Genomic DNA, 121,896 nt, shown 5'->3' on the forward strand with positions numbered 1-121,896 from the left:
GCTGAGGCTTACGCGATTTGCCACCGCTTCGCTGATGTTGAAGAGGACACTCTGGACGTCATAGTGAGCGAAGCACTTCTGGAAGTTGAGCGGCCGGCGGTCGTCCTGCTCGGTGGAGAGCCGCAGACCGTCGTTCTCGCACTTTATAGTCCTCAACTTCCTGAAAAGCGATGTCTCGGATGATTCAGACTTAAGGCGATGCATAAAGGACTTCTCTCTTTCCCGGCTGTAGAGGAGGGAGCTGTCCACGTAGTCGTAGCCGGAGATGCGGACGATCTCGCCGCGAGCTATTTGTGCAGCGGTCTGCAAGCTTGGGGAGAGGGTTGTGTCATAGTGAAGGAGCTCTGGGAAGCCGGCAGGTGGGGCGCTGCGATGATCCAAGTTGTCAATACGATATCCTCGCAACATAGTAAAGAACCCATCATTCCCAAGACCCTGACGGTCAATCGAGGATGTGCTGCCGTACTCCCGATGCAACGAGGCCCCGGTGTTGGGGTTGACAGCGTTCTGGTCCAATATGTCCTCCGCATCGATGTCGCTGATGGTCACGTCACTGTTACTCCGTTGGCGAATGGGATGCAGTCCCTTCAAAGGAGATAGACTCAAAAGGTCACTCAGGGAATATTTTGTATCCGAATAATCAGGCTCCAATGATGCTTCACCCAAATCCGTGATCTCCACACTCTGGTCTGGCTGTCCGTTCTGAAAGGCCGTAATGACAGTCTCATAGTTGGGTCCGCCTCGGCTTTCCCAACCCTCCTTTTTCGGGGGCCAATCTGTCGCCCTAGCCCGCACCCCCATTTTAGGCATAGCAGGTGTCCCATTCGTTTTGCCACCCCCTTCCAGCTTGCCCTGCGTGTTGCCTGCCGGATGTCCCATACTCCCATTTAATGCTTTCAGCTTCCTGCTAAACAATTCCTCAGATGACTGCATGACGTCAGAGGAGGCCTTAAGCGATGGAAGATTTGTTTTATCACCGATACCCACAACTCAAGCTCATATCCTACTTGCAGCTGCTTGGGAAAGCGAGAAATCAAGTCCCCTTATTGCTTACATTGTCATGGGTCACCCATTTGAGTCCCAGGCCAGCAATCTCAACGAGTTTCAGAGTCGTCCTAGAGGGAGTAAGCCCACATAAAGGGCCACCCTTCACTACAAGTCCATTTTTCTCCAGAAGTGACCAGTTTGATGAAAGACAGGCAGCATTTGGGGGTCACGGATGGCTGGAGCATCAAGGAGCAGAAGGGGTCAGTTGAAACAGCTCTCCTTTCACAGAGCTCAGCTAATTTAGGGCAACAGCTGGAGGAGAGTGATCTGTTGGGAGCAAGGAGAAAAACAAAAGCAATGGAAACTGTTAGACAAGTGGCAGGGTGTGTAAGGTGTAACAGGCACGATCACAAAGAGATCTTTCAGAAATATGATTGCCAATTTCTTTTGCTTACTTTTATTGGCCAAATAGGGGTTAAAATCAGTCTTGTTAGCCATACAGAAGGATAAACCTAAGGGAATGTTCAATGGTTTTAAAAATGGATTATGTATTAGGCAAGGAGAACATGCTACTTTCATGTCACAATTATTCACACCGGAGTACTGGGGTCATAAATTGCAATGCATATATTACATGTACAACTATAAATGCATATAGCACATACACACACACATATATAGACAAGGCTTAAAGGTTCCCAGTGGGGACTCCAGCATTTGAACTTCACTTCTGCTCGGCTGTGCGGCTCACCATTTGTGGGTTGGGAAGGTGCCACTGATGACCTAAATGGGTTTTTCGTGTTCATGAATATCGGCTGCATGCCACATTCATGCATCCATATATACATGTGCTATAAAGAATCATGCACATGACCTGACATTGCTATGAGTCCACAAAAAACCTGGTAAATCCATTATACAGCTTGACCTGCAATGTAAACGCTATGATCCTTTTTGTGAACTGAATCTAAAACACTGAATATAAAGGCCAATACTGAATACTGTTAATGATAATGATAATATTAACAATATTACAAAGGTTTGGTTAAAGCCTTTTTGATTAGTAACAAGCACATTTTGAGATGACTTGCAAATACAGGTTTTGGCCAAATTCACAGCTGGTGTACAAAGACAATCTTTATGTTTTTACATTTTAAATGTGTTTTATTTAATAAATAATAAAAAATGACCAAATTATTTGCAATCTAATATCAATATCTAATGCAATCAATAAGTCACAACATATTTTGCCCTGCTGTATAAAACAAAATGCTGAATACAGCCTAAGATCGATGACTGATTTTGGCCGGTCTTCCAAGACTGTAGGCTAGTTTTAGATGGATTTGACCACTTCTTTAATTGCTCAGGCTGGTCAGGCAGGGAGACCACCTGACCAACCAGCTAAAACCAGCTTTGCCAGACTGGGAGGCCAGCGAAAACAAGCTATGTCCAGCTTAAACCAGCTAAGACCAGTCAATCAGCTTAGGCTAGCTGTAGCTGTTTGTTTGTTCGTTTGTTTTTTTCAGCAGAAAAGAACACAAATTAATAAAATGGCATTATTGTGGCAGAATTGACAAAAAATGTCTTTACAAATCAAATTTTTTTATTTTTCCATATCATTTAACAAAAGCCTAGCATAACTAGAGAAAACTAGGGATGCACCGAAATTAAATTTCTTGGCCGAAGCCAAACAAAATGAAACTGAACAGAAGGCTGAAGACCGAACAAGGTTTTTCACATTTTTCCCCCATGTAGGCCTACTCTGCCATTTTTTTCACTTCAAAACATGCTTTTTACGATTTTGTCCTGCTTTTCAAAAAAAATTACAAAAATGTAAAAATATTTGCTTAACACTGAACTTTTTTATATATATTCTATCAGACATTATACCAACAAAGCACAATTTAACTTAAAATTAAAAAGTTAGTAAAAATATATTTTTTGGCAATTTTCTAGACATTGAGGCATTTTTTACTGTACAAATAAAGGCAGCTTTGCTGAGCAGAAGATACTTCTTTTAAAAAATTAGAATATATTACAGATTCCAATTTAAACACTATGTTTAAAGGTTATAATAAATGTATTAATAAAGCTGTTGTAGATAATTATTTTTATAATTATTATTGTACTTTTTTATTTTATTTTACAGAACAACAGTAAAATTACAATACTATCATTTATGAATGTAGATGGTGTTGTTGGTTTCTGTCTGCTTTTATTTTGGCAGAAACCCGCTGGAAGATCTCAAGGCTTCTTTTTGTTGACAACAGCATGCAGATTTGTCACATGCCTTTCAAAATTTTTACAAAAATGTTACTTGAGCAACAGTACAATTCAGCACAGATTTTCCTCATGCTTCGGACTGTGAACACTGGCTCCGCGAGCTCGTGCAGTGAGTCAGAATACATGCAATTTGTGCGTGCATTAGAAAATATAACAATCTGACATTTATTTACTAATCTTTTGAGATCATTTTCGTGATTTCAATCATCATAGAGTAGCCCTAACCACCAGCATCAGACACGATGCAGCAGTAAAAAGTCTCTCGCTGTCTGTGCCTCATGCTTATAATGATGGTATAACATGTTAATTTGAAGAACGACCATGGTGCATGTCCAAAAACAGGCTAAAAGTGACATTGTTGTAAGTAAACTTTTCAATATTACATTGTGCAATTTCTATGTGAATCTTAGAACAGCTGAAATGAGAAAACGAGAACAGCTAACATCATTTTCTGATTGCATTGGTTTTTAATTGCATTGACTTTTCCTAGACAGCTTCCCCTTGGACCGTCCTTCACAACGATAGAAAAAAAAAGCAGGATCTTGGATCCCAGTGCTGTAACCTAACTAACTGTTTTCACATTGAAATGCAGCAGCAGCAAAAGTGCTTCCTGAAATAACAGGCTTTTCTAAAAGGATGAGCAAGGACAAAACAGAGGAGCTCCGATTACGTAATCCCTTTTCACATTGGGACACAATCATTAAGACACACACACACACACACAGCAGGGTCACTGAGAAAAACCATGTCCTCAAAACATTCAAAGACTATTGAACTGTGACTAAAAGTGTTTCCTTCAATATAACGAGACTCTAAATAAGCTGCTGAATTCCAATAGAAAGATTTTTCCACAAAAGCTCTTCACAAATCTAAACGCCTGAATCCAAATGATGTCTAAACAGAGCCGTTCATCTAAGAAAACCACATGCTAGAAACCCCGCCAATGATTTCCTAAGGCTTTTTGTGAAGGCCGTGATGTTAGAACACTTTCTCCTGGCGATGTTAGTCACTTAGCAGATGCTTACGTCCAAATAAATCTAAAAATGATAAACACCACCAGCAATTCATCACACAGGGGCTAATAATACACTATTATAATGGCAAGGTTCAAGATTAAGCTACAGTAAAATTCTGTCTAATAATATGCGGTTTATTATGTCAGTGGTTGACAAAAATATTATTAGATTTTAATATTGTACTAAAATGAATAAATCAATGTTAATAATTACTAAGCTGTTAATTATTTTAATAGACAACACACACTTTTTTTATTTAAATATAAATAATATAAAAAATAATAAATTACTTAATGTTAATTATGAACAAACTGACAATTATTTTAAGATTAAAAATATATATTTTAATATTGTAAAAAAAAATATATATAATGAATGAATGAATGAATTAGGGAAGCTGTGATTATCTCAAATAAAAATAAGTTGTTAATTTAATGTTTGACAAAGGTTATAATATTTTAATATTGTACAAAAATAAATGCATGTATGAATGAATGAACAAATAAATAAATGAAATGTTAATTATTAACAAAAGCTGTTAATTATTTGAATGGCCAACACACAAACATTTTATATTGTACAAAAATGAATTAATTAATTAATGATTTATTTTTAACTATAAGCTGTTATTTTAATTACTGACATGAAATGTTTAATAATTTATTACTTAATATAAAAAATGACATGCATAAGTATTCATTATTACCAATAAGCTGTTAATTATTTTAATAAAAAATTATATTTTATTACTGTACATAAAAAATTACATGCATAAATATTGGTTATTACCAATAAGATTAATTATTTAATTTTTCAACCTAAAAATTTATTATAATTTAACTGTAAAATTTATAGTCATTTTGAGATTTGATAAATATTATGTTTAACTATTATTAAATTATTAATGTTTTTTTAACAATTAAATATTTAATACTAGCTAATAAACATAAATCATTATTGACCAATATTTAGATATTTATTTTAAAAAATAATAATAAAATTAATTAATTAATTATAAAAATAAATACAAAAATAAATATATTGTGCATTGCTAGTAAAATGTAAAATAGAAGAAGATCAGATCAGATGGAGGTTGGAGGCTTGTTTCCCCACAGAGAAACAGAGAGGAACGATTGTGGATAGTGTAAACATCTGCCACACACATATACACTAGACATCATGGTGGTCTCCATCCAGAACACAGACAGTGATAAATGTTCTCCATCGTGTCTTTCTCTACAGCAGCACAACTTCATGATCAGCAGAAAAAACATCATCCCTGCCACGACCTCTGACCTGTGCAGGGTTTGTTTACTGACTGGGCCCTCTGTGTGTGTGTGTGAAGGAAGCTAATGACGAGAGGTCTAACACACACACACACACACACACACACACACACACACACACAGAGGTCTTTAACGAGAAAAGCTCAGCAGTCCTTATCTTTGGTCAACCTCCAAGGCCAAAGAAATGAAATCGGGGAGGTGGAGGGGGAGGCTTCTGCGAAACTAATTATGGCAGTGAACTCATTTTCTGTCGCTGGATGGGCCGTTTCGTGTCTTTGGTGCCGTTTTGCCAGGTCTTAAAATAATCTTTTGCCATGGTGGCCTGATTAGAGGCTGTGGGAGTATTGAGGAGAACCTGCTGCTGTCAGCCAGCTTTAAAACCATACGCCGCTGTCATCTGCTTCAGACGAGATCGCTGGACCCAGAGGTAAATATTAGCATGCTGTTTGATACAAATGTCTAACCTTATTTTATTGTTGCCATCATATAATGCACAATTAAAGCAGAAGTAGGGGTGTGCATGCGATTTTCGTGCACATCTCATCAGTAAAGACGCTCCTGTAATTAGAAGTATTATCTCCAGCACGTGTTCAGATCAGGGTTGCCAGGTTTTTACAACAAATCCTGCCCAGTTGCTTCTCAAAAGTCCAAAACTAATCGCGATTCCAGGAGGTTCCCAGATTAAAAATTGCTTCCCAGGGTTAAAATATACTTTTTTTTTTTTGGTATGGCTGTCTTGGTAAAATTCACATTTTAGGGGCTAAATATCACGTTATTGGTATTGGGATTGCTTCGAACCGCGGACATGAAAAACAACTGCAGACTTGGCAACACTGGTTCAGGTGGAGCGGCAGTAACTGCACAGAGCCGTAGTCTACCGACAACTAACACAAAATCGCTTTCAAAATCGACAAAGAATCGCCACCGATTTTAAAATTACGGCTCTGTGTAGTAAATGCCAACCAATGTTGCCAAGTCTGTGGTTGTTTTTCATGTCCGCGGGTCGAAGCGAAAATACCAATAACGTGATATTTAGACCCTAAAATGCAAATTTTACCAAGGGAACCATGCCATAAAACTTATATTTTAACCCCGGAAACCATTTTTTTTTTCGGGGAACCTCCTGGATACGCGATTGGGCAAGTTTTGGACTAGTTTTGAGAAGCAACAGGGCAGGATTTTTTATGAAAACCTGGCAACCATGATCTGAACACACGTGCTGGAGATAATACTTCTAATTACAGGAGCGTCTTTACTGATGAGATGTGCATGAAAAAAAAATTGCATTTGATTTTTTGCACACCCCTTAGCTGAAGTTATTTTTAGTTTTATATATAATATTTATTTCTGTTTACTTAACCTATTTGCATAAAACTGTTAAAATAAATCACACTGTAGTTATTGTGACATACTGACATTTTAATAGAAAGTTGTGGATGGGCATAACTATTATTCTTTTTATGTTTTGTTTTTTGTTTTTTTAATTATAATTTTGTAATAAACCACAGTGTAGCTATTGTGGCAAAATAGCAGTGAGGTGTGAATGGGCACAACTTTTATTTTTAATAAATTTATTTATTGTTTGATTATTAATTAAAATGTTAAATTTATCCACTTGAATGCAATTATTTATAATAAACCATATCATAGACATTGTGCTATCGTACTTGTAGCAGAGTTGTGAATGGGCAAAAAAAAAAAAATATATATATATATATATATAAAATAAAAAAGGTAATTTTTTTAAAAACATTTTTTATTTTACACATCTTATTTCCACGCAATTATTTATAATAAATCACAACATAGGCATCATAGCAGCAAGTTGTAGTTGTGCATGGACCATTATTTTTCTTTCTTTATTTTTACTATTAATCTTTTACTTAACCTTTTTTCCACACAATTATTTTTAAATCACACTGCAGACACTGTGTCACCGCAGAGACAAGTTTTGCATTAATAATAATAATAATCTAGTTAGATTATTACAGTTGATGTTTTTGTTTTTAAAGAGTTGCAAGTTTAAGGTTTACGGTTTGTGTTTTATTAGAAAGGTTTGAGCTCATAATTTATATCTCATATTTAATTTGATTATTTCAAAAATGCCTTAAATCATATCATAGTATTGTTTTTAATGCACTATATTAAAGATGTGGGATATGCAGGGCAGAAAGCGCTGAATGCTGTGATTCCCATGAGCGCAGGGGTCACTGCAAACCTCCTCATCATCCAAACCGGCTCTGACAGAAGAGCTGTGCTTCAGCAGAGAGGTTACTGAGAGCATGACCCACACAACACTAGATCTCCAATATACTGAGAAGACAAATATTAATACTCTAAATCAATTTCTGAATTCACACACCAACAATCTCTCTAATAGTACAGAAGAATAAGCAAAAAGTACAAAAAAATCGAACATTATTCGATTTTTTAATTATTAGTATTATTAGTATATTTAGTATATTAGAACATTATTAGTATTTAAAAATAATTTGAATGATCTTTATATATATATATATATATTTTTTTTTTAGTTTAAGTTTTAGTCATTCTCTTATGTTCTTTTGACATTTTAATTCAGGATACAATGAAATTTTTCTAACGTTTCAGCCCAGAATTTTCATTTTGATGCATCCATTTTAATAGTTTTATATAAGATGTATTTTTAATAGATTTAAAAAGGTGCTGCCTTAGAAAATCAGTCCTTGGTTGTGTTAATGCATTTCAGCCTTCATCAGGACTAAAAAAGCTTTTTTTTATACTCCATCAGATGAAAAATAAAATGTAAGCAACAGCAAGATATCTTCAACAATCATTCATGCGAATAGCACGAACAGTTCAAGTTATGTGGGAAAGTTTAATACTTGGCTTTTGAACAATAATAGCCACTAATAGCAATGACTGCAATAACAAGTGGCTGGCAAGAAGCAGTCAGTTCAGTTAAAATAACATTGACTATAACCAGACAACTAACAGCATGAAAAGGCACTAAAGTGCTTTCATAAATAATGAATGGCCCAATGCCAAAATGAGGTAATGAACCTATTCAGGGAGACCTTCCTTTTCAAACTCGGCTAGCATGTACATCCTTTAACCAACAATGTTTATTTGTGTCTTCATTCAGGTTAAATAAAGAGCTCACAGTCTATTATCTGAGAACACAAAACAACAAGAACAAGCAATTTACACCTCGCTCAAGTTCACCTCTTCAGACTACTGCTCTGCTTTCAATCACACTTCAGGGCCGCTGTTTTAACCTTGAGGTGATTCGGGGGGCCGATTATTAAATTCCTCACTAAATTGTCAGAATGGGAGACGGTAACCAGACACTGACATCTCCAGATCCACAAACACTCTGAACATTTCTGCTTCACTGGAATTTTTGTTTTTCTAAATCACCATTTAAATGCACAATTTGCCAAATTTTGTGATTACATCAAAATTTGGCTATGGAATAATAATAATAATAATAATGATAATAATAATGATAACTATTATTAACTAATAATAAAAAAATATTTTTTATATTTATTTATTACTACTATTATTATTATTATTATTATTATTGATAACAATACTAACTGATATTATAATTTTATTATAACTACTACTAAATCTAAATATTAAAGAAATTTAAGAAACAAATTAAGACATTGAATATTTAATATATAAATATTAAATATTATAAATTATATTTAGCTGTAAAACAATTCTGAAAATAATATAATTTTATTTAATATTGCAACTGTGAAATTACTAAAAATGTACAAACTAATATATGAATTTATTATATTTATTAATTTCTCAAATTTCCAAACATTAAACCATGTAATTTTTTTATTGTTGTTGTTTTATATTTTTTAAGTAACATTATTAGTAGTAATACCAACATTATTATTATTATAAAATGTTTATATTTAAAATTATTGTTATTTTAATATATATATTACTACTACCACATACAAATATTAAAGTGATTAATAAACAAATTGATAAATATTTAACATAAATATTTAATATTACAACTTATATTTTTCTATAAAATAAAAACTTGAGTATTTCAGAAAACATAATAATTTTATTTTAAACTGCAACTGTAAAAATTCAACAAGTAAATTACGAAATAATATTTATATTTAATATATTTACATTAATTACTTAACTTCTACACATTAAACTAAAACTTAATTTAAAAGATCAAGGCGAAATGAAAACGGACCAAGTCTTGTTAACAAAACTCCAGCAATTAAACCATTAGGCCAGTTAAGTTCATTATTAGGAACAGATTCTCGCCCCGCTGATGGGCTATTATTAACGGTGCGTGTTTGTTTGGGAAGAAGGCCAAGTCAGCTCATACAACCCTCCCGAACACAGATCCAAACGGCCCCCGAAACACACCCTTCCTTTTATCCGCGGCTCATAACTCCGGCCTCTCGACGGGGAGGCGTCCACCTCAAGCTGATGCTCAAATTAGCACCAGCGTGTTACTCTGGATGTTATGAGTCTATAAGCTCCTCTGTAATAAGACGGGCCGGGCTCTTTGAAGCCTGTGTCGAGCGCCGCTGGGAATTTAATAGCCAGTTTTTGTAGGGAATCACACCCTTCGCTCATCAACAGTTGGTAGCTGAAAAAGTTACAGAGAGAAATTTCATTTTGAGCGACGAGGGAGAGCGACCACGGATCAGACGATCAAAGAGACGCTAAAAAACGGGTCCGAGACAGAAAAAAGAAACTGAGCAGGAGATAAAAGACTAGAGAGCAGAGGTGCACCACATTCAGTCACTGCAAAGAGAGAAAAGGAAACTGTGAATAGAATCTGAGCTGCACCATTTGGAGAGGAAATCTAATTGTTACTTTTCAGATAAAAATTACAATAGCTATTTATAATTTGATTTTAAAAACAGGTTTGCTGTTCCTGTTTGAACGGCTGCACAGTTAGGCCAAAATGTTATGGTTACATATCATTATGGCAAAAAAATTATAATAATAACAATAATAATAATAATTAAGGATGCACGGATATGAAAATGTTGGCCGATACCGATAACCGATAATTCTTTAAATATGAAAGCCGATAACCGATATGTTGGCCGATAAATCTAATTCCAACACTAAATTAAACACTTCAACATAAATCAAACATAAAGCCTTACAAAATAAATAAAATTATGCTTTAATAATGGAAACAAGTTACTGGAAAACATTAAAAATTAAGGCGATAAAACAGTTGAGTGCGTTGAAAGAGGACAGTCATGATGCATATGTTGCAGTTCACTGTATTTTCCTTTTCAAAGTGTTTCCAATTATATTTCAAGCAATAAAAAAACCATCATGGTGAACAGTATGCATCTGAAGTGTCTCTGCAGGAAATAATGCATTGTTTATTGTCTCTAAGATATCGAACAAATTCTCTTATCGGTTCGATAACGATACCAGAAAAATTAACATTTATCGGCCGATACCAATGTGGTGTCGTTATATCGTGCATCCCTAATAATAAAAATACTTATTATTATTAAAATAAAAAAATTTAAGTAAAATAATTAAAATGTATAATTATAAGTAATAAAAATAATAATAATAATTAAAGGTGCACCGATATGAAAATTATGGCCGATACGATAACCGATAATTCTTTAAATATGAAACCTGATAACCGATATGTTGGCCGATAAATCTAAATCCACATTTATAAGTAATAACAATAATAATAACAAAAATATTTATTTTTATATTATTAAATAAAAATAAAAACTTAAACTACTGCAATATTTTGCTGTAAAATTACAAAATTTTATATTTCACAGCATGATAAATAATAATAATCATAATAATCATAATAATAATTATTATTATTGGTATTGATACATTAATAATGCTTTTAAGAATTAAGATAATAACTTTTTATATTTTTATTAAGTGATAAAAATAAATATTTTATTATTGCTATTATTAAATAAAAACAAAATAACTAGAAACTAGTGTAATATTCCCTTCAGATCAATGGCATTAGGTCAGATGTTTTATTATTCAGGTGATCAGCTATGAACATGTCACCTGCCAAGATCGACTTTAAACTGTTGCTCTGCGAAGACAGTAATTGATCTGAAAAAAAAGCGATGCTAATTCCCACTAACGGCAGTGATGAGATTGACTTCTGACACGTTTCCAAACACATTGACAGCTTTTGCAAGCAGTAGAATGTTAAAGAAGACTTGTGCTAAGGACAAAGAGAACTTCTGAAGTTTTAGAGCCAAAGCAGTGTCAACGGTTTGCCCCGGAGCAGCTGGAATGCTCCCCTCTCAAATCCCCAGATCCTTCCTTCCACAGAAAATAGAAGTGTGCTGTTAGCAGAGCCATCTATCCTCGGTCCAAATGAAATTGCTGGCCAGTAGCCCATATTAAACACCCATCCCTGAAGACACGGCCCTTTTTCGAGCTGTATGTGACGCTCCTTCCAGGACACTTGTTGCTGGTGGAACCACATTTTCACAGCATGGAGCATCTACAAGAGCAGCAGTCTGCCATATGATCAGAGAACTATTATTATTATTATTATTATTCAAAATAATAGTTTATTAATCAACACTTTGATGCCAAAAATTATTATTATAAAAAATATATAAAAAATAATTGCAATACTATTGCATTATAAATTAAAAGTGAGTATTTTTATAATAATCATAATTGTAATAATCACTAGTATTATTACTCAAAATAATATTTACAGAATTTAACTTAAAATTAAATGTAATTTATTATATAATTAAATTACTAAATGTATTATTGAATTATAAATAATAAAGATTTGAATTAAAAAAATATCAAAAAAGTATCAAACAATAAATATACTAATTCCAATAATAAAAACATTAAAGAAAATCATATTTTATATATATATATATATATATATATATATATATATATATATATATATATATATATATATATATATTAAATTGCTAAATTTTTATTAAATTGCTAAATTTTTATTTTATTAACATTTATATTATTAAAATTTATTCAAGGGTATTTTAAAAGAATAACTTATTATTATTATTATTAATTTGTTATTCTTTTTAAATGATACAAATCTAATAATTTTTTACTTTTGCAATAAAACTGTTGTACTGTAAAATAAAATTAGATAAGTTAATTACATAATAGATAAGTTTACATTATGATAATATAATAATAATTACTACTACTGCTATTATTTTACCTAACAGTTAAAATAGCAACACTATATATTTATGGCTGTCTTGATTTCTTTACTTTCAAAAATTAAATTATAAAGCTTGGTGGAAAATTATTGCAAGATGTTTATTTTGTTTAAACCAGATTTATACACGATACTCATGACAAATTTGGGAAGTGAATTAGTGCATGTGGTGTAAGGGACTCAAACTCACAGAGCCTGCAGAGATCGTGTTTGTGTGGAGCAGCATGTGGGGAATTATTCAGGCTGGAAAATACAGAAATCTGCATAAATTGTAGAGTTGAGTTGAGTTGTTTGTTGTGGGGACGGGGTTTACTGCAAATAAAACACACGGCACATCTGTGAAAAAACACAGGATCTGGAGAAACTGAAGAGGCTAGAGTTCATTCACTTTGCATACTCCAACAGAGTAAACTGCACATCTACTGTGCCGAGCCTTGAAACAGGAAGAGATCAAGACAAAGTGCATGAACCGGTTTTCGACCCCCATGATGCATTAGCACATCTAAGGCTCCTGTACTCAATGTAATGGTGAGCAAAGCAAGATATAGAGAGAGAAAAATGTTTGAACTAAATAAATAAAATAAAGTGTTTTTCAAGCCTCACTTCTGCATACTAGGTTTAAGTGCGTACTCGAGGTTGCATGCTTCTGTAGTAACTCAATGCACATCCTGAAATGAAGAATAAGCACTGAATTTCTGCAAACATGAATCTTTGAGATAATATCAGCTATAAATAACATATCCAGCTGCTCAGATGAATGGTTTATGCACTGCTGACAATAAAAAAACAACAACAACAAAAAAAAAATACCAATACAAAATACCTCTACAGGTTAGGACACTGAAAAAAATAAATAATAATAATAATAATAATAAATAAATAAAAAAAAATAAAATAAAAGATAGATAAACCTCTATACCTGCATGTGGTAAATTGTGGAACTTTAATACAAATAAAATAATAAAATTAAAATCTTTGACATAATATGAGCCATAAGTAAGTATTATTCAAAAACAGCTGCTCTGGTTTAAAACTAAAACTAAAATATACAATACACTTACAAAAGTACGGTAATACTCATCTGAGATGCACAAGACAGAGTCTGAATGACGTCTCTGTGGCTCTGAGATTTGATCTGCATCCCATTTTGGTTGCGATCTGAAAATGTTTCCAAGAACACACAAATGAAATGGATAATTTCCGAGCAGTTCACGTCTCACAGCCTTGACTTTGATCTTGTACAGCTGGTGGATCGGAGCGTTTCGACTGAAGGGGCTCGTGTTTGTTCTTGGCCTCTCTAAAGGAGACATCTGATGGCTCCAGCTCCTCGGTGGGCCTCTTTCAAATCAACCATCTGTTGTGGCAGCGCTGGAAAAGCTCTCATAACAGTGCGGCTAGCAAAGACAATGTGCCTCAGCAGGCCACAACAATATACCAGCAACACAGACTGCACGCCAGCCATTACTGGACCACGATCCCACCGGCCAGCGAACGAGCGCGAGAAAACACTTTACACAAAATGAGGTTTAAAGAGGTTCTGGAGTCCATCTTTACAAACAGTCAATGAAACGAGGCGCTGCACATCCATCAGAGCCTGAAATAAATATTACATGAGCTAGGTTCTTTTACTTTTGTTTAGTTTAGCAAATTTATATATATATATATGCACTTTGTCACATCACAGTGAAATAATGTTTGCTGAGCAAAAACACTTTGAGACAGCTTCACAAAACCCCTGAAGTCAAGCATCATCAGATGAATAAAGATATCGACCTACAACATTGGTGCTTGCTTGTGCATCACATTTTCTGTGTAAAATGTACATTAATAATTTAATATTTCCCTAATAACTTCACAATGCAATTGGGATCATGTTATTTAGTCAGCTACATGAGGAAAGACACTACAGGTGTACAGGGTAAAAACTGTGACTAATAGAAATTACCATACTTCGCCAGCTGATTAATCACAGTACATTAAGACAGCTATATTATAAGTTTATAGCCAAATATGCAAATTAGGCATTATCTAATTCAACATGCACTAACTTGCACACATTTCCAAAAATCAGCACATTAGATAAAGCCATTTTGCATGTTTTCTTTCCTCTAGTCTGACAGAAGACTTTACAGAAGCCAAATAGCCCAAAATCGAGCAATGCATGTAAAACAATTGTTTTGCCCTAACTAGTCTGTGCCTTTGACCGACTATACACATGAATCCTTGTCTTAAAACTAATTCACTTACAAGTTTTTGTGTAATGAACCATTTGGAAATGACAGCAATTTTCAAACAATGAAGCAACCAGACATTTTCATTGAGCTCAACTTATGCAAATTAGAAATGATGAAATACAGATGCCACGAGTCGAGATACACCCTCTAGCACTTAATCTATTAAATCGCTGTCAGTGAACATCATTTAAACTTTATGCACATCATTTAATTACTCCAAACACAGTCTGTTTTTGCAAAATAAGGGCTTCGGCATTGCTGTTGGCTCCCGTTCAACAGCGACAAAAAAGTTCATTTGATTTGAGAAGCATTTAACATACCTAAAATACTCTCCCAACAGCTCCTGGATGTACAATCCACACTTGTTCCTACATCCACTGCTCGAGTGCAGGCCTTTAGTTGCTTCATTATGGAAAGCAAAGTCTTCAAATGATCCGAAACAACTGGCTGGAACCCATAGGAAGACAACGGGAAAGAGGCAAAGAGGAGGTGAAAGTTGAGGAGAAAGGGTTGCATGCACTTGGGGGCTGAGTTAGCGAATATGCTCACAGCTGCCGCGCTAATTTACGCCCCCCCCCACACAACCACCACCCTCATTATCATATGTAAAGGGCCAGCGCTAGACTGTGACATTTAACCTTACTGGGATGAACGACGAGAAGAACGACACAAAGACTAAAATACCCCCATTGTTCCTCTACGCGGTTTAATACATGCCGAGAGAAGAGTGCTGGAGGAATCCATGTACACGTTGAGCTCTGCAAACGATTTAACCTCGCCGACAAATATTCTGCATGGCAACTTTACATATGTTCCAGCATCTGTGCATTTCAACATCAATTCTGTAGGCGGCAACAGCAAACATCTGGAACCATCAGCGAGTGCAGCAGCGCTCTAGGCATCAGTCGTACAGAGAGAAATGTGACTGCAGAATATTAGGTTCTTCTGGCAGATTCTTTCAACTTTGGGGACACTGCATTTCTGGCAGTTATTAACGGTTCAGCGGAGATGAAGTTAAGTGTCAGAGAAAATTACAGATAGATATAACACTGTAACTATAGATAGTATAGATAGAATAACAGAATGATAGACAAAATGACGGAAAGACATACGGATGGATGGATGGACGGAACGGTAGAACAATGGATGGACAGACAGGCGGACGGAACAATAGAACTATAGATGGATGGATGGATGGATGAATGGAAGGATGGATGAATGATAGAACGTTGGATGGATGGAATGGTAGAATGATAGATAGATGGATGGATGGATGAATGGTAGAATGATAGAACGATAGATAGATGAATGGAATAGTAGAATGATAGATAGATGGATGATGGATGAATGATGGAACAATGGATAGATGTATGGATGGATGGAATGGTAGAATGAAAGATGGATGGATGAATGGTAGAATGAAAGAACGATAGATGAATGGAATGGTAGAATGATAGATAGATGGATAGATAGATGGATGGATGGAATCATAGAACGATAGATAGATAGATGGATGGATGGAATCATAGAACGATAGATGGATGGATGGATGGATGGAATCATAGAACGATAGAAGGATGGATGGATGGATGGAGGCCTGTGGTCCCCGTGCTCTTCTGTCTCTGGCAGCTCTCAGTGATCCTGCAGCAGTCTGCTGTGCTGCTCTCCAGTGTTTGCTGATGGTTGGCTGGTTACGCTCTGTGTTCAGCAGTGCAGTGAGCTCACAGCTGGTTTTACTTCCACTGCTCACAATGACGCGCAGTGTGTGTGTGTGTGTGTGTGGAATAATCCGCTCACTTTTCTACATCAGGACACTCATGTTCGGCTACAGTCCCTCCCCCATTCCTCCTCAGCATCAATGCAACTTGGAAAGAATCTAATAAAGGGTCGTCAGAGTGGAAGTAATTGGCGAAGCTTAATTGCGCTGGATTCGTGTGGTGTGGCCTTCCCTTGAGAAGGTTTCACTTTGATCCGCTGTGCAGGGTGAAGGGGTTGAGGACAAAACAATGCTTCAGATTCAGATTTGGGAGAAAGACGGACTCCAGAAAGCCAGAGTTGATCGGCACTACACACTCACACACACACACACACACACACACACACCATCCGGCATCTCATGCACACTTGAACAGGATGACCTGGAGGAGCACAGCATACTTCACATGACAGTGAGGCTTTTGATATGTGATGGACACTTCAGATACCCCGCACGCACACACACACACACACACAAACACACACACAAACACACACACAAACACACACACACACACACACACACACACACTGAGAGCTGAGCGAGTTGAAGCAGGGAGTAATTAGCAGTGTTCTCTGATCACCAAACACATGCCAAAATAAAAGGTGAGAGAGGGAGAGAGAATAAAAGACAGATACAATAATAAATAATCAAATAAAACATGAAAATAATGTGGTTCTGCTTATTGGTTAATTGTCACTAAAACATAAAAATAAACATAAACCTGAATGTTTCTGGGTATCGGCCATAAAAAGGCAATATACGTTGATTTCTACAGAATTGCACACACAGAAAATGTGCTAACAGTATAGTGCACTAGTGTTTAACGACTTATCATTGCATACTCTTTGCCATTCCTTTTCTAAAACAGAGAAGGCAGTTCTCAGTATATAGTGAGCAGTATGCAGTTAAAAAGTGTGATTGCATTCCTTTCTTAACATAGTACGACTCTCCAAAGCAAAAAGGAGGACGGCCTATACTCATTTAATTCAATAATTTAGTCTAAATACATAAACACTTCAGAGTACAAACAGACTGGACTGAACATAGCCATGTACAGAACAAGGCCAGTTTAACTAGAAACACGGTAATAATTTTTCGGGCAACTTGTCCACAGCTGACCACACTTGTTTGGCAGAGAGATGCAAAAAATGAGTCAGTGAATTAAGCTCTGAACCACAGGAATTAATCCAAAAATATGGGAAAATGTCAAAAAATGATATGCATGAAATTTTCACTAAGGTAAATATTGTGGTCATCAATCAGTTTAACAAAAAAATTTAATAAAACAGACTAAATTATGCAATATAAGAAACAAAATAACTTAACAACAGCTAAACAAACAACTACAAAAATAAACTAAAATAACTAACTTAAAATAACAAAAATAAATGACTAAAAATACTCAAATAAATTCAAGACTACAATGACTAAGCTAAACTAAAACAGCTAAGTAAATATTTAAAAAATAAAAAAATAAATAAAAAAACGAAATAGCTAACTACTTACTAAATTACTAAAATATTTAAACAGCTAAAAATAAAACCAGTGACTTAAATAAATAAATAAACTGCCTTAACGAACTAAACAACTAAACTTAGGTGACTTAAATAACAAAATAAATTACTAAAATAACTAACTAAAAACAAAACATATAAACAATTGAATATTTTTTTTTTAAACTAACCAAAGTAACTAACTAAAATAAACAATGAAACTAATTGGCCAAAAAAAGACTCTAACTAACGATTAAAATTACTAACAAAATCATTATTTAATATATAAGGACCATAATTCACATCTGAAGTCAAATTGTTGTTTAGATAAGCAGTGCTCTGTCTTTAAACAGCTCATTTATTCACACATAATATTATAAATGCACAAACCTGATGTGCCTTTAGAATAGAAAGCAATTAATTTCTCATATTCTTCAAGAATCCGTTGAGACCGATTCTTCAGATAGATTTGCTTACAGTGACCCAAGGGGACGTCCCACAGCAGCTGCTGAGTGTTTCGTGCTTCCATTCGTTCACGGTTTCACTCTCAATCATCCCGTCTCTCCATCTGATGTCAGCTGTCAACTGGAAACACTCAGTCGCTCCCATCAACCCTCATTAGTGCTTCAGAAAGAGGGAACCAACAACACACGACTGACTCGATTGCTAGGCAACCCTAGCTTGATCCAGCCGTCCCCAATGACAGAATGCATCTAATTTGCTTCCAAAAAAAATTAAATGCATCATGTATGAGATACGATTGCACTGGGATATGTCGTTTGCCACGCATTTTACACTGGTATTGTGACTTCTTGTGAAACGGGATATTCTTTGCAAAGAGCAGAAGCTGGCAAGCGTTTATTTCTATCATGACGCTCCAGCTCTGGCAGGCTTTGTTTAGTCACAGCAGACCGTGAGCAGGCTTCTGGCAACACAGGACTAAACCGAGCCACTCAACCAAAACTCATACACTAACGGACAACAGGAGACCGAGCGTGAAGGTTTAACTGCTGCCTGATGGGATAAATCTCTCACATTTGATTCATATATGTGGCATGCAATAATCCTAAACGGGTGTTTATGTGAAAAACCGAGCTCGTACAACCCCATCCTAGTTAGTCTTAAAGGAATCGTTCACCCAAAAATGAAAATTTGCTGAAAATGTGCTCACCCTCAAGCAATTGCGTATGTAGATGAGCATGTTTCTTCATCAGATTTGGAGAAATGTAGCATTACATCACTTGCTCACCAGTGGATCACATCTGCAGGGAATCCAAACAGCTGATAAAAACGTCACAAGTAATCCACACCACTCAAGTCCATTAGTTAATGTCTTTTAAAGTGAAAAGCTGCATGTTTGAAAGAAACATCCATCAGGGCATTTTAACTTCAAGCTACTGAGTCCATAATCCATGATAACGCTTCCTCCAGTGAAAAAGTCCATCTCCTGTTGTCTCTTACATACAATTTCACCCAACACATATTTTTAGAGCTGTTTTGGCTTGTAAACGGTTCTTGATCTGTGCAGATTTCTCTCCTGATTCAGAAAACTTTTTATTTTTAAATGAACTTTCATGAAGTTTCTTTCTAATTTAACATGCAATTTTAAAATGCAAGACAAGTGACTATTGTGTTGCATTTTAAAACCAAATGACAGATGCTCAAACAAATATTAGCATGCATGAACTGATTAAATGCACTTATGAATAAAAGCATCTGCCAAATACATGAATGTAAATATCTGCAATCTTTTCAATCCTAACAAATTAATTAATGTGTCCTAAGGCGATGCAAGATCAGTCAGCAACTGTCTTGAAATATACATTTAATGGTGATGAATCTAATATATAATGTTGCATTAAAGCTGCTTCAGAAAGAAAAACTTCTCCGTGTTTTCTCAGGTTTGGCATTAACAGTAGCATCTGCACCAATGTCGGCACGCTAAAACCCTCTGAAATGTTGCATCACTGAGCTCATCCACATTAAAGCAGTGCCACTAAAAATACTGCAGCTAAAAAAAAATCTAGATAAACCCTTCTAGATAAGATACGAAGGGCAAAATGAGGACTGTGATTTCTCCATCTCACTCTGAGCTCCACAGCGGAGCTGGAGCTCCACACTCCTGGGTCTAAAATTAGCCCATGAAAAATAAATGAACGGCTCTGGAGGCGATTTATAAAGATTTTGTGTTCTGAGAGCAGCGCTGGCAGCTGACAGGCACCGTTACAGGGTGTGGGCACGGGTACAAGAGGAAGAAAAACACTCGCCATCAGCTCCATTACCTGTCTACAGCAAAAGCCAACAAACTGAGAGATGAGGAAAGAGCTAAAAGCACAGAGGGAGGTTTTGTTGCTTTTGCCCATTAGCAGGAAAAGCTATGAAAGAGACTGTGACGTCGTCTTTAGAGACACAAGTGCATGACTCTAACACACTGAACACAGCTTAAAATCCAATAAACATGACAAAAAATGCTTACATTTATATATATTTAATTTAATTTAATTCATGCATTTAGCAGATGCTTTTATCCAAAGCGACTTACAGTGCATTCAGGCTATCAATTTTTACCTATCATGTGTTCCCGGGAAATCAAATCCCCAATTAAATAGAATTGAGATTCATTTAAAAGAACTGTTTTTTTAGAGGATTTATTGGTCTCACTGTATGTTTGTTGGTGCAAACAGAACAATGCAAAGAAATTGTCTATTTACTGTCTATATATTATTTTGTGGTGTAAACACAAGTTTAAGATTCATTTAAAAGAATTGGTTCATAAGAGTCATTTGTTTGTGAATCAGTTCACACTGGTCAGGCTGTATGTTTCTTGTTGTATACAGAACAACTCTAGAAAAATGTCTATTTACTGTTTTTATTTTTATTTCATGGTGTAATTAATGTCTATTTAAATTTATTCTTAGTACTAGGGATGCACGATATTGGATTTTGGCCGATATTCGATATGCCGATATTTTCAAAATAATTTTGGCCGATACCAATATATACATACAATTTTTTCGCCTGATATATTTAAACTTTAATTTTACTGAAGAGAAATATTTACTGATTCTACCATAAATGTATTATTTTACAAATGTAGACAGACATTCACACCTAAAAAACAGGTCAATTATTTCACGATGGCTCATCGGCAGAAATATTCATATCGGCCGATACCGATGATGGTCATTTTAAGCTTTTATCGGCCGATACCGATGTTGTGCCGATATTATATTTTGGCATTAAATCAAAAAAGAGGCAGACTAAGCACAACTGAATGAAGCAGGACGGGATGTTTTGAACTTGATCTGTTTTCAACAATGGCAACACATTTACATAACCCAAAAATTTAACAAACAACTGTACATTTTCAATTCACTCCATCTCAAGTACTCAGTTGATTAATCTGTTGAGTACTCACTATCAAACAATCAAAATGCACATTTCAAGTCTTAATGGTGGTTAAATTGGTGCGATGCAGTGAAGAGTTTATGCATTCGCATCTGGAGGTGAGGGTTCATAGCAGGCTGTTGAACAGCTGGGTACCAAACACAACCGACGGAGTGAACAAACAATGACAAAGAGGAAGTGGTGGCAGCTTTGAACATCTGTCACATCCCAGCAGGAACTTCCACTAATTAAAAGAGAAACTCCAACAACAGAAATTTGATTAACCAAAAACGGCTAACTTATTCTCCAAAGCCCTGACGGACCCCGTGGGGAGATGGTTTCGATAAAACTCAGAGAAGCTGACTGTTCGCCTCAGCTGCCGTCTTTCTTTTTTATAAGATCCACTTCGAAACTCTTCTGAAAGTGCCAGTGAAAACAGCTGTTCTGTGGGCATCAGCCGCGAGACGCGGGCCGGTTCTGACAAGACGAGTAGCAGATGAATCCAAATCACGTGGAAATGACCAGACAAAGCCAACACAGCCACACGGACCAGTTCTCAAACCAGTGCCAAGAAGTATCCCTGAGGACGTATGAACAAAATGAAAAGAAGGGAGATGATGACGAGGAAAAGAAAATGAGAGAAAAAAAAAAAAAGAATTTATTAGTAGTTTTTTTTTTTTTTGCATTCTACGTTTTGCAAAACTACTACTGCTACTACTACTACTACTAATATAATTATATAAGAACAAAATTACAATAATGAATAAAATTTTATATAATGAGAATTATATTTAAATTTTTTTAAATGTAAAAAGGAAACAAAATAAATAATAATTATTATAATAATAGTATTTTTTCAAAATGTAAAATTAAAAAAAAATAATAATAATTAATATTATTAATACTCAAATTATAATCATTATTAATACGGATTTAGATAAATTATATATTTAGAAAATTATATATTTTTTGTAAAGCAAAAAAAAATTTATGATGAAGATGATTATTTTTATTAAATATAATAAAATATTATAAATATAAAATTGTATCTACTCTGTTTGGTTCAGGCAGTATGAGGTTTAGAGGTAGAAAATTTGTGTCTTGGAAATGTTTCTCAATTTTACGGAGACATATCAGAAACTTTTAGTTTGTACTGAGAGTCCAATAATATGACGAAAACCCATCAAACATCAGCTAGGATTCATATATTCTCCTACAGTGAATAAAACCCTTATTAAAATGAATGGAGAGGAACTCACTGATATGCACCATTAAAAGAAACGCAACAAAACATGGTCTAAGTAATTTCCATTCTCTCATCCTGCTCTCGTACGGGACGGGGTGCAAAAATTCAAAGAAATTGGAGAGTGAAAGAGGGATCTAGAGAGACTGATACTTTTTAAAAGTTCCCTATTTTCTTCTGAAAAGAATCTGGCTGTGTGTGTACTTCATTGTGCGAGTCTTCCCTCAGGCTCGGTGCACTATAAAAATCCATTTATCCTTCCTGAGAGTTTGTAGCTGCAAAGAAAAGAGCTAAAGAATCGGGCAGGAGTCACGTGCCGGGGTGACATGGCTTTTCCCTTGTAAAGACTATGGGACCGTCTCACCGCCGTGGGTCCTTCAGAATGGGATCGTTCCTAATGACAGCTGAAGAGAGAAGCCCAGTACATCTGTTCCCAATATTTGCATTTCTTTGGTGAATTTTCACAATGCACCACTTGACTCGATGGATAGAGGACATTCTCATTCAGGCGTGAGAAACAAGCCCTGTGAATGAGTTTCTCTTACACACTGTGAATCGACAGATCAAGTCACATGCATTCCCCATTTTAAAAAACGAGTATGCCTGGTATTAGTGGTACTGTGTTCTCCTCTTCAACCGTGGCTTGAACCCGAGATGTGTGCACACAGACATGCAAAATAAATGAGAGAAGTGGTACAAACGGAGGATTCAATAGTTACGTGAGCCAAATGCAGTGTGCCATTTTAGATAATTTAATTAATAGTGCATCGAAGTATCTAACATCAGTGGCACTAAGCGGAATTGCAACCATAATGGCTCTTTTCAAACAGGTTTGGCGCTTGGTCTTACCAACAGAAAGTCCCAGACAGTGTGTGCAATTCAACAATAAAAATACTCCCTCTCTGGATCTAATTATTCGGCTTCTCTGCTGATCACATGAGCTGGTGTCTTTCCTCCGCTCCTCCTGTGAAACGGTCTAATGAAAGAAAGTGTTCAAGGGAGGTCAACTGAATCAACACCAGTTTTCCACTGACTGCTGATATGACCTGACATCAGAGCCCTGGTGGTGAAGTCACCTCTGACCTTACGAATCCATCCTAGCTAATAATACAACGAGACACAGCGCTGAACCTCAAATACAAAAAAAAAAAAGCAGAATGGGAGTCTAAAGACTTGGATAAGAGAACTGCCTGCATGATTTGCATTAATGATAGATAGCCAGACAGATAGAAACAATAGAGCAACAGAATGATAGAGTGACAGTTAGAATAACAGATAGAATGCTACACTAATAGCAAGTTTGTTTACAGCACCCAGAGTGGAGCTTACAAGGCCCCCCCCATCCTGGCACCTCAGACCACATCACTGTCATGCTAATGCCTGCATACAAACCGCTTGTTGAAGTTACCAAACCAGTACACAAACAGATACATGTGTAGCCGGAAGGGTCGTCAGAGGCTCTTCAAGACCGTTTTGACACCACTGACTGGAATATGTTTAAGCAGGCTGCCACATACAATAACACCACAGACCTCCAGGAGTACTCAGAGACTGTCACTGCCTGCATCACCAAGTGCATTGATGATGTAACGGTAACAAAAACCATCACTGTCCGGGCCAATCAGAAGGATCAATGCATGCAAAGCTCGAAGACGAAGGAGACTGTTGTTGACTTCAGGGGAGTGCACATTCAACATGTTCCTCTGACCATCAACGGGGCAACTGTGGAGAGGGTGAGCAGAACCAAGTCCCTGGGTGTGCACATCACAGATGACCTCTCCTGTACCGACAACACCGCAGGACTGGACAAGAAAGCACAGCAGCATCTCTACTACCTTCCAAATTCTGAGAAGAGCCAGAGCCCCATCCCCATCACCTGCACCTTCTATAGAGGCACCATCGATAAAAGTAGAGTTAAAGATAGAAAATGTAATGGATAGAATGTCAGAACAACAGTCAGAGCAAACAGAGCAAAAGAATGATAGAGTGACAGATAAAATGACAGAGTGACATAAGCTCCTTTCACACTGCCATTCCGGCAAATACACGGGTACAGTGTTCCGGCAATTGTTCCCGGGTCGCTAGATTTTGCACTTTCACACTGTGTGCGTGCTTTCACACATAACCCGTAAAGATCCCGTAATGACACGTGACATCAGGGCGTGATATGTAATGTATGATTCGAAAACATTAGGCACGTTATACTTTCACTGAAGCAAGCAAACGATCTCGGCGTCAGCGCGGAAGGTGAGGAACTAACTGATCTCTGCTTCATTACAGTGTGCACATATTTTTTTGTGGTGAACGTTGATCTTCCTTCAAAACAGCCGGTAAAAGAGTCACAGAATTAGATCTGACTTTTGTTCACACAGCGCTCGTCCCGTGTTTGCTTTCACACAGAAGGCGACCCGGCAATGTTCCGGCAATATGCCGGGTCCGACGTGCAGTGTGAAAGGGGCTATAGATAGAGCATCAAAGCAACAGATAGAAAAGACGGATAGAAAAATACGGAGATAGAATGAAAGAACAAAAAACAATAGAGCAACAGATAGACAGAATGATAGTGTGACGGATAGAGTGATGATAGAATGATAGAGCAACAAAAAGCTAAATAGAGTGACAGAGCGATAAAACGATAGAGTGACAGATAGAAGGACAGAACATCAGAGCAATAGATAGAACAATACTGAGATAAAATGATTTATAATGATGATGTTTATAAGAGATTTATTAGAAGAGACTCAAACTTGTAGCGATTTCAGATGGAGCAGCATTTCCTCCTGAACAAAGAGCCGTGCTTCATGGACTAGACGGGTTGATTTATGCAATATTTAGTGTTAATCGAGATTTATCGTGCAGCCCTACTACAAATATCTTGTTGAAGGGGTGGAGAAATATGCAAATATGGGAGTTCAACTATGGAGAAATAGGATTGAGACTGGACTCAAGCTATGTTCAAACCTACACGAGAACCATGAAAGTGTAGCACACATGCTCACAGCTGAGCCACGGATTAATGACAGCATCTTCTGAAGCAGCATGCAACTCTGCAGAGCTTGTTTTTGTTCATAAAAGAGATTCTGTGTTCAAAGCTCAGACAAATCTCACGGCATAAATGTTTATATAATTCAGAGTGACAAAGAGGGAGCTTCCACCGAGGGAATGTTTCTTCCAAGCCCTCGAGACGAGATCAGTCACCAGATGAAAAATGAACAGAGAACGGTGCTTGTCCTTAATCGCAGCACCGCTGGAGCCCAACCACACACTATTCCCCTCTCCCTTATCACCTCACAGCAGGCTTCTGATTGAAGTCTGGAGATGTTTTCAATGCTTTGGATGCCTGCACGTTACCGCAGAAGATCTTCTCCTTCACAACTTCATTTAACAGCCAGAGAAAAAAGTTCCCCTGCAGATATAATAAAAGCCCCTGCAGATTAATATGACATTTACAGTGAAGAAAGCTGGAGACTTGAGATTTGCTGAGCCCAAAGGGGACTCATTTAAGATTTAAGATTTTTCTTTAATTATTTTACTGAAGATGTTTTTTGCATAAAAACCGTTAACTGCTTGGGAAAGGACTCTCCCTGAACTCTCACATGGGTTTTCTTTAGCTGATCCTTACAGGCCTCAAATCACATGCTACCCTGAACCGGTTGAGCTGTTGGGTCCAAGATGGGAACTCGTCCTACTGCTCGATACCAGAAACAAGTCCTACTGCTTCGTGAACTTCTAAACTGATGGAACTACAACATTACATTCACAAACGGATGAGCCAAAGCCACAAGACTGCAAACTCTTATCAAGCTCACTATTTGGGACACAACCAGAGTGGGATGAAAATCAAAAGAACAGCAGTGGTTTCTGGAAAACCAAGTGGCAGCGTTGTTTTGGAACATTAGATTAGATTAGATTCGACTTTATTGCATTGCACATGTGGGTACAAGACATCAAAATACAGTAAACATTAGGAACTTGAAACAGTAGGAACATGAGTTTCTACCTGGCCATTAGTAGGGATGCACAAAACTATCGGTTTTAAAAAAAAGTAATGCATTACAATATCACTCACTAAAAAGTAATTACTTATGTTAGATGAAAGTAATGCGTTATGTTACTTTTGTGTTACTTTTGCATTACTTTTTAAATCTGGGCAGGGCTTCCTTGTTTGTTTTTAATACAAAAAAAAACAAAAATTATATTTTTGGCAAATGTAAAAGCCCATTCGCACCAAAAGTGAAATGAATAAGCCTCCGGCTGAAGCAAATGCAAATTCACATCCGAAGAGAAGAGGGCACAATCTGAATTCCATGAAAAAATAGGATGCAGGAGTAGAAAGTTCTCTCTCTTCAACAATAAAAACACAAATGTTATGTTTATCCAATTTGGCGTTTTATCTAAAGTGACCCACATTTCATTCAAGGTACACATTTAATCAGTTCTTCCTTTTATTGGTATTGAACCCATGACCTTGAATTCGTTTTTCCAAATATCGGGTCAACCAGCTCAACCAGATCCCTTGGCCAGTAGATAAACTGTATTGTTAAACCAGAAAGTGTATTTTACAGTGTGGTTAACCACAATGCAATGACAATCAAAGCGATAAATGTATTTAATTTATTTGTTTCATTCCCACCCGTGCAGACATGTCAAAAGACCACCATCTGCCTGTTAGGACTTAAATCTCACAAAGGATTAAACAATCTCACAATAAAGCAATATTTTATTGAAGGAAACTATGTTTGTGTCATGTGGCATTTGCTACAATTACTGCACTGAAAATATGGCAACATCCCAGTGTCTGGTGCTTCAGAGATGTGGGTGTTTATGACCCCATTTCAGAGAAACCACCTCTTAAAAACATTTACTACCCATCTGAAACCCACTGTGCAGGAATAATCTCAGTCCAGATTATTATCTACAGATTTACTCATTTCTAAATTGGATAACAAGAAGGGCATTTCTACAGACGTAGCAAAAAAGCAAATGAATTAAACTAGAGTTACTTTCATTTACTAATGTTTTAATTCAACACAAACTGGTGTTCGACCAACTTTCTTGCTTAATGTGATGTACAAGTAAAACAGGATATTCAAAATGTTTAACAACCCAATTCTTTGTGGCATTTAATCAAAGGCTGTTTCCAAAAATCACCTCATACCTTTATATAGTGCACTACTGGAGAGTACAGCCTATTACAGTGGTGCCCAAAACCAAACTATTCAATCCCACAATGCATTGCATTAAGGAGCATACAACCAATGTAAGGCCAATACCAATAATGCACTGTGAGGGTTGTGTTGAATTAATTCCTGTATCTTGCTGTAAGTTGGCAGCCAAATGTAATTTAATACAAACTTAATTAGAGAGAGATAGAAAGATAGATGGATCGAACATTATCCCTTACTTAATGCACATAACACAAGTTGACATCCTCTCGGCAATCTGCTCTCAATAACAGTGGCCAAAAGACCAAGAATCTGGAAGTGCTACAAGATAATGTTATCAAACACTGTCAGGTAATCAAATGTAAAATGCATCAGTTGGTTTCCAATGCAGTTTGAGAGACAATTGAAGTACCCGTGTCCTCTAAGCAATTGTTATGTGAGAACAATAGAGTGACCAGCATGGCAGGACCCAACCGGAAATAAAGGCCAATTTCCTTCACACGCTTGTTAAAAGGCTCTTTCAGAGAGTGACAGCTCTTTCCTGTCAAAATCACTTATATCCTGTAAACAAGAGTCCAGTGATGTCATGAAGGAGTTGGCATTACGTTCAGTGAAAACTTTGTGTTTCTACCAATTGTAAGTTGACATATTAGTCTATCTTCCATCAATGGTTCAACCGTAACGTTATAAAGTGATGAGAATACATTTTGAAGAAGAGCGTAAGCTGCATGCATTCAGCTCATATTCTCCAAAATGGTGCTTTGGTGATGCAGAGCGACACGGAGAAGCACTAAAACAGGTCTAAAAACTTGTAAGATCATGTTTGAATAAAATATTGTTTATTGTCAAGCTCAGGAGATTGTAGTTTATTCATACACTGATAGAATCCACATTTAAAGAGGAGAGAATCTTTAGCCAAAAATCACAGGGAACTGCAACATTTACATAAATTATGTCCAAATAAAGCATTTGTGAAGATCTCTGCTAGTAAAAGAAACATGAATCAGGTTGGATTTAGTCGCGTCTATTCAACACGATGTTGTTTCCAGAAATCAGGTCGGACCACATGGTCGCTGGAATGAGACAATCGCTGACTTTATCAAACGACTTCATGAAATGGTCATCAGCGATTATATGCTGTTACAGGACGTTTCTGGGGCAAGAGAAATGATGAGATAAGCTTGGAAGAGGGCAGAACTAACACTGCAGGAGAAATGCATTGAAATGCTCTGAAATGTCATTGCACGATGCAACCGAATTAGTTAAATCATAGCTTTCACGCATCACTAAATGACCTGCGACAGAGACACAAACTAGAGCCCGACCGATATATCGGCCGGCCGATATTATCGGCCGATATGAGCTTATTGCATTTAAATCGGCATCGGCGTTTATAATGGCCGATGGAACATGAGAAACGGAGTCTCATGCTTTACTCATGTTATGAGTGTTGCATAGTTTACCCACCAGAGGGAGCTCTGCAGCTCCAGAGTTGACAACAGCGCCAGAAATTCACTAGCGAAGAAAGCGATAAGCCAAGCCAGCCACGGAGATTTTTTTTCTGTTTTGACGGTGAGTCTGTCGTTCTTCATGTGAAATGATTTAGTTCATACACTGTATATACAATGATGTGGTAGTTCTAGCTAACGGTCCTATCATTATCACTTATAAATATTCTGTAACATCACTTACAGCCACTAATGCATTGCTATATTAGATTAGCCACGAAGCTAATACCATGTTTATCAGTGGAAGAGTGCGAACGTTAATAAGATGTCAAACTATAACGTTATCGTTTAACTTATTCTAAATATATCTGCAGTGTTTCCCACATAATGACCGGGTAACTGTGGCAGGGGGGCAATGACTAGAAGTTATGTACAGCGTGCCTCGAAAAAACAACAGCTGTTATGTTATTGAATGAATTCATTAAAAATAGGTCATTGCACTTACATCAAATCACGATATGGACGAATATCTGTAAGTATTAAGCCGGAATAGTCTTTTTAAATATGAATCCTGCATGTTCTGCGTGTCTCTGTTAATGAATGGCGCAGAAGCGCCTCTTCATTCATTAAACACACGTAAGCGCATTAAGCTCGCGGTGAATTCAGCGTCCGCTGTCTCACTAAATAATCACGTGAACACATGAACAACATCCCCAGAACTGCTCTGACAGTCACTTCATGAGCATTTGACCGTTTGATTTAAGTAAAAACAGCGCCACATCACATACACAGAACTGTAAATGTACGCCAACCCGTCAAAATAAAAGTCCAGTTAAAGGCTGTTGTTCAGCAGAATGTACAAAAGCCTATCATAGACCCGATTACTAAAATATTCGATATTTACAGCCTTATGTTATTCTAACGCTAATATAGCTTCCTTTTTAGCAGGCCCCTTAAATGCTTGCTATTAACTTGATTGAAGGTGGTTCTTCTCAAAATTGACAGCGGTGTGTTCATGACACTAACGTTAACCATTCAACTTCGAGTAGGTGCGTCAGAAATGATTAACCAGATAGGACATGTAAATAAATGTGAGCTGAACAAGCGCTTTTTATTATTTATTTTTATTTTTTACAGATTGTTTCAAAGCAGCTTTAAAGACATAACAGGAAAATGTTGTAATATTGTTAAATAGAAGTAGGTAATAGGTAATACCTATTGGTTGACAAATAAAAAAAAAATATATTTCTCATTTTTGCCTATGTAGGAGATCCCTGTTTATTATAATTCTAATTCTAATGATGACACGAGTAATGATACATGGTGATATTATTAATACACATGCTTATTCTTTCTCTGTCTCTTTCTGGCCTACAGATACCTGAAAAAGGTGAATGCTGTAGCAGCAAAGTGTGGGACTACTTCTGCAAATACTTTAACTTTAGTATTATAATTTATTTACAGAACACACACAGACTGTTAAAACCAGCTTCAACTGGAAGAAAGTAAAAGTGTTTTTTTGACCATTAAAAAATATATACTTTTGATGTGCAATTGTTTAGTCATTGAGACTATAATCTAAGGCTTTTTTTTTTACATAATCTCTTCTGGAAAATGGTTTATACAGCCCACATACATAGAACAGGCAGATATTTTGCTATTGAATGTTGTGTAAGTGCAGTATATAGGAAATGGGTCTAATATCCAGTTTATTTTCAAAATCAAAATATCGGCTTATAAATCGGCTCTTTTCGAGTTAATATCGGCATCGGCATCGGCCCCCAAAAATCCATATCGGTCGGGCTCTAACACAAACTGGCTGCTACACTGACAGAGAAGGTTAAACACAGAACTGCTTGATAAGTGACTCTCTAATTAAGCTTAATTGGCCTTCATTAGTTAAACAGGAAAGGGAAACAACGGTTTTGAGGAGAAAGCCCAGCACTGAAAACAAACGGGAGACATCGATGGCCCTGAATAGAAACATTTTACCTCCCATGCGACAATTACGGTAACTAATATATTAAACACTTGAGTACTCTATAAGGGCTCCTCAAGAAGTTGACAGCATTGGGGGATGTACTGGTTGTAACTGGTTATTTTGGGAATGCAGACCACAAAGTATATACGGTTTTAAAAATCGCATGTTAAAAAGGATGCAGTACAACACAACACTCTGGGCCCTCATTGTGTGTTCGAGTCTTTGAATATATTATTTTTCCCAGAAATGCTACTCAATATTATTGTATTAGACACAAATATACTGACTTTGTTTACACAGGGTACAATTTCTTTTACTCACTTTGTTGGATTTGTTGTGTTCCGTCCTGTTCAAAATCGATCGACAGCCTGGAGATACAGTAACTGTTATTACTTTTGGCTCAAACTATATGTTATAATGCAAATGAAAGGTCATTTTGAGTGCACTGCACTGCATGAATGTATCAAATCAACCACGTAATTACATGCATACAGAAATTTGTGCATGCACACTACATACTGCAGAAATAGTAGCATGCAAAAGTTTTCGGTTTAGCCTAAAGTACTAAAATTCTAGCTAAAGACACTCTGAACAACTGACACATCTGTCTATGAGACCTGCACATAAACATGTGCAAAGCAAGAAAAGCCTAACTGGGTTTTACTATGATTATAGAAATGTTCAACATCAAATTATGTTTCTTTAGCCGGGAATGTCTATTCCCATGATTCTGTGCTTGTCCTTTTGTGATGCATGTTAAAGTAATTAAGCCATTCTTAGAATAAATTGCTTTATTCCCAAAAATAGTCAAAAGAACGTCACGTCAGCATTTTCGTTTTACAGGTCTATTGTTCCTGCATAAGCATGTACTGAGCTTTTGTTTCACTTGGAAATAAGTCTTACAGAAATACCATAGTACAGTGATTGTATCTGTATCAGATTACAAAAGAGATGCAATGACATTGAATGATTTTCATATGCATGCACCATGTTGTTCAGAAGATATTTCCAATAATTCATTGGTGCATGTCCAAAACACAATAATTATTTTTTAGTAATCTATGGTTTCTACACAAAACCTAGCATTATCATGGTACATGTCCAATAACCGGGTCAATATGCATGCTTTGCAAATCAGAAGTGATAAAATGATATATAGCAAGTTTAGCAACCTTATTAATATAATAAGCTTCATTAATACCAATCAGTCATCTTTGATGAACATGTTGATCAAATCAAATTCAAAAACTTGTTTACAGAAAACTGAACTTAATTGTTATATATACACTAAGTAAATATGTTAGAATTTAAACTGTTTCATAGTGCATTCTAAATAAAATTGATCAGCAGTTTCCAAAGCTCATTTTGACATAATTACTGCATTAAACCTGCTGTGATATTGTCATCTAGCCCACGTGTATTGCATGAAGGAAGAATCTGATTTCTAATATTGTTTTGCCCGAGGAAGGTCAGATGAAGGAGGTTAGAGCTTCAATCCATCCAGCATCAACTCCCATGAGGCTCATACTAACACAAACCATATTACCGTGACCACATTACCACACATCTGTCAAGGTTATGCTCCATTTGACACAATAATTAAAACTCCTCACCCATAAAAACAGCATTTTAAGGAGTTCATAATAAATACAAATCTAGCCCAACTAACATAAGAGCTGATGAGTTTTCATTATTACACACAGAATGACGTCAGCTTGTTTTTGAGGTTGATGCATATAAGGGTTCTTGGGATGCGAAAAAAAAAACTGTTTTATTCATTGACCAAACTTTAGGCTTCAGGCTTTATTCTATACTCTAAATTTTTTTTTATTACATATGTTTCCGTTTCTTGCAATGTCAAGGTCATAGATTAAATTCCTAGGAAATGCATGAAATGCATAATTTTTTTAAATTAAATATTCAATTCAATTAAATACAATGTTAGAAAAGATTTAACAATAAAATGATTAAATATTTAGATTTAAGTGTTTAGATATGATTTTGCTTTGAAAACACAATTTTCTTTCCTAAGAAGTTTATTTACAAAAGGCGAAAAAAATAACATTATCACAAACTGACTGCAAATATTTTCCATGAAAAGTAACTGAGCCAATTTTAAAGACCAAAAAGACAAAGTTGACAAGGCCAAACTTTATAAACTAAATTGATAAACAAGAATCCAGAATATTACAGGCTTTGACCAGTAAGTAACCTCGCAACCGCCCAGAACAGAAACACCCAAGCAACATGCTGAAAATAGATACCACAGAAAACTTGTACATATATTCCTTATATGATGCTTATTTACAAGAAAGAAAAAAAATTACTCCATAAAGTTTTCTTCAAAAATTGGTTAGACCCTTTTTAAGACCAACAAGGAAATTTAAGGCCAAACTTAAACACAAAAGCAACATGAGTCGCTTAAGGCCATACGGACAGGAACATATTACCCATAAACCCCCTGCTCTCTTTTGTCCCAACAGGTGTATGTCTCTCTTCTGCAGCCTTCCCAACTGTGCAAACTGCACTTGACCATCTCGCTCAGCAACTGTGAAAATAGGAACAGGAAAAAGGCTGAGTCTAGAGAAGTCCACAAGCGGCCGCATGCCTCCTCTCATCCGTCACAATAGGCCAGAGGTATGTGCTCGAAATCCCTCTCATCTCAGATACGAGCTCCGGAGCACTGGGGTCAGTGTCTCAATTGTCTGGAGCCACTGGAGAAAAGCGAGTAAGTTTAACCCTCATGGCCCCTGAGTCCAGCGTCAGCGCGATTCACAACTAATCCATTTTCACTGTCTCTACTGAGTCAACAGACTCTCACCGTCCAGTCCAACGACTCTCAATCCTCGCTCACTGGGAAATAAATTAAATCTGGATGTCAAAGACTATTTCTAGTGAATAATAGGCTAAATAAAAAAGTAATAATCTTTTTAGCTTATTATGACGATAGAAATTTGGTGTATGATTTACTTGATTGAAACAATTTTAACTCAAAGTGCTAGAAACTTTCACAACATTTAAATAAACATGACATTTTTGAAGTATAAAGACTGAATTGTGATAAGCTAACATGATGCAAGAGAAGTGCCACCACCAACATGACATTAAACAGATCGTTAAAGATCGCGTACACAATTCAAACACCAACATGATCTTATTCCTAAATTACGAATCAGCTTTCATGTATTTGTATGAAATGGCTTAACAAAGAGTCTTTTCAACCACACAGTATCAATATTTCTGGGTCACAATTATTCAAATAATAATAACAGAAGTACGAGTTAAAAGTTTATAGTTTGGATATAAACACTGATGTGTAAGGCAGCGATTAAAACAGAGTAAATTACCTTTTAAAAGTAATTTAAATACATTTTAAATAAAGATTGATCGACTATGTTGTTAAGCCAGTAGGTGGCGAAAAGGAGCTGATGAGTCATTCATTCAAGAGATTCATTCAAAAGCACAAATTCATCCAATAATTAAACAAATAAATCTTAAGGGAGTCATTGATTCACTTATTCCTAAATTTATATATATATAAAAATATCTAAATTTATCCAGACTTGTGCAGCTCTATTTTGCACACACACAGCTCTTAACTGAGTTTTTACGTTGCCTCATGGTATTCACTTGCAAATAAATGTTTAGCAAAAATAGAAAGAATAAATATGTTTGATATCTAAATGTTTACATTTAAAACCCACTGTAATCAAAACAGGGAATCTATAAGAATTGGAATCGATAAAATTAAAAACGATACCCAACCATATAAACACATTATTCGCTCATTATTAATCAAAAATACCATCACTAAGGCGCAACAAATGATTTTGATCTTTATTTCACACATATTAGATATTAGTCAGCTTTTGCAATTCGCTTAAATATTGAGTTATACATATTCTACACATTTTCATATAACTACAGAGCTGCTATATAGCAGAAAATCAAGTGCAATTCTAACCGAAAGTGACACTGACACCTTTTTTTTTATGTTTAATATGGTAAAGCTGCTTGGTTTGAAGCAGTCTTTTGCAGAAAGTGTAATATAATTAAACTTCACGTTACTTAAAGAAGTCCCGATTGCAGAACTGCTGCAAACATCCACATCGCTGTTATCAGATGCTTTCTTAACTGCTGCTTTCCCACATTATAGTGTTTGTGGAAAAGTAATTTTCAACAACAATAAAAAATTTGACTGATATTGTTCAACAATATTGTTGACTAGTTGTTTCAGCCCTGATCACTATTACTATTGCTGAAACACAGGTTTCATGTTCTTTTTTTCCATTAAGGGAAGTATTTAACTTTAGTATGTAACATGGACGATTTTCACTGAGTGAGAAAATCCCACAGTCTTAAAATGAAGAAAGGACCCAAGACACAATAAATCAAGTTATTTATTTAAAATTAGTTATTGAAAACTGGTGTGTTTTCCTATTGCTGCCAAAAGAAATCAAGCTTGAGAGACTGCAAGTTACTGTGATTTCATCCAAGGTTCACTGTAAACACTGTAAAAAAAACAGCCTAGAGAACTGACGTGGCTTTATTGAGATGTAAAACTTATTTGGCTAATTTAACACAAACACAAAACGACTCAAACTTCAATACAAAAACTAGTTTGTCTATGCTTTTGAATATTTTATCAAAGCTTTCAACCACTCTAAAGGATATTAAGCTTCAATGCAAATTTAATTCGACTGAGGGAAAAAGTATTTATCTCGAATCATATAAATAAAGTAACCTGAGCATTTACAGTATCATCATCATGTTTTGTGGGATGTGGTGATATGGACTGAACAAGAACTGTTACCCGCACAAGGGTCAAATGCTACAGACTCATCTTTCCCCTCCACGAGCAGCACTCTGGGATAAACTGTGCAGGATTAAATGCATGCAAGTCATATGTCGGCCTTAGCCTACATTTCACTGAACCACGTGTGCAGCTCATAGTTCAGATGATAAGTGGGTCATAACTTCTCAGAGCTCTCTCTGTCACATACATCACGACCCCTGGGCAGACGGGTCAGCAGTCCTGACCCACATGGTGCTAGCTCTGCTTCACCAGTTCTCCATTCAGACCTTCACTCTCACTTTGGTCTCAATGTTCTACACAGAATGCTGCAGTCTGCACAAATCACATAACAATATGAGATATGGTGCTCTTATAAAGATGTTTTCAGTCAGAAATTGGGTTTATATTAAAAATATATAATCATAAGTTAATTTCCATTTATTGGTTTCTATTTGGTATCTGTGAATTTAATACTATACAAAAATTCGGAATTCTTTTATTTTTTATTTCTTTGTTTCTTAACTTAATGCATGCAACATGAATGTTTAGTTTAGTGCTGTTATTGTTAGCTAAAAGCAAAACTACTAAACATATTTTTGTTAATTGAAATGGAACGGAAATATGTAAATATTAGACGATAAATTACAAAACAAAATTAAAAAATTATAAATAGAATGAAAATAAAACCGGTTTAAGCTGAGATTTTAAAGCTAAATAAAAATAAATGAAAGTTAAATAAAATAATTAAAAAATTATAAAAAACAAAATGAATTAAAAACTAAAATTAAAATATACAAGTAAAAGCTAATTGGATATATTAATAAATGCTATATGAATAAAACATTTAATGCTATATGAATAAAAAGCTAATTGGATATATTAATAAATGCTATATGAAAAAAAATACCTTGATTTTTCTTAATTACCTGAAAAATCATATAAATACCTTAAATCACACACTTTAATCAAGGAAAGGTTTTATACAACTTAATGTTTTGACCTTTAGCACAATTTCTCTCTGCATGTAAATATGATTACCGTGGTCATGTCAGTTTATGTTTTGACATCAAAACCAGAGAAAAACCACATGCTTTTATTTATAAGTCTGGCATCAGTGCAGAAACAGCTTTACATTGAAAATAATAATATTCTAAATAAATCATATAGTGCCAAATAAATCATATAGTGCCAAACCTAAATTCTCTTAAATGCACATCAGTTAAATTGTACATTCTGTCCATGTTTTGTTCAAAACCCATTAACAACATGTTCTTCCTAGTCTTGACTGGTTTGGTATTGGAGAACAATCCAGGAGAATTGCGTCCATTAACACAAAGCACACTCTGGAGGAAATGTGTTGGTAATGGGCTCCCACCATCAGAAAGCATCAATCCATCAACCAACGGCTGTTCACATGAGGCTTATAGAGGGTGCTTGGATTACAGCAGTTAAATCGACCACAATGCACATCCCTGATGCATGCAGGCACATAAACATACATGAGGAAAAGAAACAGGCTATATGACACAAATCCCACTGAGCCTACAAAAAGTGATTGAAAAAAGCAGTACATGAAAAATGAGCTGCTCCTTCCACTTCGGTCCCTGATGCATGAATACTGCAAGACGTCACTTGTGTGGCTGAGAAACGCCAGCATCTCTGACAACAATCCATTTGTGATGTGATTGTTCAGCGTTGAAATACTTCCTTTTGTAATGAAACACTGACTGTGATGTTTGGCTCGGTTTGTCTGAGTGGCCTGACATCTCAATTTATGACACCAATGAAATGAGTTCAGTATGTTGAACAATGAAAGGGGGAAAACATTGTTTGTGCAATTTAATTGGGTGCTTATAGTGCACAAATTATCCACTTCAGCTTCATTTACTGCCAAACTCTCTTATAGACGTTTCAGTAAAGCCATGATGGCACAGACAGAAAGAGATGAGTGACAGACCAAGGAGATAACCAACTTATATTTCATCTGCAAAACATAGCATGCGTACAATGGGCCTGTGACATGAATATGCATGGCTGCAAAACACACACACACACACACACACACAATCACCTCTGGTTATGCTTAAAAAACCTCTTCGCAGCATGCAGATCCACTGACTTTTTGTTGCATATTTCATTTTAAAGGGATGTTTTAAGTAACTTAGAAAACTCTTACACTGCATTGATAATGCAGTTAAAAATACAGTGGAATTTTGAAGAAAAGCATTCTGATAAACCATTAGCACTATACTGTTTAAAAGTTTAGTTTCTGTACGATTGCCACTTTTGCTCACCTAGGCTGTGTTAATTTGATAAAAAATACAGTAACAACAGTACCAATTGTGAAAAAAAAATTAACATTTTAAATAAATGTTTTCTGTTGTAATATATTGTAAAATGTAATTTATTAATGGGATGCAAAGCAAATTTTTTCTGCATCATTTTTTCAGTCGTCAGTGTCACATGATCCTTCAGAAATCATTCTAAGATACGGATTTACTGCATTTCTTATTATGAATACTGAAAACAGTTATGTTGCTTAATGAACACAGAAAATTGATACATTTTCTTTCAAGATTGTTTGATGAATAGAAAGTTCAAAAGAACAGCATTTGTTTGAAATTTGACATCTGTTTAAAATGTCATTACTGTCACTTCTGATCAATGCAATGCATCCTTGATGCATAAAAGTGTTCATTTCTCAATCTTAATCATTTGTACCAGCACTCAAATATGCATTGTGGAACTGAATCCATACACAACAACAGACAAAAGAGTAAAACAACGTCAACGACAAAGCCAAAATTAGCAGCAGCAGATATTCCCTGGGCCAGTAAATCATGCGTGCAACACAAGAACATCTGTAAGAAACTCAACCAGGGCGTCTCCTTCACCCAGCTGAAGCATGAGATGCTGTCGGGGTGGACACGTGCACACTGACGACTGAATGACGGAGATACACCTGCTCAGATTTCATATGTATATTCATGTCCTCACAGCTGAGAACAACGTCAAGCGCTTGAGCCAAAGATCATGATACAGAATACAGCCACAGGCATCCTATCATACAAGTCATGAGTCAAACACGTCAAACACAAAAAAGTATTAGCTGTATGCAAAATGGGCAAATTTCAACAATTTGCACATGTGGTCACATTGAGACCCTCACATCTCTGGAACCAAAGCATAAAGGGCCGTAATAATTAATGTACCAAAAGAAAAGTTTGTTGAGAACCACAACCTAAAAGGATATTAAGAAATATCGAAGACTTCTTGAGTTGCAGTCATGTAAACTTTGGAAAAATAATAATTATGGCATTCGGGCAGGAATGTTCTGTGCAATTGTTCTGATTGAGTGAAACATGATATATTTCTAGTTTCAACATTATTTGTTCTTCACATACTCCTCTTTAAAATTCTAAAGTAATCGCTGTATGCAAAGTGACCAACATTTGGTTTTCTAACGCTGAAAATGTGTACAATTTCACAATTTGCTCACATGGGCCACATTGAGAATTTTTTATTTTTTTTGACTTTCTTCAGAAAAAAATAAAATAAAATCTTTAATATGGGAAGTTTCTGAAACTTGGTTGAATTGACACAGAATGACCCAACAGCATGTTTGAGAGCCTACTAAAAGATTCCCAAAAAATCGTTGTCATGATACTCGCATTTCTGCCAAAAGACAACAGTTCCCCAAATACGGTCTGACCACACAAACAGGCCCAGCAGCTGGCAGAGATCTGCTCTGATAATGCCAATCACAACTGCTGGTCATTCACAAATACGAGAGAATCAACCAGACGGCTGACTGACTACAAATGTGCATGGCTGAAGATCCATGATAGGCAATAAAAGTCAAATCAAATAAAACATTTTCTCAAATGCATCCAAACCAAAAGTTTCTGTGAGTTTCTTGTCTGTAGATATGATTCGAATCTGTCGATTTTATCATCTTCCAAGCAACATAAATCTATCATATCTCAACAACAAGACACATGATTTGATTGTTTGGGGAGCCCAAACATCTTGAATGCATCACATACTGAAGTTTCCTTCTCAAATCACTACAAGCATTAGTAATAGTGACTATTGCCTTATGAAAGGTCATTAGTGGTTGAATGAGTTGCCAGTAAACATGAAGAGCAGATGGCCTTTACTAATCCATCTTCTCTCTTCTGGTTAAACATGAAATATCCTTGTAATATGAGGGCAATAAGAGCGATAAACAGTTGTCTTGGCATCCTTCTATTCCTGTCTGATGGATTAGATGCAAAGCTGAGATTCATATGTCTGTTGTCTCACAACCCTGTCATATTCAATCAGACTGGGACAACAGTAGAATGAAACATTTCCATTTCCGACACACCAAAACAATGCATATAACCGGTCATAATACATACTAGATGTCATTAACTTGGTTCACATTAAACCAAACGTTCCTGGTGGACGTGAGGGTGGCGAGCAGCGGTCCACCTGTCCTGACAGATGCTATTTTCAAGAGAGGACTCCAAACTGAGCTTTAATTTCCTGTCATTATGTAAAGAACGCATTCAGGAGAGCAACGCAAGGTAAACATCCGTCTGCAGCCACTGTGTCATCTAAACCCAGCCATGGGAAGAAAAACTTCTCGTTTCTCTCAGGCGAATGTAAGGAAGCAACACGGAAACTTAAACATGCCAATCACAATGAAAATGCACAATTTCCTTAATTAAGTTAAGTCGAGGCATCTTTATATATAGTGCTTTACACAATACTGATTGTTTCAAAGCAGCTTCACACACAGCAATAAACAGGAACACAAAACAATCATGCTGAATTCATTTTAAAGCGCTTACAATTTCAAAGCAGCTAAACAGAAAGCAATATAGAGTCATTATTCAGATTCATTGCTGATTAAATGACAATGTTGCAAAGTTCATCAATTATTGTCTACAACAACTCCATCATGACTTAGTTTAACAGTCTGTTATACGAATATTTAAAACGCACACTGACTAATGTCACAGTCTTTCACCTCATCAGTGTTTTGAGAAACAAATCTCACTTTTATCTTACAGTAGATGTGGCACCTGTTCAGTTTGCTTGGCTTCTAAAACAACACAGATCAAGATGCTCTGTAGAGTTTGATTGGTAGGTACAACCTTTGATGTCAACAAAAGCAGATCTGGGATTTAATAAGTTTATTTATACATGCATGCATGCCAAGCTGGTTAGCTGCTGTTAGTTATGAGCATTTAATGTCGCATTAAATCAAAATGCATCCTGTCTATTTTCTAAATACATGTTGATCTTAATGAGCACGATTCTTCCATGCATAGGCAAATATTTAATATGCAATGCCCACATCTCAAAATTCTGTCAATAACTGTTGGATTTTACCAAATCCCAATCCTACATTTTTTTTTCAATAATCCATTTCACTCAGTCTACATCACTATTTCCATTTCATCATAACTTCAACAATGCATTTTCCCCACCATCTGCAACCAAATCACTTTTTATTAGACTAAAAGTTTGCATATAGTTGACTCAGTTTTTATAGCACACTTAGCCTTAAAGAACAATGCATTTCCTAGTCTACATAGTATAAAGGCTTTCCAGTTGGATTCATCCTCAGAGACAGGCATGCAGTTTTGTTCACCAAAGACCTGAACATCAGAAGGATTTTCTCCTGTCTGTGTCCCTCACGTGACACGGCCATGAAGAAAATGCCTTTATTAACCTTGACACAAGGACGTGGCTGTGCAACTTGTCTAATCAAACATGCAATTACCAGACCATAATCGGATACGTGCGGGCTGTTCAGAAGACGGAGAAAACACTCATACTGAAGTCCTCTGAGTGACACAGCATAAAGAAGCTTGCATTAATATCCACATCAATACTAAAGCACTTCTGATGATTTCTTTGTTTAGAGCAGGATGAAAAAAAAATCACTCATTATTAACTGTAAAGAAGAACAGGCTGTTCATTCCCATACAGAAAAAAAACCATGGCATCAGATATTGTATTTTGATATATACTATGGCACTGAATGCATGCCATAATCAGATACCATGGTATTTACAAAGTGGGTCAAAGAATATCATGAAATTATCATGCATGTCCAAAAACAAACATGTTGGTGTTATCTGAACAGAATGGACCAGAAACGTGATAGACCACAGCCTACGGTACTTAAAACATACTTAAATATCGTCCCAAATACAGTATCATCACATAACAAGTAGTATACAATCTGATATTTGTTACTTTGCCACCAAACAGCAAACAGTAAACATTCACACTTGCCATAGGAACTGCATATTACTGTAAGATGAACCTGTGTTTAGTTTCAGATCACCAAACTCTTAACACTGCCTTGTTGATTAGACTAATGTGTTGGGGAAATGTGGTATGGGTGATCACTACAATAGAAAATTTGACAATAGCAGTAGATTGTTGATTCATAAGAACATTGAAGAGCCCTCTAGTGGATATCTGACAGCCTGTGTTTAAAATCAACTTTATCTCGACTGCCTTTGTGTTATTTAGAGCACATTCTCTAAGCTACATTTGAACCTGATGACTCCAGATATAAAGGAAAAGCCTGTAATAAATACAATAAAGATGCAAAATGACAAAGTGCATGTGTCTGATGCATGCATATGAGTCTGTGCTTGTGTGATATTTCCACCTGAGGTCTCAGTATTGTTTCAAGGACACAATCCAAGGGTTTATATTACCAAATCTAAAACATCTTTACTAAACTGAATGAAACTACAGGTTTTCTACAGACGCTATTGTTACAAAAGCCGCAACACAGTTACAACTCTGTCTGGTAATAGGCTACTAATCAAAAAAGTTAACCTTACCTTCAGCATTCAGAGTAAAAGAAACTCCCATAATGTGCAGATGAACGTCAGCCTCATTCCTTTAAAATACAGAGGCACTGAATTATTATTATATTCCATAGAGAGACACTGATGCTCTTCGAGCAGCTGGTACCTTCACTCTCCACTCACTCAATCCAAATACTGGCGTCTGGTCGGATCACATGAAGCCGGTCTTTGGCTCCGCCCACCGCGGCAGGTGATTGGTCGAGCTGTTGCTAAACTCCGCCCACGCATGAATGTATATATATACACAGCGGTTAATAGATTTGTCATTGAAGGTGTTTCTGAAAACTTCACAATTTTCACATCAGGCCATTTTGAATAAGATTTTTTGGTCTTTGTGTAGCCTATTAAAGGATGAAATATTATTGGATATAAGATATAAAACAACAACTATGATCTGAACCTGGAGTAATAGTGGCCCCAACTGGAAGACTGAGGGAAATAATTTTTAGTCTTTAATACAAATTAGGATTCTGGAATGAACCAAACTGAGTGTTTAATGCTTTTATTGAACATTTAAAAATATTTAGTGAATTAAATTATTGACTGTTTTTGTGGAAATGTGTAAACATTATGTTTACTAAATAAAATAAAAAATATTATATAAAATAATGATCTTATATAAAAATAAATAATTAAAATAAATGATGATGCATTTAATAAAAAATTGCTACATATATATAGCATTTTACTTCCAAACAAAGCACTACAATACGGCTTCAAATCATTTTTTGAAAGGGGAAAAACAACTAATAAACTTCATTTCCCAGAAACCCACGGTGTCCGTGACGTATAAACCCCGAGTCGGTTTTGTTGCTAGGCGATGCGACGCTCTCACGCACACTCGGCTTCCGCGTTCTGTTTATTTCCGTTACGTTTAATATACAGTATAAACAATCTCTCCTCTGAAAATAATTATTTATGTATGAAATCGTTTTGTGTTAGGCTACTCTCACGCCAAGAAACATGTCATCGAAGCAAGAATCTCTCTTCTCATTGGAACTATTGATCGATTTCGTTCGCTTTGACGGATCACGTGTCAATGTTTTGGATCCTGCGGTGGCTGTTCGCTTCTTAGATTTCCCAACACTGCTGATATACCAATCAAAACAAGAGCATCTTCCATCTAAATCAGGACATTTAGATCTGTGCCTATCACCTGAAGCTGCATCTCAACCAAACGATAGAGAACATCTCAAGTATTCCTTCCATAAAGGCAAATCGTGTCTTTTTAAAATCAGTTTGCACTCTTTAGACGCTCATCTCACGAACACTCCTCTCTACACAATGGTGTTGGATGTAAAAGATGAGATTCCCAGACTTATAGGAAGCTCGTTGATATCCCTGGCCAAAGTGATGGAGAAAATCAAACTGGATGTTGAAAAACACGGTATTGGCCACCCATCCGCTTATGGAGAGAGATTGACCACACCGATATGCAATCTAATGGGCAAAAGCATTGGTGTTATCTCTCTGGCGTATAAGATTGTAAGTCTAGGAGCTCATTTGATTCCTCACATCCCAGAAAACAGAGTCTATGTAGTCGGAGGGGCCCTTGGAAAAGGAGAAAAACACTTAAAAGACAATGGAAACGAAGAGATGCCACCCAAAGTATCTGAGAAGCATCCTGGGAGTGTGCTTTTACAACACGTGAACCTTAACGGACAGTCTAGCGATATAATGATCTCCGAAGCAAAGCAACCAGGGGTTCCAGCTTTTACTCAGACTGAACCGGCACAACAGAGGGTCTCGTGGTCTGAAGATGCACAGGAATACACCACATTCTGCCCTCCACCTCTGTTTTACTCCTCCAGCATGAAGAACCAACCACGGAGGAAAAGTTGGTTGAAAAACCCTTCGCACACCATCTACTTCATGCATCTGTCGTCTGATTGATAGTTTAGACTGTATTAGGAAGTTAAGGGTCTTTTAATTGTGCACATGTAAACCTTTCACGTCTTTTTACTGTGAAACCTTATTTTGATGTATTTTTTATAACTTGTACATCATTAGTAATGTTTTAAGACGAACACTTATACTGGACTGAAGCAAATTAGATTTACTTGATTATCATTATTTTTATCATTATTTATCACTTTAGAATAACGCCCCACTAGTTAATGTTAGTTAATTCATTAATTAACATGAACAAACAACGAACAATACATTTATTACAGTATTTATTAATATTTGTTATTGTTAGTTAATGAAAATACAGTTATTCGTCGTTAGTTCATGCTAATTCACAGTGCATTAGCTAATGTTAACAAGCACAACTTTCGATTTAAATAATGCATTAGTAAATGTGGAAATGAACATCCACTAAGATTAATAAATGCTGTAGAAGGATTGTTCTTGCTTAGATCATGTTAACTAAGTAGTTAACTAACATTAACTAATGGACCGTTATTCAAAAGTGTTACCCAGATGTGTTTATTTGTTCATCTCTCACTCCAATGTTTTGCACCCACACTAAGCATTTAAATATAATCTCACTCATATCATTGAGAGATATAAAGTGACTACTGATATTTATATCATTGTATGTCATGTTAAGTAGTAAGTTCTCATCGGTTTATATTGAAAGCATCAGAATTTCATCTTTTTAGTCATAAATATCAGCACCAAATTTCATATTTATTCATTTTTGGGGGCCTCTGAAGAACATCGAGCTGTTTTTTTTTTCTCTCCATATTCTCACTATATACAGTATATATGAGCCGGATGATGCATCAATTATGATACTCAACAAAAAACACATGCAAACTGTTCCATTTCAAAACATAACTTCTGTTTCCTATTTCAGGCTTCACAGGGTTATTTGAAGCAATGGAGAGCCTTGATATAGAGGATCCAGAAGATGGAAATAATGAAGTCGAATCATCTGATATGTGTGATTTTTCTGAGATGATGGCTGTAAAGGCAGACGGATCGAGCAAGTTAACCTCAACTCCGAAGTCAAAGCTGCATAAAGAGATGGACTCAGCTTCATTTGGGGATGTTATCAGACAGCTACCCCTGCTGAACGCTTTACTAGTTGAACTCTCACAGCTGAACGTCCAGACGGCACAGCAACAGCAGGCTTTATCAGTTCATCCTAACCTTGCGTGGCTGTACACATCAGCACAGGAACCATCAGGAGCTGCGAATCAGAAAACAAACCCTAAACAGAGACTTGATCAATGCAAGGTGAAAGCAGTAAAGAGAAGCAAAGAAAAAGTGCAACCTAAGAAGACGCTTAAATACGGCTTGACAAACACTTTTCGTCTCCGACTCAAACTGGTCAAACGAGGTACCAAAATGCACGAATGCATCGAATACCAGGATGCAAAACAGAACCAGCCATCATCATCCTCTGACCATAAACGTGTTCCTAAGACAGCTAGAAGAGGTGTTTGTTCGGATGAAACTGTGAAAACATTAATAAGCAGTTTTGATATGCACCCGACGCCAACTGAAACTCCAGTAAAATCACAGACAAGATCAAGTATCGGAAAACACATCACAAATGCACCAAATGAGGAGCGTCATGAGAAAGACAAAAAAGTTAATATCCCAAGTCAGGATTCAGAGCGCATTGACCAGCATTCATCTTCATCTATTCAAGGTTCAAACTTTAGCTTCCAGAGAGGAGATAGCAGAGCAAGGACGAGCTTGAGTAACGGCTCCTACGGACAAGAAGAGTATCAGGATGACTTCACGAGCCTAAACACAACTGAGGGATACTCACCCAGTCCAGAACCAAGCAGACGTACAAGACACAGCGGTTCGAGCTCTTCAAGCGCCTCTCATCCAAACAAAGGTCTGCCTGTTCCTGCCAAAGCGGAGAACTCTCCCCAACGTGCTCTCAAAAGCACACACATCATCCGACCGCGTCTTCAGACCTCCGCTCTGAGTCTGTCTTCAGATGAGGATGAGTCCAGACGTCACAGGCCTGGATCGCAGAGCAGTGGACAGAAGACTCCATCTGTGCGCAGGACATTTGGAAAATCGGAGAGCTTTGACAGTGACACTGGTGATAAGGGCATGACATTTAGCCGGGTGTCAGAGGACTCCGATTCAGCTGCTAATAACTCGGTGCTAAAATCCACTTCATCTTCAGAGAGTGATGAGAAACGGGATGAACTGGGCTCTCTGGGACTGGACAAGAAATACCGTCACATTTCCCAACTGGTGATCAACAAACTACCAGGCTACACGCTGTGATTAGACCATGTGTTAATCTAATAGTGCAAATGAGTTAACGCCAGAAACTAGTGAACATCTGATTTATTAGTCCATATGAATAACATGTCTGTGGTCATTCTGTTTGAACAAATGCAGCTTTTGATATGTATTTAAGAAATGGTATTGTTGGTTCATATTTCATAATTTGTGAAAAGGCAAATAAACTATAATTTGTCACCGCAATAAACACACAGTTGTTAGAGCATTGAATCCATCGATAAAATACTAATTAGAGAACTAAGCCAATAGTAGCGCTGGCGGTGTCATTTGATTTGGATGGGAACTTCGGATTGTGAATCATTTGAGTCATCTTGGAAGTTCAGAACGTGATTCATTTGAGTCATATTGGGAGCTCGGAATGGGATCGCGAATCATTTGAGTCAGTTTGGGGATCGCGAATCATTTGAATCAGTTCGGGAGTTCGTAGCGGGATCGCGAATCATTTGAGTCAGTCTGGGAGTTCAAAGCGGGTTCGCGAATCATTTGAGTCAGTTTGGGGATCGCGAATCATTTGAGTCAATTCGGGAGTTCGTAGCGGGATCGCGAATCATTTGAGAGTCAGTTGGGGATCGCAAATCATTTGAATCAGTTCGGGAGTTCGGAGCGGGATCGCGAATCATTTCTGTCAGTTTGGGGATCGCGAATCATTTGAGTCAGTTTTGGAGTTCGGAGCGGGATCGCGAATCATTTGAGTCAGTTTGGGAGGTCGAAGCGGCATCGCGAATTATTTGAGTCAGTTTGGGAGTTCGTAGCGGGACCGCGAATCATTTGAATCAGTTTGGGGATCGCGAATCACTTGAATCAGTTTGGGAGTTCGTAGCGGGTTCGCGAATCATTTGAGTCAGTTCGGGAGTTCAAAGCGGGTTCGCGAATCATTTGAGTCATTTTTGGGATCGCGAATCATTTGAATCAGTTCGAGAGTTCGTAGTGTTACCATGAACCAGTGTTAAGTCTTTTTGTAAGGATATTGTTATTTATTGTGTATTATTGTTTTAAATGAAATGTCTCATGCTTTTTTTTTTTACAAAAATAGATACGATATACCCTGTATATACGCTCAAATCTTTAGACATAACAGGAATGTTGTATAATATACATACATCATATACAATACAAACATATATAATGCATTATATTGTTAGTTTAAGTTATAATTATTTTTATTTAAATACACACACAAAAAAAACAGGTTTATATTTGCATGAATTTCTATAATTTCAGTGTTGCTAGCTGTATTTTTACCATGTTTTTGTTTCACTAAATACATTTAATTATTTTCACAAAGAACCGATTTTTATTCATTATAAGCAATTATAGCAATTATATATTACAAATTGTAATATATTTATATTGTTATATTTATGATATATAAAATATTTTTATATATATATTTACACACACTAAATATTAAAGGGACAATAAGTAACTTTTTAGGTATTTTATTATCTAAAATCAATATTTTTATTCATAAATATGCCCTCAATGGTGTACAAATACCTATGCCAATGTTTAAACTAATCCTCGTAAATGAAGAATATATTATCTTTATATACATGGGACGGATAGGTCGACGGAGGCTTCCATGTAGTTCCGCCATCTTGCAAAACTATAATAGCAGAGAGGGACAAAAAGTACTAAGCCAACGCGTTTCCACAGCGCGTTTTCGGTCAGAGCCAGAAACGCAGGTGCAGAGCAGTGAGAGGCTCTTGAAACTGCACCGGCAAGTTTAAAAGTCTGGATTGCATTCTTATTATGGACCATACATATGCCGCGCCACAGGAGAAGAAAACATCGTCGCCAAAACAGTCAAAAATAGAACGTAAAAGGAAACGTGACCGTAGATTACAGAAAACAAGAGTTAATGTCGGGGAAGCTTTTTCTAGGTGGAAAGAGCTAATGCTTGATAAAGATTTCAAAAGAGACGCTGAAGTGGCCAGTTTTCTTCTCGACAGGTAAGTCAGTGTTACAATCTATATTACAATATTTTTTTTATATCTAACAATGCACATTATTCAGAAAATATTACGAATAAAGAAGACATAACTACTAATTACAATATTTCATGTTTTCCACAGTCAGTAATTCATACTGTAACATTTGTTTGTTTATGGTCATGTTGCAGTTTGTTTGAAATAACACACCTGTTCACCTGAAGGAAAACTCGACGAAGTGCTATTAGAAGACATCCCGTCAAAGCTTTTTGGTACATATCGCCTACCGTAGATGCAACACGCATTTGAAAAAGCAAGGCGCTGGAGAGCAAAATTAGTTTGAATGCAAAATACAATTTCACCACTAGATGGGAGTAATTCCTACTTAGTGTCCCTTTAATTAATAATTAGCAATTAACAGATTTAAGCTGATCCAAAGCAATTTAAATGAACACATTTTCAATAGATGCACGATACAATACAAACTTTTTTTCTTTCAGAAATGTTATGTTTCATTTATGAATGGCTGACAAATATACATCAAATGAAGTTTATTAGTTTATGCTAAAACTGCGTAGTTCAGAATGGATGGGAATTTTATATGCAATTCAAATACATAAAGCTTAAATATTTTGTAAATCAAGGCTCATTTTCATCCCCATAAGTTCCCTAAAATATACAGGATGAATGCTGGTCTTCTCACACAGGGAAGTGGAAGTGTGGCTACATTTGAGCGTTCATCAGTGAGTCACACAGGACGTGTGTCTAGACCAGCATGTGATGAATCCAGACGTTTGGAAACATTCGCTGTGTGGTTTGCATGTGTTTGTGCCGATATGAAGGATGATAACACAGATTCCCTCATTGTTTGGTCTGTTTAGAATCTGTGCCCACATCAACAGAAGCTCCACAGAATTCAAACTCGCGTTATTCACTAAATTCTATGCATTCCAGCACTTAATCAGTGTTCATAACTGCAGGAGTTTTGAACAAAAGGAACTTAAAAATGTCCGAAGCTCAGCAAAATTCCACTGACAATCAGTATAGCAAACTTAAACTAAACTTTTCCCTGTTCCACGATTATACTGTATATTCTCAAAACCAACCACAATATGAATTCTGTCATCATTCAACTTTGTTTTCATGTTTCAGGTTTAGCTTAATGTGAATATAGTTTCAACAGTCATGGAAAACCTGGAGAGTTTTTAAACTGTATGCATGCATCCTTATTTAATTAATAAATATTTTTAACAATTGTCTTTATTACTCATTTACAAAATTGTCCTTTTTTATATTTTTCTGTTTATTGATCCACTAGAACGTGCTCTTTTTGAGTTCAAACTATAGAAAATAACGTTTAAAACTCTTATCCAGTAATCACGAACAAACGAGAAAATCATTGAAACTAAACTTGAGCTGGGAACTCTGTGGAAATCAGCCCTTATTTTACTATTTCTCATCTTTTCCACCTATTTTCTTCAGAAACCGTAAGATTCCAGTGAAGTTATGCTGTTTGTCCTCCCACAGATCACAAAGGAAAACAGAGACGTGATCTTTGATGACATTGTGTCTGCTGCACAACAGTGCCTGAAGTAAACAAGGAGGAGCGTACATTACTTATAATATATTTTTGAATAAAATTTCACCTTTGTTTGCCAAGTAGCCGTCCGGGAGCTGCATTCGTTCAGTATAGTGCAGTGTGTCACACGTGTGTAATGTATGTGTGTGATTAAACCTCTCTCTCATAACGGATGGAGCTCGGCATTATTGATTGGGAGCGAGCGTGAGAGACTGTGGATGAAGACGTCCTAGAGGAGCGACTAAGCTGAACAAGGTGATGCCCTGCGAACACTCGTCAGACCCTAAATGTGTTCAGTGGGACTGAGAGGCCACGACCTTTCCTCGAGAACTTCCTGTATGTACGTTTCCCATTAAACAGGGAAATAAATGCAGCTCTCTGATAGATGAATCATTTGCTGAACCCTTTGTTTTAGTGTGTGTATAATCAACATATTCTTAGTTAGTGCTCATATGGTCTTAAACCAGCATGTATGAGGTTTCAAAACATGTTTAAGTCAAATTACATTCACAGCGCATTTTGCTATCAAGTTTTAAAACATGGGTTTTAAAGAACAATGCCATCGTCGTGTCCAGCGTTCTTCCTTAAATATCACTGAACATCAAAACAGGTTTGTAATGTTTCTGAATCACAGTGAGTGTTTGTTCCAGGTCATTTGAAAGTGAAGGGCTTCAGAGGGCCAGACAGATTGAGAAGGGGATTGTGGGTAGGGCTGTGGCCGTCTGGGGCCTGGTGAGGGTCACTCTGTTGCAGTTTTCTTAAAGGCGGTGCCAATCACCTGCAGTGGCAGCACAGATGGATTACATAATGGCACAGATGGGGGCCATGCCGACTCCTGTCCCATATCTCACCAACTGCGGCAGAGATCACTGACACTATATGCATTTGTCTTCCAAGATTTATCCCTTTAACTGACCTCACGTCATCTTTCATAACAAATCAGTGCATGACATGTGCCTTGGGAAATCTGTTTAACCATGAATATAGAAATGTTGTTTCACATGTAGATATTCACTGATAAAGACTATACTTCATTTACAGTACACATATAAATAAAGACATATTTACGCAAAGGGGCAGATTTTTTCCCCCCAGAAGTTTACTTGAAATGTTCTGCCTCTTTGCAACCCTGTTTGCCCCTGCAAACCCACCACCATAATACTATGGAATTGTGTCAGGGCATTATGGGTTCTTTGTAGCCTGTAGCATTAGGGTGGTCTGGGTGGTTGCCAGTGTTGTGCTAGTTATAGCACAAGGGTTCTTGTTATAGCATAGGGTTCACGAACCCACTTTGAACTCCCGAACTGACTCAAATGATTCGCGATCCTGCTCCGAACTCCCGAACTGACTCAAATGATTCGCGAACCAACTATGAACTCCCGAACTGATTCAAATGATTTGCGATCCCACTCCGAACTCTCGAACTGATTCAAATGATCCGCGAGGCCGCTCCGAACCCCCAAATTGACTCAAATGATTCGCGATCCCCAAACTGACTCAAATGATTCGCGAACCACAAACTGACTAAAATGATTCGCCCACCTGCTCCAAACTTCCAAACTGTCTCAAATGATTCGCGAACCAGCTACGAACTCCAAAACTGAGTCAAATGATTCGCGATCTCCAAACTGACTCAAATGATTCGCGAACCCGCAACTCCCGAACGGACTCAAATGATTCGCGCTCCGAAACTCCCGAACCGACTCAAATGATTCATGCTCGAACTCCAAACTGACTAAAATGATTCGCGAAACCACTTTGAACTCCAGAACTTATTCGCCAACCTGCTCCAAACTTCCAAACTGACTCAAATGATTCACGAACCCGCTCCGAAATCACGAACTGACTCAAATGATTCGCGATCCCCAAACTGACTCAAATGATTCGCGATCCCGCTCCGAACTGCCGAACTGGCTCAAATGATTCGCAATCCCGCTCAGAACACAAGAGAACTCTTTGACCACAGCTGCTGTGCTGCAAAAGCTCTTGCAGCAGCTCAACACTGGTTTTCTCTGAGGTGGTCGGATAACATCAGATTGTGGTTAATCTTGCAGATCATGACTTATATATAATCTTTCTCTCCCTGCAGTTTGGTAATATAAAGATTCCTCCTTTGAACTCCCATCTCTTCTGTGGGTTTTATTGTTCTGGGTCTGAATTTGGGCTCCTGGGGTCTCAAAAAAGAAACATTTTCAATCTCTAAGGTGAACGTTATGACAACACCAGTGTTGTGCTAGTTAATGCATTACTTTTTAGTTACTTTTTTAAAGAACTTTCTTTAATGTTCCCATTAATGCGTTTTATGCGTTATGGTCTATACAAACACAAAGTAAAACAGAAAGTAATATTTAAACACTATTTTGATTAAGTCAAACTGAATATTGTATATCACAAGGATTTCTGAAATAAATAACAAAACACCTGAATAATATGCACATACTTGAATAAACGGAAACACGCCCACAGAGCGTCTTCGTGTTTTCAGTGGTTGGCATCCACCATTCCTAAAATGCGTCGCTGCTGCAAACAGGTTAGGCTGCACTTCGGTCAAAATTAATTAATAAAAAAAAAAGTAACGGACAATGCACCATATGGTAATGGTAACAGAGTTAATTTATTTAAAAAGTAATGCGTTACAGTATTAGTTACTGTCAAATGGAACTGCGTTACAGTAATGCGTTACTAATAACGCGTTACTGCCCAACACTGGCGGTTGCTAAGTCATTGCTATACAATTGTTAAGTCGATGTTAGTATATTGATATGCTATCACAAGGGTATTCAGAGTTATTGCATTGCTAGGATTCTGCAGTATGTGATTGCTAAAATGTTTTGGGTGGTTTCCAGGGTGTTGTTATACAGATGCTATAGTGTTATTGTTTTTAAAACAGTTCCCTCCTTCAATATAAGTAAGAGTGTACTCTTTTGTAATGATCCGGTAGGTGATTGCATAGAATAGTAATTTAATTATATTTGACGTAAATTTTGAAATAATAGCCTACTGACAATTCTGCATAAATGTTGACTCATTCTGTTATACATGGACTAATAGCATTTAACACCAGAGCATCATTACACCTAACCATTTTGTATCTAGTTTTTTATTCGTTTCCCTCTAAAGTTGCCTTCCCTTGTGCTCACTAAGCATGAGTTTAGCCTCACTGAAAATGGACAGAAGCAATTTCCATAAGTCTACTTTATCTGAGCTTGCAGAAGAGTCTTGATCATAACCACGAGCGTCTGCCCATAAGAGCTCCTCCATCCTGTGCCAACACATACAGATGGTGTGTGTGTACGCGTGTATATCTTCACTCATAGACAGAGCCGTCAACACAAAGCCTTACTGAATAAGCATGTTTGGATGCCTTCGAATCGGCTTTCATTTCCATATCGCTGACATGCATTCATGAAGGGCAGACGCTAAATGTCTAACCCCTCCCTGCAAACGTCTGAATGAGGCCCGGGGGGGTTACAAGAGCGAGGGATCTTTTGTGAGCACATTTTTTATACATTATAGTGTACAACAAGCTTCCTCACACTCACACATTGAGATGAATCACAACAGACAGGCATGCTACCAAATAACCGACAACTCTGAATACGACAAATGAGAGATGCACACTGGACAAAAGCAGCATTTGGAGAATAAAGAGAGAGACGCCCGCATGTATCAGTCTTAGATATTAAATTATTAAATGCATAAAAGATAGACTTCGGAAATGAAAGAGCACAATCTTTTGGTGACAAGGATGGAACTGAATTCAGAGGTCTTGTTTTTAAAGCTAAACTGTTTTTATCTTGTTTCATGTACAAATGTTAATTATAATGCATATCAAATAATGATATGCAAACAAAATCAATAAAAGCCTGGCATTTTAGTGATCTATTTATCTGCCACAAAAATGTAATGCTTTTGAATGATCTTCATTGTGAGGCTGCTTCTTTTTTCTGTAAATATTAATTGCAATATTTTATTATACTGAATTGTTATATTGAATTTTGAATTATTATTAATTCAGTTAATTCTTTATTTATTGATGGTTAAATACAAACAAAAATACTTAACAGATTTATATTTATATAAGTTATACACATTTAACCCTTTGTTTGCATATTTTATTATTTGCAGTTATCAGAATAATATTTATATCAGATTTACACATTTAACCCTTTATATGAATATATTTGCAATTGCAATTAATCAAATTATAATTCCGTATTTTTTTATCGATTGACTGCTCAAATACAGACAAGACTGTTTATCAGATTTATATCAGATTTATTATTTTAACCCTTTGCATAAAGAATTATTTGCCATTAATCAAATTACAATTAATTGAGTTACATTTTTTAATTGTTTGGTTGCTCAGAAAGACAAAACCGCTTATTAGATTTATGTATATTTGTATTGTAATAGATTTGCACATTTAACCCTTTGTTTGCATATTGAATTATTTGCAATAAGTTAATTAAAATTATAATTCAGTTAATATTTTAATTTATTGTTAGCTCAAATGAAAAATAAAAATAAATACTGCTTATCAGATTTACACATTTTATTTTATTATTATTATTTTTGCATACTGACTTGATTGCAATTAGCTAATCAACATTACAATTTATTCAGTTATGGTTTTTATACCACCTAAAACCATTTTTGTCATTTTAATGATTTATTTCTCTGCCACAATAATTGTTTAGATAGCTTTAGAATGATCTTCATTTGGAGGCACCTTGAATTATTATTTTTTTTATAAATATTGTTTTGATATTGAATTATTTGCAGTTAGTTACTGAAATTCTAATTATCTGTAATTCAGTTTTTTTTTTTTTTATTGATCATTGAGCATATACTGTATGTAAAAATCAATTGAAATGCAAAATTCAAGCTTCACATTTCTGCTGTAAATCCAACTCATATGGAGTTCCCTTGTATGTGCATTACTCTAAACGCCATTTATGGGTTTTACAAACCAAGAGACAAGGAAGTGATTTCCTTTAGCAAACAGAACATGATGATACATCTTGAATGTGATGTCTTTAAAAATATCTGCTAAATTCATCAATATGCATTTGAGACCAATGCTTAACATACAGCAACTTTACTTTATTATCTACTTCTTTATTACTTTGTGGTACTATGAAGAGCTTTGGTTTTTCAGCATTCAGTGCTCTCAGGCTTTTCCATCTGACAAACACATCCTTATTACCCTGGGACTTCACATAGGATTCCAGCCTCCTCATATGAATCAGTGGATACTGCGAGGTCGTGACCTCTGAGGAACTGGCTAGTGGTGACAATAACAAGAGGGTTGGTCAGAAACGGCCCTCAGGGACACATTTGGAAAGAGAGTTTCCCATGACACCAGGTCAAAGCCTTCAGCTCCAGCTCAGAGAAAAGAACATTTAAATTACAAGAGGAATCTGTTGAGGGTTAGCAAGTCTTAAATTTTTGCCCGTGCATAACAAGATTTAACTCAACACTGACATGCTTTGCAAAATCCACTAGGAATGCATCGTGGATATGCAACTGAAAAAACACTAAATATTTAGCATGTCAATCTTTTGAATGGTTGTGTGTTTTGTTTCCACAAAAACGCATATATAATAATCAGAAATGTTTGTTGAGCAGCATATTATCAGCATATTATGTCAATGTTTACAGCAGAGCGGGCTACAGGAGCAGGTCACGACCTCTGTGACACATGCAGTGAGGTGACACGCGCCCCTCTGCCCGGCCTCTGACCGGACGCTGTCCAATTCAGTCATTCTGATGACCGACAGAGAAAGACCTTGATTGTTAGCTTTCATCGCGTATCTGACTCCTGACTCCAGTCAATGGTCTTTTTAAACATGCTCTGCTCATTCATCAATATCATGGAGTAAAAGCGACAGCAGAACGTCAGAAAGAGACGTTTTTACAAGTGGCTTTTGGACCCCAATACATGTCATTTGTATATCAACTTTGTCTCATATGGAGAAATTAAAATCAACAGAGAGCTACAAGTAGTATAGCGCATCAGATAAAGCAAAACTATCCTCATTTTCTGTATTTAATCTTTAAGGAGATCTCATCAGTTTTTTGCTTTCCTGTGGGAGGCTTTTACTTTCCACAGATTAATGTCTTTTGTGAAGGTCCTGGAGAGATTTCAGAATAGCAGCGATGCTGAGCTTCACTCATGTAAATGACTGACTCACTGAAATAATGAGTCACTGACTGAGAAGTAGATTAAATTAATGTCCTGTCTCGCTGATTTCAGGCATACAGTCATACACAAACGTTTAATGAAAACCAGGTATGACTATACACACACACACACACACACACGACCAAACAGAAGTTGTCTCTTGAACTTTGTATTCACCAAATAAGTCTGACATTTTTTTATCAGTTTCCACCAACATATTAAGCAGCATGACTATTTTAACATTGTCTCTGCGAATTTCTTGTCTCTTGTATATAAACAATACCATATTTAATATTCTAGTCAAGTACGGGGAAAAAAAATCCAGTCACATTCGAACAAATGTATGTGCCTTAATACAAGTCACAAAAAGCATTAAAAAAGGCTTTAAAAGCCATTTTAAAAAGCACACATTTTAAAGCAAACCTGAATATGGCAGAAACTTAGGCCAACCGCATGGTAACATAATAAAAATGTAAACAAATATACAAATTGCTAGGTTGCATAGTCTTTGTGTTATTCTGGTCGATTTAGCCATTTACAGTTTGTATCCTGACAGCACAGGTACATCACTGAGATGTCCATTTGACATCTGCAAGACATATTTTTTTAATGTTTGCTTATATGCAATACGTTTCCTAAAACTGACATCTTAAAGAGGTCTATCAGATCTGGGTACTTTTTAATGCTCTTTGAGTTCTATATTTAATATTTGCATTTGTTTGCTCTATCAGAAGCAATAGCTACATATCTGACTGGGGTTTGTTTTCCATACTTGAATATCATATTGCATTATATACAGGGCCGATACCGGATGATGCTACAGCGTTTTACACACCACACTGTTACGGGCCATTAAAAAGCTCTGTCCCTTTGCACTTAGCACATTTCGAGTACTTAATGCATTCTAATCCGACACTGACCATGTGCTGAAAGCCATTGTTTGAGCACTTTCACCCCCTGCTGTTCTCCGGCTCCGGGACGCTCGGATTTACCACGGATCCTCTTTTCTTTCGCATCCAGCTTCCAGTCATGACAGCTTTTCATATGCAAACACATGAGCGCAGCATCGACCTCTGAGGATTTGGAAGGCTCAGATCTCCTCCGTGCTGTTTTAATGATTATTGTGGAGACCTTCTTAAAATGCTTATCTGTAGTTTCCATATCAGCGCTTTTGAAATCCCCATCTGAGAGGGAAAGAAGGGGGTGTGTTGAATTGTGACCGGTGGATCGTTAATTCAGGCATCAAACAAACAAACAGCTAATTTCTTCACTATGCGAGAAGCTGTGGTCATTGATTTATCCCAGGACCGAAGGCTTTTCGTTGCCTATATGCTCTTTTTACAAAACACACATTTTACTTCCAGATATCATCAGTCAGATCTGACCATTATACATCACTACACATATCACAAAACCTGCAACCAAATGCAAGTCAAACAAGACCACTTTCAACTCATAATGTAGTTTTCCATTTATTTCTAAAATTTTGGATACAAAAAAGAACCGACAGAGAAAATTCCCAGAACATTCTTATTTGGTTCCCAAAAACCTAAGCAAACAGGAATGTTGCACTGGCCAGGCAAATGCAAAATTATATCTATTAAGAATTTCAGTCAGGTTTCAGGTCCCATCATAGCACAGAAACTGCGCTTAAAATTACAAATAATATGATTCTTGCATCAGACTGCATCTTAGTTCTACTTTTACTTAGTCTTAGTGTTGCATTCGACACTAGATCATGACATACATAGATCGATTACAAAACTTTATGGGTGTTCAGGGACACGCTTTATTACAGATCATACCTGTCAAACCATTAGCACTTTATTTAAACGGGGAATCATTTCATTTAATGCCAGTAAAGTATGGAGTGCCACAAGGATCTGTCTTAGGCCCTCTGCTGTTTTAAATATATATGCTTCCCCTTGGTAATATTATTAGAAAATATGGATACATGATTTCTACTGTCCTAGAACTCATCACCACTGATAAACAAACTATAATGTAGAAAGTATCATGTTCTGTGAAGCTGCTATGCAATAATGTGTATCGTGAAAAGTGCTATAAAAATAAACATTAATTAACTTTAAATGCAGTTACTAGGTGTTTGCATACCGACCAAAGTCCCTGCAATATTCTGGTCTCTAACATAGTCCCTGTGTATGGAATAAAATATTTAATATTTTAGTCAAGTATGGGAGGAAAAATAGTCCCATTATGAAGCTATAGCTTTTGATACAGCAAACAAATGCAAATGATGGCAAACGCTTGTTGCAAATCCAATATAGGTTAGACAAAGCATAAAAAATATTAAAAGTAATTTTAAAAAGTACAAATAACCATATCTAGAGACAGAGACCAAAAGTAACCAACTGGAAAAGTTGCGTGTTTGCTGGGTATAAATGCAATATGATGCTGTGTGCAAATTCCAGCTATACTTACTCTGCAGTATTTATTTTATTTATTTATTTATTTATAATTTTGGACACTCATAATTGCATGGTAGTTTATGGATGTGTATCACTCAATAAAATGATGCGATAACCTGTGAAACCTGTGTTTCTGCTTTACCACATGTTTAAAAAAAATAAAATAAATGCCATAATGCAAATACTCTTTCTTTTTTTTTTTCTTACAATGCTTATAAAGAAATTACTTTCATTCTCGAACATATTTCCCACTGCACAAATCTAAAATAATATACATTACATGTATAAATTGTGTAAAAATGATCATAAACATTCATGTCACCAATCTCAAAGCATCATACATGACTAGACGGTAAAAAAAAATGTCCCGACACACTGCATTAGTTTAAATACAGAGTAAGTGAAACTAATGTTTAGTCTGGAAACACACAGGTTAAAGGGACAGTCGTCCAAAAATGTAAATTACTGTCAACATTTACTCACCCTCAAGTAAATAAATAATGACAGAGCTTTCATTTTTTGTTGAACGAAACCTGTAAGACCACACAGAACTCAAACCAGCCGACGCAGAATAACATGACTAGCTGACAAATATGTGCCAAAACCTCAGAGAAACAAAACAATGGGTGGACATACTGAAACTCAAAGATAATTATCAGCAGAAATTGCAATCCACGCCAAAAACAGGACATACATGAACTGAAAACACGTCAGACCACCTCGAGAGGAATGTGGTGGGAACACAGAACACATCAGCTTTCAAAAGTCTCATATCAGTAGATTCATTACGGCAGTATCATCACATCCACAACAAGCTGCACTCATTTATACACATGAAGAAATCTGGCAAATTATGAAAACCCAGCATGGGAAAATGTCAAGATTGAAGGAAGTGTTCATCCACAAATGAAAGTTCACACCAATGATGATGGCTATAACTAAAACGTTTTGAAATAATATCATTTTTAGTGTGAGGTCATTACTCACCCTCATGATGTTCCTGTTTTTTGTGTTCTTGACTTTTTTTTATGATATTCTGCCAAATCCTTCTCATAAGGACCACTTTGCATTAGAGTTTTGTTGCAAGCTTAATTAAATACACCTGAACGAGTTAATTACACTAAAAACTAAAATGGGGACTGGGTCAGTTGAACTCCAAAATGACAAAAAAGAGACAAGGGAAAATTTACAGAGAGCAGAAATGCCCAAATTTGGCCCGTGATGACATTTGATTTAGCCCACCAAGCCATATCACAAAAAAAAAAAAAAAAAATTATAATGAATATTTTTGTTTGAGCATTTTTTTAAACATTGTTGTGCTTTTTTTTTTTTTGCATTGAAAAGCAAAAACAATACAAGTGAATTTTCATGAAAAATCAATTTTAATTATTTAACTTTTTTTTATTCAATGCATTTTAATATAGTTGAATTTAATAGAATAATATATTATATAATGCAATTTAATATATATTTGAATATACTAATATAATATAGTTGGGATATAATGCATTTACTTTTGATTAGTTTTGAAAACTGATTTTGTTCTCTTTGTAATTAGTTTTTGATAAAAGTGCTGCTAAGTGCATGTTCCATTAAAGAAAGAGTCATATGAGAAATTGCAATTTATACATAAAGCTGAATAAATCATCTTTCGGTTTGATGCATGGTTTATTAGGAGGACAATTTTTGACTTAGATGCAACTATTTGAAAATCTGGAATCTGAGGGTGCAAAAAAAATATATATATTGAGAAAATCACCTTTAAAGTTGTCCAAATGAATTCTTAGCCATGTATATGACTAACTTTTTATATATTTACAGAAGTAAATTTACTAAATATCTTCATGGAACATGATCTTTACTTAATATCCTAATGATTTTTGGCATAAAAGAAAAATCTATAAATTTGACCCATGCAATGTATTTTTGGCTATTGCTACAAATATACCCCAAAGACTTCAGACTGCTTTTGTGCTCCAGGGTTTGGAACGACATAAGGGTGAGTAAATTAAAACTAAACCATCCATTTGAGGCTGATGTGAAAACAGCTGATAAAGTGAGGATAAAGTCGAAAGAGTGAATTTTAAACACCTTGCAGCAACACAATCATACAAGATATTATTTAAAAGTACACAAAAATGGTTCTTGCCATCATATCCATAAATAAATGTAAAACATAAAATGTTTTGAACTTGTGTCCTGCACATGTCAGTCAGAGTCACAAAGTGTCCTTCACTCCTTTTTCCCAAAGAACTTCCTGAAGACTGATTTGTTGGGAGGTCGCGGGAGGCTCATGTAGTTCGTAACGGGCAGATTGGAGACGGACTGCTGCCAGATGCCATTTGTTGGAGCCGTCACAGTGCTTTTACAGACTGATGGCATCTCTCCATCTCTGATGAATAAAGTCACAGAGTAGCTGGAGCTGCTGTCCTGGCCTTTGCCTGAAGGGGGCGCTACAGGCTTGATCCTCTGATATCTGGCTGCAGGAACAGAGGTATCCACATTCAGCAACAGTACATTGATTAAACATCTATTTGTAGGGCCCTTTGAGTCCTGACAGAATATCAGAATCCAGTCATAAAAATGTAATTTTAATGCATAATGCGGAATGTGCAGAAAATGTTTGATGAATAAATCAAAAGTAGGACTGTATGCTTAATTGAATTGCAACAGCAATACTACTACTACTACTACTACTACTACTACTACTGATAATAAAACTTTTTAAAGAAAATAACAATTTTTCTTCCATGTTTTGGTTTGAACAGTAAACCTCCACTGCCAAAAAACCCAAAAGCATTGTTTAATTTGCAACCTGATTACATTTTTACAGTTTTATGCCTCCATTTGATTACAGCAGTCTTTAAACTATAAAGTTAACTTAAAAGTTGCAAAAGTTTTATGAATTCAACTGATTAGTCATGCTTTTTGATTATTAAAACTTAAAACATTAAAATTGATTCCAAAAACATTCAAACTGAAAATGGAATTTAAGGAAAATAAAACCCAATTATAAAAATCTATTTCATAGGGCCATATTTTTTTTTAAACTTCCAATAAATTGTTGATTTTTTAATACGTTTCATGATTTGAATTAATTACATGCTTTTTGATTACTAAACAGAATAAAACAAATCTACAGAAAAAAAAGTGAATTTGGGGAAACAATTAATGTAGGGGTTAATTGAGTGGAATTTGGGGGAACAAAATAAAACACTACATATGGCCCTAAAAAATGATTTTCCCTAAACTTATTATTCAGTTATACAAGTTTCATGCTTTCATGCTGTTTGATTACTCAGATTTAATTTAATCATTAAAACAAACCCCAGAACAAATAAAAAATAAAAATAAAAAAAGTTTTGAAAAATCAAAAACAGATTTAATAGGCTTTAATACCTGAGGTAAAGGAGTGTGAGCGTCTCTTTTCGTGGGTCCAGCCCTGAACGCTGGACGTAGAGGACAGTTTCTGTCTCCGAGATTCGCCGTTAGAGTCAAACTCATCCTCTACAGAGAGGAAAGAAAATGAATCATTCAACCTCTGTGGCACAAGGGCAGACAGTGCAAGTGAGTAACAAAGTACTGGAGGTGAGAAATTATGTGACCAAGGTGGAAATGACAAAATCCAGAGAGCGGAATAGAAATGCTCCTCCTGAAATAGAAAGCTGCTGACGGCGAACAGATGTGACCATGCCTCATAATGTCTGCATGAAGCTCTGCTCAGTACCAGAGTCCTCTCCTGCCCTCTTTTGGATGCTCAAACTTTTGTCTTGCATATTATTTATTTATTATTTGCATTAGTTGACAGTATTGTGGAAACCATACTGTGGAAAGTATACTTTCAAATTCATTATAATAACATACTTAAGATAAATTATATATTTAAAGATTTCTTTCTATTGGACAACAAGGCAAAATACTGATTAAGAAAATGATATTTATTTTAATTTAGTTATTTACTTTATTTTATGTAGTGCAATTTAAAGCAATTTAAATAGTTAACCACATATTTATACACAATTATTATAAATACTCAGAAATATAAGAGTTTATAAAATACGACTATAAACTTGCGTAATTTATTTAAATGAGCCTAATTTATATAAATTTGTCATGATAGTAATGAACAGCAGCATTAAATATTAAAACTACTGCTATATATATATACACACACACACACACACACACACACACATATATAATTTCCACCAAACCTACATTTATTGGATTTAAATAGTAATAAAATATTCATGATACTATATTCATAAAATGTAAATAATAAAAATTTCAGAAGCCTTTAAAACATTTTTCCCCAATCAGTTTGTTTATGAGAACCAAACCAATGCTAAAAAAAATCCCCATATAAAATTAAGAAAATTAAAGATTCCTTATTGTTTTCTTAGTTCAGTGAACTTCATTAATCTCATAGTTTCTTACCACAATGACCTGCATCTGAGAATGAGGGGAGCAACAGATCCTGATGCCTGTGATGGATCTGCAGTCCGTCATTGGTGTGGACCATCATCTCTTTGCTTCGGCCTGAGGCGGGCTGACTCTGTGCTAAAACGGTGGCGGTGACATCATTTCTCATGGGGCAGTGACATTTATCTCCACACTGACATCCGGTGATAGCTGGAGAATGTCTAGGGAGCGTCGCTGAAGCTGAAGACCCATGACATGTTGATCTGTTCACTACAGGATCGCTAGACGCTGTAGAGATAGGATTTCATGTGAACATGACTGTGGTCGTAAAATGCAGCATGGAAAACTTGTTAACGACGGAGACAGTTAATAGTATACTACCAATGTGTTCTTGGATTCTGAGGATCCACTTCTTCATCATAAATCGGGACGAGGCACTGAGGAGATACTTAGATCCATCACGCAATCTGTGAGAAAATGGTTAAACAAAGTCCTTCAACTGAACCTGTGCAGGTGAAAACGATTGAAACAACTCCTTTCATCTCTAACTGAAACAAACATGAGACGTCCTCTAGTTGTTGGTCATTTACCTCAAGCAAAAGCAGTTGGGTTTTTTGGTGTACTCTGGCGAAGGATCACACACCGCTCCAATTAGGTTCAGAGGAGGGCTGGTCACACAGCTCTATGTGTACAAATATAGAGTCATTTTGGCAAAATCTTACCCTTAGATGCTTTAAGACTGCCATAAACGTAATTCAATCACAATTTAATCACAGATCAACCTTGCAATGCAACTAATGATGTCTGTTTGCAATAAAGGAACAGAAAGTATTCTGCTTGTTAGCAAAGCCAGAACATGAAGTCTTCGAGCTTACCTTGAGTGTATCTTTCCTGTCCTGATAGAAACATATTGTTTGTTTGTAAAGCACAGCATGATAGGAGTCCCATGCCCTGCATGGTGCCTGAAACAGAACATTTTAGTGGTTACATAAAGACCAACCGAAAATGCACTAAACAACATAGTCGGACATTTACCACAGTAGCCTGCAGGTAAAATCATGAGGCATGAGACACAAAATGCTCAATTGTTTTGGTTTGGGTCAAGCAAATATCTGTAATTGTGATATTTACCTTCTTTCCACCCAGTAGTAGTTTGTGTTTCCTTTCCAGTGTACCCTCCATAGACACCAGTTCCGGTTCTTGTCTTCCACTCTGAAAAAGAAAGGTCAAAAACCTTGATATGGTGAGATACAATAATGTCTTTTATTCCTCAGCATTCTGAAAAACGTTACAGCATATACTCTCTGTTCTGGTATGGTCTGCTATTATTCTTTGTGTACCTGGATATCATTGTCATTGGTCCCATCCAATCCCATATGAACAGACAGGAGGCTCATGGACTGGTCCTGCAGAGAGAGAAAACACAGCAATTCGTTAATTACCATGACAAAAACAGATTGCATGTGCACTGATCAGAACTACAGCAATGGGCAAAATTATATGAATTGCTGGCCAAAACTTAATTTGAAGGCACAGACTTGCTTATAGAACCCTTCAACCATTTAATGCAAATGCTACATAGTGTAGAGCATATATGCTCCCACAGAAAACGATGGGAAATGTAAGGTATTCACCATTATTCTTTCATTGACAAGCTTTCTAACTCATAAGGGCTTCCTTAGCCTCCCACTAAATACAATACTGTGTTGGCGCTCATGAGCGGAGATCTCACAAATATCATTCTGACACTTGTTGAAGGCAGCATAAGTCAGCTACTTAAATCACTGGTGTCCAATCCTGGAGGGCCACCGTCCTGCAGAGTTTAGCTCCAACTGGACCCAACACACCTCAATGGAAGTTTCTAGTAAATGTTGGGACCTTAAGTTCCTTGGTTAAGGTGTGTTGGATTGAAACTAAAATCTACAGGACATTGGACATCCAGGAACAGGACTTGGATTAACTCTGTACTGTCCTACAGAGTTAAGCTTCAACTTGCCTCAAAACACCTGCCTGGAAGTTTCTAGTAAGCCAAGTAAGACCTTGATTACCTAGTTCAGGTGTTTAATTTGGGTTGGAGCTAAACTCTAGAGGACAGGGTTGGACACCCCTGACTTAAACAGTCCTAAATAACAACAAACTGATTTTGACAGCCAAATTGTAGACCTCACCTTCAGAAACTCTGTTTCCTTCTCATCCTCCTCCTCCTCCTCTTTATAATGGTAGATATACTTTTGTTGGTCCTCTATTTCGGGTATTTTCACAATATCTGAAGCAGTTTCAATATTAGCAACATGTTTGTAAACATTTTCCTGATGTGTGAACGCAGCCCAAGACCTCCTGTCCCCTTCATCCAGAATTTGCCTTGGGTCCTCTTCCCTTGGGTTCTGCTGCTTCCCAGAACCCACCATAGTCTGGATGGATGGTGGCAGTCTGAACTCTGCCACAAGAAGGTTGGGTGCGGAGGACATGACCAACTTCCTGAAAAACACTGCTTGTTCTTTGGGCGAGGGTTCCCTGAGCTGGTCTGACGAAGAGGTGGCCTGGTAACCATTATAAATGATGTCAGAGTTTATACTCTCTCGGTAGCTGTTTGTGTGGTTCCAGATGTCCTCCAGCTCCTCTTCTTCCTGCTCAAACTGTTGATGGTCAGGATGAACTGGATCATCAACATCTATAGATGAGGTAATTATCTTGTCCTTGGAGAACTTCTTGTTGGAGACTCCTGCATCCTGGGGTGGTACCTTCCCAATGGTCCTCTGAGGCACTGGACAATCTGAGGAGTCCACGTATGGACCCTCAGCACATAACTGGAAGCTTCCAGAGCTGGAGTGACCAGAGTCCACCGAGTCCTCTCTTCCATTAGCTCTGAAGTTCAACACCACATGAGATGCATGGCTGGGAGTGCTGGAGGATTTCCCTGGCCTATGGTACATGTGTCCATTAAGATTGTGAACCATGGTATGGACACTGGGACATACATGAATCTCTGCCATAGTTGAGTTGGGGTTGGCTATCTCTTGGCTAGCATCTTCTGGTGGGCTTACATAGTTCTCTTTGCTGTCAAGTTGAGTTTCATTAGCCTCCCAACTAACTAACCCTTCTTTGGTCACAATACTGATCCCAGACAGGTGTTTCTGTTGGATATTGGTCAGATCACTGAGTAATGAGGGACGATTCTCCTCAAGTGGGATGTCCTCAACAACTGGAGAAGGTGGAGAAGGAAATTCATCTTCAGTAAATGATACAGTGTCAATGCTGATCTTTTTGGAGTCTTTACAATCAATCTTGAGGGTTACTTCATCTGTGGGAATTTGTTTGAACTCTACTTTTTGTGTTGGAGGTGAGCGTGATGTTTTAAAGGTGCTCAGAGCTGTCGGACGATCAACCTGAGGGTCCTGGTGATAAGAGTCTGTCTTTTTTTGCTCTGGAGAGGCGATTGTGATAAAATCTTCAATGCTAGGGATGAGGCTCATGTCTTTGGGCAGGTCAAAGCTTAACACAGAGCCCAAGGACAGAAATCTGCAGTGGTTCTTCACATGTCCTTGGGTGCCAACCTCTAAAGTGCTGTGAACTGGAGATCTAACCTCTCCAGGACATTCTGTATCTATGTCTTTCACTAAAGGGTTCTTTATGTAGTCCAAGAGCTGAGTCCCAATGCTGTTTGGTTTCCTTGCATTTTTCCATTTCTTCCTTTCCTTCAGGGGCCAAGTATGTGTCTCGTATGTCACCGGTTCAGATACAGGTGGTAACCCAGCTTCCTCTGACAGCTCCTCTCCCATGATCTTCTGAATGGTGTGTTTACGGTCATCTTTCTTCTTCTTCGTCTTCTTGCTCTTTTTATTTAGGCTGCTAAAGATTGAGATATTGCTGTTCGTTTCCAGGAGGTTGTTGGTCTGCTGAATGGTTTCTTCGATGGAGGACGAGGAGTACGGAGAGGTGCAAGGGGAGGAGGAAGCATACAGGGACGTTCTGGGTGAGGAGGAAGAGGGCCTCTGGGATTTGTCTTGGGGAGGCGTCATACTCTCATACACTGCTGTGTTGTTTTCTGTAAAATGCATGTAGGTACTTACCTAAAACACAAGGATATGATTGTTTTAATGTGTTATCACCTTTTTTCTGGCATGCATAAAGCAGTTAGCATGCATAAGTATCACACTTCAATACAAGGTTCACCCTTCAAAGATTCGTCATGCTAATTATCTGATGAACAATGTTCCTAAAAAGCATTTAGGTAGTTAGATCACACATAAAAATGAGCGAATGTCATTGCATTGCAAAACAAAATATACAATGAAGTGGCATCTGCAAACAAGCACTGCTGTAATTTTTAATGAATAGTGTTCATCATCTATTGGATTACATCTTTAATGGATTTTTCCGTACATTTCTGCCATGTGTAAATTAACACAGTCAACACTGATATGCTACTACTAAATATATTGTAGAAACTTAAATTTCTGTATCGTTGCATCGTGGTAAGTGCTATAGAAATAAACTTGAATTGAACTGAATTAACGCATACATGAAGTCAGTTATCCTTAAATACAGTTCACACAGGTGTAGTTCATCACATTAACTATCAACCCTTTCACAACCACAAAGTGTCTTCATTTTGGACCTTGCAAGTGTGCTTATGTAATCTTGATTATAAATGTGGCTTGGTTTGGCATGTTGTTATCTTATGTAATGACATTCATATTTAAGTGTGACTTAAGTGTCCAAATACTTTTTATGGACACAATTCAAACACTGAAACATTATTATGTGTTATAACCATTTATGAAAATAAGTGTTTTAGTATCTGAACACAGCACTTCTGTGAGTCTCTGGCTCAAGCGAAGCATTCCTAAGCGAAAACATAGAAACATGTTGTTACTGATGAATGATGACATTGCTCTGCAATGATAAAAACATTTAAAATGCTGAAACATCTTTTCCTTCACTGTTTCGTCAAGCAGCAGGAATTCACATTTGTTATGGGAAAAAAATAAAAATTTATTGCATTGTGTGAAGAAAAATGATGCAAAACTTGCCACTACACTGCCATTATGTTGTGGATGTTTGCCATGGTGCTGCTATGCTGTCGCTACATACTATGTGGTTACTAATGTATTGTAAGGTTATGTTTATTGTGTTGCCATGGTATGTTCTGGGTCATTGCCAAGGCATTACTATGCATTGCTAAGGTGTTCTATGTTTCTGTGTGTTGCTATGCTGTTGGTAAGATGTTCTAAGTGGTTGCTAGGGTGTTGCTATGTTGTTGCCAATGTGTTTTTGCCTAGTTGCCAGCATGTCACTAAGCAGTTGGTAATGTGTTCAGAGTGTTGCTATATTATTGCTAATCTGCTCTAGGTGTTTGCTAGGGTGTTGCTATGCTTTGCTAAGGTGTTCTGTATACTTGTCAGGGCAACGAGCTCTCTAAGCTGTTCCAGGTGGTTGCCAGGGTGTTGCTATGGGACTCTGGGTAGTTGCCAGGCCATACTTCATGGTTGTGTTTTAAATGGTTTTAGTGTGTTGCTATGCTAAGATGTTATATTTGATTGCTAGGAAATTGCTATGCTATTGCTAAGGTATTCTGGACAGTTGTCAAGCTATTGTGATTGGCTTTAAGTGTGTTGCTATGTAATTGCAAAGGTGTTCTAGATAGTTGCTAGGGAGTTGCTATGCTGTTACTAGGATGTTCTGAGTAGTTGCTAGAGTGTAACTATGCAGCTGCTAAGGTATTCTGAGTGTTTTTTTAGTGTACAGCTATGGGATCGCGGAGGTGGTCTGGGTGGTTGCTAAGGAGTTGCTATGTGATTAATATTCTAGATGGTTGTAAGGGTGTTGCTACATGATTCTGAGTGGTTGCTTACATCAAAAAGCCACACCAAACCTAAGCAAACATCACTAATTAAGCAAAAACATTAGATTTACTGTACATGAGAACAACATTAACAAAAGAACAATAGCAATGCTACACAAGCACACTTAATAAGAACCATCTGCCCTTAAACATGTCGTCATACACAGCTGTAATGGCTTGACCTTTCACCCTGTGACTAATCTTGTGTTGCTTTGGCAGCCCCAGATCATAAATCATACAGAGAAGTCAGAAGGGCCTTCTAGAAAGTTCACACCAAATTCTCCAGCACCCCTCACTCCTGCTGGGAGCGATTTCAAAACTCAGCGATCATGGGGAGCAAAGGGTGAGGTCACATCTCAGCACCGCACGGCTTTCATGAATGAGAGCTTACGTAAGAGTGAAAAACCCCACTGCATGAATCTTTTCACCTCTCTTATCATCTGCTTCCTTTGTCATTGTCTTCCTACATGCATATCTGGTTAAAACAACCGATTTGCAGCAAATTTTCAGATCTACTAAAGACCCCTGGCCTCTGCAGCTTTCTGACTTATCATGATGGAGCAAGAGCTTAAAGAGTTAAACGTAGAGTTGCCCTTAACTAAAGATTTGACTTGTAGTAATTCACTAAAGGCAGTAGTCAAATAATCGCCATCTCCACAGTACAATGGTGTGCCTTTAGAGAAAAAAAGCACCTTTCATAAGGTTTATATAATCGGAGAGTATTTGTTTTTAATTGGTTCATTCAAAAGTAGATGTTTCGATCTTTCTATAGATATATTTCTCATGTTTGTGAGGCAGTAGCCTACAGTATATGCTGAGTTTCAGTTCATTTTTGTGATGCTCTCTAGTTCATGGAGATGGCAAAAAAATGCATCTTGATTGTTTTCTTTATTTTACAAAAGCACAACATTTTGTTGATACTGTACAGAAGTACAGACGTTTTTCTGAGTGTACAGAAAATAAAAGTAGACCCTTTACAGTCTCGAATGATGTATTGCTCTTATCTGCAAGGGCAAAAATGACAGTATTTTTTAAGATGTTTTCAGGAGAAATGCAAAAAGTGAGCTAACAGCTTCTACACTCCACACAAACACTTCAATAAGTGACTAAAAGTGCACATTTACCTAATTTAATGTGCTACTACTTTCATGTTTTACTTTCAAAAGCCATATTTGAGGTTGATGAATGTTAAATGGATGTTTGGATTTCCTTCATGGATTTACTGTCATTAACTCAAGGACCAGCCATTAACAATCTGTTCTTCACGTACAGTTTTTTTTTAGCCTCTTCTAGGCTATTAGGGGGGCAACACTAGAAAAAAGACTAGAAGTTTGCTCTGTGTCATGCAAAGCTATTGTATAGGCGCAAAATAATGCTTTGACTTTGACTTTGTGTGATTACACTCTGATCTCCAGGTTATCGTTTGTAAGCGGTAACTCAATATAGGCAAAAAGCTTAAGGGGCACAAAATAAAAAATTCTGCTGACAGATATCATAATGCACTTGAAATGATACAATATGACAGTAGACACTTTCCCACAAGCGCTAATCTTCCTGATGTTTTCCAGAAAATCTACTGGATTACATGAGAGCTGAAAAACCTACAGCAATGGCCAAAATTTCCCAAATAACTTCTAATACTGACTTCACATGTAATACTCCACTTCACAGACCATGATGGCATAATAAAAGCCCCAAGAATATTGCAAAACCATTTAAGGCTACTAAATGCTACTATATTTGTAAACTTCTGAAACCGTTCCAAGAAACACATGCTTTTTATTTTTGCTGCAATTACTTGTTCCCTAAAAATGTTCCCAAAGACAATTTTGTAAACAACCAGAGTGTTTGAAATGAGGCTTTATATGTGTATTTTGAAGATTTTCTCATCCTGGCATTACATCCTGGCATTACCTGGCCATAGCTGTTAGTAATCTCCACTTAACCACAGTGACCCCTCTTCCGTCTCTTTCTCTTTCCAACTACGGTGCAAATAAATGATCAGGCCAATGGCAACTTTTGAGAGTAGCATATGATTAGACAATGATTATGAGATTTACTGCAATGCTTTAGTGACCAAAAAAAAAATACACTGAGATGTTTCGAGATCGTGATGTTAGTCAGTCCATCACACTACAGTCCTCATGCAGACACACACAGTAGTGCTGGGAAGATTACTTACAAATTGTAGTTACTGATTCCAAATTGCATGACAAAAATGTTAGTTTTATATTTTAGGTATTTTAATCAGACTACTTTTTGATTACTTTTAGATCACTTTTGTTTGGAAGCCTGTTGACACCACTAAATAAAAAAGAAAAGAAAATGTAATTGCGACTTTTTATCTCACAATTCAGAGTTTATATCTCTCAACAGAGATATAAACTCGCAATTCAGACTTTTTTTCTTTGAATTGAATGATATATACTTGCAATTGTGACAAAAACCCAAGTCTGACTTCATTTATTTTTTAATTTGCAATTGAGAATTTATATCACACAATTAGCAGGAAGAAAAGTTGCGAGATACAAACATGCAATTTTGACTTTATTACAATTGTGAATTTATATCACGTAATTCTAACTTTATAACTTGCAATTGCGAGTTTAAGACATGCATTTACATTATAAGAAAAAAACTCAGAATCGCAATATACAAATGCAATTCTGACTTAATTTTTTTGCAGTTGTGAGTTTATATCTCACAATTCTGATAAAAAATGTCAGAGTACGGGAAATGGACTTCCATACTTTTGACCAAACTTGTTTATCACATTGATTCAAATAGAATAATCTTGTAAAATATAATAAAAAAAAACGAATAAAATATATTTTCTTTCTCTTCATATTTTTATATCAATGTTACATTATGTCAAAGTTTCCCAAACTGAAGTTGGTGAAGGAACTAATAATTAATTACATCATAAAAATTTTAGATTTACATAAATAATTTTAAAATAATGGTGTTTGAAAGACAAAAGCCTTCCAAAGACATATTAATACATGGTTAAATAAATCAGTGATGATTGAAAAATATATATATATATATAATTTGTTTAATCAGTTGTTGATACGATGTTGGGATGTTGAGAAAACACCAGTTTTTTGAAAATCCAGTGGTCAAATATGCGGCCTCAGTTTTCTGTGTAATTATAGCCATCTGACTAATGACTGGACTTTGTGTAAATGACAACAAAACTTTAGAAAGGAACATTTAAATGATGGAAATATTTATGAATATAGTGTGTGATTACTATGTAATCAATAGAAAGTAACTGTAGTCTGATTATGAGTATTTTAAAAGGTAATATAATCGAACTACATACAAGTGCTTAATTTTGGGAATCCAGATTACATGTAATCAGTTACTACCCAGCACTGCACACAAGTACCATGTTTCTGTTCACTCGTGCAGGGCTACTGACCAACTATATTTACCTCTTCTGCACTGTGTCGATAAATCTTTTATTTCGCTTTAAACTACCAAAAAGCCCCTGGCAGCACTTCCAAAAACTTTTAAAGGCAGAAGAGTGAGACTCAGCAGGCTGAAGGGGAAGGTAGAACAAAACAGAGAAGGGTGGTTTTGAGGAAAGAGAAGCAAAATGTAAGAAGGCTGAGAGGGATATAACACAGAGTGATTTTTAATCATTCTCACCCTGTGCACAGGTTCGAGCACCGGCACGCCACCTTCCCTCCCAGGCTCTTGCACCTGGATTTGTGTGTCTCCAGAGTTACTGAAGCTGAGGATGAGGTTGACAGTGCCTCCTAAAGCTGAAGAACTGGGTTCCTTTAACACCAGGTACGGTGAGTCTGGCCTCTCTAAATGACCACTATCATCGCTTCCTTTAGGACTGACACTCTTCATCACCTCGTATCCATTATCATGCTGCAAACGGTCCTCCATGTCACCAGGGGGAGCACTTGTGAGGCTTTCGGTTTTCTTCTGAGAAGCCTCGGGTGAGGTTTCCACCTGAAAAATGGCAAAAGGTGAGGAGACTGCATCTTTGGGTCGATCTTACGAAAACTGTCAAGGATTTTCAGGTCACTTTTCATAACAAAAGATGGAAAGAAAAAATATGTTTTAAATAGAGACAAAAACATATTGTAATTTAGGACTTTTAAGATTGCTTGCAATGTGACATTATTTGACAGTTAAGCACATCAATTTCCCATTACTAAAAAAGCAACAACAAAAAACTGTATTATACTCTATTTTATTCTATATTAATAAAATAGTAAAGTTTGTTTGTGATTGTTTCTACATTTAGTACCGTTCATTTAATACATGCTGATTTAAATATAAAAAAAAATCACTGCATTTGCAGTATTTTGTAACTTTAAAACAAAAAAATAATAATGCAATACAAAAATGATTAGACTGAAAATAAGCGAAATTATAAAAATCTTAAAGATTAGGTTTTTTATTTAAAAAAAAAACATTTATTTATTAATATATTATTCTTTTTTTAATTTTTTTATTTTGGTTGGGTTGATCTCATGAAAATGGTCAAGGATTTCAGGAGCATTAAGATGGTTTGCAATGACATTTTAATGCAAAAATTCTACATTATTATATAGTGAAGCATTTATACATTTAGTAGCATTTGCTGCATTTAATATAAACTGATGCAAAAAAAAAAAAAAGTCATTTATAAAATGGTGAAGTATTTCTACTTTTACATTTGATATATGCTAATGTAAATTGAAAAATCACTGCTTTACAGTATCTCTTTACTGTAAGATATTTATTGATCGATACAGATATTATTTAAGATAAATCAGAACATTTTCCATCATCAATTTGATCAATAAGAATGGGTTCTACCTGTGTTTGCGGGCTGCAGACCATGGTCTCAGAGTAAATAGCGTCTGTCTGAGCTTCTTCAGCTTTCTGTCTGCTCAACAGCTGATCCTTCTGAGCCCTCCAGTGGACCAGGATCCATCCCAGCATGCACCTCAGCTCCTCCATCCTCTCTCTGATCTGCACAACACATAATAAACAAACCGTTTTAACGTTCTGTCATCCCAGAAGCAACTGAAGCAGATATTAAAGGGATAGTTCACCCAAAATTTAAAACTTAAACCACTCTCATTTACCCTCAAGGCATCCTAGGTGTATATGACTTTCTTTTAAAGGTACAGTATATATATAAAAAATGTCCTTTATAATATATAAGATTTATAATGGCAGTGAATGGGTGTTATTTTACAATAGTACAATAGATGCCAAATAAAAGTGCATCCATACATCATAAAAAATGCTCAATAGGACTCTGGGTAGGGACGGGTAATTTTAATTGATAATAGTTATAAATTAATAATTAAAATTAATTATAATAGCTAGAGTTTACTGTTTAATTAAGTTTTAAATATGGAATTTTTTATTACAAAAACCCATGGATTTGCTTCATGAGGCCTTAATTAACCCTTCGGAGCCAAGTGGGACACTTTTTATGAAGGATGGATGCACTTTATTGCACTTCTTTTGGACTATTGTAAAACATGGAAGAGCAGGAAAATGTTTTAATATAATTTTTACATTTAATATAATATGTTTGTTTCATCTGAAAGAATAAAGTCATATACACTTATGGCTTAAGGGGGAGTTAATCAAGGGGAAATGTTAATTATTGGGTAAAGAAAGCTTATTTGTGACTCTCTACCATCTTGTTGAGGTGATGCTCATCGTCAAACAGTTTTTGTCCAGCCACAGCGAGCTGGTCAAACTCCTCGAACTTCTGCTCTATCTGCCGATCCAGAACCTCAACCAGAGGCTCCTGGTTCTCTCGGCTTTGACGCAGAGCACTTTCGGAGAAAATGCAGGAGCGGGTGTCTTCCGTCCAAGAGCTGTGGGAGAGAAGAGAGGTGAAGACAAGCGCTTCAGGCCAATACACAAGCTCAAGATGACGCTTTCCAGACGTTTCTCCAAACACATCAAGAGAACACCATGTGAACAGACGTCTCCCATCAATAAATCAAACATTAGCTCTGCAAACTATATTCATAGAACATTCCTGGTGAATTACACACCGAAAACATGTGCAGCTCACATTTAACCTTCAAGGACCTTCGTGATTTTTTATTTATTTATGCCATTATTTTCATGACAATTAAGCAAGTTTCCCTCAAATTTGCATTACTGTAATGTGTCCATTATACTGTATTTCCTAATTAAAAAAAAAAAAAAAAAGATAAAAATACAGTTTTTTCGGGACTATAAGTTGCGACTTATAGTCAGGTGTGAATAATTTATCAAAATTAATTTGACATGAACCAAGAGAAATGAATCAAGAGAAAACATTACCGTCTCCAGCCTCGAGAGGGCGCTCTATGCTCCTCAGTTCTCCTGTAGTCTACACTGAAGACATAGAGCGCCCTCTCGTGGCTGGAAACGGTAATGTTTTCTCTTGGTTCTAAATAAATGCGACTTATATATGTTTTTTTCCTCATCATGACGTATTTTTGGACTGATATGACTTATACTAAGGTGCGACTTATAGTCTGATGGTAAATAAATACATATTAAGTATTTACTATTTATGGTAGTATTTGGTCTAGTTTTAATTTATGCTGGTTTTCAAAATATTGATTGATTGATTGAAGTTTTTTTTTTTTTTTTACTTGCACTATTGCATTGTCTGGGCACATTACAGTAAAATAAACTGAAACAGAAACCTGCTTAACTGTCACAAAAATAATGAAAAAAAATTATATTTACAAATGACAATTTATGATAAAAAAATTACAAAGTAATTAAAATTACTTTTATATATGGTATGTATTTATATATATATATGTCTGTATTACATACAGTAAATTTAGTTGTTTTTTATTTTAAATGATCTACTACTTTCTATTTATTATTAATGTGTAATAACACATTTAATCAAAATTTAGGGAGAAATGTCACAGTATATGCCATGAAAATATTGTAATGCAAAAAATGTCCAATGGTCCAATTTATTTTATTTTTTTTAATTTATTTAAAAAATAAAAATGGAAGGGGCATGATTTGTACATGTTCTTGTGATGTCAATCTTTAACAAAATGAGAAATAAAATGAGGTCTCATTTAATCGTTTTATCACTGACTTACATCATTGCCAGATAGTTCCTTAAGAAATACCGCAGATGTCTGAACTGCAGGAGTCTCTTCTTGTTTTCAGTCACACTTGTGCCGAGCTCGTCCCAGACGTTCAGGCTGGTCTGAATCTCATTCCCTACAGCGGTCATCCTCTCCGGACACACGTCTGACAAACGCCTCGCCAGACTCACCAAGGCCTCGACCTCCTCCTTCAAGACCCCGTATTCAGCCTGGACGAAGAAAACACGTCTAGGTTTAAGTTCACAATTGCATACTAGAATCCAACTAGTGCGTTTTGCAGCATTAACCCTTTGCAAACTGTGCAAACTCGTACGGCTTTAAATCTTTTAACTAAATGCTTTACATATGCATTGCTGGCATCGCTGACAGAGTTTCTGAAGGTAATTAAAAGTGTTAATAAGAATCAAGCCGCTCTGTGTTTCAGTTCTGCGCCTGCAAAACAGAGATTGTCAGATGCTTTGTGCATGAGCATCAAACTATTTTTGGGGTTTCCTGAAAGATGTGTTTGCGTTTGCACGCCATCGAGGTATTATTGCATTGTAACGCACCCACACAATGCTGCGGTCTCAAATGAATCAACCGACACATACAAATACACATCATAAACGCCAAAAACCTGAACACAATGGAGTCCTGTGTGGATAATAAAGGCATGTGTGGGCTCACTTCATTATCGAACAAAACAAGGGTCTAACTGAGCCTCGGTGGATGTCCAGCTTCAACCACAACAGGAAACAGATTCTAGAAACAATGTGCTAAAACAAATTCATCACAAGAGGTGGGAGAAAGACGTTTCCATTAGATCAACACCAGGAGGTCACGGCAAACAAGATGCTTCCTGTTCTCAGAGACCTTTCACTGGTCAATGCTTCGGACGTGTTATTGTGTATAAACACTGGGTTTCTGTCTTACTTTAAAAAATATATATAAATAAAACAACAACCCCACAAAAGGGTGAATCACATGAAAGTATGTCCAGGTAACATTTCACAACCAAAATCTGCATGAATAAAATCAGCTCAGTTTTTACCACCATGAATTTTATTTTAAATGTAAAAAAATGTTGTTGTTTTTTTGTTTGTTTTTCAATACTTCTACAACTACTACTAATTAATAATGATGATAATAATAATAATAAATATTATTATTAATAAATATAATTATATCTTTTTCATTTCTTGTAATTAATTCTTATTTTTATAACTTAATTGTCATGGAAATAAATGCAATAATAATAATATTAATAAAAATAATTATAATTATTTTATTAATAAGATGTATTTTTTTGTTACTTAACTGTCATGAAAATAATCGCAGCACAATAATCACAATAATAATAATATATAATAATAATAATAATAATAATAATAATAATAATAATAATAAACAATAATTTAATTTCTTACAAAATAATAAAATAATACACAATATTATAAAATTATATCATATATTTATATATGTAATTATTTTAAATGTGAGTATTTTCCTGAAAATGCTGTAAAAATAATCTGTATTAAATAAAAAAGATACATTGAGGGCAGAACAACAACAATACAATTATTTATAAATATTTTTCAATTTAATTTAATAATTTTTCTTTTTTTATTATTATTATTATTATTTTTTTTTTTGCATTACAGCAGCAAGATTGTTAGGAGAAAATAGCTTTAACTGTCATAAAAATAATGTAGCACTGCCTAATAATTTACCGGTCTGTATGAGCTTAGGTTTCGTGACATTCACCCTAAACTCTAAACACATTCTTCTCTAGCAGAACCCGTACCTCCAGCTGGTCCTGGTACTCCTGCAGGTCATCGAGACCGCAGCGATCCGGCTCACATCTCACTGCCATCTCACTCTCCATCTCCAGCACATCTACGGCGAGTTCGGCACAGCGCTGCAGACACTGCTCCACGCGCGCCGACACTATGGCATGCTGGGAAACGAGGAAGAGATGAATAGGACGGAGAATAGTGAATGTCAGGTCTGCTTCAACACAAACAAACGTTAATGTGACTCTACTCACCCTGGCGAGCAGCTCCTGGATGCTCTGGTCATGTGACTGCGAGCTGCCCCGCTCCCGCATCGTGTCATTAAGCATCTCAACGGCTTCTCTGAGCTCCTTCACAGGGTTCCCAAAGGCTTCCATCAGGGGCTCATCATGTCCTTTCACCGGCAAGCCCAAAAGAGACAGTCCAGAGTCAAGCTCACTGCACAGCGGCTGGAGGAACACAGTTCAACAATGAATAAACCAGCTCTCTGGAATACTTGATTCTGATTGGTCGATCCTGCCATGCTGATCACATATTTCTGTTTAATGGCACTTGACTGTATAATGAACTGTTTCTTTCCAACACAGCTGTGCTAGTTTGATGTCTCATATCACTCCATAATCTCTTTGATCTCATATAATACAATCATTTAAACTTATTCTGAAAGTCATTATGAAATACAATCTGAATTGTTTTGGCTTTGAGCTGAAAACTCTGAAAACTCATAAAAATGGGTAGAAATTACAGAAATTTCAGCAACTTGATGGACGGATAGATTCCAATAGTGTGACAAATTAGCAAATTGCTAAACCATCGACATGATACTCTAATAATAATAACAATACACAGCATTGTATTGTAAAAAATAGATTTATCAGTGTAATATAATGATAACATTATCATTTTAGTTCATAAGTTTTATAAATATATATTGAATAGTTATATGTTAATTAAATTAAATAATATAATATTAATTAATATGTATATCAAATTTATATATTATGATTAATGCAAATTATTAAAATATATTTATATTATTTTAAAAGTATTATTTATAGCAATAATAATACTAATCCAACATAAATATATATTATGGAAACTGAAATGAATGGGACCATAGATGATGCTGACAATAATTCAGACATTTTTACAGTGCAGCTCGTGGATTGTTGTTCTATGGTGGTTTGGAACAAGCAACCTTTCTGGTTATCACTAAACCATGCAATCTTCTTATGGCACACTTGATCTCCAGTGCTAACAAATACATGGGTTTGATTCCCAGAAAATGCACAAAACCTTGGCTGCAATGCGAGTCACTTTGCATAAATGCATCCGTCAAATGCATGAACGTAAATGAAGTGGAAAAACTTAACCCGTAGCTAACCTGTCCCAGGGTGCTGTAGTGACTTTCCTCGAGCTCCAGCTTCTCCAGGAAGTCTGTGAGCATCCGTGTGTCCTTCAGCTCTGAGCTCTGCTGGGTCAGTGCCATCTGCACACTGCTGAACCTGAAAGAAACAAACATGCTCATACATCCGAACACCGCAGCGCAAACAACATCTATCCGAGTCGAACCGGTGGCACACACTTCTTCTCCACGTCCTTCAGCCGTGCACGAAGCAGCGGAGTGTGAAGATGTCTTTGACTGCTCAGATGATCTACTTCCTGTCTGAGGGTCTGCAGCTCCAGACGTCTGTCCTCCAGCTCCTGCTCCAGCTGGCAGCTCTCTAGCTCCGCCACGCTCACAGACTCGGGGTCTCCAGACAGAGACGGCTGTTTGATGGACAGCTCCAGCGCTTCTAACCACGCCTCCAGACTGGCCAGAGACTGCAGCATCCACACCACCTGCCAATCACAGCCAAACAACTCACAGTGATCAATAGTGAGTCTGTCACAGATTATACAGTGCACAACTCACAAATACACTCATGAGACAGAGCAGACCATTGCATTGTGAGATATTATATTCTATGATTCGATACTGAACAATTAACAAACTGTGTGCATTTGGCAAAAATTAGTTTACTCTGGATTTTAAATTACATTTTGTGAATATTTTGCCTTTTGGCAGTCCAATAAAATAATGAGTAAAAGAATGCAAATATGTCCTAATATTTTTATGTTACTTTAATTTTGTTTGCTTGCCATTGCGCTGTTTGTATTATATGCATTCAACTTACAACTTTTGTATTGTGACATTATTTGCAAGATAATTAAGTGCCTTTTCCATCTAAAACCAATGAAATGCAGCAACACATTTTATTTGATTTTTCTGCATTCCCCTTTACATTTTCAAAACTAATATTAAATGCAACAAGACCAAAATAAATTGTATATTTGATAATCAAATCCACATTAATGAAATATGTAATCTAGTCACACACAAATATACAGCATCATAGTGATGAAAATCACATTAAAATAGATTATTTTTTTGCATAGTTTTTCTTCATGCACTGTACAGTATTTATGTGAAGCAGTATGCAAAATGCAATGATCATTATTTCAAACAGAAGTCTGTTACATTTTTGTTACACAACTTTATTAGGTTGCATGTTTAATCCATCTTGTAAACTAATACTGTTTTTACATTTTACTACAGTTTTGTGTAATAAAAAAAAAAAAAAGAAGTCAAATTATGTTTTGATTGACACTGCAAGTTGACTCTTGATGTTGCATGCACATGCAGTGTGCTTTACTGTAGCTGTACTGTATGTGGGCATTTCTATGCATAATAAATGGCATATTTTTCTCAGTATATATACACTGCACAATATTTTCTTTTATCAACACAAGGCGATATACCATTCCAAACATTCAGGGGAACACCAGATATATGTACCCTGTAGCTGAGCTCGTCTGAGAGCTTCAGGACCAGTGCGTTCCTCTCATGTCTTCTCTTCAGCCTGTCCCACAGAACCTCCAGCTGACTCAGAAACTCCTGGATCCTGATGCTTCCCGGATGCTGAGCCCTCACCAGACTGTAACCCTCCTGAAAGCAAACAAGAGGTCTGAGTTACCATTTTAAATAATTCATACATACATTTTTGTTAAATATATAATATGCATATTATTTTATGTACTGTAATATGAAAATATAATTTGTATAATATTTATTTTAAGTCTAATTTCTAGTTAATATAAATAAGTGTAATTTGAATAATAGTAATTTTCATTATGGTATTTTTTTATTTACATGATATAAATTTTTTATAATATTTATCAGTATAATATCCATTTATATCATTGTTATAATAAATTATATTTGCATGTATGTGTGTACCGTATATATTAGTTAATATAAATATAATTGATATAAATAAAATTAATGCTAATTCAATAAAAAATATAGTAGTATTAAGTCAAACCAAGTACGATTTGAAAAAGTAATTTTATTATTAATGAGCATTAATAATGATTATAAAATTTGTTAATTATAATCAATTTTATAATATTTATCAGTAGCAGGTTTTAATAAACAAAAACATTTTTAAGTTTAGGCAACAGCATCAATCCCGAAGACATACATTAAGACAAAATACAACAACAAAATATGGCCAAAACCACCACAAAATAAAACTAAAAACACTATTTTATGTAATTAAATCAAAACATATCAAATGACTCACTCTTTTGAATCAGCTCACTGAAACGAACCATCCAAACAAATTAATTTGCTACAATGTATCAAACTCACACAATATTTCACTGATAAGCAGAAAGAAAAATCATAAAATACACAACTTCATTGCTTTAATTTAATTATGATTTAAACTAGAAAAGTAAAAAATAAAATAAAATAAAAATAAAGGATTTATTCTTAATAAAATGTAGCATGCAGTAAAGAATAGCTGCACTACATTTATACTCGTTGGAAAAAGTAGCTGCTTCTAAACTTTATTTATTAAATTTTTTTACACAACAACTGAAGTCAAGTTTAATTTCCAGAAATTGCATTAGTTGACAAAGGCGAGACTGAACTGTATTAAATGCTGACTGTAAACCTTGAAGTGCTTGCGAAGCTGATGACGCAAAGCAATAAATAACAGTGTCATCTGCATAAAGATGATATTTAATGTTAAGGATGTTATCACAAATATTATTTATGTATAATGAAAATAAAATAGGTCCCAAAACTGATCCCTGAGGGACACCCTTTGAAACTGACAGGACCGATGACATGTGTTCTGTCTGTCAGGTATCTATGCACAGTTGTTGCGTAAAGCCAGTGAACACTGACCTTCTTGAGCAGCTCTATCCTGGCTCTGTTGGACAGGATATCCTGTTCCAGTGAGGCCTGACGCCTCTTGGCTGCTTCAAAACCATTCGGCCCGGCCAAACTGCAGATCTGAGTGGCCTTCGCAACGCTGTCTTTGAGCCAGGAGAGAGTCTGTGGAGAAGACGGAGAGAACATGAACACACAGGCAGCGGTCAAAGAGTCCTACAGTTTGACATTAGCACTAACACAACACTCTAATAATCAAAATACAAACAACACAAATATGAAACATGCAAATAAAATACATATTTTCACTAGAACTATGTTTGATTATATTTAAGTAAGCTATTTAATTAATTCTAATAATATTTATTCTAGGTTTTAGCATATAATAATAATAACAAACAATGCATTATAATACTAAACAAAGTGTAATTTAAAAAATAGTATTTTTTATTGATTAATGACTATTAATGTATTAAAATACATTCTAATATATATCAGTATGACATGCATTTTTATAATATTGCTATTATCAATCTATATATACATATATTAGTTTCTATACATATAATTTATATAAATAAAACCGATTCTAATTCATTTCAAATGTATCAATTAAATAATATTCATATTTTAAAAGTCTGATTAATAATATTAAATTAATTATAATTTTAGTAATAAAATTATAAGTGAAAGATATTTACTTTTATAATATTTATCAGTATAATATAAATATTGTGTTGTTTTAAATCAATTAGCTATATTAGTTAATATAAACAATTTATATAAAAATATTTGATGCAAATAAAACATATTAATGTTATTTTAAAGTCTGATTAATATTACAATATTATTGTAATAAGATTCTTATTATTATTATTGATAATTAATAATGTATAACTATCATTTACAAAGTTATACATATCAGAAACAAAGACAAACCCCCTCACAAAAGAAAAAAGCCGTAGTGTTTAAAACTGTGACGCTTTCTCAGTTTCAAAAGTATGTGAAACATTTAAAGTTCGTGGCACAGAATCTTTCAAATAGCTTACGTCCGAGAGTTTTACACACCGTTCTGTTATTATGGCAACATTTTCACAACTAGAAATGTGACGTTGAACCAAATGAACAGTGATTGGTTGTTTGACATGTCAATCAAACAGCCTCATGGGCGGGTCTTTGCCAACTGAAAGCTGCCATGAATTCCAGACCTTCAGCTGTCAGTCTGAAGGTCTGGCTACGCGAGACTAAGACCTGGCTGACCTCTGAACCGCTGGCTGCTCGGCACAGACTGGGTTCAGAAGCCGCCGGCTGCGTTTTCAAGCCAGAACAATTCCTGGAAGTCACACACACAAGCTGATCCTCATGCAATAAGCAAAGACCCATCAATCAACCTCTCAGGAGTTTATTCCGGAGCAGTCCGAACTCTCAGATGAACCGCGGTAAAGCAGCGAAGAGCTTTTCACAGCACAAGCGATGGTGTAAGTCTTGTGTAACGGTGGAGTTATAAATAGGCACCTTGTCTGCAGAAACGGTGAACTTCTGGAGTTGTGTGTGGCTGCTGGACTCGGGCCTCGGTGCGTTCCCACTGTAAAGCACCACACAGTACTGCTATTTAGCATGCATCTTTAATTTGCATGCATGCAAACATTTTCCGAAGTGAAAATGTCACCTTTCAGTGTGGAGTTTGAGGGTGAAATCGCTGGCACAGGCACGCGGTGCGTTCTCTCCTGCATCCCGGCTGTCTGAGGGCTTCCCGTAGTGCTCGGCGTCTCTCCCGGCCTGTGGAGGAAAGCAGAAGGAGCATGTTCATCCAGCAGACACTGATAGGTTTAAGCGCCTACAATGGAGCCTTGTATGCTGGTTTAAAACACGGTGGTCTGTCGTGATCCTGGTGCGTCATACGCCGTCCTGAACTGCGTGGTTGGCTGGTAAACGGGGGCTGAATATCAGCATGCGGCTGGAGGTGCGGACAGTGTGGATGCAATCCCAGACAGAAAGGCAGTCACTTTTTTTTTTTTTTTTTGGAAAGCTACAGTGAGCACCGCTTTTCACATGAGGAAGCCAACATGGGAAAATAATTATTCTGTATAAACGCCATGTCTCGATTAAAAGGTCTCTGCTTTTTCATGAACATTACATCAGCTGTGGACAACATAAGTCTAAACTTAAGATTTGAGGAAAAATAATCAGCATTGTTTTTATTGATGCTAAGCTATTAAATGTATTCTAGACTTCTATATTATTATATGTGATGCAAAAATAATTTATATTTATTACAAATATTTGCTTTTAATAAATTCTTTATTTTATTCAGGAGGGAGGCCCTAAATTGATAAAAGTGACATTTATAATGTTAAAAACATATATATATACACACACACACTATTTATTATTAATACAGTTTATGCAAATATAATTTAGATTTTTTTAGTTAACTCATTGTATTTTAAAAGTCTCATTTCTAATTAATATTAATCATATTAAAATAAGTATAATTTCACTAATAGCCATTTTCATTATTCTTATGGCTAATTTTAATTATTATTAAATATGAATTATTATTGACTAAATTAATTTTACAATATTTATTTTAATATATTTATTTAATATAAATTTTATAATATTGCTATTTTATTCGTAATATTTATAATTTTAGTTCATATAAAACTTATTAAAATAAAATGAAAGCATATTTAAAACATAATAATATTAACATAAAATATTACTATTAAAATTACTATTTAAAATTACGTTTTCTAATTAATTGACAGTATTATTATTATTATTATTATTATTATTATGATTATTATTATTATTATTAAAGTATAATTCTGGAAAATTACGGTTTCCACAAAAATATGAAGCAGCATAACCATTTTTAGTATTGATAATAATCCGAAATGTTTCTTGAGCAGCCAATCATCATATTAGAATGATTTCTGAAGATCATGTGACACTGAAGACTGCAGTAATGATGCTGAAAATACAGCGGAGCATAAACAGAAATAAATTACATTTGAATATACATTTCCATAAAAAACAGCCATTTTAAATTATAATAATATTTTACATTATTAAAGTTTTTTGAATTTTTTTTAAATTATACTGTACTTAAAAAATATTTTTTTTACCTACAAATGTAAATTAAGGACAGAAAAAGTTTCGTTAACTGACCGGTGGGATGTGTCTTTAAATAAAGGCAAAAGAGATCTGAAAGATATACTTTCAGTGGATAATGATTTCAATCACAAGCTTTTTCTTAAAACAACTTATCATAAGGTTTGATATTCAGAATAGGTCAAATTAATAATGTGATTATTAAATCAAATTAAATTAAAAATGCCCATCCCATTTATAATGCAAATATAAAACGATTCTATGAATGCTTTAAAAAAACGACAACAATGTTTTGACCAGGACATAGAAAGTGAAAATAATCATTGCAAAATCAAACAAAACTGCAACAGTGCTGACAAATGCAAGGCACCGAATCGGCTCATTTCTGCTTTTATGGCGGCATATGAATCTGCTCTGGGCATTCTCTGATTATGAGCTCAGGATGAATGAGTCAGAGTTTGGGAGAGAGAAACGCGTGACGCTGGAGAGAAAGAAAGAAACAGTCGCCTGAGAAAGTGCCATTAGGAGAGCACAGCAAATTTACAAGTCCTAATAGCACGTATAAACACGCCACTCAAAGAGTGCAAGCCTCGAGTTTAATCACACAACGGCATGTTATCAGGCTATTCGTGAGCGTCAAGCCTTTGAATAACAATTACACGCTCCGACGTCTCTCCTCCACATGCCTGCTTCAGATCAGTCCAGGCTTTACTCCAAACTCCTGCGCTTTTCCTGCATGATGACAACTAAGGGACAGTGGATAATGTCACAAAAAAAGCTCTCGAATGGCTTCCTCTGCTCGTTCCCAGCACTGTATTTCATCAGCTCTCTCTGCCTCTTCCAGTGTAAAGTTGTGGAGTGATGTCAGCCAAACACTCGTAGCACATACGAAGCTTGTGGCGAGCCATCTGGGAGCCATTATGCAGAAATACAGGCCTCTTCGTCATGTTTACCTCACGTCACTAAACAAGAAGTCTGGTTATTCACACACACACACACACACTCACACACACACCAACAGATGGATGCAATGCTTCAATGTGTAAAAATACACAGGTTTAGACCTTCTTGAGCTGAAACAATCTTTAATTAAACCAGGGAAGTTGGTTTTGGGCACTTTATTCGACTAGCTACACACCAGCTTGACCTATGGAAGCATGTTTCCAACACCGAATAATAATGAAAACGTTTTTTGTGACTTTTTACCTCACAGTTCGTACAGAATTGCATGATGTAAACTCGCAGTTGCAATTATAACGTCAGAATTGCGAGGTATAAACTTGCAATCGCGAGTTAAAAGTCCAATTTTGGGGTGGCGGGGACAAGTTTATATCTCACAATTTTGACATTTTAACTCACAATTGAAAGTTAATATCACGCAATTAATAAAAAGTCAGAATTGCGAGATTGTATCAAGCAATTATGAGGGAAAACAATTGTGGAATAAAAAGTTGCAATTACCTTCGGTGGCTGAAACGGGCTTCAACAGATTGAGATATAAGTATAAGCCTGTAAATCCTGACATGAAATAATGATAAAAAATATAATAATAGTACATTTTGAAAATGAAAATTTTTGTTGATCATCATATTTTTGCTTCAGGCTTTTTTAGCTCATATAGCCTGACATCCTGGCACTATTGTATCTGGATGCGCTATCTTGAACGGTTATATAAAATCCCTCATCGATTCACGTTTATCGCTCGCTTGAAGGGGTGAAACCGTTCATAAAGCTCGATTTGGTGCTTGAACACAATTGATTCCTCTTTCACGTCTTCTTGAGCTTGAACGGACACATACACACAAAATCTCTCAGAGTATTCGCTCTCTATTCACTGTCGGTTGCGTCTTGACATGATCCTAAACAGTGGTGAAAGAAATCGGATGTGTATCATTATATTAAATCCGTGCATCAGGTCTTAAAGGGACGGAAGCCTATAAAAACCTGCTGCTGTCTGTGTCAATGTTAATCAAACAAAACACAACTTTTACGAACATTAATCTATATTTTATTTATACAATGAACTCTATGCAGTATATTTCTGTAACTGAAAAGTAATTTTACATCATGCTAGTCTTGGGGATTCGTGTATCACAGTAAATTATATATGTATAGCAATACATTAATATGATGCTGATAAATATAATAAAAACGTATATCATCATATAATCAGTAATATTTAACTTTATTAATTAATATTAGTCATGTGCTGCTTCGTATTTTTGTGGAAACGATGATACACTTTCTTTTTCACGATTATTTAATGAATAGAAAATTGAAAAGAACAGCATTCAATTGAAATAGAAACCTTTGGTAACATAAATGCCATTACTGTCACTTTTGATACATTTAATACGTCCTTGCAGAATAAAAGTATTACTTTCCTTCAAAAAAAAAAAAAAAAAAAAGAGAACCGACATTACAATTTCCAGAAATAGATCCAAGATAATCACACTACACACAAGGGAGCTCTTCTTTAGAGCTAATGGCTTAATATAACAAATGGTTTATGTTGCTTTTTAATTAATACAATAAGTGTTTCTTCTATTTTCTGCAGGTATACATCCAAGAGATGTTATTTAAGCCATAATGTCAGCGGAAATTGACTTTTGAGAGTATGCTGTTTGTCCTGGTGGCTGTTTTTGCCCTCACAGCACAATCGAAGCGTGTCATACCTCATGGAAACCTCTAGATCTGTCCTGACAGTATCAATAAAACCTCCAAACGTTTTCCTGAAGCCATGTCTCACAGACCACTGTGCTTTGTTAGATAGAGAGGATGTCTTATACGTCCCATCCAAACCAACAACACACAGAGAAAGAGAAGCCTCATATACTACCCTCCTAAATAACCAGTTACTCAGTCAAAGTAAAGCAAACTGCACCATCATCATAAAGAACAGCAACTATATTTCACTCATGTGACTGAAAGAGGAGTAATTAATGCAAGCGATGATTGGGCATTTCAGCATTTAGCTCCAGAAACACTTGAGGTGCTTTCAGAAAAACAAATAGTTTTCGTTCATTGAAGTGACGCTAAAATAAAATAAAATATAAAGATTAGATAAACTAAGACAAACATTACAAATGGTGCTTTGGCAACTAACTTAAATACAATAAATTAAAGCTAAATATAATAATTAAATATATTTAAAATACAAAAAAGAAATATATAAAAAAAATATTATAAAAATTATAAAAGCACGTAACTAAATTTCTAAAACCTTCAATTAAAATGAAGACATAAAATAATAGCTCATTTAAAATAGCAAAATAAATAAACCACTAATAAGTAATAAATAAGGAAAAACATTGTTATATATTAAAGTATATAATAATAAATAAAATAAATAAGTATTTATTTTAAGTACATAAAATACATAATTTAATATAAAATTTGAAATTAAAATGAAAATATAAAAACAAAACAATATACTAATAAATACTACAAAGGTGTGTAATTAATACTAAAATAACACTGCTAAAAACACCTTTTAAAACAAACAGCAACATTGAACAACTATTTATTAATTTGCACAGGATACTTAAATGTGTATAATACGGGCTTAGAAACAATTATCACCACTATTATCAGAAATAGTTTTAACACGGTTTAAAGAAATCAAACAATGAAGCAGATGTCAACCGTTTGAATAGAAACACATCACAGTCACTTCCTTAAACGCTTGTGTGATTGTTTTTTTACATGCTATCGAAATCAATGAATTTGCATAACATCAGCCTGATGCATCAATTTGCATGTGAAAAGGCCATTTACGTCACTAAACAACGTCAATTAAACATTTCCACTCAGCGAGAAAACCAAAAAAGAAGGAAGAAAAAAACAACAACAAGCAGCATACGAGACTACGAGAATATAATTGTAGAATTACAGCAGAATGAAAGCTTCATACCGTAAACCCCTTCAGACGATTTTGTTCCTCTTTAACCTCCTTTCCCATAATTCTGTGAGGGTCTGTTCCCACGCTGCTCTGGGTTTCAGGGTCAATGCCATCTCTGGTTAACGAGGGGTTGGAGGGGAGCTGAGCTGCCTTTTCGTTCCTATACAAACACAAACACTCAGCCATCATCAAATCAAGCTTCAGCACTGGCTCTAATCATGTCCACGCTGCATTCACATTAGTTGACACTCAATAGAGATTTATTACAGTGACCGTGAGTGACCCATGATAGCGGATTACACATCTAGAATTAGTGACTTCCAATGTTTTCAAAACAAAGCCACTTAGACATGTGACCAAAACACACTACATCATGTCTTAGAGTAAACATGCACGTGAGAATAAAGAAACAAATTATATTATATTATCATTTATATTCTATTTGATAATTACGTACATCAATAATCACATGAATTTAATATATCATTTCAACAATTCTAAAAAAAAATATTTTTTACCATTAGAAATGAATGCATTCATCTTGATTAAATATCTGTAATGCCAACTCTTAAAGATTTAATATAAGGGAAAGATTCCTTTAATTACATAATTTATATGACTAACTGGGCACAAATCGCTGACTTTTAAACCTCAAACAGTGATGAAATCAATACGGATGCTTTAGATGATGGAGCAATAAAACACAAAACAAGCTCAATCTCGGATTCATTGAGCAAACTGCAAAAAAACAAACAGTTTAACCATCGTTTCCAACTAAATTCAATATTGGTTTAGTGTTTCAAAATGTAGACAGAAGGAAATATTTTGGTCAGTAATTGGAGGCATTATGAAAATAAGCACGCAACTTTTATATGCATCTAATTATCATTTGGAAGTGGTTTCCTGGCTGTGTCCCATGCGTTTGCTGGTGGGGAATACAAATGCAACATAAACAGGATTATAAAAGGGCGCCTTCGGCTTTGTGGAAACCCCATGATGGAGGGAAATGACTCTTGTCCCTGATAGGACACCGTAGGGCTTGTATAGTTTATAACTCTGCTAGTCACCTGAGAGTCTTCTGGAGAACGGTCCAGCAGTCTTTCACCTCGCTCTGCTTCTGTGCGACGCGGGCCGCCAGCGCCGACGGCAGGTTGGAGAGCTGAGAAACACTCACATCCAGCATCTGAAACCACACAGAACGACAGGGAAACAAACACGGGCGTCAGGATAGTGTTTGACACGGAGCTGGACCGTGAACTAATGCGTTTAAGGTCAAGCGTGTGACTGTAAAGGGATGACACACACCATGATTTGACTGGCAACGTCCCGAATTTCCTCATCTCTGGCGATTCCCACTCCGCTGCTTGCAGAGATGCTTTTTCTCTGGAGGAGAAGTTAAAAAAGGAGAGCACACCGTGAATAACATTCTTAGATTTCATCAGCATGTAAACAAACAGACACAGTCGGTTCATATTAGTCTCAAAGGTCACAGATACTGGATTTCCGGTGGGGTTTGAACAGAAATAGCACAATGAAGCAAATGTCTACCATGTTGTTGATGGTACAGACGATGGTATCGGCCTGGAGGTAGAAGGACGAGACTTCGAGGGCGAGCTGGAGATTCTCCTGATATTCTTTCAAGTGCGACTGGGCCTTCAGCCATCTAGGTAGTTTATAAATAAAAAATAAAAAAATTGCTACAAATATACCCCAGAGACTTAAGACTGCTTTTGTGCTCCAGGGTCACACACACACACGGAGTGGAGATCAAAATTAGAGAACAATCTATAAATACTCGTATCTTCATCACTCAGATTTTGAAGGAATATTATCTATAGGTGTATCACTGTTCTACTAACAAAAAAAGATGTTTATGACTAATATTTAGTAGGTCACAGCTGTCAGAAATCAGTAGGAGTTGACTTCAGCACATCTCTAGTGTCTCACACCGCGCTGCTGTGATCTTGCTCCGCTCTTCTTCAGGTTTCTTCTAGAGTTCGGTGACTGAAGAGGGTTTCTAAGACACAACTTAGTCACCAGTGACTCTCCAGAGATGTTCAGTCGGGTTTAGAGCAGGACTTTTCATTATTTCAGTGGTTTCAGCTTCAAGAACTGCTTTACCTGTTTTACAGTGTGACAGGAACATTGTGTTTGGCTGATTGGGAGATGTTTGCAGGGAAGGAACCGTATGTTGCTGAAGGAGGTTCTGATGAATATGTGTCTGTATAAGAGACCAAACTCCTGATACAGAGAACATCCCTCAAACCATCACAGCTCCTTCTTCTTCACACGCTCAGCTTCAGTCTTTCCCCAGTGTGATGCTGATCATAATGTTTCCCAAATACACTAGAGTTCTCCTCTCTCCACACAACACGCTCCTCAGTAATACTCCAGAAATCACAGTTTTGGAACAACAAACTTCTCTAGTCCTCTATTTCTGATCTCCGCTGTATTTTTATTACGTGCACTCACATTTTGTTGATGTGTTTCCTGCGGGTTGAGATGGTCTTTCCTTCCGTCTTTCCCTGTTTTTCCAGTCTGAGGGCCATGTGATTGATCTCCTCATGAAGATTATTATACAGCTGCTCATCCTGGAAGAAAGTCAGACACATAAAGTTACCTGAGCTCTAATGATCTTACATGACAACAAACTGTTAGAAGAAAGGGATCATTGGGGTTCTATATAGAACCATAGGGTTCTTTACTCAACTCCAAAGAACCTTTTATGCTAAAAAGGTTCTATAATGACAAGAAAATATCTTGAATGTTGTGATCATTCACATGCATTCATAAATGCATTTGAATACACCGAAAAATGCAGTGAAAGAACGCACACATTAGCCTAGATGCGTGCACTTTTTAGGCACGATATGTTTAGTTTTTGAATATACTTGATACTGTTAAAAGGCACATCATTAAAACAAAAAATACCAGTGCACATTTCACACCTAAACAAGCGTGGAAAACATAATTATAGCTAGCTACTAAATTAGTTAAAAATGCCTATCCATATACAGCTATGATTTGCGAACCCAAACTGACTCAAATGATTCGCGATCAAGCTACGAACTCCCGAACATATTCAAATGATTCGCGATCCCCAAATTGACTCAAATGATTCGCGATCCCGCTACGAACTCCCGAACGGATTCAATGATTCGCGATTCCCAAATTGACTCAAATGATTCGCGATCCCGCTACGAACTCCCGAACATTTTCAAATGATTCGCGATTCCCAAATTGACTCAAATGATTCGCGATCCCGCTACGAACTCCCGAACATTTTCAAATGATTCGCGATTCCCAAATTGACTCAAATGATTCGCGATCCCGCTACGAACTCCCGAACGGATTCAATGATTCGCGATCCCCAAATTGACTCAAATGATTCGATCCCGATCCGAACTCCCGAACTGACTCAAATGATTCGCGATCACGCTACGAACTCCCTAACTTATTCAAATGATTCGCGATCCCCAAATTGACTCAAATGATTCGCGATCCCGCTACGAACTCCCGAACGGATTCAATGATTCGCGATCCCCAAATTGACTCAAATGATTCGATCCCGCTACGAACTCCCGAACTGCTTCAAATGATTTGCGATCCCCAAACTGACTCAAGTGATTCGCGATCACGCTATGAACTCCCAAACTTATTCAAATGATTCGCGATCCCCAAATCGACTCAAATGATTCGCGATCCCGCTACGAACTCCCGAACTTATTCAAATGATTCGCGATCCCCAAATCGACTCAAATGATTCGCGATCCCGATACGAACTCCCGAACTGACTCAAATGATTTGCGATCCCAATACACATAATGCTATAAAAGTGTGCACATCGAGAGAAATAAACAGCAGATGTTCATGTTAACAACTTCTTTAACTTGAGCAAACACTGCTAATACACATACATTTGTTAATAAAGTAAATAAAACGAAAACATGAATGTTTTAATGCTACTGAATAAAAATAAACGATCCACTCCAAAGTCTCTGCTCATCATGACAGGACCTGGATCAGTGAGCTGCGTCTCGGGCAGATGACGTCACTTGTTGTACACGCCCCCGTCCATTGACTCCGCCCACACGTCAAAACAGTGCCACAAAGAGAGAAGGTATGAAAAGTGAAGCACAAAGGGAAAATGCTATCGCAAGTTTAAACTAGACTGACACGCAAAATAATAGCAGCGTTGCAAATAAATTAATAGATATGACCATGGAAAATATGTATGGCAAAATCATTGCTTTCACGCCGTTTCATTTGTTTTGCAATTCTTAATTTTTGTTTGCAAAAAGCAAATATATTTTCCTCAATACTTTTTTTTTTTTTTTTTTGTATATTTTAAACAAGGTAAATCTTTCTGATTTATTAAAATAAAAATTCATATACATGGATTTTTCTGGGCTAAGCCCCGGATCTCCACTCACCCTAGAACCACCCCTGCATGTAACCAAGCCACATTTCTTCATCCAGGTACTTGGCTAATATCCCCAACACTAAAAGTACAAGTGGCTGTTTCGATTGGCGTTAGGGATGCTAGTAAAGCAGTAACATCTGTGAGAAAGTGCAATGAATCTGTATGTGTGTAAGCGGAAGGTCTCAGCCTTTTGAACTGCATTGCAAATCAGAAGCACTTGCTTACATACAGTACAGGTAAACTGGACGATAAAAGTGATACTTTAAAAAAAGTCTATTTCTTTTTTACCAGAAGCGATAATTGAGAACTGCTGAGAATTTAGCAGCAATTTCAGTGTTTGCTGTCTAGAATCACCCACCTGTTTCAAATCCAGTATCTTCCTGGTAAGCTGCATCTTGTCAGTGTTTTCCCCAAGGATGTTGGCCAGCGATTGTTCCTGCTCCTGCTGACACATATAAAAGCTTCACAGCCCTGATTTGTTGCAGCTCAGCGAGTGTTTTGTTTGAATGCAGCTACTGTTGTTTTAAATGAACCAGGCTACCATGGTGAGACGTAAAACAGACTCGATAAATAACACCTCGGCTTCTGGGATGCAGATGCAAAGCAAGAAAATAATAAGAAAGAATAATGTGACCGAAATCCTACAAGGAAACAAATATTTTAATGTGAAACGTACACGAGTCAATCTACGTTGTGTTGCAAACCAAACATTTTATAAATTGTGTTTCAAAGCATACTGTAAATAATAAAAATGAATATAATAAAAATTCATTAAAAATGAATATAAAATAATATATATAAAAACATACACACTTTTAACAAAAAACAAATGATGACAATTAATCTTAAATTATTTGACAATTAATTTTGTTGCATCTTTCTATAATTCAGAAACAAATTCTGATTTTTTTGTTGTTATTTTCAACTAAAAGTGGCATTTATCATGAAAAATATTTATATAAATATATTCATATATTCAATATATTTATTCGTATTTATTATCTATTTTTATCATTGACAAGATTGACAGTTAGCTCTGAAATCTATGGTAAAATAATAGTAAAATACTGATAGATGTAGAATTACATTTAACCTGATTTATTTATTTATTTTGCACACTCACTTATTAATAGTTAGCAGGTTAAATTCCTGAAACCTGTCAATAACATATCTAGGCCATATTTAAAAAAACAAAACAACACACACACACATGCACATCATGCTTGTTGTACTGCCTTAAAAAGACAAATGTTATTTTTTTATTTAAATTGAAATTACACATTTTATTGAATACAGTGAAGAATTTTAATGTTTAATGTTTTTACTGTATTACATTAATTATAATCATTTTTAAAATAAAATAAATTACAAAAAAAAGCTCAAAAGTGAAGCATCTGGATGCATTAAAGTACAATAAATCAGAATTTTATTGAAAATGGGTTATCACAAAAATATGCCATGGAGATATCAATGCAAAAAAAAAACTAACAATAATAATAATAATAATAATAATAATAATAATAATAATAATGTGCCTAAAAATATTCTTATTTTGCTTACTTTTTTCTTTAAAATATAAATGACTTATTTTTTTTTACTATGGATTGAAAAGTGACTGTGACAGGTTTCGTGAGGTTCATCCTAACACTGAATAACCAACAAGTCTCCATGTTCTCTGTATAACCCTCTAAGATCCATTAACATTATTGATTTAACAAACCCAAAAGCCTCTGATAATTATTATAACTAGGTTTAGTGGTGTATTTAACCTTCTCTTTGATCCACGCCTCCAGACGGTCCACCTTCTTATTAAACTCCTGGAGAGCCTTAGCCCCGCCCACTGCCTTGATTTGATTGGCTGCCGTCTGTTTGAGCGCGTTCCATTGGTCGAGGATCTGAGCCAGCTGTTTCTTCACCAGGTCAGATGTCGGGTTAAGCTTGCACATTAATTGCTCTCCCATCTACACAAACATTCAGCAGCGTTACATGAGCTAAAAACGACCTGTGGTCCGCTATAACAACAGCTTAATCACATAAGAGATGTGACTGACAGCAGATCCTGTTTTGCAACCCATGCACCAGGGACGTGTGTCAGCAGTGGTTAATTATTTGCAATGTCCTATTTCAAATCTAGCATCTGTCCTGGGAAAAAAAATAATGAAATGACTTGAGATTTGATGTGATTTTGGTCGTCTCACAAAAAGCTTTTTGTAATGTATTTTGACAAGCCGACATTAAAAAGAAATTATGATTGTTACCATAACAATTTGTAAATGTTTTGCCGTTTATTTGCTAAAGGGAGAACGGGGGACCTGTTGAAACCTGACGGTGATTCATCAATCTTTTCCTCTCCTAATGAAGACGGTTTGTCCTCACCTGGTTGAGTCGAATGACGGTGTTCTCAAAGTCCTTCAAATCTCTCTGGAGGGTTTGAGAAAGTTCCTCCCAGTCGCTCAGAGGACATCTGTGGACGTTACTGGTGTCCTTCAGGTCTCGCTGCTTCGCTCTGATCCACATCTCAGCCTGCGGGACACGAACACAACACTCACTTCAAAATCTACATCTTTACCTTCTTACTAATAGAAGTGGAGCCTCGTACACAACAGTTACATGAAAGACAGTTACAATGTTATAAAAGAATTCTATTCAAATAAATGATGTTCTTTTGAACATTCATCAGAGAATCCTTATTTAACATTTTTGTAAATGTACTTTAGAGGCAAAATGTTAAGGCTTGAGATATTAAATCTTGTTTTCTGAAAAATTAAATGAGTTTATGCTTTAAACGAGGAATTCACTATACTGATATATATATATATAGTTTTTTTTAAGTTATTTTCCTTTTCAAGTAAATGTATCTTGATTTAAGAATTGATATATATTTCTAATGTCAAGATAAAACGACAAATATATATACTTTTTTTTTTGCAGTGTGAACAAAAATGTTAAGCAGCTAAATGGTTTAAAACATTAAAACACAAGCATCAAATCAGCATATTAAAATTATTTCTGAAGGATCATGTGACTGAAGACAGGAGTAATGATGCTGAAACTTCAGCTTTGATCATAGAAATAAATTATGTCTTAAAATATATAAAAACAGAAAACAGCTACATCAAATTGGAATAATTTATGTATTTGATCAAATAAATGCAGTCCTGGTGAACAAAAGATACATCAAAAACATAAAAAAAAAAAAAAATCGTACCAACTCCAAATCTTTAAATGTTAGTGCATAATACATCTTATATTATATTTTTGTAAAAATTCGAATAAAATAGAATAATGCACTGCAAAAAAAAAAAAAAAAAAATCTAAACATCCTTGAATCGAGACACGTTTACTTGAGATAACTGAGATATTAATTATTATAATTAAGATAAGTTAATGAGATATATTAAGTGTTGTTTTTGTTGTTTTGATAGTTTTGCTTAAAACAAGAAAAAACATCTGCCAAGAGAAAAATAATCGTGATTCAAATGTAAAACAAACATATTTTTCTTATTTTGGGTCAAGAATGTTGCTATATTTATAATGGAAAACAAGATAAAGTTGCTAAACAAGAAAAAAAAAAAAAAAAAAAAAAAAAAAATTATATATATATATATATATATATATATATATATATATATATATATATATATATATTATAATTAAATTTTTTTTAATTTAATTTAATTTAATTTAATTTAATTTAATTTAATTTAATTTAATTTAATTTAATTTAATTTAATTTAATTTAATTTTATTTAATTTAATTTAATTTAATTTAATTTTATTTCCTTAACTAAAAGAGTAAATGTCAATAAATGTAATAAATGCTATATAATAAAATGCAACAAAATAAAATAAAATAATTCATTGTTTCAGGACAAATATTTGAAGTCAGTGGAAGAGAATTTCACTACCTCTAAAGAAACCTGGCCAAAACAAATGGCAATTCTATGCAAAATGACCAATTTCTAAACCATTCAGGCTGCACCGCATCAGAGGAGATCCTAGTTTCATCCTTTCTTGTCTTTTTCTTTGGATTTTATTGTTAATGCTTGAAACATGAACACATGTCGGGACACTTAAGGCCCATTTTACGCTCGCTTAGCTTTCTGAGAGCACTCTGGAAACACAATATTAAGCAAACAGATTTTAAAAAGCAACATATGTGCGAAGTTAAAGCCGCTGTCTATTACTGAATTTCACACCGAGGAAAGTGAAGCTCCTCTGTGACTTCTTGTTTTTGAAGAAAACAGCGATCTCTTTTGTCTCGACTTACAGAAACACTTCAGAAACATCATCGGGAGATTGCTCACCGTTTCTCAGATATCACGTTATGAGCAGTGAAGGTTTCTCTTGGCTGGAGCTCACAGTGTGTTGCATAAGGCTTCTGAAAGCTGGCCGTGTTTGCACTGTGTGAATAGAAACCAGCTGGCCGAGTCCAGATAGGTCCTAGACATGTTTATTTGGTATGAACACAACGTATGACCACTGGCAGTCCTCAAGAAGCCCACCCACATCAGCACAAACCAAAGGATTGTAAAGTGAAGCTGTCATTTCTGCAAGACTAAACGCAAAGCCAAAAGAACCAAAATATCGGAGGAGACAGTTTAGGATAATTATTAGTGCTGCTGGCTGCAGAAACCATCACTTTCGCTATTAATCATATTAAAATATTAAACATCGCCTCATAATTCTTCCCAGACAGACAGACATGATCAATTTCTGAGGAGACCGTCTGTTATTATTTTTACTTGACAATTATTTTACATATAAAATCAAGTTAATTCATGTGCACTGTAAATTATTGAATTCTCCTTCAGCTTAATTTTTTTTTTTTTAAGTATAATCAAATTGGCTGTAGAAGTCATTTCAACAAAACCTTGTCTGGTTGAATCTCGTATATTGTAGTTTTAGATTAATATTAGAGATACTACTGTAGTTTTTATTTACATTTTGAATCAGTTTGTATATTTTCCATTTTAATTGCAATTTAATTTAAAGTTTTAGTATTTTTCTAGTAACATTTTTCATAGCTTTTCATTCATTTTTTTTCCCTTTAAGTTAAACTAATGGTAAATATTTAGAATCAGTTTTTATTTCTATATTGTTTTTATTTTTTTGTTCATGTTTTGCATTTTAATTTTAGTTAAAATAATTTCCTGCTTTTTATTTTTTTCTTTTTATCTTTTTAGCGTTTTAGCTATATTTGTATAATTAAGTTAAACTAATGTAAAATATTTCGAATCAGTTTTTATTTTTTATCTTTTTAGTTTTAAGTGTAGTTAACGTTTTAGTTATTTTGTTGTGTGTTCTTCTTTTTAATAGTTTTCCCTCTTTTTAAAAAATATTTATATATATATTTTATTAATTTTTATTTCATTTTTAATTTGAGTTATTTTAATACATAGCATTTTTGCCTTAGCAAAGAGATGATATTTAAAAAAAAAAAGATATATTTTACTTTATTTTATTTCAGTTCATGTTCATTTCAAGTAACCTATTATTTATTTTATTTTTTTGCTTATGGCTTAAGTTTTAGTTTCTGTTTTTATAACCTGAGTAAGACATAAAACATTTTACCAATTTCAGCTTCATTTTTTTAAATTACGAAAATCCATATTCTGCCATGACTTACTGATCTTATCATTTTTCTCGTGGTCTCAGAGGTTCAGTATAAAGCACAGACTTTCTAACATCAAAAACACACATGAGATACACATCACATGAGAACAAGAACAACAAAGCCGCCACAATGCTTGGCAAGATCTCACAGTGCAGATAAAACTAATATGATGTCACTTCTAATAAAAGATCAGCCATTATTTTTAATGGCTTCCCACAGGCTCAAAGGTATTTCAATATCCGAGGCCTGAGTAAACATCTCTATCGTCTCATTTCTACCCCACCGTGACGAGAAACCCATGACTTCATACTTTGTTTCTTCCACTTCCCTTTAAAACAATAGTCTGCTAAAAAAAAAACAACATTCTATAAATCATGCAGAATGTTTTGGTGAAATGATACGGCAGGTTTTCCAACTTCCTTCTCTGAGTAAATTAGTAAAAGGAGAACCTGCGCCGTGTTGAAACTGATATCTTACAGGTTATTCAGTTTGGAAATGATTGATTTAAAGTGAAATCTCTTCCTCATAGCTGTGGTTGTGTCTTGTTGATGAGACACCAGCATCGAAGAGTTTGGCGTCAGTAAGATTTTTTTTGTTTTTGAAAGAAGTCTTTGCATTTATTTCATAATCTCTACAGTGAAATTTTTTTAAAACATTATTAAAATGTAAAATAACTACTTCTATTTGAATATATATTACAATGTAATTTATTTCTGTGATGCACGGCTGTATTTTCAGCATCATTCCTCCAGTCTTCAGTGTCACATGATCCTTCAGAAATCAGAATAATATACTGATTTGCTTCTGAAGATTTTTTTATTATTATTATTATTAATGATCAAACTATTTTACCTGATTTTTTATGTCTAGAAAGTTCAAAAGAACAGCATTCATTAGTAAAATTATAAATGTCTTTACTGTCACTTTTGATCAATTTAATGCATCTTGCCGAATAAATGTATTTTAAAAATTCTAAACGGTATTTTACTGTATATTTAAGGAAATACGTAAGCAATACCAAAACATAGAATTAACCCATTTTTATGTGAATCCCTAAAGGGTTTTAATGGGCAATCCTAAAGAGCGCTGGAGGATCAGTTGACTTTAATTTACCTTTCTTAAATTTAGGCCAATTTCCACATCGTTGACTCTATAACTCTACGCTAACACAGATTCATCAGTGCATTCAGTCAATCACCCTTAAGAGATGGAGGCTTTGCCCAGCACAAACATTCATCCAAAGGTCATTTCCTAAACGAATGGCAGTGTTTCTACAGCTTATTAACATTAACGACGTGTTACTGTTCCTGGTGCTCGTCTGTCATCTCAAACACTGTGCTGCCCACTTCACTTCAGCTCAGTCAATCTCACAGGTTACACGGGCTTCTGAAGCTAATATCAGCGAGAAATGTCCTTGTGTGTCAGAGCGAGCGTGGCGATGAGATTCGGTTTAGTCTCAGAAGGCCCGAGGCATGAATAGACAGGGCCAAACAATGACCTCATCCCAAAATAATTGCTTCTCTTGTGGTTGTTCCCTTCCTTCCCGCTCCCAAGTGCTGCCCGCTCTCCAACTCCAGACACAAAGAGCGACAGAAAAGAAACAGCGGGGCTTGAACGGGGTCAGAAGTGCCAGGATGTTCTGTTTCCACCTTCATCTCTAATGCATTTTTTATTTATTTTTTGTCTGTAATTTTCCACATTATTGATGCAACCATTCAACAGATTGAGTTTAGCTACCTATCCAAGAGACACAAGGACTATCTAGTGATGCTAGAGATATTAAAACTAAGACTGCATTTCAGCCGAGGAGCTGAAGCAAAACCAATGGTGAATGAATGAACGTACAGGATTGATTTCATGCCAAATCGAGAAGAAAGAAGGAAATAAGAAATGCTACACAAAGAAAATGAAGCAAGTTCTGCCCCCACTCCCTTTTTTCATTTTCCCTCCAATTTAGATTTTCCCTCCAATTTTGATTTTCCCTCCAATTTTTGAAAAAAGTAATGATATATTATTTAAATCCAATTCAATTCAAGTTTATTTGTATAGCACTTTTTACGATAAAAATCATTGCACAGCAGCTTTACAGAAAATTAAGTTTCTACAATATTTAGTAGTAGCTTAAGTGGTGACATAGTCAGCCAGATGGTAAACACTATTAACAGCAATTATTATGTGATTGCATAATAAGAAGCAATATTTGTTAGTTGTGTATGTTTTTGTAAATTGTATTTCAAATGCTAGTATAACTTAAACTACTTAATTAGAAATTTATGCAGATTGAAAATAATTATTGCAGTATCTGTTATTGTTCGAATTAACTGTCAGAATGTAAAAATATGAATGGCCTTAAATTATTTTCTTTATGCAAAAATACAGTATTTCATATAATTTCAATTGAATATTTTCATATCCGTAAAATGCTACAAAAGTACTCATCTAAAGGAAAGCATATAATGGGTATTTTTGTTTTTAAATAAAATATTCTGCCAAATGCATAAAATGTCAATTAATAAACCATAAAATGCGATATAGAATAAAATATTTAGAATATTTTATTAAAAAAATACATGCTTTTCTATTATAATTATATGCTTTCCTGCAAATTATACTAATATGAGTTAACATATTAAATACAATTTAAACGGAACTTTGCATAATATATATATATATATATATATATATATATATATATATATATATATATATATATATATATATATATATATATATTTTTTTTTTTACACAAAATATTTTTATTTATTTATTTAATTCATGTCTCAAACCCTATAAGCAAAATTTGTTACGCTGAGCATGTTGCTGGCATATTGATTTGTTCTTGTTTTAAGCAAACATTGCATGCCTGTAATGTAATAAAAATCCAAAAGAGTAGGACAAAAAGTAATTTTTTTATTCATTGATCTTTTCTTTTATAAAAAGGAGTTGGTCTTGATTTTCATTGACAGAGTATAGTGATCATACCTGAGTGATCTCCTTGTTGAAGATGGCGTTTTGAAGAGTAAAACTCTGGTCACTTTGCACCGATGAGGCTTTTGAAGACAAGCACAAGTTTTTGTGCTCGCAGGAGAGACTGTCCACAACATCCTTTCTCGCTTGGGTTTTGAGTATCTGGATCTGTGTGGAAACAAACAAATATGAAATGTATTCATGGGGAAAACAGGTAATGTATACAAGCCAAACATCTGAGCACTGTGAAGCTTGTGTGATGTCATCGTGAGTTTGTATTAAGAGTAAGACGCTTACAGAATGGAGCAAGAAACAAGGTCATTTCAGATCACTGGAACGCAGGAACACAAAACCACAAAGTGAATTCCCACAGTGATTATGTCATTGATGACTAACAGCGAGGAAGAGCAGCTCATCAGCATCATTCATGCTTTAATATGTGACCAATCAACCTCAACAACACATCGTATGAGAAAGCATTGAGGTAAACTAAAGTACTACTAGTTAGAAGTGTCTACAGTCTGTTCAAATCAGAATCTCATATGTCTGTAATCGAGAAAAATGTCCCACATATTCAAGATACGGGAGCAAAAAAGCCCCTGTTAGATGCTAGTGGCCGTGTGTAAAACTGTCCAAAACAGAAAGCCATTACAAACTCGTCTTATATAACCTAAAGCCACAGTCAGCACAACCGCTGAAGATAATGGATGGTGAGGACACATTTAAAGCACTCAAAGAATTTGACGAACTGAAGAAAGTCAGGAAACATCTGTGCCAATGTTGGGAAAGGGCGGCCGATCACATCAACACATAAATAAAAGATGAGATCACATGTTTGTGTTGCAAAACATTACATTTCTAAAAAAAAAAAAAAAAGAAAAAAGAAAAAAAAAAGAAAGAAAATCATCATCTGTTTCATTGTTTTGTTGTCCATTATTAAGAATTCTTTAAAAAAAGATACTTTTACTTGAGATGCTAATGCAACCATATAATGTTAGTTAAACGTCAACTGAAATAATAATAAAAAAGCAATATTTCTCATTTTCATTTAGTATCTCGATGTCCTAAAATAAATAAAACTACTGTCGAATATTACCTATACATATATGTTAAAATTATAATAAAAATGTGGAAAACACACAAAATTCAAAATAAATAAATAAAAAGCAGAAAATTCTAATATAAAAAAACTGAAAACACAAAAATGTAATCTCGATGATACAAAGTAACACATTTATAGAATAAGAGTATATATTCATATTTAATTATAAATAAATGTCAACATTTTAAGAAAATCAAAGGATTTATTTATATAGCATATTTGCATTATATATAATTTTTGTATTTTTGAAAGTATAAAATCTAAATTAAAAAATAATTTTAATAAATTATAAAATAGCTATATTATTATTATTATTATTATTATTATTATTATTATTATTATTAATGTTTAAAAAAGCCCACAAATCCAATATGCAAAATTGATCACATTGAGCATGTTGTTCGGAGAATTTAACGTTTTTTTGTTTTAACTCTTTAATTGTCACCCCGTCCCGTATACAGGACGCCTTTATTTACTTCACTATATTACAATTAAATCTAATCTAATCTTGACAAAGTATATATTGTTGGAAAGGTCTAAGACTCCCAAACAAATATTTTACTTTATTGTTTTGTTAAAAATTATGTAGGAAAAGTAATAGATTAATTTAGAGTGCACCCTCAAAAATCTACATTATAACGGGAGTTCTGACTTTTGTTAAAAAAAAGACTTCTTCATTGCCTTTTTCTCTATCACATTTTAGAAATCATCAGAAATTATATATATCAACTGAAAACTTAAATGCTTTAAACGAGAAAACCAAATCTGCCAATGTTTTAAGAAAAAACACCTACCTACAAGAAACTGAATATCATAAGAAATGTTGCTTCTTAAGTCATTTCACGCACGATAATATATTTTTACTGGGAAAAAAAAGAGATTTTTTTGTTGTTGAATGTTTGTTTCCCTTAACGTTGTGAGTAAACATTAATTTAGCAGGCATCGTGCCTCACAAACAGCAGCGATGTGTGCAGGTCGCCCCGTCTCATCAAAGGGCGGTCCGCTTTTTAAGGGCCTAGACTCACATTACCCCAAAACGGCTGTAAAAGTTTCACCACTGCTTTTTCCTCTACTAAACCCAACTGAACACTTAAAATAATACGTTGTTTAAGCTTGGCCTGCTGCGCCACTGACATCACTTCCTAAATTCCAAGAGCCCATTATCTTATATACATCTGGCTACGGTTGAACACAAACCACTCCAGAGGGAACTGACGGTCAGAAGTAAACTGTGCAGCACACAGGTCTGGGGTCAGTCGTGTGCTCCAGACATTTCTACAGCAGTCGAGAAACAAGAAGAACAAGATCTGCAAACCCATACACTGACAGAAAGATGATCTAGTTACAGTACCACTGGCTCACTGTGTGAAAGTCTGCATAGAGGAAATGAAAAACTTATTCATTTTATCTTCAGAGAAATTGATTTTTAACAATAGCGTATAAACGTTTGAGCTCTGAGGTTGTTTAATATCCAAATACTTAGTTATGGACCGCAACGCGCATAATTCAGAAATGAGACTGAAACCATGAGAAGTTCACTAGTTTAAATAAAATAAATGTTAACTGAAAAAATTATATATTAATTCAAAACTGAAATAAAAATGAATTAGAAAATTATAGAAAAAATACTACTAATAAAGATGACAAAAGCACACAACAAACTTAATAAAACTAATATTAAAAAAAAGAAAAAGAAAATTGAACACAAAATTAAAATAATTTTAGATTAAAAGTAAAAAAGTGCCTCAGTTATTCTAAAATAACACTGGTTATAAAGATGAAATCAAATATAATAATAATAATAATTTACCCATAAAATAGTTTCAATTTTCTAAATTTCTGGCTTCAAATAAAAAAAAAAAAAATGTTTAGTTTATTTGGTATATATATTATTTTACAATAATAATAATAATAATAATAGTTGTTAATACATTAAAATAAATATCTATAAAATTAATTTGTATGTATATATATATATGTATATATATATATATATATATATATATATATATATATATATATATATATATATATATATATATATATATATATATATATATATATATACAATGTTAAAATATTGTATAAATATTTTAAGAAGAAGAAGCATGGGAAGATGATGAAGAAATAATAAATTACGTAGACAGCCTGTTTAAAAAGTTTGCTTGTTTTTCATTACTTTGAATAAAAGTGTCCGCTAAAGGCATACATGTAAAAGTGTAATGAAAACATTATATCTTGTGCTGTCAGCTCACATTTCAGAATATTGTCATAAAGGTCAATCTAGTAAATCATAAAGTTACCTGTGGGGAGGAGTGAATTTATGAATATATATATATATATATATATATATATATATATATATATATATAAAGAAATCCTGAATCTTTTCACTCAAACTGATACCGATCTGATGATTTGTAATGAAAAAGAGTAAAATAGAAGCATCTTGACAAGTGGTATCAGACTTTTGTAGACCACTGTATATCTTCATATTATAAAGTATAAATACACAGAGGCTTTTCTCCTGCTGACCCACTGACATGAAATAAAACCCGAGTGAACACACACTGAATCCTGAATCTGAACAGAATGGAGCATTTCAGCCGAAGCGCTGACATCATTTGAACTTGAGCAGTGATTCCAGGAAGAGCAGCGTTACATAATAAACACATCATCTGAGCCACACAGATCCTGAGCACACGACCGCGCTTGTGTAAGGCATGTCTATCAACTCTAATATTAAAGCTCAGAGAGTGATGACATCATGGGTCTGGATCAGATGGGCTTCAGTAGTATATTTGTGTATCGCCGTTTCCATGGCAACTCGTTATGTTTTGATTACGGAAGAAGATTTTGCCAAACAACGGCAAAAACGAGATTCCTGAATACCATGCCGTTTTATTTCGGTAACAATTATCGGCAATTATCGAGTAGTTTATGTAAGCATGTTAAACTCTATATATCACTGTTTAAAAGTGACATTTTACAGGCTTTTCATTTTTACAGTCAAGTTTTAAAAAGTCTGATGTGGCATGCAATTATAAACAGAATACATGTATAAACATTTATTATTTACTTCTTGTAATCACATATCAATTTAAATTTCTATATTAAGATTTTTGTTTGTGCATTTTTTGTCTTAATATTAAATTAAACCTAATAATAAGCACAGTAAAAATATCAAAAACATAATTCTAATTTGTACATTTGTTTGTTCATTTATTGTCTACAAAAGAAATTTAAAAACAATTTAAAGATACACACACACACACACACACACACACATATATATATATATACATATATATATATATATATATATATATATATATATATATATATATATATATATATATATATATATATATATATATATATATATATATATAAAATTTTTGCATTTTTTGTCTTAATATTAAATTGAACCTAATAAGCACAGTAAAAATATCAAAACCTTATTTTCATTCATACATTGTTCATTCATTTATTATGTCTATAAAAACATTTATTCATGAAGCATTTTCTGCACTTTATAAATAAAATGAATGCTTATTTCATAAATAATAATAATAATAATAATCATAATAATAGGTGTAACAAAAACAACTTTTCAGGTTTTTTTTAAACTTAACTATGTAATTTAAAACATTTTCTAGTGATTTATGTTTAGTAACTTTAATACTCTTTGTTTGCCTTCGTTAAAAATAAAAATAAAAAAATATTTTATTAATATTATGAATTTACTTTCATTCTGATTCTTTTTTGTTCAAAAGGATAAATTTTTTACCAATGAATTAAAATAAGTGTGTCTTACCTTAAACTGTGAGCTGGGTTCATTCTCACAGCTGACACCCACTATTTTAGGCAGCTGTGTGTTGGAGGTTGTGATGTTGTTATTGTTATTAATGTTCTCCGAATTTGCTCTTATTTTCTTCAGCTCCATCCCTGGAGTCAGTCTGTCTTTCGCGGCCTCCATTCGGCTGGAGATGGTGATCTTACGGATGGATCTGGACGCAGTGTTCGAGGAGGAGATTGTGTTTCGGTTCAGCCGGTCGTCGGACATCTCTTCGCGACGATGCTTCGCCACAGGTCCGCAGTGTCTGTCGTGGCCGAGATAAAGAGACACCTGTTCGTTCAGATGCCTTAGTGTACAGTTATCCGAAAACGTCCGGTTTGGAAGAAAACCATCGGGAAAGTCTGAGCACTTTGGCACGGCTGGCGTCGAGAGTCTGGTCCCGATGGTGAACGGCTGGATTTTCCTCACGATGCTCTCCGACATGGTTCATTCAGCACTTCTAAATCAAGTCTTAACTGTACTCGTTCCTCCTGAAGTTAGTTGTCCACCTTCTTGGGCATGTTGAGAATGCACAGGACGCAGCCCAGCATGGCCTCCTTGGACTCCTGGGAACTGATCCGCTCCCAAATGTGGCGCAGGATGGTGTCGAGGTGCCCAGCAGCCGCCGTCTGGCTTCTGCGAAGGAGCTGCTAATCTGCTACTGAAGAGACTGACAACCAGAGAGCGCAGCAAGAGGAGAACGGCTGGCATGCTGCCGGAGAGAGAGAGAGAGAGAGAGAGAGAGAGAGAGAGAGGGAAGGAGGAGGAGGGCAAGCTCTCGTGAATGAGGGATGAAGTCACCGGATTGGAGTTTCTGTCAGAGCATGTGCAAAGTGAAGGCAGAGATGGTTGTGAAGTCTGGCTGTCAAAACTTCCTCTCCGACTGAGAACAGAGGAGCCTGGCGATAAGAGCGGGACGGTGGAGACGGCAGGAGACCCCTGGGTGACCCTTTCGGTTAGAGCGAGGTAATGCAATAAAGCAAAACAGAAGCGCTTACCTTTCGACACGTAGAGTAAATATTAAAAAACTAGCAAATCGGCATGTTTGGGAATCTTCCCTTCAAGCTAAACTGAAGATGGACTTTCCCGATGTCTTCCAGAAAAGATTCTTGATTTCAGTTGAATGCAAAAACATCTGACGTGTTTATGCTTTCTTTCAGCAGCTTCTGAGGCACATTTAGAAATCTGGTGTCCGCTCTCAAATGAACCGCTTCGGACTTTCTCCTCACGTCTTTGTTCGGGGCATCGGGAACAGTTGCTTCGACAGGTTTCGTAAGGGCACAAGCTACTTTAAGCAGAGGAATGCCATTGGTTCTGAACAAATGATGCCTTCAGGACTGACCTCTGACCTCTTGATGAAGTGTGAAGCTGACTGGTCACATTTACTCAGCGGGTCTGAACAGCAGAGAAAACACATGATGGAGTGAGAAAGAAGATGTGACGGGATGATGAAAGATTTTCCACCCCTCATATTTATATTAGACTTTTTAGTGTAACTCATTCAGCACAGTCTTGTTATGGACCCGCAACACGCTAGCAACCTTTTAACAACATATTTAAAACCACTGTTAGCAACATAGATTGAAAACCGCTCTGAAGTCCTCAGCGACTACATAGAAACTGTCTGGCAATCACCAAGAACACTCTTAAAATGAAGAAATAGTAACTAGTTACAGTTACTAGTTACTTAATTCAAAAAATTACTCAAATATTTTGTTGATCACTTACAACAAAAAGTAATGCATTACTGTTAAAAGTAACTTTTTAATTATTTTTTAAAGGACTTCCTTTAATGTTCCCATTAATGCGCTTTTATGCTTTATGGTCTATACAAACACATAGTAAAACAGAAAGTAATTTTTAAACACTATTTTGATTCAGTCAGACCAGCACAAACTGAATATTGTATATCACAAGGATTTCTGAAATAAATAACAAAACACCTGAATAATATATTCAGAATCAAAAACTAAAGTGGCTTCTGCATCATGAAAGCTGTTGTGTTGAGCCCTTAAAAATGTTCCTTTCACAGTTTAAATATGAAAACTATCAACAATGGACAACATAACACAGAACATTTTGAAATAAATAAATGAAAGCAATCTGAATTATTCAGAATCAATTTCGAGAAACATACAGTACATACACACACACATATATCAACGCTGTTTAAAAATGAAATCTATGTTATCATGCTAAGCAGCTGACTGAAAGCCGGCGACTCCACAGTAGAGACAGGCACAACACTTAAGACACTTTGATGTAAACCCATTTGTATTTATTTGTTAAATTTGCTTTTCTAATAAATAAGTTATTAATGGCCAGAATGTGTATGTCAACAAAAAGCCAGAATTGCAATTTATATCTCACAATTAATTTTTTAACTCTGAATTGTGAGGTTATGTCTCACAATTCTGAGAATAGACGTCACATTTGTGAATTTATATCCTGCAGATCTAAAAGAGAAAAAATTCATATCTGTGAGATTAAATGTCCCATAGTTTCAGAATAGATCTCAACATGTCAAAAAGTTACTGAGATCCTCATTACTTTACACACCTGACAAATGTTTGAATAATTACATTTCTATTTCTCTTAGCATTTTTAGAGAAACAGCTGATGCTTCAATGAAACAAATGAAACTCCAGAGCTTTCTTTTTTTCTAAGGGCAATCAAAGTTTCATCCAGGTTCTTTAAAGCCTCATGAAATACCTGGAAAGGACACTTTAACATCAATAGATTAGCATTTCACCAATATTTCAGGATTAGGTTATCATTGAGCAGATCTGCTCCTGGTTATGACATGGTTAATGACTGTCGTAAAAGGCTCTGGTTTCATTATGAAGTCATCCACACACAGCCTTTAATTTGTTGCAGCTTGTACCAGATGTAACCTCAAATGTATGGTTTAAATTGATGTAAAAAGCAAAATAAAAATAAAACAATTCTCACAAAAGATCTCATTCAAAATCCCTATTAATAACATTGCTGCAATGAAAAAAAGATGCATTTTTTTAATTTTAAAGTTTTTATACATCATGAGTAATTATTAAACATATGCTGACATAAAATTTAATAAATGCTGCACAAAATCTTACAGTATTACAACACTGAAAATAATTGAAATTAGAACTAAAAAAATAAAATAAATTACAAATCATAAATAAAAAACGTTATTTAACTTAAATTACTGAAATAAAAAAAATCTAAATAATTTGGGCAATTTTATATACATAATTGTCATGAAAATAAATACAAGCACTGTCAATAAAATTATCAAAATAGGCTTAATTATTTCTATAAATTGACATAAAAATATATAATCATAAGTTAAAGCCACGCAAACACCCAAAACACACAAACAAACACCAAGGCAATCACTTTAAAGAAATATTTGTATTTTATTTAAAAAAAAAAAAAACAATATCAAAAAAAATCTAGGTAGTCCTAATTTACTCTTTTGAAGTTTTATTAATCTTCAAACTAGGCTCAATCGTCATACTATTTAGAAACTAAAAAGGAAAATATTTGTATAGAGAAGACTATAGAGAAAATAAAGCAAAACGCGGTCAGAAAGATGGCATGTCAAATAAGCGAGGTGTGTGTATGGTTCTTCTTTGGATAAATATTTAGCTCGTCTCTGAACATGAACATGACGCTGGGCTAGATGATATCATGCCCTCCCAAGATGATGATAAAAGACATGCTGGCATGAGCTTTACTGCAGTCAATAAAGCCGACCGTCTCGGAGATGAGCGCTGATGTCATGGCGTGACTGCACTCATGAAAATCTGTGGTCGGATGCTCTTTGATTTCTCGACTTCATCACCAGGCTTTGGTTTTGGGGGTACGAGGCTTTATGATTACAGAAAATTAACTTTTTGCTTGCTTGTTGCTCATATATATATATATATATATGTACTATTTACTTTTACAGTTGTTATACATCATGAGTATGTATTTAAGATGTGCTGACTTGAGAAATATTGTGTAGATTTTATTGAATTACAACAGAGAGAATAATAAGATACAGCTCAAAAAGCATTGAATTAACTTGCAAAGGGTATAAATAAAAAAAAAACTAAATTTGCTTAATTTTCTCAATGAAAATTAAAAAGTAACAAACTTCATAATTGTTATTTTTATTATTAATAATTTACATTACATCTCTCATTAGATTTTCAAAATAATATTTTTTAACTTTTTATTCATCTATCATTTTATCTATCAAAGGCAAAGATCTTGGCAAACTCAAGAGTAATAAAATTGAATCATAACGATACTTTAATGAATTGTATGAAATATAACAATATTACCTTTGCAAACAAACTAAACAAAAATCAACAATTATAATAATAATATAAAATATTACAATTTTATATGTAATTAAAATGTTAATATTTTCCCAGGTGAAAAACATTAATAGAATATAAAAACATTTTTATTATTATTATTTTAAAACATATTATTATTTATAATAGTATAATATAAACAAAAAAATAAAACAAAATAAGAGTCAGTCAGTCAGTTTTTTCCACTTTCTGGAAATTCAATATGAGTTTTTTCAAAGTAATATTATTATTAATAACTATTATTTATTTAACGATCACACATTTGCAATATATCAGAAAGTTAATTCGTTTAAGTATTATTCACAAACTTTCTGTAGGGAAACTAGTTTTGCAGGCACAGTAAAGCTGAAGAAGTGTGTTAATGTGCATTTGTTCGAATAAATCAACAGATTGTCTTTTTTTTGTTTTCACAAGCGAGCACAAACCACATCTGCCACACACCGTAAATACGTCTAGCCACATCCGTGCCACACACACAGCACAAATCAAGAGCCTAATTTAGAGTAAATTACAGCGTTATATGGAGACGACGGGGTCTTTTACTTGACAGGACGCAAGTCTCATATCAGCTTGATCTCTTACTCGGATGCTCATGATGCTCAGACGTTAGGACCGCAAAGAAACGAAAAACCCATTTGATGACTGGATCTGAGCTGGTCAGCTGATGCTCATTTATACCGAATGACTTCAGAGATTCAATGCCAAATCCCAAAATGCATTCGCTTAGAAAAATAACCGCGCTTCTCCTCAACAAAGGCATCATTCATGTCTCTACAATTTAAGCCCTGAACTTTAATGCTTAGATTTGTGAGCAACCGTCATGACATCTCTCTCTCATCTCAATCGATTCTCCAAGAGACATTCAATAGAAGCAAATGGAGACCTTTGCTAACATTTCCTCCAAAGAAAAGGCCTCAAACATCTCCTCTATGAGTTTAGAAGAGATCTACAGAAGAGAGTTTGCTTTCAAAGTACCGGTGACGTCATACATTTGTGGCGCGAGAATCTTGTTTGTCTTGAATTCCAGAGTCGTGAGCTAAACTCGTGTTTTTGTCGTGGGACGCCCAGACACTTGACCGTCACTGGAATCTCTGAACTGCTTTATTCTGTCCCTGCAAAAGTAAATGATACACATTCATTTGGTTTACGCCTCAAGCATGCATATTTAAAAGCGAAACACAACAGGATGAATTGTTCAGTGCTCAGTCTTGGGTTTTAGGGAACATTAACCGTCAGACTGGTCCTTCTGGCACCCAACAGCCATGACCTCATCCCTTTATCATTGATTTAATATGCTCAGAAATGTGCTAGAGATATGTAGTGAGTTACATACACGCACAATCTGAGAGGAGTGCATGCCTCATGGCTGACGTCTGCATACACCTGGAGCCGTGTGCTCATGTTTCACTGAACCCTGACAACAGATCATTTCATCGATGCCAGCAGAAATTAATTTGAATAAAATATTTAAATTTAATCACCAATCATAATTGCAAATATATTAGATTTTTGTGTTGCAACCATAACGTGACTTAAAAATGAAGAGTCAAGTATGCACCAATAATAATACAATAATAGTCCCATTTATAGCATCTTTCCATTGCTTTACAGCAGCTTCATAAATAAATAAAAATATGTAATAAAAAATTTAACTGCACCTAATCTACTCTTTCTCTCTTTTTGCAATCAGAAGTGGTCCTTCCAGAAGAACTGCATCATTTAAGGCCAATATACTCAAGTATGTGAATGCAAACACTTCTAGCAATGCAAACTTGATTCATCATGGGTCGTTGCATTATTTGTCAAATGTGCATTTCGTAAAGTAATTTGCATGCAGGGCATTTCATTCTCAGTTAGTTAATTTAGTTAGATCTCAAACCATGTCCATGTAGGGGTTTGGATGCTTACAATATTTTTCTGGACTAATAATTATTAAGAAGGGTCTTCAAAAGGCCAGCATATTTGTACTACATGCAACTTCGTACTTGAACACCAAACATACTGTCCAAATATAAACAACAAATTCAGATTTGTCCTTTATATAAAAAAAGTAAAGAACAAAGTTATTATAAGATTAAATTATATCAATATATTGCATATATTAATCAATTAATACAATTAATACTTTATACAAAAACTTAAAAATAAAGTGTCATTTATGCAACATTATTATTATTTTATCTATTTTATAGCACCTTTCCACAGCACTAATTTGCTTTAAATTAAATAAAATAGAAATTAAATTAATTTTACCAAGCAAAACTAACTGAAAAAAAATAATAAGATTTTTATGTTACCACAAATTAAAAATTAACTGTGTCATTTATGCACCACTAATAGTAATAATAATAATAACAATTATATGGTACTTTTCCATAGTTCAAGCTTAAAATAAAATAAAATAAAATAATTAACCCACCAAAACTAACCAGAAAAATAATTAGATTTTTATTTTGCCTCTGTACCACAACTTAAAAATGAAATGTGTCATTTATGCATCACTAATAATAATAAAAATAATAATAACTATTTAAAATAAAATAAATAAAATAAAATAGATCTTTATAATCCCATGATGGTGTTGTTGGTACCACTACTTGATGATGGTAATAATATTAAATTAGAAAATGCTCCACATGTGTCCAGCTATGCTGATAACCATCTTAACCGACTGAAATGAAACATCTGTGAGTCTCAGTCTTGCCAAATGACGAAATGCTCTACTTCTGATTTGTGGTCAGACGCGTAGACATTTCTCAAGATGGTTCGCTCAGATCCAACTCTAAAAGCAGAACATTGTGTCCATTTCCATTCAGCAGACAGCAGCAGACAGCAGCGGACAGCAGACTGAAACAATGCAGCGCTCGCTCAGTCCTGTGCAGTCCAGTCAGTACAGCTCTGCTTGTTTCACTCAATCAGAACTAGATTTGTCTCAGACAGAAGTCAGTTAGTGACATTTGGATGCAAAGTCTTATCTGAAGCAGGGACCCAAGCTGAACCAGCAACTAGAAACAGTGTTGTATTAGTGACAGACTATTATAGTCTTCTGTGGAGCTGTTTTATTTATCATTTTTCATTGTTTTGTTGTTTTGTCATTTTTTGTTGTTTTTAACTATATAGCTGTTATTAATTTGATTTCACTTTTAGTTTCAGTTAGTTTAGTAAATCAAGTTAGACTACAGTTAAATGAGTTGACTTGGCAACTAGCTGAAATAAAAGAAAAGGTTCAAGTTTTTATACTTTATTTCAGTTAAAGATTATTTTTAATTTCAAGACTTTTTATTATTTAATAAATGTTTTTATTTTAAGTATTCATTTCTTTGTGTATACTATTGTCAAAGTTTTCTTTGAGATACTATTTTAGTTTTTTATTATAATTAATATTTTATTCGAATTCGTTTTTTCCAGCTTTTTTTTTTTATCATTTCAGTAGATTTTTTATTTGTATTATTTTTTGTTTCAGTTTTATTATTTTTGCTTATTTTAGTAAATCAAGTTACACTAAATTAAAATGTGAAAAATATTTATATAATGATTAAACTTATCTCCATATATATATATATATATCAAGTAATTTTTTGTGGTTTAAGTTTTTTGAGATAATAACTGTAATCATATGAATTCGTTTTTTATTTTTAATTTTAAAGTTTTAGTAATTTTGTTGTTTTTATCAGCTTTAGCATTTCTTAGCAATTTATTTTAAGGGGTTTTTTTGTATATTTTTTGTTATTTACACTAAAATGAACATTAAGATGTTTCCTTGGCAAAAGTGTTTAAATATTATTTTATTTCAGTTTCAGTTTTTTTTTTTCATTTAACTTTGAGACACTATTATAGTTTTTATAGATATTTTGAATTCCTTTTTAATTTTTTCCATTTTAATTTGAAAGTTTCAGTAGTTTTGCTGTGTGTTTTCAGCATTTGTAGTTTTAGTTAACAACGATAGACCGTCTAGAGACTTTACCAGTCATCAAACTATGTGTTTCAAACCTCTCAGGGTCTCTTCATTCATCTCAATATAAAGTCAGCCTCGGGTCGCAATCAAGCGAGAAGGAAATGGACCGACATGAGGTCATTCATCATTCAGTCTCGTTCTGCGCCGATGTCTGTAATGCTGGAGCTGAGCTTCCCACTTACTGTACACCCCCTTCACTTATTGTGATGGAGGCTTTAACCTTTGACCCATGATGTCATCGCCGTCGGTCAGGTGGCCGCAGCCTTCATTATGCAGGAGGTCTATGAGAAACTTCAAGAGGTTAGGTTAAACACAAGGACACAGCCGTGGAAGCACAAACTCTGAGTCTCACCCAACAGGTATTATATGTAATCGCAGGAAATGTTTAAGATATAATCAGAGATGCCTTTCTCTAGAAACTGAGACACACTGGACTCCAATCCTATCAGTCTGTGTCTCTATGTTCTTATATGTGTTCCATAACTGCAAAATGTAAAGTATATTATTCGCTAAATGCGACTATAGGGCACAAAGATATTATAAACATTAACATCAAAATGTTCTTTAAAGCTGCTTAGAAGCCATGTGTGTTGTGAAAAACATAAGAGTTAATTTTATTGGACTTTGTCGAGTCTGTATTTGTGTTCATCCTCTCTCTGAAGTTCTCTTCCAGGCTTCTTCTGAAGCTCAGAAACACCATCATCAATAAAAAGATAAGAGATGAGCTCATGTTTGTGCACATACATCGGCTGTGTATGATGAAAGTGTGTTAGATAAGAAGGATCTTGAGGTTTATTTAGCAGATGCACAACAATAGAGCATGCAGCAATAATTCCTACTAATGAAATGTGGTTAATGCAAATTTAAAGTAAAGTAAAAAGTTAATTGAATAAATAAAATCCAAAATATTACCCACCATAAATAAATGTAAAAATAATAATAATAATTAATTGTATGTTGCCAGCATGTTGAAGCTGCTAATTGTCATGCCATTGCTATGTTAAATAATAAATAAATAAATAATAAAATATGAATTACCCAGTAAAAATAAATGCAAAAACAAAACAAAAACAAATGCTATTATAGAATATGTTCCCACTATAGTGATGCTGAAATAATAAATTAATAAAATAAAAATAGTATAAAATAAATAAAACAAGGTCAAAATGTACAACCAAAAATAAATGCAAAAAAAATAAATAAATAAAAAATAAAAACACTGATGCTGTTTCTTGCCATGGCTGTGATATTTATTAAAAAAAATTTTAAAATACAATAAAAAGTTTAAATAAAATAACTGAGGTGTTCTGTGGGTTTGTAGCATGTTGCTCTTGTTGCACCATATTTTGCGTCTGCAAATTTGAATTACAAAACATTTAAGGCAAGAACCCCATAAGCATTAATACTTTTCTTATACAGTTTATGATAATATTTACAAAGTGGTGCACAATAAAATATGTGGGAAAATGTCAGACACTGTTTTGGTTCCTCAAAGAACCTTTCACTGAACCATGTTTCCCTCAGCATGAGGAACATTTCAGTAATCTGAAGAACCTTTAGTGGAAGGAATGTGAAAGATGATGACATTAAAGATGATGAAATTTTCAGCGTGTTTAAAAGTCACTTGTGGTTTTTCTGAGCAAAAAAAATAAATATCATACATTTCCCCCTGATTTACAGAAGACACCCACTAAAATGTAATTCAGTGTGACAATCTTGTCAGACAGATGTACGACAAAAAACTATTTATGACATATTCAAAGACTAATTACTTTCACCTCAAATACTAATGAGTTGTAATTTGATAAAGATTACATTTGCCACTATCCTAGATTTTGCTTATTGGTCAGTAAGATTATTTTTACTCATTTAAAACACAATAAAATTGCATATGCTCCCTTATTCTTTTATATATTTAATGAAAGTTTTTACATAAATGAGTGAATGACAATGTAACATTATTTAAACCAAATTTTGACATTTTATTCACCAAAAACTTATTTGAAACCTTACAAATAGACAATTTACTTCCATTTAACGTGCTTTCTATGGACATTAAATCAATTTTGTAAATTTAGTTTGATACAAGGAATAAACCAGGGTTCTTTTACTGAACGAAAACTAAAACTATTAAAATATTTTTGTTAATAAAAATACAGCTGAAATAAAATAAATATTACATATTTCATAATACAAAAAAAATAAAAAAGAAATTAGAATTCTGCTTTGGCAACAAACCTAAATAAGTTTCTGCTGAAGCACTAAATTTACTAAATAAAAATAAATAAAAACTGAAATAAACCTGAATAATAATTACAAACTATATTAACCAACATTTAAAAAAATAAATAAAATAATAATAATAATAATATTATATATATATATATATATATATATATATATATATATATATATATATATATATATATATATATATATATATATATATATATATATATATATATATATATATAAAAATGACAAAAGCACATACACATTACTTAAAATTTAAATAAAAATTGTATTGTTATTACAATAATACTAAAATAACACTGGAACAAACACTAAGCAACATACTGTATTAGTATTACACTTTAGGATTAACCTCTTTATGTATAAAAGGTAAAATCAAATAAACAAGTGTCTTCAAAGCAGAACTTTTTACTGCATTTACTTTAAAGAAATGAAAGAATTCAATGGTAACTTGTCAGAAAAAGGCAGTCATTCATTTGATCTGGGGTCGCCACAAATGACTGTGTGCAGAAAAGGAGCACTGTTCATTTAATTACCCCTTAATTAGGGGAAAATGTATGATCCAGTCATCTAGCCCTGGAATTAGATCATGTGTCATGACTTCATCCTTCTGTCTTTTTCGGTCTGACCGAAGCTTGTTAGGGAAAGTTAGATTAATATATTAAATCATGTCAAACCTGTTTTCATAATGGTCAAATTAGTCTATGGATCTTTAAGTTTTCTCTTTCACCAACACTGAACGAAAAATATGTGTTCCTCTTAACTCATATTAGAAGCCATTTAGCATTACTATTAATAAATATATGTGTGTGTGTGTGTGTGTGTGTGGTTCATCTAGATAAGAGCCTTATTCCTAAAATGAGATGCTAAGATGACAAAAATGATATCTTAAATGTTGGGATGGACAACCGAAGGCCTGTTCCTCTATTAATAGGCCAGTTAGAGTCAATAAATGCAGCCATTTCTGATTTACTGTTTACCACTTGATCTGTAGAAACAAATATTTCAAGTCTACACACTTCTATTCAGCAAATGCAACATTTCATTCTCAGAAATGCTACTCTTAAACATGTAAATACTGACAACAATAATCTGAATTCCAAGGCAACACAGCTCTGGTCTGTATAAAGCATTGGGCAAGCATACCACAAATATGCTATGAATAAACTATTGCAATTTTAACAATATGAATGCCAATAAACACAGTGAATAAGATTTGAACTTGGGTGAACCTACACTGGATCGTCCTTGTGATCGTCCTAGTGCTCTTTAGGGTCAAAGTTCAATTAGTTCACCTCGCAGCTGCTTGTTTAGTGATTGTTTTGATTCACTAAAAAGAACCGGCTCTCACGAGTCATGTGTTCGGGAATCGGACTTCATCGGCTTACTCGTATATTTCGATTCACTAAAAAGAACCGGCTCATAAGAGTCATGCGTTTTTATTTTTATTAATAAACAGCACAAATATTAGCACATTAAAGTAGCACAACTACAATTATAAACAAAGACAAAAAAAAGAAAAAAAGAAAAAAAAGAATATACACACAGTTTTCACAAATTCCTATCTAAGTTAATTTTAAAGAAAACAGACTTTTAGAGCCAGTAAACTTTTGTTTATGAATGTGAAATGTATCTAATAGCGGGACTCGGTCTTCATCGGTTGCGCTATATGTTGTTGATTCACTTAAAAGAATCGGCTCTTGTGCGTTTAGGAATCTAATTACACCTGCGAGCTCTTAAAAGATTCACAAGAGTCGCGCGTTCGGGAATCGGATTTGATCTGTTGCGCGTCTATGTTGTTGATTCATTAAAAAGAACCGGCTCATACGAGTCATCAACTTTGAATAAAGAAAATAGCGATGTAGAAGATTTTGGCAGGAAACACAAATTAATTAAGAACATTTTTTAAACATATATTCTCTTTCGAGTAGTCAAACAATCCAAAGAAAACATATTTAAAACATAAATAAATGAGGTCCAAAATTTCACACTCAATGACCAACATTTCGGTATGGGTACAAAACTAGAGTGAATCTACATCAGAAGAGACAAAAAAGAGCCGGTTCTCTTTAGTGAATCAACAAGACATAGCGCAACCAATGAAGTCCGATTCCAGAACACATGATTCTTATGAGTCGGTTCTTTTAACTGAATGTTCAGTTTATCAGTAGGCCTATATATTTTAATCAATAATTGAGAAATTATTTTTGTGTCTGATTGTATTAGTCTATAGAGTGATAGTCAGTGTAAAAAGAGCAAATGGGAGCAGCAGATGAACACAAAACAGCAGAACAATCTAAAGTTAAAGAGAGTAAACTTTCTCATTCAGCTGAACTGAGTTTAAACTCGGAGCATCTGCTCTCTCTGCAGCTGTCATCTACTTGCATTCTTACAGAATTTGTATGTGGTGAACAAGAGGACAACTGTCTGCGCTCTCATGACCTCGGAGTGTGTGTGTGTGAGTGTGTGAGTGTGAGTGTGTGTGTGAGTACGGGACGGCATCTCTTATAATGACACACTTGGTCAAATGTGGAATTCTGTGTGGTCAAATTCAGACAGATGGCTCTCATACAAACTCAACATATTCTCAGCTGCATTTTTTCCAATAAAAAGATAGCTAAAAAAAAAATTATGTAATTAATGTCATGTCATGTCATGAACCTTCAACTGAATGTTCATAGCAATCACATTTTACACATTTATATACACTTAAACCATTGTAACAATATATAGTTCTGTTTTTATCTTAATAAATATAGTTATATTTCTGCATGCTACTGTTTTTTTATATAATCTATTTCTTTATATAAACACTTAAAAAATAGTGAAATATTATTCTGATTTTAAATAAGTGTTTTCTATGTGAATATCTGTTAAAATATTTATTTCTGTGAGGCAAAGCTGAATTGCTGATGCATCAGTCATCAGATTCTTCGGAAATCATTTTATTATGCTGATTTGCTACTCAAGGAACATTTCTGAATATGATCAATGTTGGAAACAGTTGTGCTGCTTCATGTTTTTGTGGAAACTGGGATAGATTGTAATTTTCAGGATACCTTGGTGAACAGAAAGTGCAAATGAACAGCATTTATTTGTAACAAATCACTTTGGTCAATTTTATGCTTCTGAACAGTAGTTTATACAATGATAACTTCACACACACACACACACTGATGGATTGAATATAAAATAAAAAAATGGAAGAATAAATAAAGATAAAGTAAAAAAGAACAAACAAAACAAATAAATGATTGAATAAAATAATAGAGAATAAAAGATAATAATAAAAGTTCATATGAGATGATCATTAAGTAAATGTTTTCAATAAAGATGGGATCAAATGTCGAGTAATTATTACAAGAATTAATTGTTTATAGATATGTCGAAGACATTTCATTCATTCATTCATTCGAGTTTTAATGTGAATGCAACTATAAATGTCTTCCATTTTAAGGACCACAAGACATCAGT

General features: G+C 35.1%; 3 protein-coding genes across 7 annotated transcripts in view; 1 reads left to right on the forward strand and 2 right to left on the reverse strand.

Annotated features, from left to right (window-relative positions):
* LOC113112354 (signal-induced proliferation-associated 1-like protein 2) overlaps positions 1-43,310 on the reverse strand; it is a 107,595-nt gene extending 64,285 nt beyond the window's left edge. For 2 of the 3 annotated variants that reach the window (XM_026277824.1, XM_026277822.1), the window contains exons 1-2: positions 43,157-43,310; positions 1-1,314 (exon numbers count right to left, since the gene is read on the reverse strand). The exon at positions 1-1,314 is cut by the window's left edge and continues 457 nt beyond it. In XM_026277824.1, coding sequence (XP_026133609.1) covers positions 1-933 — 933 coding nt within the window. In that variant the 5' untranslated portion in view covers positions 934-1,314; positions 43,157-43,310. Of the gene's footprint in view, positions 1,315-15,348; positions 16,131-43,156 lie in introns of those variants that run through there. The other variant, XM_026277823.1, reaches the window with a different exon arrangement.
* A 692-nt stretch (positions 43,311-44,002) lies between these two features.
* On the forward strand, positions 44,003-47,719 carry map10 (microtubule associated protein 10). The gene is made up of 2 exons (XM_026277826.1): positions 44,003-45,020; positions 45,987-47,719. The coding sequence occupies exons 1-2, from the start codon at positions 44,147-44,149 to the stop codon at positions 47,384-47,386; spliced, it is 2,274 nt and encodes a 757-aa protein (XP_026133611.1). The 5' UTR covers positions 44,003-44,146; the 3' UTR covers positions 47,387-47,719.
* A 13,689-nt stretch (positions 47,720-61,408) lies between these two features.
* mymx (myomixer) lies at positions 61,409-108,773 on the reverse strand. 3 transcript variants are annotated; one of them, XM_026277829.1, is made up of 31 exons: positions 107,842-108,773; positions 102,938-103,090; positions 96,715-96,861; positions 96,108-96,299; positions 94,697-94,783; positions 92,388-92,506; positions 91,464-91,578; positions 91,221-91,298; positions 90,983-91,098; positions 89,928-90,075; positions 84,567-84,676; positions 84,413-84,482; positions 82,913-83,062; positions 81,515-81,664; positions 80,261-80,517; positions 80,060-80,180; positions 78,930-79,124; positions 78,687-78,839; positions 76,895-77,112; positions 75,463-75,646; positions 74,625-74,780; positions 73,668-73,769; positions 66,124-68,025; positions 65,296-65,361; positions 65,087-65,167; positions 64,831-64,917; positions 64,546-64,637; positions 64,337-64,422; positions 63,971-64,243; positions 62,933-63,040; positions 61,409-62,013 (listed from the first exon to the last, which is right to left on the reverse strand). In XM_026277829.1, the coding sequence occupies exons 1-31, from the start codon at positions 108,304-108,306 to the stop codon at positions 61,766-61,768; spliced, it is 6,429 nt and encodes a 2,142-aa protein (XP_026133614.1). In that variant the 5' UTR covers positions 108,307-108,773; the 3' UTR covers positions 61,409-61,765. The 3 variants fall into 3 exon arrangements, with proteins under 3 accessions (XP_026133614.1, XP_026133613.1, XP_026133612.1); XM_026277828.1 differs by having other exon boundaries at positions 73,455-73,769; positions 94,697-94,780; positions 107,842-108,772; XM_026277827.1 differs by having other exon boundaries at positions 73,455-73,769; positions 107,842-108,772.
* Positions 108,774-121,896: the final 13,123 nt, after the last annotated feature.

This window comes from Carassius auratus, chromosome 13, assembly GCF_003368295.1.
Source record: "Carassius auratus strain Wakin chromosome 13, ASM336829v1, whole genome shotgun sequence".
In the NCBI taxonomy this organism is placed as follows: Eukaryota; Metazoa; Chordata; class Actinopteri; order Cypriniformes; family Cyprinidae; genus Carassius; species Carassius auratus.

Coding starts and splice junctions, on each gene's coding strand:
- mymx (XM_026277827.1), bottom strand. CDS start 108,306: ATGTCGGAGAGCATCGTGAGGAAAATCCAGCCGTTCACCATCGGGACC. Junction 91,099..91,220: donor ACGTTGCCAGTCAAATCATG/GTGTGTGTCATC, acceptor GTGTGGTTTCAG/ATGCTGGATGTGAGTGTTTC. Junction 81,665..82,912: donor GGATAGAGCTGCTCAAGAAG/GTCAGTGTTCAC, acceptor GTTTGCTTTCAG/GAGGGTTACAGTCTGGTGAG.
- map10 (XM_026277826.1), top strand. CDS start 44,147: ATGTCATCGAAGCAAGAATCTCTCTTCTCATTGGAACTATTGATCGAT. Junction 45,021..45,986: donor GAACCAACCACGGAGGAAAA/GTTGGTTGAAAA, acceptor TTCCTATTTCAG/GCTTCACAGGGTTATTTGAA.